The following is a 144,179-nucleotide window of genomic DNA, read 5'->3' as shown; positions in this document are numbered from 1 at the left end:
CCGCCCTGCCACATGACGTCAAGCAGGGCAGTCCCAAAGTTCAAAGCAGCCACTCACAGACACGCTGCATCACGCAGCCGCTCCCATCCGGCCAGCTGCAGATCCACCGGGGCGGGCAGTTTGAATGATGCTGGGACCGCCCTGCCACATGACGTCAGGCAGGGCCCAGCATACACAGGGGCGCGGCATACAGGCAGACAGTGGCAGGGGCCCCCCGGACCGCTCCCCCAGCAGCGGCGCACGGCCGCTACTTCTTCTTCAGCCAGGCCAGCACTGCAGCAGTTAACTTCCCTGTGCTGGCCCGGCCGCGTCACAGCTAGGAGACACGGCCCTGTGCTCGGCCATGTCTCCTAGCTGTGACGTCACGCAGTGCGCGCCTGGCCTGCACTGCTGCAGCCTGCATCGGAGAGGAGCAGGAGGACTGGAGCGGAGAGGAGCAGGGGGATGGTGAGTGTGTGAGAGTGTGTGAAAGTGAGTGAGAGTGAGTGAGTGTGTGTGATTGAGTGAGTGTGTGTGTGCAGGCAGACATAATTGTGTGATGTCTGTTTATATGTATTTTTGTGATTCAAATGTGTTTATGCGTGTATGTATGTGTATGTCTGTATATGTTTGTGTGTGTGTGCGTGACTGCGTGCAGCCTCCTGCTGAGTATAGATGGTGCTGTGCAGCCTCCTGCTGTCTCTGGGGGGGCGCCATGCGGCCTCCCGCTGTGTATAGATGGCGCCGTGCGGCCTCCCGCTGTGTATAGATGGCGCCGTGCGGCCTCCCGCTGTGTATAGATGGCGCCGTGCGGCCTCCTGCTGTGTATAGATGGCACCGTGCGGCCTCCCGCTGTGTATAGATGGCGCCGTGTGGCCTCGCGCTGTGTATAGATGGCGCCGTGTGGCCTCACGCTGTGTGTAGATGGCGCCGTGCGGCCTCCCACTGTGTGTAGATGGCACCGTGCGTCCCCCTGCTGTGTGTAGATGGCACCGTGCGTCCCCCTGCTGTGTGTAGATGGCACCGTGCGTCCCCCTGCTGTGTGTAGATGTCACCGTGCGGCCCCCTGTTGTGTGTAGATGTCACCGTGCGGCCCCCTGTTGTGTGTAGATGTCACCATGCGGCCCCCTGCTGTGTGTAGATGTCACCATGCGGCCCCCTGCTGTGTGTAGATGTCACCGTGCGGCCCCCTGCTGTGTGTAGATGGCACCGTGCGGCTCCCACTGTGTGTAGATGGCACCGTGTGGCCTCCCGCTGTGTGTAGATGGAACCGTGCGGCCTCCCGCTGTGTGTAAATGGCACCGTGCGGCTCCCACTGTGTGTAGATGGCACCGTGCGGCCTCCCGCTGTGTGTAGATGGAACCGTGCGGCCTCCCGCTGTGTGTAGATGGCACCGTGCCGTCTCCCGCTGTGTGTAGATGGCACCGTGCGGCCTCCCGCTGTGTGTAGATGGCACCGTGCGGCCTCCCGCTGTGTGTAGATGGCACCGTGCGGCCTCTCGCTGTGTGTAGATGGCACCGTGCGGCCTCCCACTGTGTGTAGATGGCACCGTGCGGCCTCTCGCTGTGTGTAGATGGCTACGTGTGCTCCATATTGAGTCACACAATTAATGTAAGGCTATGTGCCCACGATGCAGAAATGCTCTGGATTTTTTTTGAGCGTTTCTGCATCTCCCTGGCAGAAAAAACGCATGCGGATTGTACATGCGGATTGTACATTCGTTTTTCCTGCCAGGGACATGCGGGTGTGAAGCTTTCTTCACATGCATTTCCGCATGCGGGTTGACAAGCGCTTTCCAAGCGATTTTAGCATCACTTGGAAAGTGCTTGACAACCAGCATGGATTTATATAGTGTGACCGTAAAAGAATGGTAAAAAATAAAAAATATATACTTACCTTCTGATGGCCTGCCAACGTCAGCGGTTGCGTGACCCGTCACATGACTAAATGACGTCACGGCAGGTCCTATTCAGACCATCGCGAGCTGCCGGCAAGCCAGGACGCATCGGATAAAGACACCGGGGGCCATCAGAAGGTAAGTATAATATTTATTTTTTATTTTATTCTTTTTTTACAGGTTCTATGGTACCCGGGTCCGGAGGAGAGTCTCCTGTCCTCCACACCCGGGTACCATCCGCACATTGAAACGCATGGATTCCGCATCTACAGATGCAGTGATGCGGATTCCATGCGTTCTAATGCAAGTCAATGGCGGCGAAAACGCCGAGCTTCCGCAAAATAATTGGTAGTGCTGCGGATTTTTCCGCAATGATAATCCGCAGCGGAAATTTCCGCAGCATGTATACCGCATATGCGGATTATCATTGGGTAACATGGCAGACCTTCTACCAAGCGTTTTTTAAGTGTTTCTGCAGCGGAATTGCCGCTGCGGAAACGCTTAAAAAACGCATAGTGGGTACACAGCCTAAAAAAAAATATTATAATTAATATTGTGCCAAATTAATTTCACGTGAACTGTCACATGATCTATCACAGGGGATCATGTGACATGTGATACATCAGGTGTGTGTGTGTGTGTGTGTGTGTGTGTGTGTGTGTGTGTGTGTGTGTGTGAGGGGGGGGGGGGGGGGGCCCGCACCTTCTAAATTGCCCGGGGCCCTTGCTACTCTTATCCACCCCTGGTCACAGCAGTCAGACTATGGAATGCTCTACCCCAATAGGTAACAATGGCAGAAACTATATCAGCATTTATAAAGGAGCTGGATGCTTTTCTCATGATAACCAATGGTATTGGGTTATAAATAATGCAGGGGTGTCGCAAAACAGGTGGAATTGTGCATTACGATGAGTTGTTGGACTTCAGAGACCCCATATATTGTTTATGCACAGGGGCTGTATTCTGTGTTTGTCCACTACTAAAATAATGTAGCGACAGATATTTGTCGGAAAAAGTTGAACTTGATGGGGTTTTTTTCAACCTATTCTACAATATAGCATAAAATCCAACACCCGACACAAATGGAGTTTACTTTTCTCCCACAGGGGGAAACTATTTGACATTATATTTAGATCAAAACCAATGTTGATGGTATGAATATATTTGCTCTGGATTAATCCTAGAACCGATAATTATGACTGGGTGATCATCATATAATTGCTGAGTATAATAAAAGCTGGTGCAGACAGCTGTATTTTCTGTCCGAGTGCGATCCAACAAAACATCTAACCATCCCTATTCTATGGGACCGTGCACATACCTGATTTTTTCGGATTGCACTCGACCATGCAAGTCCGCGGAAATCACCGGACTGCACTCTGATGACATCTGAGTGCAGTCCGATTTTCATGGACTGACAGAATGGAGAAGATGGGCGATATTTTTTTTTTCATCTCCTCCTCATCCAAGAAAATCAGATCATACTGATCTGGTCAGAGTGTGATTAGCATAATCAGCCCGATTCTCTTGGAGAAGAGAAAATACTGTTATGTGACCCTAACCTAACAGACATGCACACTAAACCTATACAGAAACCGATAGTCTCCCCTGCACTTCCCCCAACCCTGGAATGCTGGGATCTCCCACCGAGTAGAGTATGACGTCCTATATCTCCCCTGGGAAAGATCAACACAGCAAGCTGCTTCACCTCTCACACAAAACCCATCTCTAGGGAGCTGTCTCCAAAGAAGTCAAATCACGTGCAGAAACAAATCCAAACAAGCTGGGGGGGGAATAGACAGAAAAGGCCAATCTTGGGCCTTACACGTGTGGGAAATATCAACGGGATGGAGGCACGAAACAAACCAACGAGAAAGCCACTTATGGACCGAAGAAACGGTGACATCCATCAATGTAGCACTGCAGAGACACAAGGTCACGTCGCAAAGGAACACAATTGTAGCAGATCATCAGCAAATTCAGATATTGGTAGTGATATGCCATCAATCATAAACTACTTTTTTTTATGTTTTAGACCATTTAATAATAATAATCTTTATTTATATAGCGCCAACACATTCCGCAGCGCTTTACAATTGAACGTTTCTCAACAAAGCAACTTCTATTAAAAAAAAAACACAAAGAAAACACAAAGCACCATCACCCTATGATCCTTAGCAAGAGTCAGGGTCCATGACACCTGGTCGGGCTTAATCTGCCCAAATTTCAATTTGAGACCCCTGCAGTACATGTAGATGAGCCCGCTCCATGCAGCGCGGATGCCGGCTGTGCGAGCTCCGATTGCAGAGGTTTAACCTCCTAAACGCCACTGTCACAATTAACAACTGCATGTAAGAGGTTGGAAATAGGGTGCGGTGTGTGTAATGAATAAGCCTTAGGGCAGAGTCAGACGGCCGTATAAATCGCAAATACATGAGGCTGTCACGCTGAAGTCGGGAGAGCCGCCGACCGGTCCGTGCACCGCGTTCCAATCTTGCTCCGATATATATGGCCATCTGCTCTGCCTTCACTTACCAATGGAAACCACTCTAAAGGGGTTGCGCACTACTGCACATTGGGGTTTTTTCCTGATTGAATTGGAAAACTGCTGCGTTTTTGAAAACTGCATCATGTCACTTCTTTCAGAGTTTTTGCAGCAGTTTTTTCACCCATTGAAAGCAATGCGTAAGTGCAAAAACGCAGCAAAGATGCAGGTATCAAATTTTGCTGCGCTTTTGGTGCAGAAAACTCAGGAACAACAGGCACTAAACTGTATTTCAGCATGAAAAAAGCAGCAAAAAAATGCAGCAAAAGACGCAGCAAAACCTGCTTTTTTAAGCAGCTTCTGTACTGCCAAGAAAGCAGGTTTTGCCTGCAGAAAGAAAACGCAGAAAAAATGCAACTTGTGAACATAGTCTTAATCTTCCTCGATTCTGCCCCAAACCGTGAGACAAGTTAGTGAAACCTAATAATATTTCCTGGTAATTAGCATCTATCATGATACAAGTTATTTTAGTCGTCAGCGATTTTTTTCCATAGATACGTTTCTTATCAGACTTTTTCATATTTTTTTTCAAGATTCTTTAACTTCTTTGAAAAAAAAATGGCAAAAGAGAATTACAAGTTTTTCAGAGTTCAGAAAACAAAAATTAAGCAGTTCCCCTTGAGAAAAAAAAACAAAAACATGTACTTCCTATACCAGCGCCGATCTCACCGTGGGGTCTCTCATAACATTGATATGCCATGTGAGACCTCCAGCCAATCAGCAGCCACGATTGGGCACATCAATAATGGGCTCTGATTAGCTGCAGAGCTCATGTGGCAAAACAATCTTATGTGAGACCGGGTGCCGACATCGGCCCTGATATACAAGATACATACACATTGTAATTTTTTTTTATTTTACAAGGGGGACTTCTTTTTTTAACGGCTTCGGCTGATCTCAAGCCATGGCGACTTGATGAATGAATGTTCTGTAGGATGATGGATCTTGGGCAGCCTAGATAGGTCCACCAGGGTCTTCTCCGCCGCTATCTTGATTGTATCAGGCCATCAGGTTGCTGGTCTTTCTACTTAATTTAAAAAAAATGGTTGTGCAGCTAATGAACAATCCCTTTAACACCGATCACCATAGGAAAACCAAAGCAGACAATTATCTGATAACAGTTCTTTCTAGTCCACCTGTACATGGACATGACCACGATATTAGCCCGAAGATCGCTAATATTGCTGTCAGGGAGTGGAAATAGCTGACTGGAAGTGGAAATAGCTGACAGGAAGTGGCTATGTCACACAGGAAGTGGCTATGGCTGGCAGGAAGCAGCTATGGCTGACAGGAAGTGGCTATGGCTGACAGGAAGTGGCTATGGCTGGCAGGAAGCGGCTATGGCTGGCAGAAAGTAGCTATGACTGACAGGAAGTGGCAATAGCTGACGGGGAGTGGCTATTTCAGACAGGATGTGGCAATGGCAGACAGGAAGTGGCAATAGCTGACAGGAAGTGGCAATGACATACAGGAAGTCGCAATGGCTGACAGGAAGTGGCAATGACTGACAGAAAGTGGCAATGGCTGACAGGAAGTGGCTATTGCTGGCAGGAAGAAGCTATGGCAGACAGGAAGTGGCTATGGATGACAGGAAGTGGCTATGGTAGACAGGAAGTGGCTATGGCAGACAGGAAGTGGCTGTGGCAGACAGGAAGTGGCTGTGGCAGACAGGAAGTGGCTATGGCAGACAGGAAGTGGCTGTGGCTGGCAGGAAGTGGCTATGGCTGGCAGGAAGTGGCAATGGCTGACAGGAAGAGGATATGGCTGGCAGGAAGTGGCTATTTCAGACTGGAAGTGGCTATGGCAGACTGGAAGTGGCTATGTCAGACAGGAAGTGGCAATGGCTGACAGGAAGTGGCAACAGCTGACAGGAAGTGGCAATGGCTAAGAGGAAGTGGCAACGGCTGACCAGAAGTGGCTATGGCTGACCGGAGGTGGCTATGGCTGACCGGAGGTGGCTATGGCTGGCAGGAAGTGGCTATGGCTGGCAGGAAGTGGCTATGGCTGACAGGAAGTGGCAATGGCTGACAGGAAATGAATATGGCTGTCAGGAAGTGGCTATGGCTGTCAGGAAGTGGCTATGGCTGTCAGGAAGTGGCTATGGCTGACAGGAAGTGGCAATGGCTGACAGGAAGTGGCTATGATTGACAGGAAGTGGCTATGGCTGACAGGAATTGGCTATGGCAGACCAGAAATGGCTATGGCAGACAGGAGGTGGCTATGGCAGACAGGAAGTGGCAATGACAGACAGGAAATGGCTACTGCTTGTTCCTTGAGTCATATAGAGCATAGACATCTCACAAACTGGAAGGAAAAGACTACAGAAAGTATCTGGATTTTTCAGTTTGGACTCGGTCATACTTTACTACGCCATGACTGCATGGTGCGCACATTCCCATCACGATACGCTCTCTGTTACCCTCCTACGAGGTTCACGTGAGACATAAAATAATATTTCGCCATTACTCACACTTCCTATAGCTCGTTGTCTGTTTGCTTTCTGTTACTATGTCACGTCGGATCACGATTTCTGCTCAGACTGCAAGCTCTTTGGCCGAATGATCCACTTATATTTCATTTCGCCGTTACTGACAGCTACATTAAATAAGGAGGATAAATAAGGAACCATTTTCCATTCTGACATGGAACAGATGTGGAACGTAAGTGGCCTTTAAAAAAATCCCTACTAATGTGTTTGACTCCCCCGATTCCTTTCACCCACCTGGCTGAAAGGCAGCCCCTGATGGTTTCAGTATGGGATTTGGGGGGTCTTTGAACCCATAGATTAAGGTAATCCGTCTCCGCAGACTACAACTGACCCTGGCTGGCTCGTATTCCTGGCTTCCAAGAAGTGTCTGGCGTTATGTTTTTTTCCCACTGATGCAGGTGGGGGTCTGGGAGGAAGCAGAGGATTCCAGGCGGCTGCTGCTTCTATAGTCCTTGGAACCTGACCCAAAAGCAGCCCTCCCTAACACCAACCCCCTGGGAAGCAGGGAGGAGGTGAGCAAGACTGGGTGGTCAAAGTGCAGAGTCGGGGCAGCTATTACCAAGCACAGGGGAACATGTGCATGGAGCTGTCACTGGTCTGGGAATGTGAGATGTTTCTGCTGTTTGTAGATGGAGATGAAGGGTGGGACTGGATCAGGCGGTTTCAGGGGAGGGGGTCTGGAGGCTGCTCAAGCCACGTTCCCCAAACAGCTGGGGTACTAATAGATGGGGCCTATTCACCCATACACATCTTTTTCGAAATCTAACTGAAGGTGACCCCTTCTTTTTGGCCGGAAAACTGTTAGTCTAAACTTTGTGATTACTTTTCCAATATTTTACCTTAGATACAATAAAAGTTTCAATGCACTGTTTCTAATGATGTCTTAAAGGGAACCTGTCAAGTTCTCCAGCGCCCACCCTTCCAAACCACCACCATATACTTATTGATCCCTTTATATACTTCTTAACAAGCCCCTTTTCATTCCTTGTAGATTTTTGAATATGCCTAAAAGTAACTTTATAACTGATGTTATGCTAATTAGTGAGTGACAAGTCATGAGGGCTTGGCTTTCCCCTGACTAATTATCCCACTAACTATATTTTCATGATTTGCAATTTTGTTTTATATTTTCATGATTTGCAAGAGCAGTGTCACCGCCGGCTCTTTGAAAGTCTCCGTCTCCCTGCGCAGTAAGCTGAGTGTACGATCCCTGGTTTCATCAACGCTCTGCGTACGCCCTGGGAGGCGGCTGTAGTGCAGGACGCAGCTAGCCGCGAGCAGTGTCGGACTGGGGCGCCCAGGATCCACCAGTAACCAGCTCCAGGGCCCCACTTTTCAACTACATGCAAATGTGACATTATCCTTGTAACGGGTCCGGATGGTGGAATCTCTGTGCCGAGGTGCAAGGAGGGACCCAGAGGGGCGTGACTAAGTATCAACCCGAACTGACCCTGGTCGGACGGCAGCAAACGACACCGTGACCAGGGAGGATCCGGGCCGAGGGACCAGGTGCTACTCTGGGGACGAAACTTGTAAGAGAGCAGGTGACTCCCACGGGTCAGATGGCTGGGACTGACCAGTATGACGGATGGACACGGCAAGCAGGCAGAAGTCTCTGGTAGCTGACAGGTGGTCACGGTACGTGACAGCAGAGCAGGTAGTAGTCTCTAGGGTTACCAGGCAGGTGGTCACAGCAAGTGACGGGAGAGCCTCCAGGCAGGCTGGCAGGAACAGGAGGGCGCTCCCAGGTGAGCGGGCAGACCGACAAGGCAGGTAACAGGCAGGTAACTGGTGAGCGCTCCCAGGTGAGCGGGCTGACGGACTCTGTAGGTAACAGACGATTGCTCCCAGGTGAGCGGACTGACAGACTGGGCAGGTAACAGGCGGATGCTCCCAGGTGAGCAGACTGGCAGACAGGGCAGGTAACAGGTGAGCGCTCCAGGTGAGCAGGCTGGCAGGCTCGGCAGGAGACATGCAGATAACGGGCTGGCAGGCAGGACGAGGAGTCAGGCGAGCAGCGGGACCTGAGGGCTGAAGCAGAGATCAGAACTGTGCAACAACTTTGCTCGGGCACCTCCATTTTGGAGGAGGTGCCCTATATATGGGAGGACCCTCGGCTATTGGCCGGGGTCTCCTTAGGACGGCGCGCATGGCCCCTTTAAGAGGGGGGGAGCACGCGCGCGCCCTAAGCACAGTGCCCGGGGGACTGCGCGCGCAGACAGCAGGCTGAGAAGGAGGGGAGCGTGGTGAGTGGGACGGCGTCTCTGCCCTGCAGGAGGCAGAGACGCCGAAGCTACAAGGCTGCGCGCTGACAGAAGGCTGGGAAGGAGAGCGGGGAGCGAGGAGGTGAGAGGGACAGCGTCTCTGCCTGGAAGAAGGCAGAGACGCCGATGCTACAATCCTCAATCACAAATTTATATAACAATGAACTGGGTAGATAGTCAAATGAATAATATGCTGCCTTTGTCTGGTGGTGGCCCATCGGAGGATTCTCCTGTGGGCCAGTCCAATCCTGGCCGCGAGATTTGCAAAGAGCCGGCGGTAATGGCTGGCTGAGTCCAGCATCACAGCTCCCTCCTTTGGTATTTCCTGCGCGACAATGAAGTTGGGGAGCGATGGGTCATTTCAAAGCCCCGTACTCGGAATCGGTGCAGGTCCCAACAGTTGGACCTTCACCACTAAGTTATCATCGATCCTTTTAATGATGCGAAATGCGTCACTTTACTAATTATTTCTATTTATTAAAAGAATGTTTTTAAAGTATCTTAACTAGAATTACTGAATTTTATTTTATTAAAGGAATAGTCCTTGACCTTGATTTATTTTTTACTTTATGCATTACATTAAAAACAATTACATGTTTAATGCCCTCCAGCACCATGCTCCATTGGTCCCAAGTGATCTGTTTACCTCCCTGTAGTCATGATGTCACGAACATCTATGTGCCTGCTTTAGCCAATCACTGGCCTCATGCCATACATGATAACATAACCTCTGAGGCTAGTGATTGGCTGCAGCAGCTACATGGATGTGACGCGCCCCTGGGCCTGTGTCGCGCTGCGTTGCGCACGCGGGAGCTTACCCGGAGCCGGATCTCTTGAGGGTTGTAGTCTCGTGGCGGTGACCCGGTCCGTGCCCAGGGAGTCAAACTGAGCGGCGATGTAACAGCGGTAGATGTAGGACGACTACGCCACCCGTTGAATGCAGCTATGGAGCTGCCGCTGCAGGACAGTTCGCTGAGGCCGGTGGATGGATGGTGCAGCGTAGATGGTATAACCCCCAACGGGAGGGGTATGGCCTCAGGGCAGCAGATGTGGATGATGGGGGTAGCAGGAACCACTCAGAGACGGTGCGGTGTAATTCAGGGTCTTTACTGGTAACAACGATAGACCCTCCCGGAGTACTTGCTAGTGAACGGGGCCTGGTCAGTCCTTGAGCAGATGGGATCTCCCCTGGCCAGGCGGAGTTGTAGGCCTCCCAAACTGACTGTACTCTTCTGGCTACCTTGCTAGAAGCGGATATAAGTAGCCCACGTCCCTGAGTGTACCGTGTGGTGCTCACCCGTATGGCCGGTGACTCGGGGCCTTCTAATGGCTTCCGCTCCACGATGGCGGTGCTGGTCCCACGCGTGTGACCGTGCCTTCGGGTTTCTGGGCCTGAGGACCTGAAATCCCCTGCCTGACGGATTCTGCTGCTGGGTAGGAGTTAGTCCCCACAGCCTCGGACTCCGGGTCCGGTAAGAAATCTTCTCAGTCAGGGCGAGCTCTGCAGCTGCCAGCCCCTGACTCCTTGTAGTACTGCTTCTGCTGTTTCTTGTCTCTACTCTCCTTGACTCCAGGCTCAGGCCCCTGGACAGGGCCTGCCTGTGGAGCAGAGCCCATAGAGCAGCTCTGCTCCCTGTCTTCTCCTCTCAGAACTCCCTACCCTGCCTCAGCCCCAGGTTTATATAGGGGAAGTCCTTCCCCTCCCAAGACTGGGCAGGAGGTGTGGCATGCACAGGATCCCTGACCAAAGGACCTCCCACCTGCTCTCAGACGTAATATCTCTATCACTGTGGCAACCAGACCCCTGGGGTGTCACATTCCCCCCTAGTGAAATTTAGTACTCCGGGACTAAACATATTTTTTTAGAAAAACATAACAAGGTATAACAATAACAATACAATAAGAAAAACACATAAGATGGTTACGGCGTGTCCGCAACCGGGTGCAGTTTTGAAAAGCAAGGTGTCCATTTCACCAAAACAGGGAGACGTAACCAGGTAGGGGTCTGTCCTACCCCGAGTCCTTAACAGTCTTTTAGTCCATCCTGGGTTACGCTCCACTAACTGTACAAAGGATTCCCGGTAAATTCACCAAGGACTCCTATAAATAACTGGAAACACATAATATTTACAAGATATGGCCGCTCTCAGTCTTCGGCCAGTGGGGATAAGGATTGGCTGCTCACAGTCCTCAGCCTGTGGGGAGATGGGATGGCTGCTCACAGTCCTCAGCCTGGTTAAGGATAGGGGACACACGGGAACAGTTCACACTTGTCCCAACGGGGACCATATTTTAATTAGCAACACAAGTACCCCTACGGGTAACTATGTACAGTTCCACTTTACCGTACTTCAGTAACGGCATCCTCCTGCTCCTTCTTGTGTGTAGGCTTCAGACCCGTCCGGGTCCTCTTGGCCTTCCTCGTATTGGTAGTACTGCAGCTCCTCCTCAGTCAGACGGTGTACATGGAGGGCGTACAGTCCTTTGGCACCCTTATGCCGGGTGAAGGTAACCACATCACCCGGATAGAGATCACGTCCGCGGTGCCCGTCCGGGCTGGCATGTTGTGCGAAAAGATCTGCGCCCAGGGGTGGCACTGTGGAGGTTGAGGGCGCCGTAGGGGCGGCAGCGCCCGGGGGTACTCGGCCTTGCGACCAGGCCGGGGGTGCTTTGGAAGTAGAGGGCACTGTTGGAACAGCGGCGCCCTGGTTCACTAGGCCTTGCGACCGGGCCTGGAGAGGGTCGCCGTTGATGACGCCCGGGGTCAGAGAGTGCGACTTTGGGCCTGGGCGCGGGCTGGTGGTGGCGGTGCCCAGGGCTGGAGGGCTCGGCCGCAGGGCTTGTTGCGGGGGCTGGAGCAGGTCGGTGTTCGCAGCGCCCGGGGTCAGCGGCTCCACCAGGGGGCCCGGGAGCAGGCTGACGCTGGCAGCGTCCGGGACAGGGAGACTCCTCTTACCTGCTCCCGCGACCGCTCCTGCGTCACGCGTCTTCTCCTGGTGCTGGTCGGGGCCCGCGACGGCTGGGGCGCTGCCGATGCTGGGCAGCTTAGTCTGCTGCCGGTTCGCCATCTTGCTGTCCGTTCCTGGTGTCCTCCTCCCCCCTAGTGGACCGTGGCCTACCTTGCGATGATCCTCTTCCGTAGGCCGCGGCTCCGCAGTGGATCGTCAGGGTTGAGGACCTTCCGTCGCGCTCCTGTGACGTCGGCGTCTGCTGGGCTCCTTCCAGGACCTTACGCAACGTCCGGACGTGAGGCGGGGCTTCAGTTCTCGCGCGCTTTCGGAGTCCACGCCCCTCTTCTTCCCGCGCGGCATCCTCAAGATGGTGTCAAATGGCGGGAAAACTCCACGGATGGCGGGAAGAAGGCAGAAGATGGCGCCGGATGGCGGGAAACTTCACCGATGGCGGGAAGAAGGCTGAAGATGGCACCGGATGGCGGGAATCTTCACCACAGGTAAGTTTGAAAAGTCTCTTTTTCAGGCACGCAGTACCCGGTGGTTGCGGGCACGAAATCCTGCCGACTACGCCAAAGTTGACGCGCCCCTGGGCCTGTCTCGCGCTGCGTTGCGCACGCGGGAGCTTACCCGGAGCCGGATCTCTTGAGGGTTGTAGTCTCGTGGCGGTGACCCGGTCCGTGCCCAGGGAGTCAAACTGAGCGGCGATGTAACAGCGGTAGATGTAGGACGACTACGCCACCCGTTGAATGCAGCTATGGAGCTGCCGCTGCAGGACAGTCCGCTGAGGCCGGTGGATGGATGGTGCAGCGTAGATGGTATAACCCCCAACGGGAGGGGTATGGCCTCAGGGCAGCAGATGTGGATGATGGGGGTAGCAGGAACCACTCAGAGACGGTGCGGTGTAATTCAGGGTCTTTACTGGTAACAACGATAGACCCTCCCGGAGTACTTGCTAGTGAACGGGGCCTGGTCAGTCCTTGAGCAGATGGGATCTCCCCTGGCCAGGCGGAGTTGTAGGCCTCCCAAACTGACTGTACTCTTCTGGCTACCTTGCTAGAAGCGGATATAAGTAGCCCACGTCCCTGAGTGTACCGTGTGGTGCTCACCCGTATGGCCGGTGACTCGGGGCCTTCTAATGGCTTCCGCTCCACGATGGCGGTGCTGGTCCCACGCGTGTGACCGTGCCTTCGGGTTTCTGGGCCTGAGGACCTGAAATCCCCTGCCTGACGGATTCTGCTGCTGGGTAGGAGTTAGTCCCCACAGCCTCGGACTCCGGGTCCGGTAAGAAATCTTCTCAGTCAGGGCGAGCTCTGCAGCTGCCAGCCCCTGACTCCTTGTAGTACTGCTTCTGCTGTTTCTTGTCTCTACTCTCCTTGACTCCAGGCTCAGGCCCCTGGACAGGGCCTGCCTGTGGAGCAGAGCCCATAGAGCAGCTCTGCTCCCTGTCTTCTCCTCTCAGAACTCCCTACCCTGCCTCAGCCCCAGGTTTATATAGGGGAAGTCCTTCCCCTCCCAAGACTGGGCAGGAGGTGTGGCATGCACAGGATCCCTGACCAAAGGACCTCCCACCTGCTCTCAGACGTAATATCTCTATCACTGTGGCAACCAGACCCCTGGGGTGTCACAGATGTACGTGACATCATCACTACAGAAGAATAGAGGGGACCACCCTGGAGCTTCCTAGATGGTTTGAAGACCTCGTCATGAAAAAAATAAGAAAAGTGACAAGTAATTTCTTTAATGCGGATTCTTTATGGAATTCGCTCCAAATTTGATATCGTCAAATGGGAAGTCTTCGAAAAAAAACAAAACATTTTAGTGCATTGTCTCAAACTGGGCTACATTGAGGCCATGAGAAGTAATACTTTTGGAAGGCCACCCTCTACAGAACAGAGCTCGTACTGTGTAGAAATTGCTGTCAATAAGGTGTAATAGGGAATTTATGATCATCCCATAAGTAATACCGCCAAGTGATTGCTCCAAAGTCATCTCCACATGATGTTGTCTTTAGCGTTAATTTGGGAGTTTATAACTGGTTCTGATTATTCCCTGATACTCCAGAGGGGTCTGTCTGACCCTCTTAGTGTTTTTTCTTGTCCCCCAGTGAAAACTTGCAGACACCTAGTTTCATTTTCTGCCTCTTAAACTTAGAGAAACTTCCTGCTTTTAATGGTTTCAAGTGGCAGGGAAGTGCTGACATGTGAGTTATCTCAGTTTAGATGACTGTCCGAGGGGGTTCACCAAGGGCCAACGCATTACTACTGATAGCATGGCTTACCTTGCCCCTATTGGCATTTTAAAACTTAAGCATTAATAAGTCGTCTTCAGATACGTTCACATGTATCTTTTTATGAAGTTTGGCAGCATACCGATGTTAAATTGTAGATTTTAGGGCATGCCAATTATTTTAACCAAAATACTGGAAGAGGTGCAGAGTTCATCTATACTTAAGAGGGCGGAAAAACTCTGCACCAGTAAAAAATGCAGCAAAAACACGTGTTTTTTCTGCCAAGAGATGCAGAAATAATGCAGAAATTTCTGCACCAAATACTTAACGTGTGAAAATACCCTAGGGGTTCAACAGAAGTTTTTATCGGTATCTCCAAGAGTAGGTGCTGTACTTCAAACGTTGCATAGAATACAATTTTGTAATCTCGGGTTTTGATGGCGCCCATGTACTCATGTCGCCCACTAACACTCTCCAGAACAGTTTTAACAAGCTTCTGTCTAGCCAACTCCTCCACTGGACTCTACAGTCTTCCTCTCTGCTCTCTCAGCTTCTAGCAGAGCTTCACTGCACCCAATGAATGCACCCAACTGGGCCAGCTTCTAGATATTGTGAACCCTTCCACTATCTGTTCCTTAGGTCTTTCTCCAGCATCAGAGGTTCCCTATCTCTACCCATTGGTTGTGACACCCTCCTACTCCATCATCAGAGGTTCCCTACCTCTACCCAATGGTTGTGGCACCCTCCTACCCTGGCATCAGAAGTTCCTCATCTCTACCCAATTGTTGTGATACCCTCCTACTCCATCATCAGAGGTTCCCTTCCTTTACTCAATGGTTGTGACACCCTCTTACTCAATCATCAGAGGTTCCCTATCTCTACCCAATGGTTGTGACACCCTCCTACTCCATCATCAGAGGTTTCCTACCTCTACCCAATGGTTGTGACACCCTCCTACTCCATCATCAGTGGTTCTCTATCTCTACCCAATGGTTGTGACACCCTCCTACTCCATCATCAGAGGTTCCCTATCTCTACCCAATGGTAGTGACACCCTCCTACTCCGGCATCAGCGGTTCCCTACCTCTACCCAATGGTTATGACACCCTCCTACTCCATCATCAGTGGTTCTCTATCTCTACCCAATGGTTGTGACACCCTCCTACTCCATCATCAGAGGTTCCCTATCTCTACTCAATGGTTGTGACACCCTCATACTGCTTCATCAGAGGTTCCCTACCTCTACCCAATGGTTGTGACACCCTCTTACCCCATCATCAGAGGTTCTCTACCTCTACCCAATGGTAGTGACACCCTCCTTCTCCGGCATCAGAGGTTCCCTACCTCTACCCAATTGTTGTGACACCGTCCTACTCCATCATCAGAGGTTCCCTATCTCTACCCAATGGTTGTGACACCCTCCTACCCTGGCATCAGAGGTTCCCTATCTCTACCCAATGGTTGAGACACCCTCCTATTTTGGCATCAGAGGTTCCCTATCTCTACTCAGTGGTTTTGACACCCTCCTACCCTGGCATCAGAGGTTCCCTATCTCTACCCAATGGTTGTGACACCCTCCTACTCCGGCATCAGAGGTTCCCTATCTCTACCCAATGGTTGTGACACCCTCCTACTCCAGCATCAGAGGTTCCCTATCTCTACCCAGTGGTTTTGACACCCTCCTACTGTTCCTTTCATGCAGCGACCTCTTGTTTTGGTCACACACACACACACACACACACACACACACACACACTGGTCTACAGGCAACCATTCTTCTTCTGTAGCTGTACTTTGCTACGTTCAATCTTTTTCTCTGTGGCGCTTGCACTGTATGAGCAACACCCAAGACAGCCACGGATCAAACTCTGCTTCAGTTTTATTGCAAAGATGGCGCCTCGAGTCCCCTGGTATATGTCACAGCCTTTTTCCACCTTTAAAACGCCTTCCGACCACAAATGGCAGGAAAACCCAGATTTCAATAACCCCGCCATCTCACATGTATTGTCTAGACAAGATGCAATTGCCATCAGGAATCCTGCACCCAGGAGTTAACATGTGTCACTAATTATTCCAGGATCATTCCAAAAATTCTCCCCATAGTCACCAGCTGAGCGCCCTCCCTGCACGCCACGACACTATCTCCACTCCCCTCCCATATTCTCACACACACATAAGGGCAATAAAATATAAGAATAAATGTGCTGTGCAAACCAAAAGGGGCGACGCATCCAACAAAGACCAGCACCAACATGGAGAAACAACATAAACGTGCACATTTCTTGTCTAGGCGATTCGGTGACATGTAAGAGGGTGGAAGACTCGTTTTTCCTGAAATGAAAATTCAAAAACAACAGTGAAACAATAGTGATAAAACCCCAATGGCCACTGGTGGATCCTCCGAAGCTGGGAGAAATGTAAAATACTATTTTTCTGCTGTATTTTTCGATAATTTTTACTAATTATATTCATGTCATTGTTGCTTGAAGTCATCCTTTGAGTAAATGTGCTAAAAGTTTCTTGTTTTATTTATTTAATTTTTTGTTGTTTTATTAAATCAAAATTATTTGTTTGCAACAATTTTATATTTTTTCAATACAATTCAAAATTATCTACCGTGACGTTATTGTGCAAAACACAACGTAGTAAATTCTGATTTCTTTCAATACACATGAAATTATGCCCTCTTGTGTTCAAAGGAAAGCGCTAAAAACTTCTGCTTTTCTTGAACTGTAGTTTTCATATGGACCGTCTATAGGTTTGCATTAATTTATACATTTGTACCTTTAAACTCTTTCTTTGCTACTGAACGATCACTTATTAATGGTCCCTGGGTGCTGCATAAATTAATAGAAAAATTATATATCCCCCAACCTGGATTAGAGGGATTTGTGAAGGCTCCAGCTGATCAGAGGCCTTCGATTGGCTGCAGTGGTCACATTACATCATTTACATCACAAGTCCAGTAGGGGACAGAGGGCTAAGAGCAGAGGGACACCGCTCAGCGGTGCAGGAGGTAAGTATCGATTTTTTTTTTTCATTTATGCAACACACTGGGGTCATTATTCAAGGAGTATCCAGTAGTGGACCTCACCCTTTAAACGGTTTAGCTTATGAGCACAATCCCTTTTTGGATGCCCAATTAGGATTGGAGTAAGGGACCCCCTCTGTAGTCCAAATACTCTTATTTTCTATAGCCAGAATAAAGAACTAATAAAAGGAAGAATCTGGAGACGCTTGTAGAAAGACAGACTTTCATCCAATTGACCGCCATGTAATGCCACATCATCTCTGCAGAGGCCGTTTTAAGGAAAATATCTGACGGGGTGAAGCTTCTACCTGATGCCGGAAAAGAGACCCGTGATGATCCGCTAATTGCTGTAGGGACCATATTTTGAAAAGGGTCGTTTCTGATTTTCCAGATATGAAGTTCGGGCTGAATAGCTGAGGTCCCATCAATAGGATCACAATAGTGGCTAAAAACCCTAATTCTCCATCTTGGCGGATTATATGCTGAAGTCTTGAGAAGTCATTCCCATAACTTTTAGGCTACCACTTCCCATCAGTGACATTATGGGGATGTCCGCAAAGTCTATAATACCCACTCACCATAGTGTACCAGTAACACATATGCCGGCGCCCCTGCATGGTTCCCCTTCCTTCTCAATGCAAGAACTCCAACATACTCACCTCCCCGGCTGCCTGGCATGGTCCCTGGCGTGCTTCCTGCCTCCTGTCTGCCTCATCTGTGTACTTCCTGGTGGCGCACCTGCAAGATGGCCCCCAGCCAATAGCTTGGAGGCATCTTGAATAAAAGGCACCCTCTCCATTAGGGAGCTCCCTGATCAACCCCTATAGTTCTTGTAGTTTGTGCAAGTGGTCCCATGTCCTAGAATCCTGTGTAGTTTGAACCCGAACCCCTGGTCCTTGTGCGGCCAGGTTCTGAACTCGAACCCCTGGTCCTTGTGCGGCCAGGTTCTGAACTCGAACACCTGATCCTTGTGCTGCCGGGTCCAGAACTCTGTAGCCGCCCCGGTGGTCCCTGAACCCAGAAACCTAATTGGTGTCCCCTGAAGTCTGAAACCGCTCCAGCAGTGCCTTAGCCAGTACCTGAGATCTTTGTGTCTGAACGCGTACCTATCCCTGCATTCCACGCTGCCCCTACCAGTCTCTGAATCCTGTCCTGTCTGTAAATTCGTGTCGGTGTCCGTTCTGCCCTGGGATCCAGAACTAGTGCAGTCTGAACTAAGTCCGTATCCTGTTCTGCCAAGTTACTCCAATCCCAGTCCGTGTCAGCGTACCTGACCCTTTGGGTCAGCTGCTGCAGTATCGGGGACTGCCTGGGAGTGCTACCTGGTGGCTACCTCCAGCTCAAGCCTGACTCCACTAGGAGCCCCAGTGAACACCAGGTAGCCACTTAGCTACACCCATACTAAATAAGCCAGCCTTGTGGTACAGTGGGTCCACAAACCACATGCGACACCTGCGGGCGTGACACTACATGCCCGGTCAATACGGAAATAGTGGCTCAAAATAAATAAAAATCTACACCCTGGGTCATATGTCTAAAATGATTATGTGTCCATGATAAAGAAGATTTTATATGGTAGGTCAGACTTGAGTAGCAATGTGATGTGAAGAAGAATGCCACCCCACCGGTGCAGGACCCCAGTAACAGACCCCCAGCGCGCAGCTCTCCACATGATGTCATGGTCCGGGCACGCAGCTTGCTCTGTCTCAGTCTGGATCCGGTCCCACATTACACACAAGAATGTGATTATTCCCTGCACGGCCTTATTAGCACCTTCAGAGAGTGACCTGTGCCTGAAGGCTTCTCTGCTTTCATGTGAAGGGGTTAATGGTTCCCAGATGTAATTTGACAGACCACACAAATCCCATCACTCAGCACCTTGCATGCATTTACATTAGACGTGTGCGTGGTTGTGCGCCTCCCGCTACTCCACATCATGGGCAGGGATGACGCGGTATATCATGGGCACACGTTTGCGCTTGGTGCAAGTTTACCTTATGTGAATACGAATACACTTTTCCTATTGCACAGGTGGATTTTTGGGTGAACTGAATGCAGTGTATATATACGGACATTAATGGGGTTGTCCCATCTCTTTTTTTTCGCAGGGGAAAAAAAAATGGTTTTGACGCAAGCATTTTTCCCATTCATTTGAGTGGTTGGAAAAAAGACATCAGTTCACCAAAGTGTTGCAAAAAAAATAGCCATGGATTCAGAGTATGTCCGATGCACGGGTCTTCAGGACCGGTATCCAAAAGAGCAAAAATGGAGGAACGTAATCTGGCACTGGAACTAAGAAAAATTCTAGTGTTTATTCAAAATGCGTAAAAATACATGGTATAAAACCAACAAGGAGCTCAGGACATGACGCGTTTCTGACCATACTTAAATAAGCAGCAAGGGCATGAGATTTCAGAAATCTGGTACAGTAAAACAGAATAAAAAAGGGTCAAAGACGCTCCAGGTTTGTTGAGTCCCAGTGCGTTCTTGGGTACAGCAGCTCAGCTCCCATTCACTTCAATAGAGCGGACTTCAGACACAATCTATGAGCAATAATAAATAATAATTATATACGGATTTTCCAAAAATTTATAGAACTGATCAACGGCTAAATGCTCTTTAAAGCTCATGTCATGATAATTTATTCCAGGGATGATTGGATATGATGTAGCCGGTAGAGGCTTGATGTTACTTTTACTCTTGACACCTCTATGTGCCGATCACAATAGCAGGTGGTGCACGTTGTACATCAAGAGAACAATGCTCCTTGTACCTGATCAGGGCGTGAGAGAGGAGACGTGAGGATTCGGCTGCTGTAATCTGCTCTGATCACTGACGTAGGTTTGTTACTTCACTGATCCTGACAAGTCGGCTATTGTTAGATTCTTATTGTCAAACGATGCACAAGATAAAAAGCCGGTAGAACCGGACTCGGAGTCTGACCCCCCCGACGAAAAACTCAAAAAAAGTCTTAGCGCACACAGTCTTTTTCAGAGCAGAAACTGAGCAGAACCTGCAAGTTTCAGAGAGTTTCTGCTCCAAAATCTCCTGCAAAAACCTTTGTGGGCACATACCCGGAAACTATTTCCGTTTGTTTCTATCGAACATGAAAAATTAAGAAATCTCACACTAAACCAGTTGAATTGTAATACCTTGCATTGACACCCCGTCCCTAAAAGGCCCATGATCAAAAGTGATCCCCAATCCACCGGATAGGTGAAAATGTCTGATGGAGCCACCACCGCTCACAAGAGCAGGGTCCCAGTGTCCACCGTTTGGACGCCGATCGATTCACAATCTTTATGGAGATAGTGGAGTTTTGAAATCTCATAACAACACTTAAACAATGAAAGGCTTCTTTACAAAAGGGCTAAAAACATCTTTATTATGAGTCATTAAAATAATTAATTATATAGAAACAATATCACAGAGAATCAGCTCAAATGGGGGACACAGGTGCAGAAAAGAAAAAGTGGGTAATATAATGTATTGTACACTGTATATTCCATCTGGGGTCAATTACATAAAGTGCATCATGCAAAAAATAAAGACATAGTGTCAAACTCATATAATTAGAATAGCAAATCAAATGTGGCATCAAAAGCAGCAATACATAATACTGAATGATATAACAGTAAATCACAGTAGCACCTACATGGCATAAACCAAAATATAGAATCATATGGAGACAGAGAATAATGGTAACGTTACCTGAAGTGTACAAGACCAGGGACGATCCACCACACCCGACGCGCGTTTCGTACTGAAATGCTTCGTCCAGGGGTGATCACATTATTTTAATGACTCATAATAAAGATGTTTTTAGCCCTTTATAAAGAAGCCTTTCATTGCTTAAGTGTTCTTGTCAGCTTTATGCTTCATTTTGGCTATACTGGTCGTGGGTTGAGGAATTTTTGGTGTAGTTTTTGTAATCTCATAGACAAATAGCGCTGCTTGGTAGTAGGTAACTAGCATTAGTTGTTAGCGCCCAGGCGAGGTAAGTATATTGTGCCCCCTTAACCAATGATAAGACAAATAATGCCCCCTGAAAAAGTAATGATGCCCATTGAGTGCCCCCTCCAAAAGTATCAATGTAACTTCTCCGCCACCATCTGCAAAAAAGCAAGTTTATACTACTATAATCTGAGCGAGTCCCCTTCTCCCCTGCACGCAGAGCAATGCAGTGGCGTTGTTGCGCCGCCTGCACCGGGATGATGATGTCTTGTGGGCCTGCAGGCAGCAGGTTGGAGAGTGGCGGGGCAGGGAGCCTATGGATTTCTGCTGTACCACAGGATCCAACTGGTCATTGTCATAAAGGCACTCACCTGGAGATCCGGTCACTTGGCCAGAAGTCCCTGGATATGAGCACTGACCCAGATGTTTAGTGCTACTGACACCACTGCTACTTTTTGTGCCCCTAAGAATTTTTCACCCAGAACAATGGCCACTATGCCGGCTTTCCCCATGCACACATGCAGATACCTAAATAACACTGTAAAAAAAAACTAAGATGTCATTACATAGATTTGTGTGCACCCAGTGTGGAATCAGGGGTGCAAAGTCCTGGTGCCCTAGGGTGGAGCTTACAAGGAATTTTCCCATGGGAATACATTAAAGAAAATCTGCCCTAAAAACTGCAGCAAAATTTGGCAGTAAAAAATGAAATGTGTGAAAAAGAATTTCTGAAGAAGAGGTTGTAATTTTCCTTCAGCCAAAAAACTCCCTCTGTCCCACATGAGGCCAGCACTATAAATAATGATGTCATAGCCAAGGGCACTGGAAGGATTTTTCAATGGGGTGGAGGAGCTTCAAAGTAACCCTCTAAATACTATGACTGTGTAAACCAGGCACTGGAGGGTGCCAATCATCATCACTCCTATGTGCCATATGATGTATGAAGTGTTTCCAAGGCCAAATTATAAAGATCAAGAGATTTAATAAGTCTAAAATCTGAGAATTTCATCTTTAAAAGTAATCAGACTGACAGTTAGTTGATGTTTTGCAGTCTCTCTTTTTGACAGCAGGTGGCAGCACAGGACCACACATTGACTTATTGGCTTGAGTAGCTGCCAGGCAGCAATAAACCTAGAATATAAGACTGAAGGAGCATGCGCACTGCGTTGTTATCACTTCCCGATAATCATGCAGTCTAAACAGGCTGCCGGTGACCTAACAAACGACCAAAACGCTCATTCATCGGGTGAAATTATCTTTTATTTTGCACAACAAAAATCATTGTTCTCAGGAGCACATCCTCCTGCTTTTAACATGCTTTTCGTATTAATGTACGGTATTTTTGCAGATGTTTTATCATTGCTATATTAACCCCTTCACGCCACAGTCATAGTGAGCATGTATGGAACAGGCTCAGGAGCTGAGCCCGCACCATACCCTGCAGATGCCCTCTGTAATATACAGCCGGCATCTGCCTGTTACAGCAGTAATAGGAGCGAGTCTTGATTGTTTCTGTTGTTTATCTAAATACTGCTGACAATCACTGACAGCGGCTCCCCCCCCCCCCCCCCTGCAACCCTGAAGGCCCTCATTGTCACTTTCTTGGTACTTCTCTGAAGCTCAGCTTAAAGCCACGTTCACACATTCAGTATTTGGTCAGTATATTTGTAAGCCAAAACCAGGAGTAGAGGAAAAATGCAGAAGTGGTGACGTGTTTCTATTATACTTTTCCTCTGATTGTTCCTCTCCTTATAAACTGTTGTAAAATACTGACCAAATACTGAAAGTGTGAACGTGGCCTTAAGGTGAGCTTCATTGGAGTCCTTGATCTATACTGAATACTGTAATACCATGGTACTGTAGTATATACTAGAATCAATCAGATGATCAATGGTTCAAGTCCCTTAAGGGGACTAAAAAATAAAGTACTCATAAAAATATTCAAAAGACATATAATGTTAATCCCGGCTAGAGACATATCAATATCCATCTCCCCATTAACAGTTATTGAAAAAGTTATTTATATGCAGTGAATTAATCCATACAGCAACCTACATATGAATACGAAGTATCCATTGACCACTCACAAAGGTATATAAAATCAATCATATTTTATTAAACATAGCACACTCCCTTTGAGAAAGCATCAGTGCGAAACGCGCGTCAGGGTGGTCGTGGTGGTCCCTATAGTTTTGTGATAACATTTTGGCTAAGCAATGAATTGACTGAGTTCTGCTTTAATGGATTAGCCTGACTAATAGAGGTCAATTTTAGACTATACATATATAATGTCACTTGACAGCCATTTATTGTGAGCTGGGCAGACATTGTAGTTATATTTTAAGTCTTACCTGACCTACTACCACTTCCTTTTTCTTTACTTGACTATCCTCTTTGTTGAATCCTCATACACGTATCACTTTTTTGTATGATGCATGTTTTTATATATGTTTAATAAAATATAATTGATTTTATATACCTTTGTGAGTGGTCAATGGATACTTCGTATTCATATGTAGGTTGCTAAAAAAAAAAATAAAGTAGTATTAAAAAAAAAGTTTTAAAAAATATTTTTACAAATTTCTAAAATTTTTAGTTCACTATTAAAATATAAAAAAAAATGTTGTACTGACCTAGAGAATAATGTTGCCAGGTCATTTTATTGCACAAGTAAAACGAACAATGGTGAAATTGCAATTTTTTCACAACTTCACCCCACTTGGAATTTCTTTTTCCCTTTTCACAGTGCATCATATAGTAAAATGAATGACGTCCTTCAAAACTACAACTTATTTTGCAAAGAACAAGCCTCCATATGGCTATGTAGAAAAAGTAAAAAAAAAAGTTATTACTCAAATTAGGTTAATGTACAGGTATTTTTAGAAATTAGTGTAAGGAGGTAATTAATGTGGTCAATTGATATGGGGGAATCCTTATAGAGGTGATGGTTTATATAATCATGTGAACTGTAAGCACGCCCAGCTTCCGCCCAAGAAGAAGCCAACAGGCGAAACCCAGTGTTGGGTAGAAGCTGGTATGCCACCCGTTTGACATACTTTTTACGCGTCTTTAACTAATTTATTCTTGTAAATATAATACAAGAAAACTCTATGCTCTATGTCTGGTTTTTCTTTATGTGAAACTCGTGACTATATTATTTGAGCTAATCGCTTGCGGAACCACTGGTCTCAGCAGGACTAATTGCAATTAGATGAATACACCAATACAGTAATTGTGATGAGGATTCTGGATGATGTGGATTCTGCTCTAAACATCGTTGATGCAGTGAATTTGTATTTTATCAATTCATTGCAACTGGGTTTCATTAAATATTTTGCACCATTTGGCTTGTTTAAGCTCTTTGTTTCCATACAAAGCCCTGTATTCAGAATGAGTTAACTGAGAATCCCTCAGTGAGCTCACTCCGATAGGCAGTTTTCTAATTGTAACTTATCCACCATTTTCAGAAAAAGATAGATAAAAGAAGCTCCTCCATCAGAAACAGCTGACTGACTGATTCTAAGTTAACTCTTTTTGCAAAAAGCAATGTACAGGGAAACTATGAGCCTGTAAATTTCAAATGGTGCAACAATTTTTTGGATAAAACCCAAAAGAAAAAAATATGTTGGACCAAAATATATGTATTTAAGTAAAAAAAAAATTGTGAACACTTAAGGCTTACCTATAAATATGTGCCATAAGTTACCTTTAAGGACTTGTTCAGATGAGCATTGTGTTGACCTATATGCTGCACCCTGACAGCACACGGACCAACTAAAGCCAATGTGCTAGTACACATGGGTGTTTTTCCACATAGGCCGATGTTAAAAAAAATTGCAGCATGCTCCATTCTGGTCCATTATAAAGCCTAAAATCAGAGCCTGCAACCAGTGCAGGACTGAGTGGGCAAAGGCCCACCAGTAACATTGATCCTTGGGACCCACTCTTCAGCTACATGCAAAAATAACCTGACCCTAGTACACAAATGTACTTTTGCTTCTAAGTAATATTATCTTGGCTAGCTTGTTTAATGAATGATGAGATGATACCTTTTTCTACAAATTGTGAATCAAATGTAAAAGTACTATCTATCATTCCTGCACAGGAGCGGCCTACCAGAGGATTCTCCTGCTTTCCTATGTGCCAGTCCGAGCCTGCCTGCAACAGAAGGAACAACTGGTCCATTTTCTGATATAGCTGTTTAAACCTTTCCTTAAGGGAAAGTGCAGGTGCAATGCAAACAGCTGTAGCCCAGCTCACCATGATTGAGGCCTTCAAGGATTCTCAGCACAGAAGCGCCACTGCTGCCCCTTGTGGTCAAAGACAGCATAACTAATAGAGGCTTTTCCAGCCAATTCTTTATTAAAATACTTCAAAAACTTTTATTTCATATCTTAAAACTTGGCACTCATAATAAATCTAAGCATGATGTAGTTCCCTATACGTTTTACACTAAGGCCACAGCCCCACTATCGGTATTCGGTCAGTATTTTTTCTCAGGAGTGGGAGCCAAAACCAGGAGTGGGTGATAAATGCAGAAATGGTGACTTGTTTCTATTATAACTTTTCTCTGATTGTTCCTCACCTGGTTTTGTCTTCCACTCCTGAGAAAAAATACTGACCGAATACTGACCAAATACTGATAGTGGGGCCATGGCCTTAAAAAAAAGTGCTTAATCGTGGATATTTTTTTTTTAGTCTGAAATACATCGTAGACTTCATCATGCTTGGAGTTATTGTGAGCGCTAATTTTTACTATATGGAATAAAAGTTTTTGAAAATATTTAAATTAACAATTGGCTGAAAAAACGTCTGTTTGTTATAAAGGCAGGAGCAGCCCTGAAGTATTTGCATGTGAAGACTAGGGATGAGAGGAATCAGGGAAGTTCGGGTTCTACCGAACTTTCGGGTCCTAGAACTGTACCCGAACTTGAACCTGAACTCAAACCCCATAGAAATCAATGGGGATCCGAACTTTGGAGCTGGAAATTTCTCTCTCTCTGTCTGAAGTCCGTGATCAGATTTCAGCACCGGCGAACTCGGAATTTACAATTCGGTTTCGTTCACCTCTAGTCAAGACCGCAGGTTTATAAGATTTTTTGGATGTGACATTTTTTGGCTTTTATACAATTAGTCTTCTTTCAATATGAAAAATATGCATTCCTTCGATTTGGAGTAACATCTTTTCCGCTGCTTTGCGAGATGATTAAAAGTTTTTGCAAAGTTTACTTTTACTTTGCAGTGGATCTTTAAATGTAGCAGCCCACTCCTCGTCGGCTCCATCTCATAACTTGTAAGTTGCTGGTGTGAGCACTGTCCATGGTCACTATTTATAGATGTGCATTCACCAAGTGTTTGGGTCCCGTGCTTCCTAGCAGGAGCCGGGCCCTATTTTCAGCACCTGCATAGACATGACTGTCATGACAGGTAGCCCTGTGTGTCCAGCTGCACGTAGCCTGCCGGGCTGCTAAAGACACTTCCAAAAGGGGCTCCTTTGCTTCATGTGCCCGACTACAAGGTAAGAAGCAGCCGTTGTGTTGTCTTCGGACTTATGTAACATTAGAACATGTTTTTAGATTTGCTGATTGACATTGGCGACGGGGGGGAAATTAAGAAGTAAAGTTTGAGTCTGTTGTTCTAGCAGGAACATACTGAAAAAGGACCATTATAATGATGTCAAAACTTTTAATGTTTCTTAATTTTACAAGACAGCAGAAGTCGAGGGGGAAAATAATCCAAAAATGAATTTGGGTGTAGTAGTTTCCCTTTACATTCTGTAAAAGGAAGACGAGTCAAACATTGGTGACCAGGAACATATACCATAAGAGTGCGATATATCTGGCGTCTATTAGTTGTGACAGCGCTTAATCTGCAGAAAACTTACGCTTTAAGAAGCCCTTGAGATATTTGAAGGTCATTTTGCAAAAACTTGAACTCCGCAACATCTTTTCATCATGGGATTTGATACAAATGCTTCTTCTACCAAGTGCGATTTTTTTTTTTCTTTTTTTCTACCAAGTCCTATTGATCGACAGGAGCAATCTCTATTAGGGCAATCACGGTGCTGAAATTACCCCTTGCCTGTCAGCTTTCGGAGTGTAATTGTAGCCGTCCAGATTGCAGGACGTGATCGCAGATACACAATAGGCCATTATAGAAAAAAAAAAAAAAGAGTTCGGATCACAGACGATTTTGATGGATTGTAGCTTAAGGCTATAACTATCTGCAAAATGGTATTAGGTGTCTGAATTGTGGTAGGCCATTTAGTTTCCTTTCATAATAACCTTCAGGTGACCTTGCACTTGCCTAGACAGGAGACGTTCTTCCCATGCTCATTGATGAGACATGACATAATGTATGAGAAATGACACACATGAGAAGGCTGCTTTGTTATACAGGTGTTACAGCTGTATATGAGCTGCTGTATGGCAGTGATGCACTGGCTACATTTTTCTGGAAAATTTTACTGCAGAAAATAGTGGCACGGCTGCATAGGTCCTGATACAGCAATAAAAATGATACCTGTTTTGTAGGAATCCGATGTGTCATTGCTGAGAAATCAAGCTGTGAAGTCACTTAATAGCCTGAAAGTGCATTGGGGGCATGTTAAATGTATTGACACGCCCCCAATGCACCTACAGGCAAATTTGCATGTGACTTCAATGCTCGATTTCTGTGGAGACACCACCAACCACACAACTGAGAAACAGATTCCAAGGACTTGTGGAGGACGAAGATGGCACACCTAAGGATGAGGAACTACCAGCAAGCAAGAAAGAAAAGAGCACCCAGAAACACCCAGAAGCGACAAGAAAAAGGACAGCCAAGAAGGGAAGAAGAGTGGTGGTGGTGGGAGACTCACTACTGAGAGGAACAGAAGCAGCTATCTGCAGACCGGACATAACCGCAAGAGAAGTATGCTGCCTCCCAGGGGCGAAGATCAAGGATGTTACCGATAGGATACCGAAGCTCATCAGTTCCAAGGATGTCCACCCATTTCTTCTGATACATGCTGGCACCAATGACACGGCAAAGAAGGACCTACCGACAATCTGCAAGGACTTTGAAGCATTGGGGAAGAAAGTAAAAGAACTGGATGCGCAGGTAGTTTTTTCTTCTATCCTTCCAGTAGACGGGCATGGCGTCAGGAGATGGAACAGGATCCTTGATGTGAACAACTGGCTGAGACGATGGTGCAGACAACAAGGATTTGGATTCCTGGACCACGGTGTGAATTACCTCTATGACGGACTCCTTGCCAGAGACGGACTACACCTCAACAAACCCTGGAAACACACATTCGCCAGGAGACTTGCAACACTCATCAGGAGGGCGTTAAACTAGAAGAAGAGGGGATGGGAAGAAAAACGCCGGACACGAACATGCAACCAGAGAACATACTAATGAAAGATATGAAGTGCGACAAAGAAGGTCCAAGACAAGATACTTGGAAGGGAGGTAAGAAAATTTCTAATACAATCCACAGGGAGAAGATTGGAACAAAACAAAATCGTGTAAACTGCGTGCTAGCAAATGCCAGGAGCCTGACAAACAAGATGGATGAACTGGAAGCAGAAATATCTACAGGTAACTATGACATAGTGGGAATAACCGAGACATGGTTAGATGAAAGCTATGACTGGGCAGTTAACTTACAGGGTTACAGTCTGTTTAGAAGGGATCGAAGAAATCGGAAAGGGGGTGGAGTCTGTCTATATGTAAAGACGTGTCTAAAGCCTACAATACGGGAGGATGTATGGGAGGGAAATGAGGAGGTCGAGTCCTTATGGGTGGAGATACATGGGGCAAAAAACAATAATAAAATTATCATAGGAGTCTGTTATAAACCACCAAATATAGCAGAAGCCACGGAAAGTCTATTAATGAGACAAATAGACGAAGTAGCAAAAAATAACGAGGTGATTATTATGGGGGACTTTAACTACCCCGATATAGACTGGGAAACCGAAAGCTGTAGATCTCAGAAAGGAAACAGGTTTCTGTCAATTATCAAAGACAATTATTTGTCACAACTTGTGCAGGAACCAACTAGAGGGACGGCCCTTTTAGACTTAATATTAACTAACAGGCCAGACAGAATAACTGAGGTGCAGGTCGGGGGGCACCTGGGAAATAGGGACCACAACATTATACAATTCCACATGTGCTTCAGTAGGGTGCCCAGCAAGGGAGTCACAAAAACACTGAACTTCAGGAGGGCAAAGTTTGATCAGCTAAGAGATGCCCTTCACCTTATAGACTGGGATAGTATCTTTAGTAATAGGAGCACGGATAGAAAATGGGAAATTTTCAAAACAGTCCTACATAGTCACTGTAGAAGGTACATACCTTATGGGAATAAAAGGGCTAGGAATAGGAGGAAACCAATGTGGCTAAATAAGGAAGTCAAGAGGGCAATGGAAAACAAAAAAAGGGCTTTCGGTAAACTTAAACAAGAAGGCAGCGAGGAAGCGCTAATATCTTATAGGGAAAAAAACAAAATCTGTAAGAAACAAATAAGAATAGCAAAAGAGGAGACAGAGAGACTAATTGCCAAGGAAAGTAAAACGAATCCCAAACTGTTCTTTAACTATATAAACAGTAAAAGGATTAAAACTGATGGCGTTGGCCCATTGAAAAATAACCTGGGTAAAATCATAGAGGGCGATGAGGGTAAAGCAAACCTACTCAATAGCTTCTTCTCCACTGTTTTCACAAAAGAAAACAATTTATCGGAGGAAATGCAGAGTGATAAAGTAAACCCTCCGCTAAATATCACCCACCTAACCCAGGAGGAAGTTCAGAAACGCCTAAATAATATCAAAATAGACAAGTCACCAGGCCCAGATGGCATACACCCCCGGGTACTAAAAGAATTAAGTAATGTGATAGACAGACCGCTGTATCTTATATTTAAGCACTCTTTATGGACAGGGACTGTCCCACTAGACTGGTGCCAAGCAAATGTGGTACCAATATTCAAAAAGGGGTCTAAAAGTGACCCTGGGAACTATAGACCAGTCAGCTTAACGTCTGTTGTGGGTAAATTATTTGAAGGATTTCTTAGAGATGCTAATGTAGAATATCTTAATGATAATAACTGTCTAACTCCATATCAACATGGATTCATGAGGGATCGCTCCTGCCAAACAAACCTGATCGCCTTCTACGAGGAGGTGAGCTCACAGCTGGACCGGGGAGAGTCAGTGGATGTTGTATACCTTGACTTCTCCAAAGCGTTTGATACCGTGCCACACAAAAGGTTGGTTTATAAAATGAGAATGCTTGGTCTGGGGGATAATGTGTGCAAGTGGGTAAATAGCTGGCTGAGTGATAGAAAGCAGAGGGTGGTTATCAATGGAGTAAGCTCAGGGTGTGTCAGGGTTACTAGCGGGGGGCCTCAAGGGTCTGTCTTGGGCCCTATATTATTTAATATATTTATTAATGATCTAGTGGAAGGGTTGCATAGTAAAATAGCAATATTTGCAGATGATACTAAACTTTGTAAAGTAGTTAATACAGATGAGGATAGGGCACAGCTACAGGAGGATTTAGATAAATTGGGAAGTTGGGCCAAAAAATGGCAAATGGGGTTCAATGCCGATAAATGTAAGGTCATGCACATGGGAAAGAAAAACAGCAGTCACCCATACATATTAAATGGAAAACCGTTGGGGAAATCTGACATGGAGAAGGACCTGGGCGTCTTGGTTAATAGCAAATTAAATTGGAATGCCCAGTGTCAGGCAGCAGCTGCGAAGGCAAATAGAGTCATGGCATGCATCAGAAGAGGAATAGGGGCATATGATGAGAACATTGTTCTTCCTCTGTATAAAGCGCTGGTAAGGCCGCACTTTGAATATTGTGCACAGTTCTGGGCTCCGGTGCTCAGGAAAGACATATTGGAGCTAGAGAGGGTACAAAGGAGGGCGACTAAGGTAATAAAGGGAATGGAGGGACTAGAATACCCAGAGAGGTTGTCAAAATTAGGCCTATTTACGTTGGAAAAGAGAAGGCTTAGGGGAGACCTCATAAACATGTATAAATACATCAGGGGGCAGTACAGAGATCTCTCCCATGACCTGTTTATACCAAGGATGGTGACAAAGACGAGGGGGCACACTATGCGTCTGGAGGAAAGGAGGTTCCTGCACCAGCATAGAAGGGGATTCTTTACGGTCAGAGCCGTGAGACTCTGGAACTCTCTGGGAGAGGAAGTGGTGATGTCCAACTCACTTAATGAGTTCAAGAGAGGCCTGGACGCCTTTCTTGAGAACAATAAAATTACATCTTATGCTTAGTTAATTAATCCAGGGATTTAATCTGACTGCCAGATTGGTGTCGGGAAGTGAATTTTTCCTCAATGATGTAAATTGGCCTATACCGCATGTTTTTTTTTTTCCCTGGATCAACGCTGCGGAATAGCTGCAGTGCACAAGAAATAGGCTGAACTGGATGGACGCTTGTCTTTTTTTGGCTTTATAAACTATGTAACTATGTATAAACTATGTTATAAACTATGTATGTAACGTTCTCACATTGGATTACTACGACACAAGTATAATTTTTATAGTTGTTCTACGACCTAAACAGCCATACCACTAGTTTTATTACTAAGATGATCCTGAATGGCTCTCTTTCATAGGTAGCGGAGCTATATGTGTGTATACAGTATATTATGTTTTAGCCAGTGTTTTTCTATCTATTCCACCATTTAAGACTGAAAATGCATTATGCTGCTATACTGATATCACTAAGTCAAGAAGGCATGCCTACGACATTCATCAGAGAAAAACACAGATCAATAGCGCTATAAAGGGAAAAAAAGTGCAAATATTGCCCACAATACCATGTCCATTACATCTCTTTAAAATCTTAAATTTAAATTACTTGCTAAAAAAAATTAATTAAGTGCCTCATAAAATAATCTACAAAGTCGGCTGATTCTGTAGCAGTTTTCTGTTTTGTGCTGCATCGCTCCATTGCAGACATATTGACGTTTGTTACATTTGGAACAAAGTATGTGAAATCTCTGCTTGTAGTTCAACTTGTTGTTTCTTCAGAGTCTTCCCTGATCGGCAGCTGATCAAGCAGACTCAAATGCTGCCGAGCTGTGATTAGCAGCAAATCACAGATCGCCAGACGAACTAGCAGTCTCTGACGCTACCAAGCTGTGATTAGCTGCAACTGGGATGAAGGGGTGAAAAAACACGCCTCCAGAGAAGACTATGTGAAATCTTTGCTTGTAGTCCAACTGGGCGTTTCTTTACACTACTGTCCAAAAGAAGCAAATGTGAATATCTCTACAACAGAGCAACACAGTGCAAAACGGGAAAAAAATAGCAGAATCAAGAGTATTCAGGGATTTTTACAACTCAATTTTTTGAGCAAGTGATAAATCCTATTTAAAAAAAAAAATCACCCCTTTAGAAATATAAATTATATTTTAACCATGATTAGCAAAAAGATACTCTTCCCCTCCTTTTAGGTGCCACTCCGGGGTTAAAGGTTAACTACAATTATTATTCTATTATTCTTTTTGGATTATTCCTGGTTTTGAAAAAATTATGTTGAACAAAATGATGAAAAAATTATTTTTTTTGTATATTTTAAGCTAGATTGAAAAAAGTATTAAAATTAATAGAAACCTAAAAGAAAAAAGGAAAACTGTCCCCAATAGAAAAAAAAACATTGAAATCAATGTAGCAACAGATTAAATTGTGTCAATTTCACAAACATCCACATATAGACTAATATTTTATGTCATGTGTCCTCCTGTACATCCTCACATTGTGTAGGGGGAGACCTAGCGTCAATTGCAGTGAAGACTGACACAGACATTACAGGATTTGACAGACCTTATGATATTGGTGACTTATGTCTAGGATAGCACATCAGTATCAGATTTGTGGGGGTCCGACACACGGCACCCCCACCAATCAGCTGCTTTAAAGAGCAGCGCACAGCTGCTTATACTGAGCAATGGCTGTAGCTGAGGACTGCTGCTCTTTGATAGGGTCTGAGCTTCAGTTGTTGGTCCAAATTGTTGTTCTTCCATTAGAATGGTTTGTGTTATTTTAAAGGGTTGTCCGAGACTTTAACATTGATGGCCTATCCTTAGGATAGGTCATCAATGTCTGATCGGTGGGGGAGCGACCCAGCATCCCCACCGATCAGCTGTTCCCGGTGTCAGCGGCGGCCGGAACTGCTCCGTTACGGAGCTGCATAGCAAAGCTTGTAAACTGTATAGTGGCCACTGCTGGGTACTGCACATCCGCCGCCTATTCAAATCAATAGAGGGTGGATGTGAATATTCAATTCAATAGGGGGCGGATGTGCAGTACCCGGCCATGACCACTATTCCATCGACCGAGCTGTGCAGCTCCTTAACTGAGCAGCTGATTGGCGGAGATGCCAGGTGTCGCACCATCACCGATAAGACTTTGATGACGTATCCTAAGGATAGGCCATCAATGTTAAAGTCCAGGACATCCTCTATAAGGGAAATTTATCATATTAAATATATACGGTAGTCCAATCTGTGAGAACCATGATATAGAGGAGGGGGAGCTGAGAAGATTGATACGTAGCTTTGTGCGAAGAAATTCCGTAAAACTTTTTTTCATTATAATTTCTGCTCCTTTTAGGTTTAGGAGTCCAGTGGGCAGTCCTAATCAGAACTAATCAGCCTAAAAAGAAGGCAACTGGTCACCACTTAAGAACACCCACTTGACTCCTAGACATAAAAAAGATGGAATTTTAATAGATTAATTACAAGATGAGAGAACTGATTCCTAACAAAACGTATTTCTTTTTCTAATTTCTCTTATCATTTTTCAAAAATTGTTATCTGCTCGGCTTCTCCTACTCTATACTAAGATATTCTCAGATTGGACACCATGTTCAATGTGACAGGTTCCCTTAAAGTGTTTTTAGTCGATTCATAGCCAATAATTTTTGCTAACATTTTTGCTGTACATTTTCCCATTTACAGCTATGGATAACTTTGAATATAGTATTCAGATCAATGACCGCGACTGGGAGGAATTTTACTCCACGGCTGAGGAATGTGGCTTAATGCAGGTGTCCTTGGCCACAGAAGAACTCTGGTTGAGTGACACCGAACAAGAAGATGCCGTCAACTGCGCACTTTCCAACAAGCCAAAGTTCGTCCGCATCAGTTTATGTCCACCACCGCAAAAGGAACATCCTGCTCTACAGATCTCCCAGCCAGTTGTATCTCAGTCTGTGCAAACAAGCAACAGGTGGCTGAGCCTGAATGAAGATGTATTGTCAGGTAGTGAAGATGAAGAGGAGTTCGGATCTGTCAGCAGATTTCTTTGCCAAAAGGAGTATATGCTGCAAAAGAAGGAGAAGGAGTCGGAGCAGAGGATAGACATTCCACTTCCAACATCAGTAGACCAAGGTGATCTAACCAGCCCACTGAAGGAAAATTCAAAGATGAATTTAGTAGGAGGAGGTTTAGTTGAATATATGAGAACTCTGAACATTGACAGAAATATTCAATATGAAGTAGATCCCCAACAGAATTTGAGTAAAACCATTCAGGTGGAATTAGGACACCCTGATGCTGGACCGATGGTGTCCGCAGAGCTTGATGGAAATCCAAGACCCAGTGGCAACATAGATTATCCTAATAACTCGCCTTATTGTGCACATAAGACTGAGACTTGTTCCTCGGTAAATGGCTACCTACAAGCAGAGAACATTCCTGGCGTAAATAGCAAAGATGAGACGAGAGGTCAAATGTGGCATTCGGGACGTGAGGCTAATGTGTCTGGATGCCTCAACAAAGATGACTATTCCAATACAGAACATGAGATGTTTGATGGTCCAAGAATTCTAGAGGAACCTCCATCTTCCAAACATAATGGACTTGTCTACTACACCATGGAAAAAGACGTCTTAGATATTAGTTGTGAGGTTACTTCAGAGGCCGGTGTAAATTCCTCAGCCGTTGAGAAAAATGTCCCAAGCTCAACTATCGAAGAGCTACCATCATTCATCTCCCAGCCAGATAGCTTAGATTTTGAAGTGAAGGCTACACCAAGCGCACATGACCCTGTCACTGACCATACAGCCCTCACACACAGCCTAGTACCAGTCAGTGCTACCATAAATGCTTGGAGGAATCAGACACCTCCAAGTCGCCCATCCTCACCCTACTGTAGGAAGACCATCCTGACTTTACCAGAAATGTATGACTTTTTCTTTGGTGATGTTTCAGAAACTATTTCTCTCGAGACAGAACTAAACATGGCAAGTAAAGAAGGAATCGTGTACACTCCCGAGATGTATGAGTATTTTTTTGTTGAGACAGAGGAAGAAAATAGAGCGGAAAGCAAAGGTGGCAGCACCAGTGAAGCATCAAGTACAGATTTGGCTTTGATTTCAACCTCCTCAGTAGCCGCTACTTGGCCTGAGGCCTGTGAGTTTTTCTTTGCTGATGGGCCTCAAGATCATCACAAGGAGGGCATTTTGGTCGGTATACCATCTTCTCAAGTACAAAGTGCCGCAGACATGATTCAGTCCTTCATTCCTAAAGGACTAAAAAGATTCTCGGTTAGGAGAGTACATCCCCAGAGAGAGCCACATGGGGGTCTCCTTCCTCAAAAACATCATGGCGCAGCTGAAAAATCAGCATCAGGTAACAACAGTTGGACCTCAGACTGAAACAGTAACAAAGCTTTGATGGAAACCACTGTGGCGTGTGATAACGCTTTGCTTTAATGTCTGTTTGCAGGCTCTATTGCCCCATATTTGTCCCCCAGCAGGAGCGATGCATGCTTGGTGTTCCTTGCCTTTGCATCTTGGGCTGTGAAATCTTCAGACTTGCAATCTTCAGATGGATGGAAAACAGGTGTGTCCAATATTTCCTGCAGAATAGTTTTGGAAAATGAATGTCTACCGGTGTGACACACATTATACATCTGACCAGGAAAATGGTCTCCTGGAAAGCATCAGCATTGAACAATGGCCGACATATTACTTCCATATTTATGATAGATGCTCTGCTTTGGCTGGCAATGTGAAGTAACAATTATTATCATCTGTACTCATTTACAACTACGTATTAGGCAGCACAAATATTACAGGAACATAATACAGAAGGGGAAGGGCTAGGACCATTTACATTAAAATTTCAATTTGGACTCTTTACAGGGGATCAATTTCCTGATCCAAAGCCCCAAAATCTTTGTAAAGACTTATTCATACCAAGTCATCAAAGGCTGAATCTGCCAGCAGCTTTTTGCTATGTAATCTGAGAGCAACATGATGTAGGGGCAGAGACCCTGTTTCCAGCAATGTTTCACTTGCTGGGCTGCTTGGTGTAGTTCTGATAGAATCCCTGTTTTTTCTGCTGCAGATCTAGCAGAGCTCGGGAATGCTGAGCTGTGTATAACCCTGCCCACACCACTGATTGGCAGCTTCCTGTGTACACTGTAAATTGTCAGAAAGCTGCCAATCACGGCTGAGGGCAGGGTTACACAGATTAGCTGGACTCTCTTGCATCTGACCTAGTCCAGCAGCGATAATCTCCTGCTGATAAAACACTGATTGTGTTGAAACTAAAGCAAGCTTTTGAGCAAGTGACAAATCTCTGGAATCAGGTTCTCTGCCCCTACATTAAGCTGCTCTTAAAAAAACCCTGCTGACAGATTCTCTTTAATAGCAGTTTTACAGTAACTTACAGTGTTTATGACATAATCCCTCTTGGTGCTGCTGGAAGCACTTTTTGGAGAGAATCAATCTCCTTCCCCCTCTGGCAGCTGTAATCATAGTCCTGTTTTATTTGCCTTGCAGAACAGGTATTCTCACCTATACTGACATGCTACTGCACAGGCTTTGTTCCTTCTCTGAAAAGTAGGGCAGAAATCTATTTTTCAGTGACTACGCATGCACTCAGCTCATTGGTATACACTGGTGGAATCATACAATGTAAATGTTATAAATCATAACTAGTTTGTTTTTTAAAAAGTGACCATTGATCATTTTATATAATGAGTATGATGGTAGGACAACCCCCTTTAAATTATACAAATTGTCAGCCTGCAGCCACCAGTAGGGGGAGCTTAGGAGTTTACTGTAAACAGATTTATTATTGAGTTTAAAGGGGTTCTCCAGTGAAGATAATCTATTGAGAACATAGATTGGTTTCTGAGACCTATACCGAATAACAGTGCAGACGTTTGAATGCCGAAACATTAGTTGTCTATGGGACTGGACTCGGAAAAAGCCAAGCGCAATGGTTAACACCTATGGATAGGCGATGCTCATCTTCACTGGAGATCCCCTTTATTGCTAAATTATTTGCTGTGAACTCCCAACTACAGCCGCCAGAATGTTATAGTCGGAAAAAAAAATGTATAAATTTTATTGGGGGTGGGATTTGGGGGGGTCATTTGAGAACTTAATTACATTTAAAAGACTATAATCTCTCCATTTTTTACAATTTATTTGTACTTCCAGCTTTGCTGGCGAATATCGGCGCCGTCTCTGCCATTCAATATTTACGGAGGCGAAGCAGAAGAACCTGGCAGGAATCTTCACCAACCACTGGAGATGAAACCTAAACTTCCCAACAAGAAGATCAGCAGCTCCAAGGAAAGGTCTCCAGATTGCGTGATGATGACGATTTGTGCCCGTCGCTCTCAGGTTTGGAAAGTTAAGCCAATCTGATGCTCATGGCTACAGTACAGAATGTATCCAAGAATTAACGTCACAGCACCTGAGGCCAGAAAAGCACGAGAGGTTTAGAGGAGGACGCGTTCAGGTCGGCAGGTGTGGCTGCTGGAAACAGTATGTGGAATTATGGACTTCGGAAGGAACGGGACTTACTGTACATTCTCAACACTCAGCAATTTATAGACTAATCTGAGAGTTCTGGAATCCAATGATTGATACTTGGAGTCAAAGATCCGTAGAAACACAAGTGTTCTGTGCTGCGATTCTTCTGCCTCCAGTGTTGCTGTGATTCAATAAATTCTATCTAGTACACCTTGTATGTTGTCGTTATATGTCCTCTAGATCAGAGGTCCCCAACCTTTTTTGCACCAGGGACCGGCTTTAAGCAAGACCAGTTTTCCATGGCCCGGTGGGGGTGGGGGCGGGGCTTTGGTCATATGGGGGTGGGGTTATGGAGGGGTGGAGCTGTATGGGGAGGATGCTGGCGGGACCTCGGTGTACAGCGCTGCTAAGTAGCAGCATTGTACATTGAGCGTCAGTGTATACAGCGCTGCTGCTTAGCAGCGCTACACACTGAACACCGGTACCGGGAGCCGCGTCACTGAAGCCAGTCTGCTGCCCCAGCACGCCCCACATAACATGTTCTGCCGGGGGCGTGTCAGTGAGGAGAGCCTGCCGCCCCACCCCGTCAGGAACACACCATGCTGTGCAGGAGGGCCGCGTCACTAAGACCCGCCCCGTGACGTACAACAGGTACCATGCTGTGCTGTGGAGGGCTGCGTCACTAAGACCCGCCCGACGCCCCACCCCGTCCTGCATAATGTTCTCTGCCGGGAGCTGCGAGCTGTCACGGCTATGGCAGAAAACATTATAAATCCACACAGAGCGAGCTCTGACCAGGCGCAGGGCCGCGGAGCTAGCTGTCAGCGGCAGGGCCGGCTCCAGGTTTTTCTGGGCCCCGGGCGAAAGAGTCTCAGTGGGCCCCTTTAACACATACCACGATTCATGATGCAGAGATACGGCGGAGAAATATATATATATATAGTACAATGCAAAGATTTCACTTCATGAGTGATATCTATTGTAAATTCTACAATAGCTCAGAAACCGGTGAATCGCTCCACACAGAATAGTGGCCCCCATATAAGGCTCCATACGGAATACTGGTCCCCATATAACGCCCATACGGAATACTGGCCCCCATATAACGCTTCATACGGAATACTGGCCCCCATATAAGGCCCCATACGGAATACTTGCCCCCATATAAGGCCCCATACGGAATACTTGCCCCCATATAAGGCCCCATACGGAATACTTGCCCCCATATAAGGCCCCATACGGAATACTGGCCCCCATATAAGGCCCCATACGGAATACTGGCCCCCATATAAGACCCCATACGGAATACTGGCCCCCATATAAGGCTCCATACAGAATACTGGCCCCCATATAACGCTCCATACAGGATACTGGCCCCCATATAACGCTCCATACAGGATACCGGTCCCCATATAATGCTGCATGCAGGCTGTTACCCCCCACATAATGCCCCATACAGGCTGTCCCCCCCTTATAATGCTCCATGCAGGCTGTTACCCCCCACATAATGCCCCATACAGGCCCCTCCCTTTTAATGCTCCATGCAGGCTGTTACCCCCACATAATGCCCCATACAGGCTGCCCCCCCCCCTTATAATGCTCCATGCAGGCTGTTCCCCCCCACATAATGCCCCATACAGGCCCCCCCCTTTTAATGCTCCATGCAGGCTGTTACCCCCCACATAATGCCCCATACAGGCTGCCCCCCCTCTTTATACTGCCCCATGCAGGCTGTCACCCCTCCTCTTTATACTGCCCCATGCAGGCTGTCACCCCCCCTCTTTATAATGCCCCATGCAGGCTGTCACCCCTCCTCTTTATAATGCTCCATGCAGGCTGTCACCCCTCCTCTTTATACTGCCCCATGCAGGCTGTCACCCCTCCTCTTTATACTGCCCCATGCAGGCTGTCACCCCTCCTCTTTATACTGCCCCATGCAGGCTGTCACCCCTCCTCTTTATAATGCCCCATGCAGGATGTCCCCCCCTCTCTTTATAATGCCCCGTGAAGGCTGTTCCCCACCTTATAATGCCCCATGCAGGCTGGTCCCCACCTTATAATGCCCCATGCAGGCTGTCACCCCTCCTCATTATAATGCCCCAAGCAGGAATCCCCCCCTCTTTATAATGCCCCATGCAGGCTGTTCCCCACCTTATAATGCCCCATGCAGGCTGTCACCCCTCCTCTTTATAATGCCCCAAGCAGGATGCCCCCCCTCCCCTCTTTATAATGCCCCATGCCTCCATACATTAAAAAAAAAAAAAAAAAAAATCAAATACTCACCTCCCTTCTCCTCACCTGCTACCTGCTGCCCGCCGCTCGCTGCTCGGCTCCGAACTCCAGCGTTGTCGTTTCTTCCCGCTCAGCGCTCCCTGTGACGGCTCAGGGGAGGGCGCGGTGAAAAGACGTCACCGCGCCCTCTGACCTGAGACGTCACAGGGAGCGCAGAGCAGGAAGACAGCTGATCTGCGGAGGCACGGGGAGAGGTAAGTATCGGGCTGCCGGGGCCCTGAGCAAGCGGCGGAGAAGGGCGGGCGCTGACACCGCTCTCCTCCGCCCATAGCTCAGCGGGGTGCGCGACCGCCAGTGGGCCCCTCTGCCTGCTCAGAGCCCCGGCATGTGCCCGGGTGCTGACGCCGGCCCTGGTCAGCGGCGCCGCGGACCGGCTGAAAAACCCCAACGGCCTGGTCCTGGTCCGCGGACCGGCGGTTGGGGACCTCTGCTCTAGATCTCCGCCTTCCCCTCCTCCATTCATTTATCACTGCATTTAATTCACAAAAGTCAATGTGTCCAGTGATGAAAAGACACAGTATGTAGCAGATGGTTTTATTTAAAGTGTATGTCTCCTTTCACCAACAACTTAGGAAATAAAAAGGTCTTACAGTTGTTACTAACCCTAATGCAAACTGTACATGGGTCGAAAGCGGTCAGTGGTGTGGGTGAGGTTATACAGGGCTCAGCATTCAGAGCACTGCTAGATCTGCATTAAAGAAAACTCTTGATTTTTATTAAACTGACAGCAAGTAGCCCAGTAAGTAATATCACTGGAATCGGGGTCTCTGCCCCTACACCATGCTGTTCTCAGATGGCTTAGTAAGAATCTGGTGACAGATTCCCTTTAAAGAGGACCTGTCACCAGGTCAAAAAGTAGCCAATTTTTGCTCTTATTTTATTCCCGATGCTCCCTTAAGTCAATTTTATTTTCAAATCCGCTATACGGTTTTAGAAATATGAGTCTTTTTATTTAGAAACAATTTTTATGGTCTTAACCAAGAGGGCGGTCCTTACAGAGTAATGTCAAGCAGACACGCCCCTGGGTAAAGTCCACAAAGACCATATTGAAAAAAAAACAAAAAACAGTAATAAAGTAAAAGCAAAAACTGGCCATTTTTGACCTGGTGACTAAAAATTTATAGAATAAAAAGTTATGCAAATATACTTCAATTTTTCATGTCTCACTATTTTGCCTACTGTCAGTAAAAATGATAATTAAAAAAGGAGACCAACCGTATAGAAAGATATTTTGGAATACTGATAAACTTCTTTAAGGGGTCGTCCAGGATTGGGGCACAAATCTGCATTCACTCTATGACTACAGACTTGCGAATCTTCACTATGCCAGGAACAGACGGGCGCGTATCCGCAATTATGCGGTTTACATACATGCGGTCACATGTCGACTAGACGTGTGCAGCTGCGCGAAATGCAAGTGAACCGAGTGAGGCTGCGCACGTCTATTAGGAATGTGGCCAGAAGTATGCGATTTACAGACATGCGATCGCTTGTTGGCTAGGCGTGTGCAGCCTCGCTCAAGGTAAGTGAATTGAGCGTTGCAACACTCGTGTAGTAGGAATGTGGCCAGAAGTATGTGATTTACATACATGCGGTCACGTGCCGACTAGACGTGTGCAGCCTCGCTCAATGCAAAGTGAACTGAGAAAGGTCACGCACATCTAGTAGCAATGTGGCCAGTATGCAAATGTAAATATTTGTATTCATGTGCCTACTAGACATGTCCGGCCTCAATCAATGTAAGTGAACTGAGAGAGGCCACGCATGTCTAGTAGTAATGAGTCTGGATGAATGCAAATCCCATACTTGCGGTCACATGACCGCCGACACCAGAGAATCCTAACAGGGTGCACTGTTAAGATTCACAAGTCTGCAGTGAAAGTGATTGCAGGCTTGTACTCCAAGCCTGGACAATGCCTTTAAATGTTATCCCTCAATGTCAAACAGCGGCTGCAAAGGCTAAAAAAAAAAAATATATATTATATATCAAACATTAAATTAGCATAAATACATGATATGCAATAGTGTTTTTCTGATTGGAAATTAGTTTCATTCATTTATAGAGAAGGTGTTAACCCCTTACTGAGCAGCTCGTAGGACATTTGGGTCCATCGTCCGCTATTTTGGCGACGGCTTTCTAAGCCAACATCCAAAGTTCTGCATTGCTGCCTTCTGTGTATCAATATCATTGCAGTTGGCTGACAATATAATATAATATTGGGAGGAGTAGTACATATCACTGGTCATGTAGTATATGAGAAACTGCTGACCAGTGTGATAGACTAGTCAGGGCTGCAGAACTCGAGGTCCTCTATTTTCTGCTCATTTAGGTGACGGAGAACCTGTCGGAGACGTGAGGGATCATTCGCCGGGCTCGACTTCCCTCTGCTTGTGACCTTCATTCAACGCTCTTCTATCCCACATGACCTGAGCACAAAAGCGCACCTTCCTGGGAATAACATGTGTGTGACACTCTACACCAGCGCTCTCCACCTCGGCGTGCTCTGCCCACAGCGCGCCTGACATTTGGCAGCTCTGTGAAAAAGTCAGACAGGTGTATCTGAGGAATAGCTGCTGCCGGTGTGACAGCGCCGTTCTGCTCTGTTGTGATTCCCGCAGTCCCACCGGCACTAACCTTACCAACCACCAGTCATTATCCTCCCTATTCCCCGGCCTCATCATGTCACAGGAAGACGTCTCTTTCTCTGAGGTGTCAGCACCTCCAAGGTTATTACAGAACGGCCGAGGTACAGTGTCACCCCTGTGTGTATAGGTCAGGCGGAGATCAGATTTAATTTCATCCAGATTAATCTTTTTTTCCAGTTTTCGAAGAAAAAAAAAAAATATATAAAAATTTTACATCATGTCCATTGTACATTTTTGGGATCCCAATCTCAAAAACATTTATTAAAAAAAAAATGCTCATTGTGCCTCAAACATATTTTAATCTCCTGACATTTCCTAGATTTTTGCATTGTGTTGTTCCTCCTGTCAACTCTTCTAGAAATGCAGAACCAAATGGCTCTTAACGTTGCCTTTATCAATGGGGAGACTCTGCAATCAGCGACGACAGGGTCAGATGGTGCAGGAATGCACAAAACAAGAGGAATCAGCATCAACTTAGTTCTACATTTCCAGGAGGAATAACAGAGGGACAGCACCATGTAGATCAGGGGTAGGCAATTCATTTTCCTTAGGGGCCACATGAGACCCCGTGACTGTTGTGGAGGCCGAACCAATAGTTATATATAATATTGTATTATTTTAAATTAATATTGTATGTATCATTTAAGATTGAGCAGAATTAAGTATGCTGAGATTCCCCCATATACAGTGCGAGCCCCCCCACAGCACCCCCATATACAGTACAAGCCCCCTATATACAGTGCAAGCTCCCACACAGCCCAACTACATACAGTGCGAGCCCAACTATATACAGTGCAAGCTCCCACACCACCCAACTATATACAGTGTGAGCCCCCTATATACAGTGCGTGCTCCCACACAGCCCAACTATATACAGTGCGAGCCCAACTATATTCAGTGCAAGCTCCCACACAGCTCAACTATATACAGTGCGAGTCCCCTATATACAGTGCGAGATCCCACACAGCCCACCTATATACAGTGCGAGCCCCCTATATAAAGTGAGAGCTCCCACACAGCCCAACTATATACAGTGCGAGCCCAACTATATACAGTGCGAGATCCCACACAGCCCAACTACATACAGTGCGAGCTCCCACATAGCCTCCTATATACAGTTAGGTCCATATATATTTGGACAGAGACAACATTTTTCTTATTTTGGTTCTAGACATTACCACAATGAATTTTAAACACAACAATTCAGATGCAGTTGAAGTTCAGACTTTCAGCTTTCATTTGAGGGTATCCACATTAAAATTGGATGAAGGGTTTAGGAGTTTCAGCTCCTTAACATGTGCCACCCTGTTTTTAAAGGGACCAAAAGTAATTGGACAATTGACTCCAAGGCTATTTCATGGACAGGTGTGGGCAATCCCTTTGTTATGTCATTCTCAATTAAGCAGATAAAAGGCCTGGAGTTGATTTGAGGTGTGGTGCTTGCATTTGGAAGGTTTTGCTGTGAAGTAAACATGCGGGCAAAGGAGCTCTCCATGCAGGTGAAACAAGCCATCCTTAAGCTGCAAAAACAGAAAAAAACCATCCGGGAAATTGCTTCAATATTAGGAGTGGCAAAATCTACAGTTTGGTACATCCTGAGAAAGAAAGCACTGGTGAACTCATCAATGCAAAAAGACCTGGGCGCCCACGGAAGACAACAGTGGTGGATGATCGCAGAATAATCTCCATGGTGAAGAGAAACCACTTCACAACAACCAACCAAGTGAACAACACTCTCCAGGAGGTAGGCGTATCAATATCCAAATCTACCATAAAGAGAAGACTGCATGAAAGTAAATACAGAGGGTTCACTGTGACGCGCCCCCTGGGCCGTGGGGTAACGGTGCCAGTCCGGTCGTTGCTAGGGGAGATGTCACAGTGGCCGTGACCCGGTCCGTGACCCAGGGTGGTCAGTAAAAAGGGGGATTTTGTTTTTATGTACAAAGTTCGTGATGCCACCTGTGGTATACGGCTATGTGGAGCCGCCGCTGCGGAGCAGGTCCTCTGGAGCTGATGTTAGTGCAGCAAAGCTGGTGTGGCTCTCCACAGGTAGAGCTTAGCTCCAGGGCAGTGTAGATGTTATAGGAGATGCTGGGCGTTGTAGCGCAGGGGTGATGGCGCAGATAATAATCACAGAAACAGTGGGGTGCAGTCTTCAGAGTTTACTCACAGTTATTAAGTTCCTCAGGTTACAGGTTCCGGACTACAACCTCCCACGTCGTGCTGCGTTCACCAAGCAGGGGGTTCAGCAATCCCTCAGGTAATTCAAGAGTGCCTGACAGGACCCCTTTCTATGTGCTTTCCTCAGTCGTCTTCCTGCGCTGGCTTTCACCCTCCTGCCCTGTGCCTCACAATCAGTGTCCCAATCCGGTAGCCTCGGGTCTTGTCGGGCGACCTGCAGTCCCCTGGACCCTCTGTGGCCACCTTCTCGGCAATATAATTGTGGTTGTGGCCACTGCACCTTGCAAGTACAGCAGCCTCCGGTTTCTAGCTGAGCCTTGTAGTTCTCCACTAGTTTAGGGGCCGGTCCCCTCTGCGGCTCAATCCCTCCACCGCCTGGCAGATTCGGGCGTACGGGTGGCCTCCAGCACTTCAAGTAACCCTGGGATCCCTTCTGTTCCTGGAGCCTTTCTCCTGCTCCCTCTCCTCTTTCTTCAGTCCTGGGCCTCTCCTCAGGCCTGCTCTCGAGCAGAGCTCGTGCAGAGCCTCTGCTCCCCTCACTTTCCTCCTCCAACACCACTCCTCAATGACTGAACTGAACTTTCAAGATGGTTCCCTCTTTTATATCACTCCCTCACAAGTGCTCCCCTGATCTACGTCCTCTACCCACACCCACTACATGGTTCCCCCTCACTAGGTTCCCCTCCACTCCAGCCAGGGACCAGGGACTGTTCTCTCCCGTAGGAGCAATCTCACCCTGCCCTACTGAAGTGGATGTGTTGGATGCAGGTGTTAGGGTCCCGGGCAGCACTCTATCCTTACCTGAGAGTGGGATACCACACCTCTGGGAGAGATGCAGTACCTCTGTGGCGACTGAACCCGCAGGGGCGCCACATACCCCCTTGGTAAAACACAGCACGTCCATGGGCTGGAACAGAGCAAAAACAAGGTATTTCAGACTTAAACATTTTTTAGAATGCATTCATATATAAGATTAATCAGCAAAACTTTTTATTCCCTTTATGGGAGGCACATTACTTGAACGTTACTGGTTTCTTTGTCAAAACATTCTAAGAATTTTTAAATAACATTTTTCTTCACATATAAAACATTTTCCAACAGGTTACAGTACGATCTGCAACCGGGTGTCCATTTTCGTTATCAAGGTGCAAACTAGCAAACATGAGCTTGAGGGACCCGTCCGAAAACCCTCAACGTAGGCCCTGGCGTGGCTGCAGGACATAGGTGATCCAGGTGTTGGACCATGTCTTCGGCCACGCCAAACGGGTTTTTGTTCTGAGGTCATTCGTTGTTACATAAAACCAATAAGGGACACTTTAAGAAGTGCAACTATTTACAATGGAGAGTTTTTGGCTGCTCACAGTCCTCACCCTACAAGTTCTGGTACCCTTACCAGGTAACTAAATGAACACAAACTTTCTGTACCTTTCTAGGTAACTATTTACAGTTTCTGCAAAACAAACAGTCTAACAGTGAGGCTCCCTCCGGGGAGGAAACTCCTGATTTTTACAGGCTGACCCAGCCGGGTTTTCAGCCTGGGGCAGCGGGGTCAGGTCTCTTCTACTTGCCACCCGGTACACCTGAAGGGCGTAAGACCCGCGTTTGCCCTTGTGGTGTGTGAAGGTGACGTAGTTGCCGGGGTATAGGTCCCGGCCGGGATGCCCCTGTTGGAGGTGGGGTTCTACATCCCGCCGGTTAACAAATACGTCCCTATCAGTGTGGGGCTCCCTTACAAAGCCCCACCCAGCATCCAAGTCAAATTTGACCACTATTCCCTCTAGACGGGGACTGGGTGTTGTGGACTTTACCTGGCGGGCCCAGGCCTTGGCCGCCATGTTTCGGGCCTCCATGTGCTCCCACCACACCTGCCGGTTATATCGCTCCTTTTCCAACTGCAGGAGCTCCCTCCTGCAGTGCTCTTCCCTCCGGAGGGCCTGGGCCCGCGTCTCCCTCGGGAGGTCCCCTTCCCGGTCGACCCACCGAAACTCCTCTCCTCCTGGGCAGGCGACCGGGGGTGCAGGCGTGGGCGTCAGAGGGAGTCCTCCCTGGTCGGCATTCCTGGCGGACCAGTCATAAGTGGGGCCTCCGTATGCCCACTCAGGTGCGGGGGCTGGTGGCTCCGGTAGGGGGCCCAGGAGCAGGTCAGCTGAGCAGGCGCCCGGGTAAGGGGATTCCGCCAGGGGGTCAAGGAGCGGATCGGCGGAGCAGGCGCTCAGGTACAGAGATTCCGCCAGGAGCTCGAGGAGCAGGTCGGCGGAACAGGCACCCGGTGTAGTAGACTCTGGGCTTGGGAGCAAGTCGGGAGCGTGCGCGCCCGGGTATGGAGGCGCCGCCAGGGGGCACAGGAGCAGGTCAGCGCGGTCTGCGCCCGGGACAGGGAAACTCTTCCTACCTGCTCCCGCGGCCGCTCCTGGGCTGCTCTCCTCCTGGTCCTGGTTAGGCTCCGCCGGGGCTGGGCGCTGCCGGTGGACTCTGGTGCTTGCTGCCGTCTCGCTCTCATCTTTTCCAGCACCTCTCTCTTACAGCTGGCGATGGCTGTTTGCTGGGCTTCTCCCACCCGCCGACTTAGCTCACACATTTCGGCGTGGAGGAACTCCTGCGTCCTCCAGGGACAGCTTACTGATCACCTCTCCCAAGGTAAGAGGTGTCTCGCCTTGCTGCAGGCCGGAGTCCCAGGCTCGCCTCCTTCCATCTTGCCTGCCGGGTGTGGTCTGTCTGGTCTGCTTAAGACCACACCCTGTCTCCCAGTCTTCTTTTTTCCTCTCCCCTTTCGTGGGTGGTCCCATGGCTGCTTGCTGTCGGCCACACCTGGGGGCAGCTCCCCCACCTTGTTGGACACATCCACGTTCATGGTCACTGCTGCTTGGGGCATGCTCCATTGTTGGTGCCATTCTGGGACCCGGCCCACGATGGGAGGCGGTCTCTTGTTGTCTTTTGGTTCGCACATAATGGCGCCCGTTCTTCTTGGGCGGGCACCACATTCAGTATAAAGCACAGTCTCTAGGCGCACAATACCAGGTGATAACGGGTGGGTTCATATCCTGTTCGTGACGCCAAAGATGATGCGCCCCCTGGGCCGTGGGGTACTCTGTGCCGGGCCGGTCGTTGCTAGGGGAGATGTCACAGTGGCCGTGACCCGGTCCGTGACCCAGGGTGGTCAGTAAAAGGGGGATTTTATAGTTTTTATGTACAAAGTTCGTGACGCCACCTGTGGCATGCAGCTAACGGGAGCAGGTCCTCTGGAGCTGATGTTAGTGCTGGCTCTCCACAGGTACAGCTTAGCTCCAGGGCAGTGTAGCTGTTACAGGTTGTGCTGGGTGTTGTAGTGCAGGGGTGATGGCGCAGATAATAATCACAGAGACAGTGGGGTGCAGTCTTCAGAGTTTACTCACAGTTATTAAGTTCCTCAGGTTACAGACTACAACCTCCCACGTCATGCTCCGTTCACCAGGCAGGGGTTCAGCAATCTCTCAGGTAGTTCAAGAGTGCCTGACAGGACCCCTTTCTATGTGCCTTCCTCAGTCGTTTTCCTGCGCTGGTGTGGCGCCCCTGAGGGTTCAGTCGCCACAGGGGTACTGCACCTCAGATAGAGGTGTGATATCTCCTCTTCCAGTTAAGGATGGAGCATCACTCAGGACCCCACTTCACACTCAACACTACACCACTCCTGTGCTGTAGGGGGCCTAAATGCACCAGGGTGCTGCCCTGTCCCGGGATAGAGGAGATGGGGGGAACCAAAGATAGGGGGAACCAAGTAGTGGGTGAGGGTGGAGGAAACACTTACACGAAGCACTTTTAGAATCATATATAATATTTGGCCATCTTTAGTTCAAGGTCTTTGATTATGGGTCTTCTGTCGGGGTCCAGCAAGAGTCTGTAGCTAGCTGAAGATTCGCGGTCCTTGCTCTCTGGCCTTGAGACGAGGAGCGGGTCAGGGTCCTGTTCTAAGAAGGCCTTGGAGGGGAGCAGAGGAGATAGGCTCCACAGGCAAAAGGATCCCAGGGGGATACGGACGGAGCGGAGTCGCCACCTGTATTCTTCACTCTGGCCTAGCCAGAGGGATTCCTGCTGCAAAAGGGGTAACCGGCCCCCGATATCTGACTTTGTCACTTCACGTCTCAGTCAGAAAAGCCCGGAGGCTTAGTGGATTCCAGGGGGGGGGTTACGGACGGAGCAGAGTCGCCACCTGTATCTCTCAACCTGCGTTTACCCAGTGGGACCCGGCCTTACACCATGTTCATACCACACACAGTCAGGAGAAGACTCAGTGGGAGAACTTACTAAGGAGAGGAACACACCAGCGGGGTCTTGACAGGTGCTCCTGGTCTACCTGGGGAGTGCTGAATCCCTTCCTGGTGGCCGCAGCGTGCCACGAGAAGCAGAGAGAAGCTTTGCAGCAGCTATTTCACCAAAGTGAGTAAAGCTTGGATGACTTCACCTACTGCCTCCTTTTGTTCATTCCTGCGCGGCACTGCACCCACAACTCTCTAGATCTTTCTCACTGCCCTGAGGCCTAATCCGCCTCTGGGGAGTAGTACCAACCAAGCTGCCAGAACACCAGCCTCGGAGGACTGTTGCAGCGCTGGTGGCCTTCACCAGAAACCACAGGTGGCGTAGTCGAACAACCACTCATCCAAAAGCCCATTTTTCATGTGACAGCCCAGGGCACGGATCGGGTCACGGCCACGACGACATCCCACACCACCACCATACATTGACCCGGCTCCGAGTAACCCCACCGCTCAGAGAGGGCGAGTCACTGGCTCTCGCCCTCCTGCCCTGCTCCTCACAATCAATGTCCCAATCCGGTAGCCTCGGGTCTTGTCGGGCGACCTGCACTCCCCTGGACCCTCTGTGGCCACCTTCTCGGCGATATAATTGTGGTTGTGGCCACTGTATGGCGCCCCTGAGTGTTCGGTCGCCACAGAGGTACTGCACCTCACCCAGAGGTGTGGCATCTCCTTCTCTCAGGTAAGGATGGAGTACTGCCCGGGACCCCAACACCTGCACTCAACACTACACTACTCCAAGCCGGCTGGAAGGGCATTATGCACTTCTTCTGCTGCCCTGTCCCTGGCTGGAGTGGGGGGAACCAAAGAGAGGGGAAACCAGTAGTGGGTGTGGGTGGAGGACGTAGAACAGGGGAGCACTTGAATAGTAGGTGTATATAAAGGGGAGCCATCTTAGGGTGCAGGGCAGTGAGTAGTAAGGAGAGGAGGGGAGCAGAGTCTCTTCAGGAGCTCTGCTCCAGAGTGGGGCCTAGTGAGAGATGCACAGGAGAGGAGTGGGAGCAAGGGAGGAATGCTCCAGGAACAGAAGGGATCCCAGGGGGTACGGCGAGTGCAGGACGGCACCCGTATGCCCGAATCTGCCAAGAGTCAGAGGGATCAGGCCGCAGGAAGGGAACCGGTCCCTGGACCAGCCGTGTTACTCCAGGTCTCGGCTGGAAAACCGGAGGCTTCTGCACTTACATGGTGCAGTTGCCACAACCTCACCCTAGCCGCCGTGAAGGGCACCAAGTAGGTCCGGGAACTCCAGGTTGCCCAGAGGGATCTCAGAGTACCCGATCGGGACTGTGTGTAGGGAGAGCAGGGCAAGAGGGAGAAGACCCAGGGCAGGAGGGAGAAGACCCAGCGCGGGAAGTCTGTCAAGGAAGGAACATAAAGAAAGGGAGTCCCGTTAAGTGCTTCTAATATACCTGAAGGAGTGCTGAACCCCTGCCTGGCAAGCGCAGTGCGACACGGGAGTCTGACACCTGGACAGTGTACCTGAGGAACCTAAAAAGAACTGAGTAAACTCAGAGACAGTGGAGTGCAGTCATCCGTCAGTTATTTCTACCACGCTACCGCGCCTGCACTACAACACCCAGCATCACCATCTGCAACTACACTGCCCTAGAGCTGTGCTCTGCCTGTGGAGAGCCGCACCAACCCAGCTGCCCTAACATCTGCTCCAGAGGTCTGCCGCAGCGCCGGTACTCATTACTGGGAACCACAGGTGGCGCCACGAGACAAGCTGTTAACAAACCCCCTTTTAAAGAGTGACCCCAGGGTATGGGCCCGGGAGCCGACTGCCGTGACATCCCACAGAAGGTCAAGGCCCGGGTACCGAGTCTCCCACATATCCCCCTGGGCGAGTCAACTGCACCTTGCAAGTACAGCAGAGAAAAAGAGGATTTGAACTCTGTAGCGCCACCTATTGTAATCAGCAATCCTACAATAGCAAGTAAGGAGGCGAATAAGCCTCCTTACCTTGCCATGCCAGTGCCGGTATGTCACTCTCCACAAGGAGAAACGTTACACCTTTAGACCTCAGTCCAGAGCCTCTCACCTAGCCAAATCGGTTCTCATACTTTGCACTGACAAGGGCCAACAGCCCGAAACACAGTGTCTGCAAATTGAGATTCTGATTAGGCTTTTATCCTAAGTCATATTGCAAGGCTCGTTAAAGGGTTGATTGTGACTTATAGGATTGCTGCTTCCAATACGTGGTGCTACAGAGTTCAAATCCTTTTTCTCTCTGAAGAGGCAATTTGCATATTCAATTTCCCAGAGGAGCATTGCATTGCAAATAAGCCTCCATACCTTGAAATGCCAGAGCCAGTATGTCCCTCTCCACAAGGAGAAACGTTACCCCTTAGATCTCATTGGCAATACAAGTATTTACGTGACATGCAGAATTAGTGCTGGTGCTTCAAAAGTATCCAGCTTAATGTTACAAATAACACAAGCACAGGAGACTGGAAGTGTTGTGCTTCAGAAGCATCCAGCAACTAGAGGGGTTAACACAGTCACAGGAGACAGGTAGTGTTTTAGCAGAGCCCCAGGGGGATTGTGGGGAAGTTGTTTACTGTTCTGGTGGGAGCCTTAGAGAAAGGTGGTATGTTATTTGTATCTGACAGAAGGCAACTGAACAGGATTCAGATCAGGAGAGAAACTAAACACAGGTCAGATAGACTCCCTGAGCTAACAGTGCAGAGTATTATCGGGCAGGAAGATAAGGACTGGAAGGCATTGTATCATAGGGATCATCTCCTTCATCAAATCCTCCCCCCCCACCTCCATCTCCATCTCCATGCAGAATAAGAATGCTGTGTACTATTGTGTCCTTGTGAAGGAAAAGCCTGTGGCTGTGTATGCATAGAAGTGTGCTGCTAAGAGATCTAATCTATGTTGAATTATGCTACTGAAGAGACTGTAATACTGTGCCTTGTGAAGTAACTACTGTATTGTTACTGGAGCTGGTTGCTCAAGAAACTCAGACTGTACTGTAATGAAGATTGGTGCTGTAATATCCCTGAATTGCACTGGCCGTGCTTCAGATTAAATTCGACTGTTAAACTGTTGAAAAAGACTCTTGTCAGATGTGTCTGGTCAGCAATTGAATCTATTGTGTGCCTGAGAGAAGCTGCAGACTATGGACGCCCTGAGTAATGGTTCCCCCATGATTCCAAAGAATTCATGAAACCCGTCTCGTCCTATCTGAACCTAGCGGTGTACGTGTAACATTTACTAAAATAAACAAGTGAAGAGAGTGGAGCACAAGTAATAGAAAAAGATATCTATGGTATAAAGTCCCAATGAACGCAGGTTATCCCAAGCTACTACTATATAGTTCAGCATTACAGTCTTAAAGAGGACCTGTCATTTGTCATAAAAAATATACACTATGTTTTTTGTTTTTTTTTACCTGGTACAAATGCTGGTGTTCACCCGAATTTGGCATTGTATTCATTTTGTTCCCTCGACTCTTTGTTCCTGAGATTTGACCCCATCTCTTCCCTATGCATAAATCTAGTCTATAGCCAACTTGATGTTGTCCTCCAGAAGACGCCTACATAGAAGAGTTTAGGACTACACCTACTTGGCTAAAATAACTATATTATACAGGGAAGAAAAGGCCACATCTCAGGAATGGAGGGGCGCAGAAACAAAAGAAAAACATCGCCAAATTCAGGAGAAGAGCAGTATGTACAACAGGTAAAAAAAAAAAAAAAAAAAAAAAAAAAAACCGAAACACATGATTATGGCAAGTGGTAATACAAACCAAGATAAATCATACACATACTCGGGAGAGGTGAGATTTTTTATTTTAAAAAGTTAAAAGGTATAATATTTCAGGAAGTAAAAAACCCACCCTCAAAACTTCCTTTTCGTACAAAATATATACAGCCCTAACAGTGCAACCATTCTTAATAAATACCGCCTTACGTTAAATATGTTAAACAATACGACCCTATAAACCAATATAAAAAGGGCATTGTGGCCTAAATATTAAACCAAATATTATATAAATACTTATATTAACAGTGTAAACCAGCCAGCATAGCTCACATGACAAAGCCTGGCGAAGAGAGGAACATAAATGTTACGACGTTAACACCTAGAACCCAGGGATACATCAAGATCGGCCAGTCTTTATAACAGATGCCCCGTACCCCCAATTATCATGGGTGTTTAGTAGTATTGGGGTCTTCGATTATATGGACCAAGGGACCTAATTACACTCCTTGCCCTCATACTGGTTGGGGAGTAATTCGTGCCAAAAAAAAAGAAGCACTTTGGATAAGGCTCAGCCATCAAGCAAAATTTTGCCTTTTCACAAGTTAAACATCCAGTACCATTGTGATGGCTCGCAACTTTATAATCTGCAGCAGTTGCATAGTAAATGTAAAGAAACCAAGCTCTTTTGCAAATAAGTAGCGCCCACAATCGTCACATTTTCTCCATTGCAATGTTAGTAGTACGCTCTCAAGACATGTATGGAGCTCCCTACTTTAATAGGAAGTCCACTTCGAACATCACTAAACACTGGCGGCACGGAGGGGCCGCTCAACACCACGGCTAGTGAAGGTACTAACTCCATTAGGCAGCGCCGATCCAGAACAAGGTGTGACCCAGCGTTAAAGAAAGCAGCAATGAGTTTTTCACAAAAGCCTGGACACCACCTCCAGCTGGAGTCCTTCCTTTTCACAGCCACCGGCTAGGAACAGTCTTGCCTTGGATGCCTGGGAAACCATGTCCGGGATAAGAGGGTACTGAAAACTGCTTGTTGTCTCTCCCTTTGATTTCATAGTCCCAAATGTTATCGTAACTGAAGTCACTCTGGAAACTCTGCAGCTCTGCGTAATCGTGGTCCAATGACTCTGTCTGTAGACTGCTGGAGGATGGTAGGTCAAACATCTCTTCAACTAGAAAAGAGGAGACAACAAGTGAGAAGGTAGGAATCAATGGTTACAGAAACAGGGTATTAAAGTGGTCATAGACCTTCAATAATTGCCTGCTGAATGCTCATAAAGACGTGGGAAGAGAAGGCGACGGAAGAGAAGGCGACGGAAGAGAAGGCGACGGAAGAGAAGGCGACGGAAGAGAAGGCGACGGAAGAGAAGGCGACGGAAGAGAAGGCGACGGAAGAGAAGGCGACGGAAGACGTATTGGGCATAATTATTAAACATGTCAACATGCACAGACCTCTTCCCTGCCCCAACTTCATCGTACATGGGAGGAGTAAAAAGACCCCCACATACCCATTAGATGAACATCAGCCAATATCGGCAATATCAACAGGTTTAGCCAAAAGTCTAATGTATATGTGAACCCCTGACAGATGATGTTGGAGGGATAAGAACCCGGTCTCTCAATCCTCTTGCTCCCTAAGAAATTGGCCACCATCAGAGATGTCTGGCAGTGCTCACATTGAACGCACAGGAGCTCTCTGCAGAGTGAGCGCTGCTGTGTATGGGAGAGTCAGACGAGATAGCAGATTGTGAAAGGACTGTCCGAACCATCAGCCAACAGCTATCTTTTGAGTATGATGGGGAGGGTGGTGGGAGGCTTTACATGGTCCAACTGTAGAGTTGAGCAAAAATCTTCCCAAAAACCTTGTTTCAGTGGTTATGGTCAAGAGCTCTGAGAACCTCCTCCTACCTTTTCACTTATTAATACGCCTGCATATATGACGCATCAACGGTGATGTTGCACCAGACATGCTAATCAGAAGAGTAGTCTTAGATGCTGACAGGTAGGGAGACATTCGCAGGGCTCTGCTGTGGCAGCCATGGACTACAGATGTGGCTGCTGGACCAAGGTACAGGAAATTTTTTTTTACTCAACTCCATCATCTGGCCACTTAAAATTGTAAGGTTTATCTGACGTTACCGTAATGTGAAGACATTAATTTCATATGCAGGCAATGTGGGAAAATGAATTTGGTCACACTCACAACCCATTCATTTAATTGGATTTAATGAAACAAGTTTGAAATCCTACGCAAAGGCTGCAAAATACTTTATTTTTTCTAAAAACTGCTCCACCCCGGTCCACAGACTGCATCTGGCTCTTCACTTGCATATTACAGTTCAGTCCCCTCTGGCAGCGATGATGCACAGATTGGTAAAAGGTGGTTTATTAACGGGTTTGGACTCGTTGGCAAAAGGAAAGCCGTTGTTACAAATCTTACTCATTGCATCATTTCTACGATCACAGCACAACAGTAAATCTATCACTGCCGCGGCTGACAACCGGAACGGAGTTATCACCCGTGTGTCTGCACTCCCTCCTTATGTGCCCCAACACCATCTGACGAGATCACAATCACAGCGGTTTAGAACATTACCTTCATTGTTGCCTCGAGAAAAGGACATCTCTGCCTTCACGGACGAGATCTAGACGAGAAAAATAAAAAACACACGTTAATAGAAAGACTAGGAATAAAATAAAACAGCAATGACCTCATCCGCCACAAACCCAAATTGTCACATCTGTTTCCACCACTTATATTTTGTGGTTAGAAAAGTCATTACTGCCAATGGAAGACATTCAAGACAAAACAACACCGATGCGAGCGAAAAATTGAGGGTCATCTGGTTCATAAAATTTTTTTTTTGTTAAAAAAAAAACAAAAAAAGAGGACAACTCCTTAATGATTAGATTTTTATAGGACACACAAATATAAAGCAGTTCAATATTGGCCATTGGGATAAGTGGAGCTTAGTTTTGATGTCTTAAATTCTAAATATTATGTTTTTTCCCCATTTCTGGGTTAAGTGCTAAGTTTACTAAATACTAAAATATATTTTAAAAATTGTATTCCTATTTCCATAACAATGTTATACATTGGACGGGTTTTGTTTTTTCTACTTTAGTCTGTGGAGAGGCTAGAAAACAGCAATTTGAGCCAGCGGTTCCTTTTTTTTCCTTTTTAACATTGTGCTCCCGAAAAGGTCATAGAAGTCCTTTGAGGGGTATTTTAACATTTAAATAAATTATAGCAGATGATCCCTGTAACTGGGGCGGGCATATTATCCCCATTAAAGGGGCAAATTCAGCCTCCTGCCTGCACTGTGGAGCTGATCTAGGTCTGTTGGAACCCAGCAGATTTTGTTCCTTCGCTACACCCGGCGATCACATTATCACTAGAAAGGGAGATTGATACGCTGTTAATGTATCTTATACTGTAGGGACAGTACTTATGCAGCAATCAGGAAGGCAGAGATGGTAATTAAGCATCTCTGCTTCCTCTATCTGCATGATCTCTGTGCAGCTGCTGACTCTGCAATGACATTGTAAAAAGTCATTGCAGAGTCACGTGTGGACCGGACTGACATTAAGCACGTTTGCAGCTTTTTTGCTGTGTTTTTTTACGCAAAGTACAAGCTGATTTTTACAGAACCAGCAAAAGCTCTAAGATTTCAGAAATCTCACACACACGTTTTTGGGGGGGGCGAATTCAAGAACTGCAGCGTTTTTTAAATCTGCAACGTGAATACTTTGTATGGGTGAAAAAAAATGCTGCAAAAACGCTGAAAGAAATTAGAAAGAGAAATAAAAAAGAAAACACTAACTTTAATAAACATTACTGTACACAAAGTATATTATGTAATCTGCACTAAAAAAAAAAAAACACACACACACACACACACACACACACACACACACACACACACACACACACACACACACACACGAGACCAGTGTTGAAAAACGGGCATTTTGAGTGCAGCATTTTTTTTTATTTATTTATTTTTTTTACTATCCCGAGAGCTGGTTTTGGCTGCAGAAAAAAAAATGCTGTGTGTGAACATAGCCAAAGACATTGGAATATTTACTACTTACGGACCACCCAATCGTGGGCATGAATTTAAAGACTCACAGTACCCAATATGTTCAATATATAGAGACGTTCCATTATGAGATAATGGAAATTAAGTAAGCCACAAAGTCACTAGTCAGGTCGATACTAGTCTAGAGGACTTACACTTTTAAAAAAAGGAGTTTGTGCAGCAGGGACCAGTCTGGAGTGCAGGGAGGTGTCCGGTTCGCTGTTCCTGTGCAGCATGGGTTTCACTAGCTGTTGGCTTCCCTTCACCGGATGGGAATAAATCTTCTGTAATGGCGGATGTACATGGTGGCTCACGTGGAATGATCCATTGGTCTTCACATTTGAGGCATCGATCTCGTTCTGGTTCGTGTTCAAGCTTCTTAGCAGCTTCAAGAAATAATTCAGAGGAAGAACATTATTTCCATATTAGATTATAAATAGGGAGAAAAGTTTTTTTAAAAAGTTCAGCAATTTTCAATTTCCTGAATTAATAAAGAAGGTGCTGCTCTTCATCTATCAGACAATGATGACATTCTGTGAATAAACCCTAAATGATTAAGATGAGGATACAGTGTTATTTTTTTACTTAAATGTATATATACTTTTATTTTGGGCTAAAAATTATTTCTGCAATTGAGTTTTTCTTAAAAAAAAAAAAACAAACAAAAAAAAAACAAAACACATTTTTAACATTTTGCCTGCATTGTCTATTGCTGGCTCTAGAATGAGTTAACTGAGAATCCATCAGTGAGCTCCTTCTGGCACTGCTTGTAGCGGTTATCTCTTTCGCTAAGCTTCTCTCAGCTGATTTATGATTAGTTGAATTTTCAGGTGAACTTTGATGTGTCCTGTAGACATCAATCAGCTGAAAGGAGCTCAGTAAAAGTCAGAATCTGCAAGAGCTAAAAAATATAATATTCATTTAATTAATAAAAAAAATATATATAGATAGATATTTTTTTTTTATTAATTAAATGAATAGTATATTTTTTAGCTTACTGACAGATTCTGACTTTTACTGAGCTCCTTTCAGCTGATTAATGTCTACAGGACACATAAAATATATAATCACACACATACACACCATATTTCGCCCAAAATACATGCATTTATGAAAAATACATGTAATACTTCATTTCCCCAGGGGTGGCGCTGTAGGTAAATAAACTGGGTATATCAGTAGCGTGACGTCCTGTGATCGGCTCATTATGGGACCCGTCTAACATAAATGGATAGACCAAAGGGCATCATAAGACCAACACATATGGCCATGGATATGACAAGTAAATAACGGCCATGTCCGTAACACCATAAATCATAGTCAACATCCCTATAGAGTTTTCAGGTTGTTTTTTATAGCTATTTTTGCAGGATACAATGGCGACCTGACATTTACTTTTATGACTTAACTAAACATCATAACATTTTACAACCGTGCCCTGAAGCCCCAGCATCGCCGGACGGCATGATTACTCATCTTATATATTGTATTTTGCGGTTTTTGACACTCACCTCTTCCACGAAATTGCTGCTGCTACTTGTTTGGCCGGTTGGTGTATACGGCTCAGCGTACAGCGAGGACAGGGCTTGGTTGTTGGGCTGAGAGGTAGATTGCTGTCTGTCTGCGAGGCTCCATCTGTTTAACTGAGCGCAAAAGAAAAGGAACATCATATGTTATAGGTGGTCAGCAACAGTCATTACCGGCACACAAATGGGTATCTGCTTAGATTAAATCTCCATCTTCATGGCGTCTCAATCACAGAGCACTTTAAAATGGGTTGTCTAGTAGGAAAAAATTGTGTACCTAAAAAGGGAAAATTATCTATTGTTTAAATTAAATGTAATTTTTTTTTACATGTTTGATACTTTTTATTAATTTCCCTATCACTATCTTTCTATAAAACAAGATTCAGCTATCTTGTCATCTTTACACTGCCCACCAGACCTTTCAGCAGTCTCATTATCTGGATGCAAGGCAACACTTCCAGTAGAAAACACAGTATCCACCATTCACAATAGGTGATGTCACAGCTCACCTCCTCCTCCTGTACAATGACTGATATCTACTGTATATAGAGGTATTATCAGTCATTGTACAGGAGGGGGAGGAGGTGAACTGTGACATCACCTCTTGTGAATGGTGGATCCTGGGTTACCCATTGTATATAGATGTGTTAACACAGGATCCACTATTTACAATAAGTGATATCACAGCTCACCTTCTCCCGCTCACTTCACAATAACCTTTGCAAAAGCTAGTAAAGGTCAGAGACAGTTTTTGCTGTTTTTGTCAGTGTAGCTACTGAAAAGTAGAACTCTAAAGCCTAAAAAGAAACTGTAGCTCTCTTCTCCCATCCTGGCAGCTCCACTTCTGGCTTGTGCTTTACTCCGGATAGATCGTCCTATGTGGACCCATCATCAGCACTGTGTGTGAAGGAGCCATTTAACCGCTCATTTCAATAACTCAACCAGCCCCCTTGTCCATTACAGCCAATGCATAGACCGAGAAGGGGACTGGCTTAGCTATGAAAATCAGCGAGTTTATCACAATTGATGACATGCAGACACAAAAGCCCTCTTCTGTGCAGACACAAAAGCCCTCTTCTGTGCAGACACAAAAGCCCTCTTCTGTGCAGACACAAAGTGGAAGTGGAGGGTCCAGGACGAGCAGATTTCCAGAAGGTGATTTAAGAGCCCAATGATGGAGCGTACGGGACAAGGCTGAACCTTTGAAGTGACGTGAATAACACGATAGTTAGATTTGATTTGAGATTTAAAAAAAAAAAAAAAGTCATGGTAATGCAGAACAGGTAAAACAGTATGATCATTACATGGAGGCACTGGTGGAGGATCAGGACTGGTAATTTACAACAACATTAAAATAATAACATCACATGCAAAATGACTCTCTAAAGGAATTCGGGCGGTCCTTTAATAACAGGGAGGACTCCGCACCACGTCACATTCCTTGTTTGCACCTCGTCAGTAGATTTCACACCGGTTAGGTAAAAATGAACAAAGGGAATAACACATACCATCTCCTGTGGGGTCACAGCGGCGTGTGGTTTCTGGTAGGAGTACGGCTCCTTGTACAGGGGAGACAGGACGTCTTCACTGGGGGTCTCTGGGATAAGTCCAAATCCCGTGTTTTCTATGTCATAACTGTGCGAAACCGTGGAGGGGATTTGTAGACACAAGTTTTTCTTCCCTTTGGACCCCCGGATGCTGCCACCTCTGTGAAGATCACTTGGTCCGTGTAGTCCACTGGGCCAGTTCGGATTTGCCAAGCACTTTAATGATTAAAGAGAAAATATCAGCGGTTTTTTGTTTAAAAGCTTTATATACAAGACTAATATGGTCCAGGAATGTTACCCCCTTCTATCTCCATACACAAAAAGTGCTAGCTGCGTTATACAGCCAGCGTCTGCCTCCAACTGAAGCGACCGGCACTAGCTCGAATTGTTGCTGGGAAAGGGGTTAAAGCAAGAGAATAGAATTAAACTTTAACCTGTAGGATGAATGGTTCCTATTATGGGTATATAGATATTACTCCATATCTGTAGTAATGCAACTCCAATTGTACCCCAGTACCCCTGTATTACCCCCGAGATTGACCATCTGTAGATCTATCTAAGCAGCATTAGAAGAGATGACCTGTAGCTTCCCTAATAAGATGTGCATTAGGTTACTCACTAATATAAAAGTCTTTCAGGAGTAATAATAACCACTACAGAGAACGCGCGACTATTAATGCAGCAATAATTAACATTAATAAATTCTAGGAAACTCACATGCACCGGCTGCGAATATCCAGGTGACAGTGGATCCTCCGGGAGGATCTGCTCGCCCAGTATGGTGTAGGACTGGCGGTCGGATCCCTGAGTATTGCTGTTGGAGTGTGGATTTGGCAGCTTCCCCCCTGATGCCCAGGATTTTGTTCGCCCGTCTGATGTCAATGAGCTTCGGCAGCTAGCAGTCACCTGGAGAAGGAAAAAAAAAATTGTAGTTTCTAGCAAAAGCAAACTACAGTGCAACCTCTTTGGAATGACCACCAAAAATTGGATAGGAAAGGGAGGTCTCCCGGGATAGGAAAGGGAGGTCTCCCGAAAGAAAATGGACAATAGGCATAGTATATGGTAAAAATGAAAGTTTGGTCTGGGTAATGGTCTGCAGAGTTTTGATACATCTTATACCATATAGGCGTTAGTTTTATTCTTTGTGCCCCGTGAATACTCGATAATAGCTGATTGAATTCAATATGTGGGGTGAGGTCTATGAATCTTTGGGAAAAACTGTTTCAAGCGGAGGCACAGTACCTGCTCATGGTGCGCGGAGTGTGATCCACAGAAGCTACTGGATCCCGACAGCGAGGAATCCCTGTTCTGCAGCTGAGCAATCTTTAGGTGATCGATCCACTCCTCATAATCCTGCTGATTGGGGCAGATCACCCGGATGGTGTTGATGTACCGTCCTAATATTGCATAGAAGAGATGAACATAAACTCATCCATCATCTCCGATCTTGGATAAGTGCTAAAATTATATACAAAAAAAAGAAACGCCATATACAGCTGACCAGCAGAATATAAAGAATTTGTCCTAAGGCTGCGGCTAGACCGATGTCGCGCACATAAGGTGGCAGCATGGCGACGCTTCATCGCAACGATGTGGAGGTGAATGTGGTCGCATTTTCTCAATTTGCCATTACAATATGTTCTGAGAAGTCCAGCAGGTTTGGATTTCTTACAACTTGTGCGGCACAGTAATATCTCATCCAGACATAGTTTTCTTCATGTGCATGTTCTGTCCATGTTTTTCACGTACCCTTAGTCTATGGGGCTGCTCAAGTCTGTTTTTTTTTCTTTGGCCCAAGTACAAGCATCCGCAGAAAAATAAAAAAAAGTTTTTGATCACGGCTCAAACTTTCCCACTCAAATCAATGGGCAGAAAAATAAAACCCCACAAAACTACAACACACCAATTATTTGTCTCACCAGAGGGCTGTCCATTTAACGATTAGCAGGTGATGCAGCTTGGAAGTTTTTTCTTTTTGGCATTCGAGAAAACAAAAGTTAAAAAAAAAAAAAAAAAAAAAAACGGTTGCCACGCTGATGTAAAAATGAACACGAACCAGAAAAGGAAAAAAAAAATAATATTTTTTTTTCTCATATGACAAAAAAAAACAAGACGTCTGAATGAGGCCAACTTGCCAGATGCAATGCGACCACAGTCACATTTATGGACGTAGCATTGTCATGTCACTCAACGTGCGCGTTGCCCAAAATCGCTGTGTAGCCTCAGCCTTAAAAAGGGGGTCGCCCAGGGCTTCCAGGCAAGCAATGGCAGCCATCAAAAGCCCAAAAAGATATGGAAGCAACAGCAAAATTACAAGATTGGATATTTTACCTTCTAATAAGAATGAGGTCTTCAGTTTTTCATTGTCATCTGTAATCACCCGTATGGCTTTAAGTGGGAGTTCGCCCTGCATTCATAAAAGAAGCAACATACACAGTAGTTACGACATTGTACATATTACAACTAATACCATGTGGAATATTTCTGCATACAGGATGGTGAAGGGTTAATCGTTCGCAGCGCTTATAATCTGGGTGTCATCTCTACCTGGTCAGGGTAATTTTGTAATTTTCTCTTGGCTTCCTGTTCCCACACCCACCTCTCCCGATAGTGGTGACTCCACATCTCACCCACATTGACTCACAGCCAGCTCGTCTGGGTACAGACATGTACACGCAGCTCCCATCTGCCCCACTGACGTACGTCACAGGCGTGCAAAAACAATACGAAGCAGCCATGATCAGGAATATATCACCAGAGGATACAGAAGCTGTGATTATAAAAGCTAGTGTGGACGGTAGTGTATTGTCCCAATCCGGCAGGGGTCTTTGTCGTAGTCCATAATGCATCAGTCCTGTGTGGTCATTCCCTTTAAAGGGTTTCTTCAGATCCCACAGGCTGGAAATGGCATAAAATAACCCATATTGCACTCCTAAATTACCCGTGTTCCCAATGACGGTGGTCCTTATTGGCTGCAGCAATTATATCCCGTTTACCTATATGACCACCGCAGCCAATCACTAGCCTCAGCGATGCTCGACACAAGACCGTTGAAGCTAGTGATTGGCTGCAGCAGTCACACGAAAAGACCAGATATCACTGCTGCAGACAAGTAAACTAAGACAGTCAGGGAACGGCGGTGTGGGAGACATGGGAATTTTACATCTGATACTTTCTCACTTTCACCATTTTTTATACTTTTGGAAATGGAACAACCTCGATAAGGAGAGAAGAGTTCATAGGAAAGAAATGACAGTTTTTACCTTAAAACTGAGGTTCTTTCCTTCTTCAGAAAGGATTACAAGAGTGGACGGGTACAAGACCAATACTCGGTCATTCAGCTCCTGCAATAATAAAGATTAGCAATTAATCGTAGGTACAGTATGCGTCAGCGATTGCCCCAGGGAAACTATTGGCGGTGAGGCGCCATAGTTTTAACCTTTCCCTGTCCTATGTATAACATAAGTCAGTCCAGTAGGATATTTGCCTCCTAGACATATTGCCAGAACATATGACTCAACTCATGTGTAACCAAAGTCAACACAGAACAGCAAATGATGAAAAATGATTAGTGACGCGGTTGTTGTGACAAATGATAGACATATCTTTATCATCTTGTCCAAATACAGGAGTATTGCACACACGTACGGACGGCTTTCCTGTTCTGCCTCTTGAAGGAAGGTAAAAGCTTAGCCATGTCATAATGGCTGCAAATGAGTGGGTCAAGTGGATATATGTTAGATGCCAAGATAGACTGGGAGGTTACTGAGACCATTCTTCTGTCCCGAGCCTTCTGACTTCCAGATGATTGACAGTTCAGAACAGCGGCACGGCCGCACTGCTGGTCCAAATTGTGCACTGTGCAGCTTTTCCTCTGCAGTGCTGGAGGAGCGCAGGCACACTGAAGCTTTCTGGATTCAGCCAGCATCAAATCAATACTTGCAAGCATTGAGCAACTATCCATCATTGATAGGCAACAAAGAAGCAAGCTAATAAATTAAAAATCTCTCAAGTTTTTGAGAACATAGACTATTTTTAGTAAGAGGTAAATTGCAAAGTTGCTAGTTTTCACAAACAAAAAAAAAAACTCTGCAATTTTACCCATTTTAAACTTCTTTAAGCTCATGAACACAGGAGTAATACAAACACTTCCAATAAAATTTAGAGCACATCCGATTATACTTGCACCATAAATTTAATTATCACAATTTGTGCTCATTCTGGTGTAAATTTAAATGTATCCATTGGAACCGTAGTGGGGTCGCACCCCAATCCAGTTTTTTGCCAATTCTGACAAGTGACAAAAAAGTTAATAATTTAGCACAAATATAGCATGCACCAAAATTTGCCACATTTTATCACCAGAAAAGTGGCAATAAATCTCCCCGATAGCGTTTGTGATCTCTGCACAGGTTGTATGTGGCTTTACAGCTCCATGGAAGTGTGGCACCATTTTTTTTTTTTTTTTTTAGAAGAAAGCACCCATATTTTTCTAATCCTATAACTTTACAATAATAAGCAAAACATTTAAAGTCTACAGCAGTGGTCTCAAACCATTTTCAAAACTACACCGCCCCTCTAGAAGCCAAAAGCAGTCAGGGCCTGCTGGGAGTTATATTTTCACAATAGTCAGAGAGCCAAGGGTTGGAAACCAGTGGTCTACAGAAACTTGGATACAAACCTGGAATGGCAGGGTTTGGAGCTTCACCTTGGAGATGCAAGTGATGGCACCTAGAGATTCCCTCTGTGTCCCCTCCCAATCCTGGACTGGTTGGCTTTGTACAGACTTCCGCAGTTCTGACTTATCCCAAATATTTGCATTATTCACCTGAATGGGAGAAACGTGAAGAACATCAAGACAGTATCACAAAAGAGAAGTAGGCAAGTCCATCACTAATGAACAAGTCTCCCCTTGGCAGCTAGACTTTTTTTTGCCCTTGGATCAGTGTTGCATTTTCGGCACCTTTCTTAAATCATATGAAAAAAGAAAGGATGTGGAAAAATATCCATGTTTGACATTGGAACACTTTACTAATGTTCCTGGGTCTTTTATGCTGGTGGCATGGTATGCCTGGGTCTTATTGATGGACTAATTCTTTAAGGAAAAGATAAGATGAAAACTGAACAAGTCACTACAAGAAGCAGCTTTGGGCCTGGTAAGATGTTGGCACCACAGACAATCAGGTGATCGAAACTCCTGTATCCAAGAGATTGTTGGGCAGTAACCTTGTACTACGTCACTGTACCCATATGCTTTAGATAAATGCCATACTGAGTCTGTGCTCAATTTACCCAAACTGGTGTTGAGACAGGCAAATTATGGCAGACGTGTTTGCAAACATTTGTAATAAATGTAGGGCAGACTAGACTGGTCATACAGGAACCTCTCCAGATTATGTTGTAAGACATTTGTGGTAGACCACTTAATAGATGCCACCCTAATTATAGAAACTGCTACAAAAACTATAATCTGTAAACCAGGGAGTATAACTATGGCTGGAATTTACCATGTCGGTTAGCACTTCAGTACATCTTATAGGGGTTGCAGTATGGCTTGTGGTAGAAAAAAAAGCCAGCTTGGACCCATGCCCGCTTTCAGCATGGTATACACAGGACTCCATACCCAAGGAACTGCAAAACGAGTAGACAAAGGAAAGGAGGAACTGGCCAGGAAGGAGAGCAACAAGAAGTGGGACTTTTCGTTTTGGAATCTGGTGGTGTAGAGGTAGAGCAGCACTGGTAGGGGGTCCTATCAGGATTTTTACCATGGGTTCGCCTCCACTTTACATTCATGCCCCAATTACTATAATTTTTCTTTAGATAATTGTTTAATTGGCCAAAGGACGGAACAAGCCGTGTATTACCGATTTACAGCCACAAGTCCTGACCTGACAAAAGGTTTGATCATCCCAACAGATAGTGTTGTAGATTATAGAGATGAGGCGCTGGAATTCATACAGATTTTATAAAAAAAAGAAATAAAAATTGAATTGACATTTTTTGTGATTCGTTTTGGGCAAAACCAGCAAAATGACGACTGGATGCCATTTTGCTTGATTTTAACGGTCCGGGAAGGGATTCTCACCTTGCCTTCACCTGTTCCATCGCGCAGTCTTGCGACATCATGACAATTTGGGGCTTGATTAGTGAAGAAGGTGCTGAAAAACCCAGGTGCAGAAGATGGCACTGAAGACTGACCAAAAGGAGAACCAGATTGGGGACAGGCGAGGGCCAGGTAAGTATATACTGTATTTTTTTTCCACCCATGTTTATTATGTTCTGGGATCTGTAGAGACTGAGAATAATGCACATTCAATTCAGCATTAAATGATTTAAATGTGAATTGAGTTTAGTGCCATAATTAAGCAAATTTGCAAAGTTGGAACATTGGCAAATTCGCTCACCCTTCGTAGATAACTACGATTATGTTATCCCCTGCAGCTGGGAAGGGAGTGCAGCCATAAATGGGTGCAAAAATTAGCCCATTTTACGAGTGGCTTTTGCACGAATTAAGATTACTGGATGGAGGTTCCGATGCTGAACGCCACGTTTTATTAGGATCAGCAGGATCTTTCTGACATTATACCTAGGAGAAAAGTAGTGATCAAACCAAATTAGAGGTGCAGGTCCCGAGCATGTAATCACAGAAGATATTGTCCAGGCTCTACAAGAACGGCTGGGTGTGATGACCCTGGAGCTCAGGCCGGCAGCCCTGGGTGTGTGACCCACTCTGCCTGCAGCTGTGCCGACACCCAGGGTATTCCCTAGGCAGGCAGGGTGAGCCTGTCCTCCCTCACAGCTGTTGCTGCTGTTCAGGGCTGTCTGTTCCCATAGCAGCTAATTCTAGAGTTTCAGGAGCCACAGGTGCAAATGAAAAAAAAAAAAGAAATGAATAGCAGGCAAGGTGAAAGAGGGCGAAATATCTGAACCTAATTTCAGGCTTCCAAGATTAGCAAAATGGGTCTAGGCTTTAAAAAGAGCTAGTCTAACATTATAGCTCCTGTCCATCAAGCCATTCACAGGTCGGGAACATCCAAGGAGCGGACAAACGGGTTGCAACAATTGTAGATAATTACGTATCAGACAAAAGTGAGCTGGATTATTAGTGTTTGATCTCATAGTAATACGCAAGAAGCCGTGAATATGGTGAATTACATACAAGGCAATGTACAAGAATAGTTAATAAGGGGATCTCGGCAGCAACATGCATAAGCTAGCTCCTGATCATCGCGCCATCCAAGTTCATTTCTATAGAACTGCTCCTGAGCATTCACAGTAGCCCAGGGCCAGATCTATGATCCCGGCCTCATCCTTCCTCATCAGGGCTCAAGGCAGCGAGACAATGCTGGTCTTAACTGTCACTCAAACAGGAGAGCCTGAGCCACCACCAACCAGGCAGATCGGGGAGCGGTGCAACCCTTTACGTCGGGCCAGCTGAGCGGTGCAACCCCTTACGTCGGGCCGGCTACGTCAGTAGTGGTGGGAGACTCACTACTGAGAGGAACAGAAGCAGCTATCTGCAGACCGGACATAACCGCAAGAGAAGTATGCTGCCTCCCAGGGGCGAAGATCAAGGATGTTACCGATAGGATACCGAAGCTCATCAGTTCCAAGGATGTCCACCCATTTCTTCTGATACATGTTGGCACCAATGACACGGCAAAGAAGGACCTACCGACAATCTGCAAGGACTTTGAAGCATTGGGGAAGAAAGTAAAAGAACTGGATGCGCAGGTAGTTTTTTCTTCTATCCTTCCAGTAGACGGGCATGGCGTCAGGAGATGGAACAGGATCCTTGAGGTGAACAACTGGCTGAGACGATGGTGCAGACAACAAGGATTTGGATTCCTGGACCACGGTGTGAATTACCTCTATGACGGACTCCTTGCCAGAGACGGACTACACCTCAACAAACCCGGGAAACACACATTCGCCAGGAGACTCGCAACACTCATCAGGAGGGCGTTAAACTAGAAGAAGAGGGGATGGGAAGAAAAACGCCGGACACGAACATGCAACCAGAGAACATACTAATGAAAGATATGAAGTGCGACAAAGAAGGTCCAAGACAAGATACTTGGAAGGGAGGTAAGAAAATTTCTAATACAATCCACAGGGAGAAGATTGGAACAAAACAAAATTGTGTAAACTGCGTGCTAGCAAATGCCAGGAGCCTGACAAACAAGATGGATGAACTGGAAGCAGAAATATCTACAGGTAACTATGACATAGTGGGAATAACCGAGACATGGTTAGCTATGACTGGGCAGTTAACTTACAGGGTTACAGTCTGTTTAGAAGGGATCGAAGAAGTCGGAAAGGGGGTGGAGTCTGTCTATATGTAAAGACGTGTCTAAAGCCTACAATACGGGAGGATGTATGGGAGGGAAATGAGGAGGTCGAGTCCTTATGGGTGGAGATACATGGGGCAAAAAACAATAATAAAATTATCATAGGAGTCTGTTATAAACCACCAAATATAGCAGAAGCCACGGAAAGTCTATTAATGAGACAAATAGACGAAGTAGCAAAAAATAATGAGGTGCTTATTATGGGGGACTTCAACTACCCCGATATAGACTGGGAAACCGAAAGCTGTAGATCTCAGAAAGGAAACAGGTTTCTGTCAATTATCAAAGACAATTATTTGTCACAACTTGTGCAGGAACCAACTAGAGGGACGGCCCTTTTAGACTTAATATTAACTAACAGGCCAGACAGAATAACTGAGATGAAGGTCGGGGGGCACCTGGGAAATAGTGACCACAACATTATACAATTCCACATGTGCTTCAGTAGGGTGACCAGCAAGGGAGTCACAAAAACACTGAACTTCAGGAGGGCAAAGTTTGATCAGCTAAGAGATGCCCTTCACCTTATAGACTGGGATAGTATCTTTAGTAATAGGAGCACGGATAGAAAATGGGACATTTTCAAAACAGTCCTACATAGTCACTGTAGAAGGTACATACCTTATGGGAATAAAAGGGCTAGGAATAGGAGGAAGCCAATGTGGCTAAATAAGGAAGTCAAGAGGGCAATGAAAAACAAAAAAAGGGCTTTCGGTAAACTTAAACAAGAAGGCAGCGAGGAAGCGCTAATATCTTATAGGGAAAAAAACAAAATCTGTAAGAAACAAATAAGAATAGCAAAAGAGGAGACAGAGAGACTAATTGCCAAGGAAAGTAAAACGAATCCCAAACTGTTCTTTAACTATATAAACAGTAAAAGGATTAAAACTGATGGCGTTGGCCCATTGAAAAATAACCTGGGTAAAATCATAGAGGGCGATGAGGGTAAAGCAAACCTACTTAATAGCTTCTTCTCCACTGTTTTCACAAAAGAAAACAATTTATTGGAGGAAATGCAGAGTGATAAAGTAAACCCTCTGCTAAATATCACCCACCTAACCCAGGAGGAAGTTCAGAAACGCCTAAATAATATCAAAATAGACAAGTCACCAGGCCCAGATGGCATACACCCCCGGGAACTAAAAGAATTAAGTAATGTGATAGACAGACCGCTGTATCTTATATTCAAGCACTCTTTATGGACAGGGACTGTCCCACTAGACTGGCGCCAAGCAAATGTGGTACCAATATTCAAAAAGGGGTCTAAAAGTGACCCTGGGAACTATAGACCAGTCAGCTTAACGTCTGTTGTGGGTAAATTGTTTGAAGGATTTCTTAGAGATGCTATTGTAGAATATCTTAATGATAATAACTGTCTAACTCCATATCAACATGGATTCATGAGGGATCGCTCCTGCCAAACAAACCTGATCGCCTTCTACGAGGAGGTGAGCTCACAGCTGGACCGGGGAGAGTCAGTGGATGTTGTATACCTTGACTTCTCCAAAGCGTTTGATACCGTGCCACACAAAAGGTTGGTTTATAAAATGAGAATGCTTGGTCTGGGGGATAATGTGTGCAAGTGGGTAAATAGCTGGCTGAGTGATAGAAAGCAGAGGGTGGTTATCAATGGAGTAAGCTCAGGGTGTGTCAGGGTTACTAGCGGGGTGCCTCAAGGGTCTGTCTTGGGCCCTATATTATTTAATATATTTATTAATGATCTAGTGGAAGGGTTGCATAGTAAAATAGCAATATTTGCAGATGATACTAAACTTTGTAAAGTAGTTAATACAGATGAGGACAGGGCACAGCTACAGGAGGATTTAGATAAATTGGGGAGTTGGGCCAAAAAATGGCAAATGGGGTTCAATGCCGATAAATGTAAGGTCATGCACATGGGAAAGAAAAACAGCAGTCACCCATACATATTAAATGGGAAACCGTTGGGGAAATCTGACATGGAGAAGGACCTGGGCGTCTTGGTTAATAGCAAATTAAATTGGAGTGCTCAGTGTCAGGCAGCAGCTGCGAAGGCAAATAGAGTCATGGCATGCATCAGAAGAGGAATAGGGGCATATGATGAGAAGATTGTTCTTCCTCTGTATAAAGCGCTGGTAAGGCCGCACTTTGAATATTGTGCACAGTTCTGGGCTCCGGTGCTCAGGAAAGACATATTGGAGCTAGAGAGGGTACAAAGGAGGGCGACTAAGGTAATAAAGGGAATGGAGGGACTAGAATACCCAGAGAGGTTGTCAAAATTAGGCCTATTTACATTGGAAAAGAGAAGGCTTAGGGGAGACCTCATAAACATGTATAAATACATCAGGGGACAGTACAGAGATCTCTCCCATGACCTGTTTATACCAAGGATGGTGACAAAGACGAGGGGGCACACTATGCGTCTGGAGGAAAGGAGGTTCCTGCACCAGAATAGAAGGGGATTCTTTACGGTCAGAGCCGTGAGACTCTGGAACTCTCTGGGAGAGGAAGTGGTGATGTCCAACTCACTTAATGAGTTCAAGAGAGGCCTGGACGCCTTTCTTGAGAACAATAAAATTACATCTTATGCTTAGTTAATTAATCCAGGGATTTAATCTTACTGCCAGATTGGTGTCGGGAAGTGAATTTTTCCTCAATGATGTAAATTGGCCTATACCTCATGGTTTTTTGTTGCCTTCCCCTGGATCAACGCTGCGGAATAGCTGCAGTGCACAAGAAATAGGCTGAACTGGATGGACGCTTGTCTTTTTTCGGCCTTATAAACTATGTAACCCTTTAAAAGGTTTAGATGTCCTTCCATATACAAAAGCAACCATCAATGTAAGTTTGTAAACCAGTAAACACATCTCCATATAAATGTAATTTAATAATTTATGAACCATCCCACTGAATCCATGAACTTGTGAACGTCAGATACCACGATGAGATTATAGGGCTCCTGTGTGGGGGGGCGACAGCTGGAGCTGTGTATGACCCCTCTGTCCTGACCACAGCTGCACAGCCAAAGCAAACAGGTGGGATCAGCTGTCCAAGTCCATAAAATATATGTCGGATGCAAAATAGCCTCTCTTCTCATGCAAGACAATATATCCAGCCAACACGGTCTACCCTGAGGAGAAGAGGCGCTACTTAGCTCATCCTATAAAGTGAATGGGAGAGGCATTCTACAGGTAGTGTGAGCCTAGCTGCCCGTAGACATTAGTTGGTGAGTTCCCACCACTAGCATCTGCAGGGCTTCTGAAGTCATGGGAAGAGTACAATTTTTTTTTTCAATTTATATTAGATGCCTCATATGTAAAAAGGAATACTTTTGCACATGAAAGTAGTGGTAAGGCTGTATTGGTGCAGATCGCCCAATAAAAATGATATATACAAAAAATGTATCTGAAGCACCAGTCATGAGAAATCTAGCGTTAAAGCCATATGGAAATCATGCAGGAAGTGCACTGGGGGCGTGTCAGTGCACCTAGGTTGCTGCTTCCAAGTGCATTGGCACACCCCCAGTGAACTTCCTGCATGATTTGCATATGGCTTTTACGCTAGATTTCTCATGACTGGCGGTTCATATTTATATTATATTATATTATATATGGTATCATTTTGATTGGGGGACAAGCGCCTATACGACCATACCGCTACCACTATGCTTAAAAATGTGCTGACTGGTTCACTTTAAATCCCATTTACACAGAACAAAGCTCCCAATCATTGCCCCATGTGAATTTATCCAAAGATTGCTTGTTTAAATCGTATAATTATGAGGATATTACCATCGTGATCAGCAGCACAATCCCTCAAAGTGTATCTGAAAGTACCTTACTCCTTGTCCAGTCTACAACTGCCAATACACATTGGATTTTGGAGGGACCACCCTACCGGAATGTGTGGAGTCATGCCTACTCTCCTCCAATGGGGGAAAAAAGATCAGACAGTTAGATTTCAACATGCCTGATCCTTCTGTTGTCACAGGAGACAAGTTGCCGCCATAGGCGATTGGCATTGGTTTCAAAATTCTTTCCATTGATCACTTTTGCATACTTGGCTGAAACAACTATATATTGGGGGGTCTGGAAGGAATAACTGATGACCAAAAGGAGAATTCAGCTTTTATGTATAAAACGGTTTGCAATGGCAGAGGCGCCTTCAAAGCATCTGTCCCCATCACTGACATTCCTTATAAATCTTACCTCCGTTATGGGCAAAGTATCCAGATTCCCACCATTAAGTTGGATCTGTTTCTCCAAGTGGTAAAGCCATTTCTGCAGCTCTTGAAGAGTGGGACAATAAATGATTAAAGGATTGAGCAGGGGACCTGATAGAAGAAGGAGAAAAATAACAGTGAGAAAAGGCTATAGCCCAAAAAAAACTCAAGAATTTTGGACCATCAGGACTGGAAAATGAGATGTAAGGCCATAGGTGGTCATGCATGGTAACCGGATAGCCAGTGGCTCAGTGGTTAACAACTGTGCACTGGGGTCCTGGACTCAAATCCCACTAAGGACAACATATGCGAGGAGTTTGTAGGTTTTCCCCGTGTTTGCCTCTGGTTACTCCAGTTTCCTCCCACACTCCATTAACATACTGGTAGGGAATCTGGATTATGACCCCCATTGGGCACAGTGATATAAAGGTGTAAAAAAAAAAATAAAAACATGTAATTGGTTGCAAGTTTTTAGGCACCTTACTCTTATTGGATTACTACATATAACTAACTATGGAAGGATTTTTTATTTACCCGTAATTCGGAAAGCGTGCTCTTCCTCTGGTTTAGGAGGGACCTTGGAACGTTCCAGTTTGTAAACACTCAGCTCCTTCAATGGTACCAACCCCTAGAATGAAGAGATGATAAAAAGAACATAAAAATATATCATATTTTTATATTATATATATATATATATATATATATATATATATATATATATATATATATATATATATATATATATATATATATATATATATATATATATAATAAAAAACAGTGATAGTATAAAACAGAGAATGATCTGGAGACGACAAAGAAAATAAAGATGCCAATGAAGGAGAGGTAGGGGGCCATAGATATATGCAAACTAGAGATGGATGTAATAAAAAGTACACAGATTAAAAATTAAAGTCTCAAAACAACGGAAGCACAGATATCTTTCAGCATATAGTTATGATTTAATGCCCTTTGGCTCGATCCCAAGCCATGGCTACTTGATGGATGAACGAACTGTAGGAAGATCGATTGTGCAGCCTAGATAGGTCCACCAGGTTCTTCTCAGCCATTATCTTGATAGTATCAAGCCATCGGGTTGCTGGTCTTCCTCTTCGCATTGTTCCTTCTATTCCTCCGACCATGATGTCCTTCTCCAGTGATTGATCTCTTCGTATGAGGTGTCCAAAGTAGGCAAGTCATAGCTTGGTGATCCTTGCCTTCCACTGACTTTATTTGTTCTTCTTGCCATCCATGGTGTTGATAACATCCTTCTCCAGCACCACATTTCGAAGGCGCTGATTCTTCTGTCTTGTTTCTTTATTGTACAGGTTTTGGAGTCCTTATGTTACTACAGAAAAGACCAGACTATGTACGAGCCGTGTCTTCGTCGCCAGTGAAATGTTCCTCGATTTGTAGACCTTGTCCAGTGACTCCATTGTCGATTTGCAGCATATAATAAACAATGAAAAAGTCAAGAAAAAACGCAAACAAAAAATATGCCGCAAATCGGCCACCACAATAAACTCAAAATATACAAATACTTTCACAAACTTGTTGAAAGGAGCTGCAGAGTTTCTCATGAACCAGACAAAAGATGGGTATAAGTGTTTTGTAAACACACGTTCAATGGATGTGACCCTGAAAGGTGAAAGGGCAAGAGATACTGGAACAAGGTCTGTCTGGCTGGAACTACATTAAGTCAGGGTTCTTGCATTTTGTTGACTTTTTATGTCTCCTTCACAAGATAACAGGTCCTGAATGGGGGCGGATACAGAGGCAAAAAAAACAAAAAAAACACCACATGTGGCCGCTGAGAACATACCTGATAGGTCAACCCAGTGGGACCTCGGGACTGGAAGTAGAGTTGGGACTGGAACAATTCCAAATAGCAGTCACTGATATCCTACAAATATAAAAAAAATGTGTCAACTTGAAAATCTTATAAACCATTAATCTGGATCCTGGCAGCTCCACTTCCACATTGGATCTGACCCAGTGAAGAGATTATTGTAATAAGTGATGAAGGGGGCTGGCTCACTGACTCATTTCCATAGCTAAGCCATACCCCTAAAGACAGGGGTACATTTAGTTATTGAAACGAGTCAGCCCCCTTCACTGGCAATATGGCGACACAGGAGGTGCTCTCTACACACCAATTGAGCTGCATTGGCCAATACCGCTCGGATAAAGATAGTATAATGTGTTTTTTCAGTTTTATACACATTGAGGTAAAAAAAAATTCTAGGTCAACACCCCCTTTAAAAAATAATTACAAAACAGAGACAAGGAGCCGATGTAGAAGCCAAGAAAGGTTAAAGTCTTCACCATAGGTTGTGTTTTATTTAACAAGAGCTTAAGGTCCAAGATGGAGACGCGGGCAATCGGATATATGAGTCACCGGCACGGGCGAATCATGACAATTATATCAGCTCTGATGCATCACAAACTATTGGAGTCATCCATTAGAGTTGTTCCCAAAAATTGCACTTTATCACCTTCTATCTGTGGGATAGGTGATGACCTGCTGATCGGTGGCGGTCTGACCATTGGGACACTCATGGAACCTGAGAAAGGGGCTCCGAAATGTCTCATTGGAACGCAAACGAGCACCAAGCTCCACTATTGATCTGGGGGCTGCCGGGGATAGCAGCATCAGGAATATTATTATATCCATATAGTTACCTGGCTGTGCTGGAATCGAAACTTGACCTTAGAATAATGAATCATTTGCCCCATGTTTCGAACAATCGTTTTCTTCTTGCCCTTGCGGAAGATGCTAAGGAATCTTTGGTCCACATTGTCCTTCTGCCCATCATTGCCTATATCCTATTACCAAAAAAAAAAAAAAAAGAAGACTTATAAACTCAACAAGCCATTTAGGAACGTTTTAATCTTTAAGAGAATAATGAATAAATTTAATCCACTGTAGCCAATAGATCAACTTCTTTTAAAAAAAATAGGCCCTCACATTTAGTCATCAACAGACAGATTGTCTAGCGCCTGCGCCTTCCAGATAGGACCCCCAGCAATCAGCTATAATGTGTGGGTAAACAAGTGTGAGGGTGTTTAAGTGACATTGAAAAGACTACTCCCCCCTCCTCTTAGGATGGAACCTCTCAGGGCAATCAGCTGAGCTCTCCAGGTCCTGGCACCATCTTGTTTGGTCCAGCTAGGCATTTCTCCTGCAGTGGCAACGGTAGCCATTCAGATAAATCCTACATAAGAGCCATTGGTACTTCGTAGCTTAGCGTTCTGGATCATAAAAGGAGTATACCCCAATAAATGAGAATATAGACAGGGGCACTCCTTAAAAGATATCACCCTTATACATATTAGAAGAACGTCGGCCGAACCCAACAATTTCACCTGGACCAATTGACCATCTGATGTATATGGTGGCCACCTGATTCTTCCCAGACAGATGTCGGGAGAGAAATATTGGACAGTTGAAATTTCTATCGCCCAATTTTTGTGTTTTCAGGGGAAATAAGTCACTGTCCAGGGTGTCTGACAGCCGCTTTCTCCTCTCTCCTAGTTGACAAAACACGAACGCTCGGCCGAGCTGAATATTAATGTGTGTGAGCCAAAAGTTTGCTCAACTTGGTGGACAGTTATTGTGTGTGTGGCCAGCTTTAGTGTCCATGCTAGGATCCCCCTCTACCTCCTTAGCGCCTAATAGACAAGATGAAAGCGGACTTTCCAAACTAAGAGACCACCCCATTGAGCAGCCTATTAGCAGACAGGTATTTTAATTGAATATATTCCGTAACCATCAGGGACAACATTTAGTGCCAAGAAAAAGTAGAGAGGTTGCCGCTTTCATTTTCTAAAAGGGTGCCTAAAAAAAAAAAAAATTTAGGTGAAAATGGACTGGTTGCCCTCGCATGGGAAACTACTTCAATTTGCTTTAGTTTTGATAGATATTTCTCATTGTGTCCAGGGTAAAAAGAAAACAAATGTAAATGACCATATCTCAGGAGCAAAAAAGAAAACTAACGCCGGATTCAGGAGAACAGAGACATTTACACCGGATGACAAATACCAATATTTATGGCAAGTGACAGGTCTTTAATTTGATTCGTTTTTTTGTGCACTGATAATAGTTCATTACAGCCACATATGAATTCATCCAAACTTCATAAGACCTTTCGTAAAGTAAAAATAATATAAAAAAAAAAAAATATTCAAACTTTTCCTGTACTGGGGATTAATTCTCTGCCTCTACAGACCGACTTAGTAATGAAAACTATATCCTGCATAGAAATGCTGATAATATTTCTCCGGTCAGTGGGATCGAGTTCAAAAGACTGAACTTGACTGACCCAGTGTTTGGTTTCAGGTGGCTGTGCTGATCCTGCCCCCACGCCTATCACTGACAGTGACCCACTAATCCTGAGGCCTTCATGTAAGGGCTCCAGGGTGGTCTCTGTCTACACAGCCATGGGAGGGGGGTACAATTCTCTAACATCAGTCGACAAGTTTATGGTTTCACGTCTAATCAGTAGCCATACAAAAAAAGAAAAAAAGGACTTGGCTGCAGCTCAGATTTTATGGAGACCTGTTTATCCATTTCCTATCCTGATTTTGTGCAGACGAGATCTTCTGTATCAGTTTCTGATGGTGGAAAGATTATAGTTGGGTTTTACTGCTCAACTGCATGCGCTGTAACCGGAGACACAGATGTACGGCCGCCTATGACCCTGTCGGGGAGCTGGTCCGAGGGACAAAGGACAAATCCAGAGTAACTTCCACTCAGAATGGATAAAATACCAACCAAAACTCAACACTCCAAGTGAAGCACTGACTCCGGAGCCATTTACCAAACAGTATATTAGGGAACTGCACTATGAGCAAATAGCCAAAGTCTTGTCAAAATGGTCCTCTCTATGCCAAAGTGTAACATGTCGGGTGTTGCAGACAAGCAGAAAGTAATTTTTGATAATGCAAACCTTGATTTTACATATTCTAAATGGAGAAAAAGTATCGTGACCTCCCATTCTACATCCATGGACATGAATATGGAGCTAGTCCTGATTATGCAGATAGAACACCTTCCACTCTTCGGGGGAAGATCTTCTACTAAACTTTGAAGATGTGTGTGGGAATTTTTGCCCCTTCATCCAGAAGAGCATTAATAAGGTCAGAGACTGATGTTGGAGAGAGGTCGGGCTCACAATCTCTGTTCTAGCTCCTCAAAGGCATTGGATGGGGTTGAGGTCATGTTCTTTGACCAAACTGCCCCAACCATAGATTTATGGACCTTGTGCACTGGGCACAGTCATGGGGAACAGAAAAGGCCTTCCCCAAACTGTATCCACAAAGCTGAAGCTACAATTGTGCAATAGGTCTTGTGCCGATGTATTAAGAATTCCCTTCGATGGAATTTAGAGGCCGAGGCCGCCCCCTGATAACAGCCCATAGTATTATCCCTCCTACACTAAACTGCACAGTGAGCACAATGCCATCAGGCAGGTAACATTTTTCTTCACCAAACCCAGACTCTTCCATCAGATAGAGAAGTGCGATCCATCACTGCACAGAACACGTCTCCTCCAGGGTCCAGTGTTGGCGGCTTTACACCACTCCATCCAACGCTCGGCATTGTGCTTGGTAATTTACGGCTGCATGCAGCTGCTCAACCATGAAGCTCCTGGCGGGGGCGCAGCATTTGTACTGATGTTATACCAGAGGAGGTCTGGACAGTTATGGAGTCAGCAGAGCGTTGGTGACTTTTCCGCCATCTGCTCCTCAGCACTCGGACCCCTACCCTGTAACATCACGGGGTCTTCAGTTATTGGCTGCGGTTCCTTCCACTTCTCAATAATATCACTCACAGGTGATGGGGGAAGATTTAGGAGGGAAGAAATGTCATGAACGGACTTGTTACATTGGTGGCTCCTATTACAGGACCGCGTTGGTATCAGTGACTGCATTGCAAGGCGCCAGATGTTATACACCGGGGGAAAATGGGGTTGATGTATTGAATGTGTCCCAATACTTTTGTACATGGAAAGTACGTCCTTTCTCCCATTACTCATCCCTTCACTGTATTCATGGCAATACATTTATGAACCAGAGTGCTCAGGATGAGCAATTTATCATTATTAAGCAATTTTGTAATTTTTAACAACTCATCATTGAAGCAGTCAGTGTTGATGGACGTCCAGGCCTGATGTAAGATGGAGGAAGAACTCGCAGACCTCAGGTGATAGCCTAATCGCACGACACACCTCATGTCTGCCATGGAGAAGTATCACTAATCCGCGCTCCCTCTACAGATGACAGATTTAGTCAAAAAGTTAACAGATTAACAAGAACAACAAATCTTCTGTGTTTGGAAGCAAATAGATGGCCAGAGTGTTAACTGCAGAGGCGAAGAAAGGACTGCTCGGATCACCGGGCTTCTATCGAGGAGAAAAGATCATATTCATGTCAGAGATAACATTAAATGGTCTAGTAAGCGCCTACGGATCCCGAGAGGATGGACAAGCCAAGCGCGGGTCCTTGCTGCCACCTCTGAGGACACTGGTGGGGTAAGGTCCAGGGCTCAGTCACTGATATTCATGTGTTTTATTGGCTAAACTAGTCAACGACTTCAGTTTGGGAGGCGCCTGAGGCCATAAATATACTGGGGTCACCACATGTAGTCAGCCAATCCTGACAATTTCAGTTGGATTGGCCATGTGTATGGCGGTGTCCTGATTCGCTTCCATTACAGATTTTGGGAGAGAAATAAAGATTGAGCATCATGAAATTCAACATGCACAATCCTTTGTTTTTAAGTTAGCCATAAACTTTAGATATATGTCGTCAGGCAAACTCTCCTGAGTACCATTTCTCTCGACCCCTCTGAACATGCATACCCCTCAATTATGGGTCAGAAAACTAACAGTCAATATCACATTTTTCGTTAAACGTGTAATTGGGCGATTGTCTCACACCCTCCAAAAGCAGCCCACAATTACACATTGTATCTCAGCTCTGGATACATCTGTGCCGGCAATTGTCAGGTTCCCCAGGCTCCAGACGAGCTCTGGCAACAACTACTGGATCAGCAGGAACGGAATGTGGAACTAGGGAAAGGAACATTCCACCCCGCCAAGGAATGCGCAGTGCACATTGTGCACAACGACCACGTGCAGATCTGCAGGGGACGACTAAATCAGACACCCCATCAGAAAAATACTGTGTATTCAGGAGAAAAAAATTATGAACCACCATTAACATGATTGCCAATCATGAACCAACATCATACAGTATAGCCATGTTAAATCAGAGTACCACTTCCCAAATTAGGCCACTTTATCCCATCCACGTCACAGTCCATACTAAGACCACAATGGATGAAATGGCCACAAGTGTCCTGGCCCAAACTCCGCAGTATCACAGATATATACAGTAATCTAGCAATTAGGCAGCACGGTGGCTCAGTGGTTAGCAGTGCAGCCTTGCAGCGCTGGGGTCCTGCGTTCAAATCCCATCAAGGACAACATCTGCAAGGAGTTTGTATGTTCTCCCAGTGTTTGCGTGGGTTTCCTCCGGGTTCTCCTGTTTGCTCCCACACTCCAAAGACATACTGATAGGGAATCTAGATTGTGATCCCTGATGGGGACAGTGTTGATAAAGCGCTGTTGAATTAATGGCGCTATATAAGTGAGTAAAATAAATAAATAATATTAGACTCCTACCTGCAGTTATTTTCAGCATCCACATTGACATTAGCAGCAATAGACCAACTGACCCCATTTACTCGTATACAATTATTTTTGGGGCATACTCTGTTCTGGGTGGAGGAGGAGGTGAGCTGTGACATCACCTATTGTGAATGGTAGATCCTGTGTTATCTACTGTATATAGAGGTGTTATCAGTCATTGTACAGGAGGAGGAGGTGAGCTGTGACATTGTGGCGCCCCAAGGGTTCAGTTGCCACAGGGGTATTGCACCTCAACCAGAGGTGTGATATTCCACTCCCGGGTAAGGATGGAGTGTGGACCAGGGCTCAGTTAGCTGCATACACACACTCACCCCATTTCCGAGGGACAGCTCGAAGGTACTCCCATTTATGCAGGCACAACTGACCATGTCCCTGGCTGGAGTGGGGAGAGAACCCAGTGGTGTAGGAGCAGAGGGGACGGTTTCTGGAGCATAGGAAGGAGCTCATTGGGTGCAGGTCACCTGAGCTCAGACACAGAAGCAGATAAAAGGTGGGAGCCATCTTAGTCAAGAGAGAAGTCGAGTCAGAGGTTCAGAAGGGAGAGAGCTGACAGGGAGCCGAGGCTCAGCCTGAGCTCAGCTCCACGAGGCAGGCCTAGAGAGAAGGCCAGGGCCAGAGAGGAGAAGAGAAGAAGGAGAAGGAAGGAAAGAGGAGAGACAGAGGAGTAGAAAGGCTCCAGAAACAAGAAGGCAGAAGGGACCCTAAGAGAGAGCAGAACGGACAGTAACCGTTGCAAACCCACGTTATATCGGGTGAAGGGTCAGGCTGTGGAAGAGTACCGGATTCCCAAGTTGGTGGAGGTAAATCATCCCTCAGCCAAGAACCGGAGGTCGTGATCATTTATTGGTGCGACCCCCCGCCAAACCTGCTAGGAAGGCACCATATAGGATAGCGGGAAGCGGAGGCCAACGCTTACCCGACACGGTCCGCGGTAGCTGGACAGAAGTTTGGTCACTGGTAGGGCACGAGAGGCCAGAGAAAGGACAGATGGGGGTCCTGTGCCATACTCCTGAATTGCCTGGGGGTTGACCGAGCTCCTCACCTGGTGGACGCAGCACGGCTTGGGCAGTCATTGCTGACAGAAGTGACATGGATAACAACTGAGTAAAAACCCTGGACTGCACCATTGGACTCAGTGTGATCTTTGCTGCGCCTGCACCATCACCCCCAGCATCCACCTACACTGCCCTGAGGCTACACTCTTCCCGTGGGGAGTTATCCTATCTCTGTGCTGCACACCAACACCAGCCTCAGCGGTCTGCCTCGCAGCGGCGGTTATCCCTGACCGCAATCCACGGGTGGCGTAGTCGGACATTCAAAACACTGATAAATAGACTGCCACAATTTGGTTTGACCACCCTGAGCCACGGGATCAGGTTGCCACTACTGCCCCCAGCATCGTACAGAAGCCCGGTTCCGGGTGCCCCACGGCCCAGGTGGCAAGTCAACATCACCTATTGTGAATGGTAGATCCTGTGTTATATATACGGTTTATAGAGGTGTTATCAGTCAGTGTGATCTTCTGTGATAATGAGACTGCTGAAAAGACTTCTGTACACAACAGGAAGCACAAGTCTATTATTGCAATTTTCACACTTGCTGCAAAGCTCAAGTTTTGTTTTTAATAGATCATGATAAAGAAGGAGAACTACAAAACACTAACAGGTCATTTTCTGATGACATGTTCCCTTTAAGCTTTTTATTTCTTTTGTTATAAGTACCATACACATCAAAATCTAAATGAAGCGGCAGTCAGTGTTCGATCATGTGACTGCAGAGGAAACAATGCGCATTATAGGTAGAGACCTGCACAAAGGAGAAGAAATCATCATAACTCAGAACTGACTAGTAAAGCGAGGAAACCGAACTACATGTACAGGGTCAGTTAAAGTAAATGTCTAACACCAGAACAAAACACACACACTTGTCCTAAATGAATCCCCTGAGTCATCAAATCCCACCTATGTCCAAGACGCAGTCGTGTCCGGAGCATTGATCGGCCCCAGCGGGAGGGACGTCTCCTCCTGATACTTGTTAGAATGTGGATGGATAAAGGGGACAATGGGTAAAAACCAATTAAAGCAATGGAGTGTTACAGGGGGATTATTCCAAGGACAGGACAAGTTTTACAGAAGCAGCTGAAAGCGCTCAGGCCAAAAAGGCAAGAAAAAAAATACTGTGCATGTAAGATGGAGGCGCGCGCAACATAAGAACCTCGCACTCACACAAATAATGTATACAGCAGTTTTCCAGGATTTGCAATTTATGGATTTTCTTTAGGATAATGAATGAGCAGCAGGAATTGACCATTGGACCCGCACCAGTCAGAAGATCAATGGTTTGGGGGGGGGGGTTGGGATGCAATACCAGGCTCAGCCACACTCATAGGCACGGCACTGCGCACTGAAGGGTCCAGGGTACTCCAATGATCTCCCCAGAGAGGCAAGGACACGCAGACCACCTCTATTTACTTATGTGATTTTTACGTGCTGGAATATCTGTACTTAAAATGGTTCCAATTATCCAGTGCCATTGACCGGGATTGTTTCAGAACTTTTCACAACAAAGTGGTAACACAATTTAATGAATTGGGTCGGTCAGGGTATAGTTGAGCTAAAAGAAAATTAAGATTTCCATCGTAGAAAAAAAAAAGCAAAATGGTCTCAGCCCCAACTGCACAGAGACCATCCTCTCCAGCCCCGTGGACACTTATGCACTTTGTATTCCAGCCCATTACGCAAATACATAAATTGAGATTTACCCAGAATTTAATTTATTTTTTTTGGGGGGGGGGGGGGCTCATTATGCCGAAGACTACTTTGAAATACACAGACGCTGGATGACACCTTGATCCCTCAGTTAGGTGACGAATGGAAGGAAATTACCCTTCTGACATGTTTCATGCAGCCAAACTGGAGCCGCAGAGAGCAGGGAACAGTCAGTGGAAAAACAAAAGGTGCAGCAGAGAACAGCTCAGCCATGACTCCAAATAAAAGATTAGTCTGGCACCCTGGCTGATGGCTACTGGAGTCACTGCTGGGTCCACAGTGCAACATGTACAAACATACAAGGGTGTTTTGCAAGAGAATCAGCAAGGAACTTTCCCATTTTCCTTGAAAAAAAATCTAAAGTATTCAGAACCAGACTTTAACATGTCTAAGGACATTGCTTTTCACATAAATAGACCTAATGGTTGAACGGATAATACCCTGCAAGGGTGTATGGTGGTGCGAACATTTCACTGGAGCAACCTATGCAGCCATACTGGGACCCAAGACGTAAGGGGCCACTTCCATCTCCAAAGTTGCAAGCAGCTTCTGACAAGGACACAAAGTTGTGCATTATAATGAGCTGTTGGACTGGAAAGGGCCCATATACAGTTCTGGCTTAGGAGTCCTCTTCTGCCCCTGGTACAACGATAAGAAATTGGTTGAAGTCCAATCAATGATACCTCAACTATCAAAGGGGTGGTGGCACTTCTGCAGCTCTACATCAGGGCCTCAAGGAATTTAGGAGAAAATTGGTTGGCAAGTAGATTTTGGCAGAAACTCGTAATTCTATCATAAAGGGATTAGAGTGGTCTCAAAGTCATATCTTGAAAAGCACACCACTCTCCTGTCTCATAATTGGGGCAGTCCGCTCCTGATGATTGAAAGTTTGGGTCGGCAGTATGGTCGTGTCATTGTTCCCAAACTGCCCACTCTCCGGTGTCACAAGCAGCTTTGCCTCTGCGCTCCAGGAGAGCAGGAGACTGAGGCTGACTGCATCTAACGATCCGGCCAGCTTCAGAGCAGCACTTACAAGCTCTATACACTAGCAGTACACTATAGAGTAAAAAAAAAAATCCCTTTGTTTTATAGAACCCTGAGAATTTTCTTAATAAGAGGTAAACTGAGAAGTTGCCTGTTTTAGAAATTTTATTCATTTAATATGGACTTGAAAACCTCTAAGGCAATACCAAGACGTGCCATAAACATGTGATCAGTGGAATCCATCTGCTGCACAGTCACTGCCCTTTAAAGTCTATAGAAGATATGGAAAATAAAAAAATTAAAAAAAAGGTACGTGGGGAGTGGGGGATTACCAGTGTTTTGGAAACAGTGGGGTCCTAGAGATCAGACCCCAATTGATTGCTCCACTATGAAATATCTAGCTGATTTCTTATCATTCTTGTAAAACTAACAGGGCAGACAATTTTTTTTGTGACCTTCATAATAAACCTCCTTTCCCAGGATACGTGCTACGGGATAAGGCGTGGTGATGGTGAACATACTTGTGTCTCACACCCTTTTTCCTATAAAATCCCACGTGATTACATTTCAGGGAACACTTGGATCACCTAGAAAAAGAAATTGGAAGCAGAATCTTTCTAAAGCAATGAATCAGATCCATTCTGCCGGTGACCGGATCCGTGCGCCCTCACACCGCTCCTTTGTATGATATGACAGACGGATGACTAAACCAGAGGAAACAATATAGGTGCAAGTTATGATGTCAAGGACAACACGCAGCATTATTAACGCCCCGTCCTCCCTGCGTGGAGTTGCATAAAAGCAAACACGCTGAACATTACCGTCCCTTTTGGCTTTTCATACAATTATTTGGATAATTGCTCTTCTATTACGATTAGTAGAGGAGTGACGGGTGAAGAACTCGCTCGGCTGGTTCTGGAGGCGCGTGCGGAGATGAGCAGTGTATGATTTCGATAATGGGCTGAAGCTCTAAATAACTTGTAATTATAGAGAACCAAATCCCAGTTCACACTACGTTTATCCAATATGTCCGGGTGATCATTTGATTCAGACAGAACCCCAACGAAGCCATAGATTGCAAAGGGAGATGTAATGGACTTAGATTTGTGCTTTTTGCCCCCATCATGTCCGTTTTTTTTTCCAGATGGCATCACTGGAGCAAGGAGCAGACCACAGGGGTGAGGATGCCATAATTTATTGCTGCCCATAGGAAAATGTTCCTATTGAGCGGAGAACCCCTTTAAAGGGCTCATTCACGGATGGAGAGGGAAAAGAAATGGATCACCTGTATCGCATCCGATTTTTATGGATACATTGCCAATATTATCCTAAGAAAATATGTGATTACATTTTTAAAGTATAGATGTACAAATACGGACACGGATGAAAGGTCTACAAGTTTTCTATGTTTTTTATATGTTCATCTGAACCCAGGTTATTGATAGCGTTGATAATCCTACTTTAGTTTTCCCAAATTGCACAAAGCGGGTGGGAGAAAACTCCTAAAAACAAGGCTTCATTCAGGCGGCCATTTTTTGTCGCAAGTCTCTTACATAGACACAACACATACTCGTTCTGTTTTCTTTTGGTGCCACAATGGAGACACGTCCAATTTTGATCAGAAAAGTTAAAAAAGTTATCACTCCGAGAATACTTTAGTCATAAAAGTATATACAATCGATTTTTCTAACAAGGTACCACAATATAAATTTATTGTTGTACATCATGATCAGAAAAGTTAACAGACTTGTGAGAAGAAAAAAAACAAAAAACGCAGCCCGCACACTTTAGCCATCTTTGTTGTATCCCTGGCAGACCAGGTAGTAACCTTAAGTTACTTTTTAGCTGGAGTCATCCAAAAGGTGACCGACCATTGAATTGAGTCAGAGACAGTATCATTTATGGCCGAGGGCAAAAGGTCTATTGTCCAAATTAGCCACAGTCTTTGCCATCTATAGATTGAAAAAGCCCAAAGAAAATATTTTCGTCAGTTCCTAGTTCAGCCTGTAAACATACCCGCTCCTAAATATCGAGACATTGCAACTTTAAGTGAAAGTCTGGCATGAAGACGGCCAGGTCAGCATATTTCCATGTGCCTGTAGGATGGAGATAAACGGCACAGAAACCACAGGGCAGACAGGGTGACTCATATAATGAAACCAGCCAGGTGCTGCAAAACAATCCCTCTACTTGTCCCCCATGTTTTTCTCTCGATATATGGGGGGGGGGACCGGAACGTGAATGCACATTGTCAGAGGGGTAAAATGCAGAAGAAACAATGGAAAGAGCAAGAAGCCAGAATGCTCCTCAAGTGATCCGAATGCCATGCACAGCTGTTGAAAAAAACTTTTATTACAAGTCTCTGTGAAGATGTAGTTTTTCTTGTTTATGGAGTTTTTGAAGCACATCCACCAAAGAGAAAAAAATAAATAAAGTAAAATTCCATAATAAAACCACTTCGTTCAGTATTTTGGGCGTTTATTATTTCCGCTTTAGGGTCTGAAAAACACCCGATGGGAGAAAAGATGGTGCATGTCACTTCTTTAATAAAGTTTCCCGATGGAATCCGCTCCAAACTAGGCAGTGTCCAACTAAAAGGTTGCAAAAAAAAAAAACCAATCTTCCAAAAAAAAGTAGGTTTTCACTTGAAGAATACAGGATTTTTGACTTCTTCCAAAAACTCCATGTGCACATTCCCTTATGGTGCATTTACCTTAATGGCGGTTTACGACTGATCGGTAATTGTTTAACACAGACGGACCGCGCTTAATGATGAGCACTAAACGATCAGTCATGGATCGCTCGGTGCACACAGGCTGCCATTGTTCTCGGCAGCACATGGACAGTGAGCTGTCAAGAATGATGATTTTTTGTGCAAGCCAGAAGATTTTGCTCTTTCGTTGGGTGATCGGTCGCCTGTTTAGACTGTACGATTATCGTGAAACTAGTGATTCCAGGAACGATAATCGGAAAGCGCAAACGCCCCTTTGTAAGCAATAGATTGACTCCTCCAGTGGGAATATTCATTTATTAGGAATTGGGCCATAAATGTAATTTATCACGCATCTTGTGATTAGATGATAACCTGCTGACCGCTGAGGGTCTCGCCATCAGAACCCCCTGCGATCCAGAAAACTGGGTTCTGAGTGCCTGATCTGAATTGGATGATGGTCCTGCTCCATTTATTGTCTATGGAAGGGCGAGAGAAAACTGAATGAATGGAGCCGGGGAACGCATACTAAACCATTGCTCTATTCAAAAGTAGCGCTCCAGCGCCATGTTCTCGGGATCGGTGGAGGTTTCAGCGATCAGTAAGTTCTCACCAATCCTATGGATAATTTGCACTTATGGCCAAACCCATTTAACACTTGTTTAATGTCTACTAATTCTGCACGCACACAGATTTTACTGATTTTAGTACAACTTTCAGACACAGAAATCCTTTAGGACGGCTTCCCACATCCAAATTTCACAATCCGTGTATGGACAGTGAGGTGATGCCCAAAATTAACCCCACTGGCATAAACAAGGCTGTTGAGTTCAGATCAGGGGACTTGCAGCCGGTCCAAATTTTGGGATCTGTACATAGACTGTGAAAGTCAGATTTGTGAACCTAGCCTTAGTCCGCTGAAAAGGTTTCATCTGAGCCGGTTAGTAAATTCCAGGACAGTCCAACATTGAGATTTACGTCTCCGGGCGATTTATAGGTCTTCCTCCATGATGCACTCACATTAGCCGCTCGCTTTGCATTTAATGTCCCTTTAAATTTTCATGCCTCCATAAATCCAATGAAGCAGCACAAGTCATCTGTGTCCTTTTCTGACCTGGAACATTGTATAGAATACGAGTTCCCAAACACCATTATAATAGTCAGTCCTCCACCTCCCAATGTCGCAACATTACCTTCATATGTTCGCAAAGCGTAAAAGTTCATGAAGCGTGGAGTTCTGAGCATTAACAGCATATAAAAAAGCAAACAAAACTATTTTGTAGAATTCAACAGACATAATTTCTCAATGGTTTCAGGAAGGTGTGATGAAATTGTATTTCACGGTGGCTTCCCCACAATGTCAGCATGTAATGATCTGGCCAATTAGTGGCTATCCAGCTGCACAAACCATAACCAATATGACTGTTTGTGCTCCTTACAAGTGGATTCATCAGCAGATTTCACAATACAAACATTAGTAAATAGATTTTTAGACCTGATGAGGCTGGTGTGCTTACTTTGAAAATCAATGCAAGAGCGCAGTCAGACGGCCGTATAAATCGGAATGAACTCTGAAAACAGTGCACGGACTGGCCGGTGGCTCGCATGACAACTTCATAGAAATATATAAAGTTGTTACGCTCCGGTCTGTTGAACTAAAATTAAAAATTCTTATAAATGTCAAATCAATGACAACTCTAAGGTTCCAATTATAAATTTCTAAGCGACATCAGACCTTACTACTCGAAGGGATAAGCAGTTTCCATAATGAAGATTTAATAACTCTTTATTTACTCAAGAGGTTTGATGACTTCTACCCCCAAATCATCCAATTCAACTCTCCCCACCCAGCCCCCTTTAGGAGAAGAGTACAAGGAAAGGGTCCCCAAAAAATAATCACTTGACAGCCACATGAATTCTGACATCTTGCAAGGATCTCAAAGTCATGGAATTTTTAAACTTTTCTCACCATAAGAAACCATTGCCATGGCTTGGAAGCGGCTGTCACTTTAGTAATTAAGTTATGGAGCTTAGCTTGCCCCAAATCAGAAAATAAAGCAGAGCAGCTGGAGAAATTTTACATTTCCTGTGGTCGTCCTGAGCTTTTGTTAGGAGCTTTACCGATCGCTTTTTAGGGTTGGTTTATAATCAAGCAGGATGGACGCTACAGACGCTTATAAAACCACACAGATCTCAGTGAAGCCACAGGAAACCAGGAATGCACCTTCAATTCATCGTAATAAATAAATGCTTATACCAAATCTATAGATCAGCTCCAAAACTGGAAGTAGTCCTTAGAACCTTGATCCAGCCCCGTTCGGATTAATTTGATCCTTTTCTACGGGAGTCGTAAGGAGTGAAGGCTGTATTGGCAGCCGATCCCAATTTCCAAGCATGCAGAAATATGGATAAGACCGGGACTTTACCCTTAACCCAGGGGTGGACGTATCATTGGTGCAAGCTGTTCAGCCTCACAAGGGGGCCACTACCAGCTCCAAACAAAGCAGGTGGAATTGTGCATTACGATGAGCTATTGGACTGTAAAGGGCCCATATATTGTTCCTGCACAGGGGCCCTTTTTGGGCAGATCGAGAAGCCGGCCGGCTACATGTTACTTGGGTTCATTGACACAAGCACTTACCTTCCCGGGGATGTAGTGCAGAATGTTGTCCGAATGAGTCACTCTTCTGACGCCACTTTCATTCCCGAACAGATAAGTCCACTTAGTTCTGCTGTCCTGCCTGTGAAGAGAGGACAGATGAGACAGCTGCATGGAATCCTTTCACCGCTAGGCATACATCAATGTTATTATGAAATGTCACGCTGACACCGGTGGCTACAAAAACGTTAACACTTTATGACCTATAATAAAGTGTTATGAGCCCATGTGTCAGGAACAGCTTCACAATGTTATGACAAGTCGGACGTTTCCTGCTGACAAGATGGCTTGCCTTTGGATTTTAATTTTTTTGCTTTCCCCAGCTCCGTTTTTTTTGTTGTTGGGAGAGTCGCTTCCGGGTTTTTTTTTGCTTTCCCTTTTTGTTGGGAGATTCACTTCCGGTGTAATTTTTTAGCTTAACGATTTTGACTAAAAATCCCGGGTGCAGTATTGGGGCTAATGAACCGAACTGACAACTTAGAAGATCTCTGTGAAACTGTCAGATCAGGAGTTGTGGCCAAAATATGGAGACACAAAATCCCCCCCATGTAAGGGCTCGTGCACACGACCAATGATCTCGGAAGAGTAGTTTTCACAGATAGCACTCATGCCTATGTTATTTTATGGGGCACATCCGATTTTTCCCTCGGACCGACGAGAAAAAAAAATTGGAGACATGTCCGATTTTGATCCAAAAATCGGCAATGCAAGTCTATGGCTCCGTGAAAAATATCCGAGTGTGGTCTTATTTTCACAGAGAGAATGAAGAAACTTTTTTTTTTCTCTCCACCTTCGTGAAAAACTCATGCCAATCTGATCAGCACAACCGGACAGTTTGTCACGGATGGAGAGAATTCTGTCGTGTACACCTTCCATAAGGGTGATTGCACACGTTCCGGATTTTCCATGCAGAAAATTTCCACCGCAAGGGTATGTTCACGCGTTTAGTATTTGCAGCAGAAAAATCTGCTGCGAATACTGATGCGTTGGCAGGAAAAACGCAGCAATAAAAACATTTTTTACATGCACTTTTCTCATTCATTTGTATGGGTGAAATCTGCAGGAAAAACGGCGAAAGAATTGACATGCTGCAGATTTCAATCTACGAGGGAAAAAATAAGCAATGTGAGACTTCAGGAATCGCATTCACTTTGTTGGTACTGGGAAATCCTTTAGGTTGGATGACAAACCTGAGCAGAAAAAAAATGCGACAAAACCGCAACATGTGCACAGAACAAATACAGTACTGACAAAGTAAGCGAGATCCCCAATGCGGATTTTGTCAATTCTTTCATTCTGGATTTTACCCTTACGCATAAGATTTGCTTTAACATCAACTCACAGAATTTGGTGCAGATTTAAGTATAATAAACAGTATCAAAAAAGCTTTTTTTCATCCTAACCATCCATGGATTTCTTGTGCTACCATGTAAGCTCCATGCAGGGGTCAATAATACGCAAGAACGTTCCTTCCCAGTCATTGGCGAAAACAAGCCTAAAATTCATTACTGACACTGGATGTGCAGCCGATAATATGCAAACTGTATGTTGAGTAAACGATCATAGTAACAAAAGTTTGGCGTTTTGCATAAAAGGGCAAAAATCTGACATTGCACTTAAAAAAAAAAATTCTGCAAACTAAATCTAAAATATCAAATCCTTTATTGCCATTTAATGTATTACTTCGAAGATTACAGAGAACCCGAGGCAAGAAGAAAACTGATAAGAGGATTTTAGTGGCCGCCATAAACATTGCAGCAATCAATGCAGAAAACTGCTGGAATTTTTCCCATGAAGAATGTATCAGAGGTAAACATGACACAGGCGGTTTAGTAACCGGCAGTAAAGACTGATCAGCATGCGTAAGTGCAGATCAGATTGTGCACCGCACCCCGGATCAAAACGGGAGGTTCATTTAATATTTTACTTGAACAGAGATCTTCTACCCAGACGGGTCGGGCAGACATACATACCACTGATACCAGCATGTCCACAGCTCTGGCAATTGCTAGATCAACAGAATTTCATACCCAAGTTTAATGTCACTCCGTGTTTTAAGTCCCAAGAGAGAAACCTCAGATACTCCGCAAGAGTAAATGTAGACAGTGTGGGGGGGATGGGTTTAACGGATCAGACGTAAAGGTGTCCACCATTTTCGTTCAGGGCATTGGTGTGCGTTTCAGCTCCATTATTAATGACTGTGTAAAGTTCCGGATTTTTTTTTAAAAAAAAAAGCTCTATGGGACTGTGCATTTTTTCTGCGCAGTTGTGTCACAAATCTTAGACTTCCTAGTACCAGGAAAGCGAATACAATCTCTCATGATTTTCTTCTTAGGCTACGTGCACACGTTTGATTTTTGTCCCGTTTTTTTTCTGCACAAATTTTGTCACAAAACCTGAAGAGTTTCTTCATGCCGGCAAAGTGAATGGGAACATTCAAGTCTCTTTCACACGTTGCTTATTTTTGACTTGCTGATTTAAATCTGCGGCATGTCCTTTCTTTCAGCTTGTTTTTTTTTTGTGCTGCAGATTTCACCCTTACTCAAAATCTGCGACAAAAACACACATTTTACACTGCGTTTTTCCTGCCAAAAGATGCAGAAATGTTTGCACCAAAAAAACTTAACGTGTGCACAGAGCCTTAAATCTGCATCATGTCAATTCTTAAAGCATTTTTACTGCATATTTCACCCATATTAGTGAGTGGGGAAAAATCTACACCAAAAAACACATGCTAAAAATGTGCATTTTTAAGTAGCAATTTTCCTGCCAAGAGATGCTGAAATTTCAGCTTCAAATACTTTGTGTGTGTACATACCCTAAGAGTCAAAATAAAAAGAGTGATTTTTTCCGCCAATGGTGTTGCTTGGTATCGCAGCTCCACTCCACTGACTTAATAGGACTAAGCTGTAGTACCAGACACAACCCATTCACAAGGGAGGCGCTGTATCTAGAAGAAAAGTAGACCTTTGTTTCTAATTCTTGCCAATACATCAAATAGCTACATCCAGGACTGTATGTAAAATATATATTTTTATCAGTCCAGATCTTTCACACCCCATGAGTACATGTGATTGCCTTAATGTAATATAATTAGGGCAAGTAGTTTTGTCTACAGTAACATACTGGGGGTGGGGGGAGGGTAAGACCCCTGGGGCTTAATTGTCCCTGTATTTTAACTGCCCAAAACCTAATTATAAAATCTGTTGGCATGGTAAATGCATTATCATTTTTTTCTGGGGAGGCAGGAGGTTAAAGTTCAGTAACCCTTTAATCTCCCATCAAATTAACCTCATGTGTAAAACCGGTAATTAATTACATTTAGAAGCTAATTATACCTTCCTAACAGAGGCTTGTGTACAAAAGGAGCCATTAGTGGGAAATGTCATAGTCCAGTTTATAAATGGCACTTACACCTGAGGGCCGAAAGTATAATTTATGTTTTGCCAACTTTAAAAGGACACGTCGGTCATTGAGCAACTTGTGCCTAAAATACAATAGGGTCAGATATGCACATTCGAGAACAAAATATTTGGATGCATATATGGGAGAAGACATACTGGATATATGGTCGACGGTTTGCACCCTCCATTGCTTTAAAGGGAATCTGTCCGTAGGATCAACCCTCCTAAGCCGTCTATATGGGTATGTAAGTCATAGGAAGCTGGATAAAATGATATCTGCAATCTGCTGTCTTATTCCAGAGAGATACAAGTTTTTCTTAATATGTAAATAAGCTGTTAAGATCTATGGGCCGGGCATAGATCTCCCTGAGAATCTGCCTCCAGATCTTATTATAAATGAAAGGGGAAGTTACCAGTGTGAGACATGTAATGACTGATAATCCGCTCTCCTGACCTCCATGTCTCATGCTGGCAACAACCCCTTTGTTATAAAGTAATCGCTGCATGTAGATTCTCGGGGAGATCTATGTCCGACCCACAGATCTTAACAGCTCATTTACATATTAAGAAAAACGTGGCTTTCTCTGGAATAAGACATCAGATTGTAGATATCAAGGTATCATTTTATTCAGTTTCCTATGACCTACATGTGTGTATAGAAGGCTTAGGAGGGTTGATCCTACTGACAGATTCCCTTTAAGGCAACCAGTCACTTGGTTTTCCTACATTGAACCAGTACCGTACCATAATAGTTTTCTACCCATATAACCTGTGCATTCTAGCATTGTGCAAAAACTGAAGCAAGGATGGTGCATGTATAATATGCTAATGACTCTTTCAAAGAGTCAACTGGGCGGTGCTATTCAGGCCAAGAGTCCTGCATTCTCACAAACCGGGATAGGTTATTCCAAGACCTCTCCTGTGGCATCCAGAGAAGAAGCAGAGACCAAGGTACCGGTATTGTGCCAGGTGCTGCCATAGCTGGAATGACACATCCCAACTAGCAGTGGTGTAGGACTGCATGACTCTCTAGCCGGGCGGCACTGCCCACATGACTCTCTAGGGGTAGTATTAGTCGTTAGCATATATTGCATGCACTATTGTAATGTTTTCTAAACAATGTATACTTTTTACAGGTAGAAGAATTATTCAAAGTAGTTTAACACTTCTTGATTGTTAAATCAATCAACGGGTTTCTTTAAACAAGGAAGCAATTACACTTCAGTACTTGCTACAGTCTGAGGACCGAGCCACTCTAAGTATTAAGTGGCAGCTATTCTGTTGAGCGTAACTGGCAGCTGAAAATGCTTTCCTGGCAGTTCTTGCATTCGCCTCCCCCTCCCCTATATACCAGCACACATGTTCTGCTCAGACAACCATGCGTGTTGAGTAAGGGGAAAACCAAAGAATATTGTCCACTAAAATATATATCCCCTCCCAAAGAATAGCCAATAGGGTCTGCCAGTAACTAGCCACATAAGATCCTTGCCAAATCCATTTGGAATCTGGCAATGAGAGTGTGTATTAAATGTTACAAATTTTCTTTTCAATCCACAAACTAAACTATCTGGTCTCTCCCCACCTCCTGCTCCAGGAAACATACAATAGATATGCAAATAGACCTAACACAAAGCAACGAACTTCCAAACCACTTGGACCACACTTCTGACTCCAGAAACTTTCCCACAACTTCTGCTCTGTTCCCCTTTAAATCACCATGTGCTCCCAAAACTCCCACAATGAGCTTTTTGGATGATGCAGATTTCCTGCACCCATTAAGTAAAATAGATCACTTACATTTTTTCAAAAATATGCAGAGATAAAAACTCAACAAAAACTCATCATGGGAACGCTCCCACAATCAGTTTTTTTTACTCTGCGTATTTTCGGAAAAATGAAAGTTATCTATTTTACTTAGTGGGTGCAGAAAATCTGCAATTTCAAAAAGGTTCATGGTGGGAACGTAGCCTTACACATCAGGGACAGTTACTGTTCATTGATCGCCTATAAAACCAATTATATAATGATATTTTTGATCACAAGGCTGTGAAGTGATCCCATAGATTAGATTACCATTCATGCACAGGAATTCTTAGAATTTGTAGGATCTGCGCCACCAATGTATCTTCTCGGTCATAAGACCAGACAAATGTTACATTATGTATTAAGTGTAAGCACAAGATGTATACAAATATATAAGCAATAATGTTACACTTGTGTGCACCCCCTGATCATTAATTCCAGTATCTGCTACAAATTATGATCACAAATATTAAAAAAAATAAATTTTTCCAGTAATGATTCAACCTGATCATATCCAGACACTTAATTTATAGATATATTGTCCAATTAAAAGTAGGAAATGGAATCCAAATGACATCCAGGGCTGATAGAACCATTACACAAAGTTTTTAAAAACTTTTTCAAAACTTTTTTTTTAGCAGTATTTGGTAACAAAAAGTGATTCTATATATACAGTATGAGGGGTGACACATGGGGGACTTACTCTTTGCTTTGCATGGAGTTCTTCCTGGAGAAGGAGTATCTCAGCTGGCGGTGAGGCTGCGGTACACAGCTCAGGTTCCCCATCCTGATCACTTGCTCTTCTGATCCACACTGAGCAGAGGGAAGAAGACTGAACTCCTACTCATCCTCACTTCCGCTCCCACGGGTGTAATTGTGGGTGTCACCCTGTGAGCAATCACACTGACTGCAGCCTGCCCTGCCCGGGTAACACACCCGCCGCACTGAGTCTGCACTGGGGCTGACACTGCTGTGTGAATTGGGGACAAGGGGAGGGGGCTAAATAGTCACAATTACCCCATATCCCTGCTGCTGGGAAATCTGATTACACTTGTGCAATTTTACTCCACTGTACTGGACAATGATAATATCGAATAAATACAAAAGTTGTACATGTCATCAGATGATGGTCTGCCAGGACATGTTGGGAGTTGTTGTTCTGCTCCACCTTCACTCCGATTTAGGGCCCAAACAATGTCCAGTTTTTCACGTACGAGAAAAACGGAGAGAGTATTCTGATCCGAGTGTCATTCATTTTTCTCATATGTGGAGAAATAATAAAAAAAAACGTTCTCCACCTTCTGCTTTCGGACAGTCTATGAAAATTGGATGCTATCTGATTGCGGTACAATTTTTTTCACGGACCCATTGACTTGCATTGCCAATTTTGATACAAGCAAATTGGCCAATTTTCCGTGGACCTCTTGGACCAAGAAAAATAACGGAAATGTGAATGGCACGAGAATGGGAATTCCACCATTAGTGTTTCCCTGTAACCCGGAGCACAGAGAAACTCTTTGCCCGTCAGCTGGATTTCTCCTTTTCTTTACTGGCTTCATAGACTATCACAGGTACGAGCTCTATCCGTGAAAATTGGACATCTCAATGAGGCCTTAGAGTATTGGAGCACAGTATCTTTTTCAGGTGAATTCTGTCCGAAACCCATCTGAAAAAGCGCTAAAAAAAAAAATAATGAATATAATGCACTGCTGTGCTGACGTTCCATCTTCTGTAACTTGCTTTAACTGCTTCAGGCTTTGGAAACTGAAGTGGGTAAAAGAAGTGACCGGTCCATTCTTCTAGCAAAAGCCACCATGGTAGAATATGGAATTAGGAAAAGAAAGGGGTCTTCTGGAACAAAAACGATGCGGATACATCGCATCTAAAAGAAGTCGTGACGATGTTTTATAAATCGACGTTTTTATGGAAAAGTGAAAAATTGTAGGAGAAAAAAAGTTACATAAATGACTCATAAAAACATCCCCGTAAAAGGTTATTCCCAAAATAACAGGTTGGGAATAATTTACTAATCTCTTTAAACTCCAATGATCCCAAGAACAAGGTCTGGAGCTAGGGAACCACCATCATGAATGGAGTGGAGCTCCATCCTCAGCTCCGTTCATTGTCTATGGGATAGCCGTAGCAGAGCGCTGTACTCTGCTTTCTCCAGCAGTCCCATAGACAATAAAGGGAGGAGAGGTTGACCGTGTGCATCTCCACTCCACTCAAGACAGGATTTTATGGGTTCCAGAGCCCCTTTCTTAATCGCTGGTTAGTGGGGATAACTTACTATCTTGGAAATAACACCATTGGCCCATATACTAGGACCAATACTATGATACTTGGAGGTCCTGTTGGAGATTTTGCATTGAGTCCCATGAGCTTCAAGTCACGCCACTGTTAATGGGGTAGAGCAACAGATACCAGGGTGATAATCCAACTGCTGGGCGCCTCAGCGCTCCCTTAAATGGGGGATCCCAGTTGATCGAAACCAAAATGTAGCAGCTGTAGTGATATCCTTCATGGCTATAGTGATAATTTCATTGATTTTACCATTTCTTTATATTGAAACTGGAATTAAGCTGCAGTACCAGACACTACCCCTGGACAAGAGGTGGCACTGTTTTTGGACTGAAGCAGTACCTTGTCTGTACTTTAATGTAAAATGTATAATTATTTTTGGATATATCAAAGAATAAGTAGCTAATACACAGAACTAAAAAAAGAACATTTCCAGATGTACAATTTGTTGCAGGATACTCAGATGAATGCATTCAGACTGATGGAGTGAAAAAAATGCACAATTCTCCAGACACATGCAGGTCTCAGAAGTAGGACCTACATCTATCAGACACGGCATCAATTTCCAAAATGGGAATATCCCTTTGAATCGTGAAAAATAAGGTCAAATCACCAAGGCCATTGAAGCAGATCGGCTCTGGTTGAATATTTTTATTTTGTCCCCAAAGGAGCATAAGTTTTGCCCTATTACACCCCATAACAACAAATTATTCCTACCCGCTATTTGTCTTATGAAGAAATGCCTGCAGGAAAAATGCAAATATTAGATAAGAGCTGTATGCAAACAGCAGTGTATGCCTCGCAGCCAACTCTCCCTAAATTCCACAGACTCCGGGATGTAAACATTTGACTTTCGGGAGGGTTTATGACTTCATACAATAAGAGAACGTGTTATAATGTGTCTTTAGACCGGTTGTATCGAGATCTGGGTCATCCAGTAGAAACATCACATCTGAAGACTCCTTGGATCCAGTCTTCACAAGCCCTTTTGCATTTCATTATTGGACTAGTAAGGTGGGAATTTTGTACATTGGACTGAGGACGGCATCTCTGGGGTCAGCACTGTTTCTTTGCAAAGTTGGGGTCCTGGGTTCAAATCTATACATGGGCAAAAGCTGCATTGGGTTTCCAGTAATGATGAGCGCAAGTGCTTGTTACTCGAGTTTGCCTAGGGTGCTCGGGTATGTGACGCGCCCCCTGGGACATATTCCTTTTTGAGGGGAATACCCGGCACCGGATCAGATGGGGGGGGGTTGTAGTCTCCGAGCGGCTGTGACCCGGCCCGTGCCCAGGGCGTCAAGCTCAGTGTTATGTGGCAGTCCTACAGATGTTATTAAGAGTTCTTTTGTGTCGACTACGCCACCCGTTGTGATGCGGTCACTGTGGCCGCCGCTGCAGCAGGGTCCGCTGAGGCTGATGGTGGGTGCGCAGCTTGGTGGGATAACCCCCAACGGAAGGGGTATAGCCTCAGGGGGGACAGGTGCAGAGGATGGGGGTTGTGGTGGTGCAGTGCAAACGGCAATGAAGACAGAGTCGGGTTGTGCAGTTAAGGGTGTTTACTTACTGCAGATGTTGTACTGGTCACTCCAGCTTCGAGTGACCACCCGAGCCGTGCTGCGTCCACCAGGTCCTGGATCCAGCCAACCCCCAAACAAGTCCGGAGCGTGGCCCTGAGCTCTCCTTCTGTCCCGTTCTCTGGCCGTCCCCACCAGTGATCCACCTAGGTCCAGCTCCCTCGGGCCTTCTGTTGGGACACCCTTGGCCCTGGGTTCCCTGACCCTTCTTGTGGTGTGCCTTCGGGGTGGATGTGATGGGTGACCGTGGCAAACGCTGCCCACGGTCTCCGGTCTCTGGCTAGGGTGTGTTTTCTGCCCCCACCAGCTTGGGATCCGGTACCCTGTGCCGACTCTTCACCCGGGGATTTAAGTTGGGATCTTGGAGTCCTTTTCTGCTGTTTCCCCCTCTGGGTCTCTCTTTCTCTTCTCCTCTCTCACTCTGGGTCTTTCTTCTCCTCTGCTCTCAGACTTCCTCTCTGCAACTGACCCTGTTCTTTGATGGTGCCCACCTTATATACACCCTCTATGTGTGAGCTCAGGTGACCAGCACCCAATGAGCTCCTACCTTTACCCAGGCTGCTCCCCCTATCTGCCCCTACACTACTTGGGATGTACCACCCCCCTCCCACTCCAGCCAGGAACAGACTCGGTCGTACCTGCACATTTCTAAGTGGGAGTACCGTCGGTCTGCTCCTCGGAAATGGGATGTGTGTAGTGCATGCAGCCTACCGAGCTCAGTTCCACGCTCCTTCCTTACTCGGGAGTGGAATATCACACCTCTGGGTTGAGGTGCAATACCCCTGTAGCAGCCGAACCCTCAGGGTGCTACATTCCCCCCTGGTAAATCACAGCACGTCCTCGGGCTGTAAGACAAAACACCAAAAACATACAAATTTTTGCATAAACTTATAAAACATATAAAACATTATATATATATAAAACATTCTCGTCGCCTCTGGCTCCTCCTCCGGTCACTGTGCAACGCGTGACCGGGTAAAGTGCGACAGTCTTTCTGGAAAACTGGTTTTCCTATAAAACCGGTAGGGGGCGCTTTAGGACGCGCAACTATATACAAGGGACAGTGTGGCCGCTCTCAGTCCTCGGCCAGGTATTGGGGAGGGATGACCGCTCTCAGTCCTCGGTCAGTGGGATTAAGGGTAAACGGGTGAACAGTTCACATCAGCTGGTCCCAACGGGGACTATATTTGCAGTAACAGTTTCTTTGTACCCTGGTCGGGTAACTATTTACAGCACCTGCTCCGCTGTACTTAACGACGTCTTCCTCCTGCTCTTTCTTTGGGGATCTTAGCTTCAGACCCGTCCGGGTCCTCTTGCTCTTCCTCCTCACATCGCAGCTCCTCTTCTGTCAGGCGATGCACATGGAGGGCGTAAGGTCCTTTGGCACACTTGTGCCGGGTAAAGGTGACCTCGTCCCCGATGTAAAGGTCACGACCTCTGTGCCCCTCCGGCAGATGGGACTCCACGTCTCTGCGCGTGACAAAGACGTCGCCGGGGGTGTTGTGGTCTCGGATGAAGCCCCACCCGTGCTGCATGTTGAACTTGATTACAGTCCCGGTGGTGCGGGGACTGTGCGCTGCACGGGGGTCCCTCCTGGTCCGGCTCTTCTGCTCGGCGCTCCTTATTTGGGCCTGTTGTTCCCGGACCCGCCTCTCTCTCCGCTCCCTCGCAAACTCCTCGAGCTGCTGTCGGCAGCACTCAGCACGCTCCGCTGCAGCTGCCCGGGTTTCTTGAGTGAACCCCATTAGATCTTCTCCGGTGGGGTCCCACTCAAATTGGGTCTCTTCAAGCGGGGGCGAGATCCTTATCACGGGCTTCGGAGCCGGAATCAGGGGTGCACACATGGCCCCAACCCTCCTCTGGTGCTCCAGTCCATAATATTCCTGGGGCCAGATGAAAGGCTGCCCGTCCGGCCACGTGTGCTGGGCAAACAAGTCCTCTCCCAGACGCGGCACCCTTGGTTTTACGGGCGCGGGCGCGGTGGTGGTGGCGCCCGGGTTACCCAGGCCTTGCGGCCAGGCCTGGGGCACCTGGAAGGTGAAGGGCACCGTTAGGACGGCGGCGCCCTGGGCTACCTGGCCTTGCGGCCAGGCCGGAGGCTCTGCGGAGGTAGGGGGCGCTGTTGGTGATGCGACGCCCGGGAATTCTAGGCCCTGCGACCAGGCTGGTGTTGCTTCCTGTTTTGCCACGCTCGGGGTCGTTGCGCATGGCGTCACAGGGGTCGCGGCGGCGGCTTCCGGTTGGGGCCTAGTCTGCGTCGGTGACATGGCGTTTTCGGGCACAGCAGGGGGACTTTCGGGCTCTGCGACGGGGAGCTGGGGCAGGTGGGCGGTTTCCCGGCTTCGGGTATAGGCGTCCCCTTTACCTGCCTCCATGCGTTCGGCTCCCTTCTCGGCGCCGTCTTCAGCCTTTGGTCCTCCCGCGCCATCCTCAGAGGCGGTCTGCTTCCTCTTCCAGGGTAGCGTGCTCCGTTGACTGGTCTCAGCTTGCTGGGCCATCTGCCGGCTCCATTCCGCCAATATCTCGCGCTGTACCCGGGCCATCCTCCGTGCGAGGCCCTCCAGGGCAGTCTGTGCACACTCCCGGTCTCGGGGGAGCTGTGCTAGGACCTCCACTAGGCCTAGTGGGGTCGTGGTGTCTAGCAGGCTCCTGACCAACGGGTCGGTGCTGCTCTGCTCTTCTTCCAGCAGGCTCCTGGCCAGCGGGCCGGTGCTGCTCTGCTCTCCTTCCTCGGTCTCTAGCAGGCTCCTGGCCAACGGGCCGGTGCTGCTCTGCTTTCTCGCCATCTCCGGGTAAGCTCCTCCGCTACTCTTCTCCAGGCTTCTTGCCTCCGGGTGCGCTCGCTCTAGACTGCTCCAAGCGGCACCCATCTTTGTTCTCTCCTTTCGTCCCCTCCCACCTCGAGGGCGGTCCCGGGGCCACTTGGTGACTGTCAGCTCCAGGGGCTGTTCTTTCACGCTGACAGACACCTCTAGCATCACAGTCTCTGTTGGTGGGGGCGGTTTCCACTTTTGGCGCCATTTTCGGTCCTGGCCCACGATGGGAGGTGGCCTCTCGCCACCCTCTGGCACGCCCATAATGGCGTCCGCTCTTCCAAGGCGGGAAACCTTCGGAAATGGCGGGAATCGCTTCCCAGTGGCGGGAAACTCTGCAGATGGCGGGAAAACGCTGTTAATGGCGGACAACCGGCGGGAATCGACTGGTGATGGGGTCCGATGGCGGGGACCCTCCGGAACCGGCAGGAGACTTCTTTTTGAGGTAAACTCATTCTTTTCTTCAGGCACGCAGTACCCGGTTGTTGCGGGCACGTAATCCTGCCGACTACGCCAAAGTTGACGCGCCCCCTGGGCCATATTCTTTAGGGGGAATATCCGGAGCCGGATCAGATGGGGGTTGTAGTCTTCCGAGTGGCTGTGACCCGGTCCGTGCCCAGGGTGTCAAGCTCAGTGTTATGTGGCAGTCCTACAGATGTTATTAAGAGTTCTTTTGTGTCGACTACGCCACCCGTTGTGATGCGGTCACTGTGGCCGCCGCTGCAGCAGGGTCCGCTGAGGCTGATGGTGGGTGCGCAGCTTGGTGGGATAACCCCCAACGGGAGGGGTATAGCCTCAGGGGGGACAGGTGCAGAGGATGGGGGTTGTGGTGGTGCAGTGCAAACGGCAATGAAGACAGAGTCAGGTTGTGCAGTTAAGGGTGTTTACTTACTGCAGATGTTGTACTGGTCACTCCAGCTTCGAGTGACCACCCGAGCCGTGCTGCGTCCACCAGGTCCTGGATCCAGCCAACCCCCAAACAAGTCCGGAGCGTGGCCCTGAGCTCTCCTTCTGTCCCGTTCTCTGGCCGTCCCCACCAGTGATCCACCTAGGTCCAGCTCCCTCGGGCCTTCTGTTGGGACACCCTTGGCCCTGGGTTCCCTGACCCTTCTTGTGGTGTGCCTTCGGGGTGGATGTGATGGGTGACCGTGGCAAACGCTGCCCACGGTCTCCGGTCTCTGGCTAGGGTGTGTTTTCTGCCCCCACCAGCTTGGGATCCGGTACCCTGTGCCGACTCTTCACCCGGGGATTTAAGTTGGGATCTTGGAGTCCTTTTCTGCTGTTTCCCCCTCTGGGTCTCTCTTTCTCTTCTCCTCTCTCACTCTGGGTCTTTCTTCTCCTCTGCTCTCAGACTTCCTCTCTGCAACTGACCCTGTTCTTTGATGGTGCCCACCTTATATACACCCTCTATGTGTGAGCTCAGGTGACCAGCACCCAATGAGCTCCTACCTTTACCCAGGCTGCTCCCCCTATCTGCCCCTACACTACTTGGGATGTACCACCCCCCTCCCACTCCAGCCAGGAACAGACTCGGTCGTACCTGCACATTTCTAAGTGGGAGTACCGTCGGTCTGCTCCTCGGAAATGGGATGTGTGTAGTGCATGCAGCCTACCGAGCTCAGTTCCACGCTCCTTCCTTACTCGGGAGTGGAATATCACACCTCTGGGTTGAGGTGCAATACCCCTGTAGCAGCCGAACCCTCAGGGTGCTACATATGCACCGAGTATCGCGGGTGCTGGAGTGACATGTTCGAGTCCCCGCAGCCGCAAAATGTGCGGGGATTGCCTGACAAACATGGGCAATCCGAGGGTCGTATTAAAAACGGCAATACACATACAGGTGTCCTCAGTCTCACATGAAAAAGGATAGGTCATGTTGAAGTCCCACCATTCTTTCCCCTGACCTCTGCTGTCATATAAGAGTATGGACACTCTCATACACCTTGGATGGTGGGTGGATCTGCAATAATTGTTGGAGTTCAGTGTGGTCGTCTTTTAGGTAGAATCACCCCACCCAAGTGGAAAAGCCCCTGATATAAGCCAGTGAGGCTTCCCTATGGTGCTTATACTTTAACCATAGGGCTCATTTTCTGCAGTTATAATGAATTATACTGCATGTGGCAGCCTTCCATATACTTTAGATACTGTAGCTGTCAGATAGCAGCTATCTCACCCACTCCTCAATATATGAGAGCACTCGTTCGGCCGAGCGCTCCTATGTTCTCTATGAGAAAGCCGCTGTGCGATTCCTCTGGCTGCGGCTTATCTCAGGGAGAACAAAAGGATCAGCTGTCCAAAATCAGACATGCTGTATTATTATCCCCCCCGAAATAATCTATTGGGGGGCAGTTTGGAGGTCTCTATACATATTAGACTTTGGGTCAAACCCAAGATAGAAAAAAGATGAGCATATACTCCGCAGTAAGTAAGTAAATAGTAATAGTACAAATGTATGTTCTCCCCGTGTTTGCATGGGTTCTCCAGTTTCCTCCAACACTCCAAAGACTGATAGGGAATCTAGAGTGTGAGCCCCAATGGGGACAGTGATTATAATGTTTGTAAAGAGCTGCAGAATTAATGGCGCTTTTTAAGTGAGTAAAATAAATTACATAGGGTACTTAGAGACTGTTTTTGATCAAAAGGGTGTAAAAGCCATCCCACCACGACAAGGTGTACCCAATCGGGACAGTCCTATCCTCTAGTATTAAGATATAAGACCTCAACTTGTGTCAGCTGACCTCAATATAGATGGGGGCAGAGCAGGACCCAGTCCGACACCCGTCTTTGAGAAGTTATATAGATGAAATGTCGAGCTCAGAAAGGGGGCTACCCTCGCTTTGTACAAAGCAAAATAAACTACAGCAAAACCAAAGAAATGAGCCGGAGCATAACTTCGTATACATGCAACCAGTGTCAAACTGGATTGGCAAAGGTCCCCCAGTAACATGGAATTCTTGGGGCCCCACTGTTCAACTACATGCAAAAATAACCTGACCCTTTACTTATGCTTCTATGTAATATTAACTTGGCTAGCTTCCTCAATGAATGATAAGATGATTCTTTTTTCTGCACTAGTCATTAGTAGTTCTTCACAGGGGCCTGCCGGAGGATTTCCCTGTTATCATGTGGGCCAGTCCGAGACTGCATGCAATTTATAAGAGCATGTATGTGCTCATCTTAAGTTTTGTGTGTTATATAGCCGCAGTGTGAACATGCACTTAAACGTTGCATATATAACAATTTATGCTCCAGCTCATTTTCTTGGTTTTGCTGTTGGTCGAACCCGTCAATATCAGTGACATTAGTCTAATGTGTATGAGGCCATACTGGCCTTACCCTTCACTAATCAGCCTGGACTCTGGATTGATACAGTGTAGAAAATTGTAAGATCGATTTGTGCAGCTGTTGCTGATGTACTTTGCTCACAGAGCATTGTCTACACCGGATACAATTGAATCCACTATTTTACTGAGGTCAGGACTAGTCATATAATGATTTACTACCAACAGACAGGTCTTGTGCACTGACAGCCAACACATATCATGACAATGGTGAGAAATTGAAAAATTACAGCCCCAATTCAGCAAACAATTTGCACCATGAAGATGTTAGGAAACGGTTCCAAATGTTGCAACGTTTTGCAGCTTTTTTACATTTTTCTGCCTGTACTGATAACATTTTAAGCACGGCTGAAAAAAATAATTATAATTTATGCCACAGAAGTGGAATACATTATAGGAGAACTGTACTCCGGTCACTGACTGTCTCTTGGCGCGTCTTACTCCTGCGGACTCTGCATCAAAACTGGTTTATATAATGCCAATTCTGATGTATTGGCCCAAGGTTTAAAAGTAAAAAAAAGTCATTTATTCAGTGATTAAGCTTTATTTGGATACAAATAGGAAACCCCTTTAAAGTTTCCCCCTTCGCTTTAAAGTCACGGTGGTGTGCATGTCGGGAGATAAGGCCTAATCGTAATCGTCGTTTTATGTATTTATTTTTTTTCCATAAATCAATAGTGCACATGAAAATAAGTAACTTTGTAATATATCTTATCGGAGAAATCTGCTTCTTTTCTCCGCCAGGACAGATTTTTCTCTCTCAAAATTCTCAATTCACGGGTTCAAATTGCCCCTTCAGAGAGGAAGAGGACTAGAACTCTATAGCGCCACCTGTTGGAAGCTGCGATCCTATAAATCACTATCGACCCTTTAACAAGTCTTGCAATATGAGTTAGGATAAAAGGCAAATCAGAATGTCAATTTGCAGACATGGTGTTTTGGGGTATTGCCCCTCATCAGTGAAAAGTATGAGAACTGATTTGACTAGATGACGGCTCTGGACTGAGGTCTAAGGGATAAGGTTTCTCCTTGTGGAGAGTGACATACTGGCTCTGGCATGCCAAGGTAAGGAGGCTTAATCGCCGTGGTCACACAAATTCCAAATTGAGAGAACAGGGGAAACACCAAGCGCAATAGGGTCTTATCTGATGGATTAACTTGTATAGGTGAGGGGTCCCCTTAGACCTCAATACCCAGGTAAAATCTTCGTACTTTCTCATCACTGACATAGGAGATGACAGTTGGTGCTCATAAAGTTCTATGAAGAAGTGTAACCTATATTGTCTGTGAAGCGCTGGGGAATTAATGGCGCTATATAAGTGAGTAAAATAAATAAATAAACTGTCATTTAGGAGAACGTGCAACAGAATCTAGCTCCTCCCTCCTTCATAGAATTTTAAAAGCACCAACTGTCATCTCCTATCTCATTAATGGAAAAATCTGTCTTCACTGAATATAGAATTTACCCATGAATCGAGAGTGAATGATCAGCCCAGGAGGAGAACGAAGCAGATTTCTCTGATAAGATATATGACAAAGTTGCTTATTTTCATGTGTACAAATGATTTAGGAGATCAAAATTAAAATGACAATTACTCTTTAACGTATTAACAGTTTTTTTTAAATAAGGTTTATTGTATGTATTATTCCACAAGAGAGGGGTAAGGGGTGAGTTTTATCCAGATGTTGCTCCTCTCCCGTCTTTTGAAGGTGATACGTGTCTAGTAATCATCAGTCACACAGAAATGAGACGGTATCAAGGAGAACACAAGGTCACATAGGGCAAAAACCATATTTATTCTGGACAATCTTACTGGAAACTGCCCACGAGCTGGAATTGATTGACACGGCTCCAGGGAAGAAGTGTCCAGAACCAGAGGACGAGTACAATAAGGTAACTGTGTGACCAAGATGGCTTGAGAACTGCACATATTAGTCCTCTTAGGCTGTGTGCCCACGTAGCATTTTTCAAGCGTATATGCTGCGGAATTTCCGCAGCGTAAACGCTTGAAAAACGCATGTATATCCGCACCCCATGGTCCCCAATGGGATTCCGCAAGTTCTATGCACATGTTGCGGATTTTTCCGCAGCGTTTATGCCGCGTTCAAAAATCCGCAGCATGTCATTTAATTTTGCGTTTCCGCAAGCGGAATTGCCTTAGTCCAATGCATAAAAAACACAAGGCAATTCCGCATGTGGAAAACGCGTGATAAACGCGCGAAAAATGCGCGATAAACGCGTGCGGAATTCCGCATGCGTTTTTCCGGGAGAGGACTTGCATTTATGCAGCAGAAATTTTCTGCTTCATAAATGCAACGTGGGCACATAGCCTTAAGGCTATGTGCCCACGATGCAGAAATGAAGCAGAAAATTTCCGCAGCGTTTCTGCATGTTCTTGGCAGTAAAAACGCTTGCGGATTTTACACGCGTTTTCGACGCGTTTTTGCAGCGTTTTTACATGCGGATTTGACTTGCGTTTTTCAAATGCCTTGGGACCTCAAATCCGCATGCAGAAATGCACAAATAATGGACATGCTGCAGATTTTTCTGCAAGGAAAATCCGCTGTGGAAAATTCCACAACATGGGCACAGAACATGCAGATTTTCATTGGGGATCATGGGGCATGTATTACCAAGCATTTTGCAAGGGTTTACGTTGCGGAAATTCCGATGCAAAAACGCTTGAAAAACGCATCGTGGGCACACAGCCTAATAAAGATAAATTGAAGTGGATCTGTTTCCAGCTTTTACAATGTAGACTGTAAACATTGCATAGCTCTAAGACCTGATAAGACTGGTGTAGTTACTTTGAAAATCCTTGTAAAAATGGCTGTCTAATCTTTTATGACCGCTTAAATTTACCCAGCCGGATTGACAGCTCCTCAGTGTGCCTCCTCCCTGCTGACGTCTCACACTGCTCAGTACAAGCTGCAGAAACTGAATACACTTGGGCTCACGATCTCTCTTGCTGTTTTTATTCTTATTTTAACATAAGGACAATTACAGCCATTCTGCCATGGATTTTCAAAGTAAGTGAACCAGTCTCATCAAGCGTCAGAGATCTATGTAACAATGTATTCAGTTTGCATTGGGAAATCTGCAGACAGATCTGGTTTAAAGATCAGTCTACTCAATGTGTGAACACGGTCTACGTTTTTTGTCCATGGATACAACATAGAAATATACATGCACACCGGCCAGTATTGCAGTTTTGAGCAGTTGTCATGATACGGAAAGAGGAGAATGCTTCAATTGTTCTCTTTAAAACACTTTTTGAGCAGGTGCACAATGCAGCTGGAAGGAGCCCCAGACCGTAATTATCTGACATGCAAACAGATCGGACCAGGGCCTGCAGCAATCCAGCCAAGGGTCGGATCACATGTTGAATCCACAGTTTGGGTTCTTGCCACGTTTTTCCAAAATCTTGGCAAACCTCAGTGTCTTAACCGTGATTTTTGAAAATTAAAGGGGTTGTCCAGACTTCTGATAAAAGTCTGCAGTCACTTTATGTGTCTGAAGACTTGTTAATCCTAACAGTGTGCAGTGCGTTCACTGTCAGGATTCACCGGTATTGCGGGTGGTCACGTGACCCCAAGTATACGGAGCAAACCTATAGCATGAGTTGACCAGCGCTGCAGATTACATATGTTGTGGATTATCACTGTGGATTTCCACAGCAAAATTACAGCATTTCCTCCACTAAATCAGCAGCTCTTTACTGCTAGAATCCACTCTGTAGTAATGTAATTTTCATCAAATTGTGCTGATTTTGTTGCAACGTCATGGGCATTATTGGATAGGGCTTGTAGATACAAGCAATTTTGCAATTTCCTGCTTATTAAAATTTGCAGCCGTTCTTGAGATATCAGCACTTTTATTTTGTTTACAGCTCATTGCCTTGGAGACCGACCACCACTGCCAACAATCAGAGGATGTGCAGTGCTGACAAGCTCTTTTTTTTTTATAGAGATTGTAAACACTGTTTTGAAGCTAGAAATAATCACTAAAGCGAGCAGATACCTCCTAATACCAACCATTGCTTACAAGCTAAACAGCAGCGGCGGTCGGTCTCCTAACCAACGAGAAAAGAAAAGTGTTAATATCTCAAAAGCAGCTGCAAATTTTAGCAAGCAGTAAATTGCAAAAATGCATCTTATTACAAGCACTAGCCGACTATATCCATCTATGAAGCATGGGATTAACCCTTTAATGTTAGGTTACGCTAATCTATTTTTTTATTTGCAGTACAATTTTTTCATGCATCTTGACTTACAGACCGTACCTGTAGTTTGAGGCCGGCCGCCGTATTCTTGCTGTCACAAACAATTGAACCTGATGAATCCTATTACAAACAGAAGTCAGGATGCTTTATACCTGTAGCCTCCGGGCTCTTCGCATTATCATTATTATTTTTTAGAAGCGTGAAACTGTAGGACACAAAAGAGAATGTGTCGTTCTGTTACCTCATAGATTATTCATACTAAACTACCCAAATACAATACAATTTTATATATATGTGTGTTTGTATCTGGTGTACAATCCCTTTCTTCAGTGCGTATCATTTTGTGCATTCTATTTTTCCATTGTTACAGTTACTAACTGAAACAGTATAACTGTGAACATGAGGAATACCTGACCCTATGGCCTCATTCACACATCCGTTTTTTTTTTCCATATCTGAAAAACGGTCGTCATGAGTATTTTTGATCAGATTTTAATCAGTGTTTGATCCATGTGTCAGTTTTTACCTTCAGTGTTTCATCAGTTTTTTTCATTAACAAAAAACTTTCTTGAACTTTTCGAAGAGTCAATGCAAAGTGAATTTTTCATGGACCCCTAGACTTGAATTGCCAGATATGTTTTTTCTTTTGCAGAAGCTCATTAGGCAAAAACACGGACATGTGAACTGCTCCGTAGACTATAATGGGTATGTGAAAAACATGGATAGAGCATGTGCGTGAAAGAGGAACGTCTGAATGACACCACATTCCGAGCTATAGACAAAAGATACCTGACAACCTCTCGCCTTCCTTTTAATTTCTAGGTTACTTACGCTAGTATTGTTAATGTGTCATACAAAACCGTATTCAGTCATCCATAGAAATCTACATGCCCCTATGGTAACCTGATATGTATGAAATTTCATAGGACCGCACACAGAGGGTTTATCTTCTCACATATTCATATGGAAATTGTGATAAAATGTATCATGGCGTGTTCCATCGTATTCTGGAATTTGGTGTTCTCCTCTAGAAGTAGAAGAAGAGATTTCAACCCTGGCTGCCATCAGTGATGAGGCCAGTAATTGGCTACAGCAATTGGCACACAATCATTGCAGGACACCCAGAAAACACTTTCAAGACCAATGGTGTGAGTGTTGAAGCTATGGAGAATTTACCAGGTGAGTAGCCCCCCATACACAATAGATAGCTGTCACCTGACAGTTGCCTTAACCGACTCCTCCATGCACCGGAGTGCTCGGTTCGGCTTGGCAGTTTTCCTGGTTCTACACAAGAGAGTCACCGGTGTGAGTGTTGAAGCTATGGGGAATATACCAGGTGAGTAGCCCCCCATACACAATAGATAGCTGTCGCCTGACAGTTGCCTTTTCCGACTTCTCCATGCACCGAAGTGCTTGGCTCGGCTTGGCAGAGTGCTCCTGGTTCTCTACGAGAGAGTCACCGGTGGCAGCTTATTTCAGAGAGAACAAAAAGATTGGTAGTCTGGAATCAGACATGGTGGATCATTCTTTCCCCCAACAGATGATGGGGCCTCCATACACCTTAGACTGTCGGCTGAACCAACCTATATTGGTGGCTTTGGCTGACGTTAGTCTGATATGTATGGGGGGGTTACAATGTTGTAAATATTTGTCTGTTGATCGCCTTAAGGCCTCCATACACATTAGACTAAAGTCGGTTGAACCCAACAATATCGAAGGTCTAATCTGTATGGAGGCGCCGACCTTCTGATGGTCGGGAGAGATTTTGATTACAAATGTCTGAATTCGGACTGCCGAACACACTATTCTCCCTGAGATAAGCCGCTGACCAACGTGTCAGTCAGCGGCTTTCTCATGCAGAATACAAGCTCTCCTATATATGGAAGAGTCGACTGAGATGGCGGTCTACTGAACGATCGGCCAAAGCCTAATTCGGTCCACAGCCATCTAATGTGTATGTCCGACGTTACTCTCCTATCCTCTACATGTTTACCAGTTTACCATTGTTTTGCCCTAGATAAGTGGTGTCAGTAGGCGACTCACAATCATTTATCTTCTCTCCAGATTCTGGCGGTGTTCACACAGATAGAATTCATTCTTTGTATGGAATGACCTGTGGCCCTTCCCTGTGTAATATATATGTACAAGGCTGGACAGTACGCAGGTTTCGTGATGAGATCTTCACGGTCACTTTCCATACATACGTCAACTATTGTCCCTGAAGATCGATGGTCCAGACAGAGCCCGGGGACACAGAACAGGATAGTGTTGAGCGATCGAGTGTCTTACAGGTGTCTGGGAATACAAGGGAGACTGGAATTCTTATTCCTGTGTGCGGACCATCGTTCAGTCAGGTGTAGAAGACGCCAGTTTTGTGTCAACACAGTCTTATCTTATGGAAACACAACCACCAGGCGTAGGCCACCTGAGACTCTCCTGATGGTTCACTACCCATTATATTTGTCTATTGAAGACGTGTTGTGCTGATTGCTTTTTGGACTTAGGATCAGTGACAATGCACACTGGACATTTTCTGCAATCACTTGACATAATCCGGTTATTCTATCATATGTGGGTTTCCTCTGTTGGAGAAGTGATTATGATGAGTGATTATTTATAGAAAAATAGGTCAAAGGACAGATGTACAACAGGTGTAGGGAGGTTATCCAGTGGTTCACCGTATGCACCAAGACACACGCCTGACAAAACAGCCATAATGAGGACTCCATAGCTCCATCACTATCTGGTAGGTGACCATTCTCCTCTGCTCCGCACATGCCCCCATCACGACTTATGGCCTCCAGTCTCTCTCACCTCTCCATGCGTGTTTGCAAGTCTCAGTCTCTGTTGCATCTCCAGCTAACACCAGGTTCTTTCTAGGCCTGGATAGTCCTCCATACCTCCTATTGTGACCATCACTCAGAAACTGGGACATAACTACAATGAGTGCAGGGGTTGGAGCCTAGTGAGGCCCAAAAAAGTCCTTATGGCCAGTATGAGAAGACCAATACTTTTAAAGACTTCTGATAGTTGGGGGCCCTTTTGAAGATTTTGGATTGGCACCCACAAGCTTCAAGTTACACCACCGCCCAGAAGACTCTCATTCCTCATCTAGTCTTAGTACTATACAAGTAATGGCCTAATACTGATGGACCTGCAAAATAAAGCATGATATATACAGTGCCAGACACCATATTCATGGTAAACTCAACAACATCAGAGTAGTCTGTCAGTAGGCTTGTAGTCCTTGAAGAAAAAGGCAAACGCAAAGACTAAATGGCCGGTATGTAGGCTACAATGGTTCACCTTTCTTACAAGCTAAAGGGGTGTAGGAATCTAAGTTCAGGTAGGGTTCAATCCAGGCCATGGAGACTGAGGGGCCCAAAAAGCCCCTCTGCTAGCAGACTATAAATGGGACATTGTAGGTTGGTGCCCAGGACTGCAACCACCCTGTCAGCCAACCCAATGATTTTAGAAGGACCGTTTTTTTTATTTTTTTTACTATGAGTAGCATGAAAAAAACGCATGTAAAAAACACAATTGCATTTACAAGTGAAGAATATCAGTTCTCTGGGGAAAAACCTCTATCAGAGGAGACCGGCCGAGCGTGCCTGTGTATGGGGGAGTCATGAGGGATCAGTGTCAGCCAAACGATCATTTTGCCGTCAGGTGTCTAATGTGTATTGGGACCTTTAGGCTTTAAGCTTTCACAACTGCCAGTAGGACATGTTAGGACTTGTAGTACCCTAGATGTCAGCTGACTAGACAATGAAGGACAGGCCTGTCCTTTCTGATACCATTAGATAAGTAAAGTGCTTGATAAAAGGGATGTAAATGACATAGTAATCAACTGATGTTAATTGCACAAACAATGTTACCCTGGACAGGATTAACCCTTTAGCGTTTACTTTAGATAAAATCACTTATGCAAATTAAATATTTTACATCTGTCAGGACTGTTTTCCTTTTTTTGCCATTGAGAACCTTCAAGATTGATGCCAAATCAAAATAAATTTGTTAAAAGGGTCATTTACCTTTTACCCAATTCCTGGCCATCCATCTCTGCATTTATAGGTAAAATATGGCATTGTGACTAGATCACCCTTTAGCAATATTTATCGTCTATATATTATATAATCTATAAATTAGTTATTGTTATAAATGGCCTTCAGCTTGATCTCGAGCCATGTCGACTTGATGGATGAATGTTCTGTAGGAAGATCGATCTTGTGCAAGCCTAGATAGGTCCACCTTCTCCACTATTATCTTGATAGTATCAAGCCACTGGGTTGCTGGTCTTCCTCTTCTCCTTCTTCCTTCTATTCTTACAACCATATTGTCCTTGTACATTGATTTCTCTCTTCGTATTATTCGTATTATGTGTCCAAGGTAGGCAAGTCGTAGCTTCGAGTGACATGTCTGGCATGATTTGTTCCAAAATTGATTTGTTTGTAACATCCTTCTCCAGATTTTGAAGGTGTTGATTCTTTGTAACGCCAGCATCCCTGCATGATGCTTGCCCCCGGTAGGGGCGCTGACATGTTTACCATCACGGCCGCTTGGCGGTGTCTCCGTCCCCTGCAGCGGCTCCCTGCTCCAAGGAACTGTGCATGTTGCAGCGGTCTCTGGGAGCGCACTTAGGGCACATGCGCTCCCCGCTTCTTAAAGGGGGAACTCTCACACTCCAGGAAATGTCCCCAGTCAATAGCTGGGAGACATTAGGTATTTAAGGCACCCTCCCCTGTAGGGAGGTGCCTGAGCAACATTAGTGTCTAATCAATCTTGCACTTGCTACTTAGTTGTCAGATCTCAGTTCCTGAATCCATCCTTTACCTGTACCCTGAGTCTGTCCTGTCTGAGCCTGTACCTATACCCCGAGTTCATCCTACGGTACTGAATCTGCTCCGTCTGATCCAGCTCCAATATCCGTTCTGGCCGTGGTCCTATTCCCGCCCTACCAGCTACTCTGAGTCCATACCTTCGTCCCTGTCCCCTTGTGGTTAGCTGCTGCAGTGTGCTGGGGTCTATCCTGGAGTTGTATCTGGCGACCACCTGTGGTTCAAGTCTAACCACACCATCAGGGGCTCTAGGGAAGAACATGGTGGTCTCTTAGTTACGCCCTCCAGGTTTACCCTTTCCATGGTACAGTGGGTCCACACCCACCAGCGTGACATTTTTCTTCTGTCTTGTCTTGTTATAGTCCTGGATTCGCAACCGTATGTTACTACAGAAATGATCAAACTACTTACGAGCCATGTCTTCATCACCAGTGAAATGTTCCTACATTTGAAGGCCTTGTCCAGTGACTTCATTGTTGATTTGCCCATAGCTATTCTCCTAATGACTTCCAGTGTCATCGCTGCATCTTGAGTTATCATTGATCTGAGTAGGTTGAAGTCCATTATACCTTCTAGTTTATCGCCGTACATCTAAAATGTGTCCCGGTCGTACCTGTCAGCAGTCAATATCTTTGTCTTCTTTGTGTTGAGTAGCAGTCCCATGCTCGAGCTTTCCATCTTGACACTCCGTAATAAGTCCTTAATTCCATCTACACTTGTTGCTATCAATGTTGTATCGTCTACGTATTTAAGATTGTTGATGATTCGTCCACCATCTTTGATTCCTTCTTCTTCCACTAAAACTGCCATACCCTGGCAAGCTCCACTGACCCTAAAAAAAAAACACTAAACTGCACAAACAAAAAAGCATTGTCTATAGATTATGCATTTTAAAAACACCAAGGAAAACTCCAGAATAATATCTTTATAATATTAATAATTATTTAAATTTAGATTGTAACTTGAGCAACGGAAATCATGATATAAAGGCTTCCAAACTGGACTATTTCCTTCCAAATTTAGAGAAAATCACAGGTCCCCTCCCAATCTATCCAGAAAGACTCACAACAAAGGGAGAGGTCTGTACTTGTCTGTTTGCCTAATCTAGGATATTCCAAGAGTGCTGATGTCATCCAGTGAAACTCCAGTCATTTTACAATTATTTTTATGGTTTTTATATTATGTATCTGTGCTTTAGGACACGATCATATAAAGAAAATGTGAGTATATTGTGAAGTCTGTGTCTCCGCCAGCATCCTGATCCCCGGCTACAGCTCATACCAGACACAGAGAAACAGAGCTGATGAACACAGACAGGTGGTGGCCAGAAGTCAAGTGTGGAGGGAGCAGAAAGGCCAAAGTGATAAGTGGGGGAGGGGTAGAATCTGTAACATTTACTACTTTACTAGAACTAATGTCCGCTATGTAAAGAGGAACTTTCTCTGGATTTTTAAATTTAAACCGAGTACCTCGTCCAATTGTCGCCGCTCCACTGATTCTGCAATATTTTTTCTTTTTCTTCTGTGCCGATCTGTTCCATCCAAAGTTATGCCCCCCCCCCGGTAATAAAGGTGCAAATTTTCCCTTCAACCAACTGGACATACACCACAGAATTTTTTAGATAAATTTAAAGCCAATCAGACACAAGATGGATAAGTATCTGCCTGTATTTCTAAGCATTGAGGACACCAATAACTGGGTCATGTTGAGGACCATAGATGCAGTGATCAGCCAAGGAAACTTAGTGCAGCAGATGAAAGACACATTGTGCTTACTTTTCTTGAAAATTAGAAGTTCTCCAGCAGTGCCATCAGCTCAGAACTGGCAGCAACCAGTGGGACTGAGCTAAACACAATTACTGTTTGGAGAAGTCTGACCAGAAGTGGTCTTCATGGAAGATCTGCGGCCAGAAACCATACCATCAACATGGAAACAAGGCCAAGTGACTCAACTATGTACAAAAACATGGGAGCTAGGGTTCAGGAAAATGGCAGAAGGTGATCTGGACTGAAAAGTCAAAATGTGAAATATTAGGTTGTAACACAAGGAAGTTTGTTTGCTGAAGGGCTAAAGAGTGGCACAATAATGAGTGTCTGCAGGAGCAGTGAAGCATGGTGGAGGGTCCTGGCAAATTTGAGGCTGCATTACAGTAAACAGGATTGGGGATTTAGTAGAGATTAATGGTGTCCTCATTGCTGAAAAATACAGGATGATACTTATCCATCATGAAGTACCATCAAGAAGGCTTCTGATTAGCTGTAAATTTATTCTGCAGCCGGACAACGACCCCAAACATCCAACCAATGTCAGTAAGAACGGTCTTCAGAGTAAAGAAGAACAAGGAGTCCTGGAAGTGATGATCCGGCCCCTCAGAGCCCTGATCTCAACATCATCCAGTCTGTGTGGGATCACATAAAAAGACTGAGGGATTTGCACAAGAAGATCTGTGGTTACTTCTCAAAGATATTTGGAACAACTTCCTGCCTAGTTCCTTCAAAATCTGTGTGCAAGTTACCGAGAAGAACCGTTGAAGGCAAAAGGTGGTCACCAAATATTGATTTGGTTTAGATTTCTCTTTTCACTTTGCATTTTGTTAATTCATTACAATAAATTATGAATATTTCCATTTTTGAATGCCTTTGTACTTTGCAGCCCTTTTTCTCGCACCGGCCTAAAAGTTTTGCGCAGTACTGCATGTGGTGACTGTGTATCATATAGCAGTACTGCTTATGTGTGTAGTATATCTGCATTTTTTATGTACCATATACACTGCTCAAAAAAATAAAGGGAACACGCAAATAACACATCCTAGATCTTAATGAATGAAATATTCTCATTGAAAACTTTGTTCTGTACAAAGTTGAATGTGCTGACAACAAAATCACACAAAAATCATCAATGGAAATCAAATTTATTAACCAATGGAGGCCTGGATTTGGAGTCACCCCCAAAATTAAAGTGTAAAAACACACTACAAGCTGATCCAACTTTGATGTAATGTCCTTAAAACATGTCAAAATGAGGCTCAGTATTGTGTGTGGCCTCCACGTGCCTGTATGACGTCCCTACAACGCCTGGGCATGTTCCTGATGAGGTTGCGGATGGTCTCCTGTGGGATCTCCTCCCAGACCTGAACTAAAGCACCTGCCAACTCCTGGACAGTCTGTGGTGCAACGTGACGTTGGTGGATGGAGCGAGACATGATGTCCCAGATGTGCTCAATCGGATTCAGGCCTGGGGAATGGGCGGGCCAGTCCATAGCTTCAATGCCTTCATCTTGCAGGAACTGCTGACACACTCCAGCCACATGAGGTTTGGCATTGTCCTGCATTAGGAGGAACTCAGGGCCAACCGCACCAGCATATGGTCTCACAAGGGGTCTGAGGATCTCATCTCGGTACCTAATGGCAGTCAGGCTACCTCTGGCGAGCACATGGAGGGCTGTGCGGCCTTCCAAAGAAATGCCACCCCACACCATTACTGACCCACTGCCAAATCGGTCATGCTGAAGGATGTTGAAGGCAGCAGATTGCTCTCCACGGCGTCTCCAGACTCTGTCATGTCTGTCACATGTGCTCAGTGTGAACCTGCTTTCATCTGTGAAGAGCACAGGGCGCCAGTGGCGACTTTGCCAATCCTGGTGTTCTGTGGCAAATGCCAAGCGTCCTGCACGGTGTTGGGCTGTGAGCAAAACCCCCATCTGTGGACGTTGGGCCCTCATACCACCCTCATGGAGTCGGTTTCTAACCATTTGTGCAGACACATGCACATTTGTGGCTTGCTGGAGGTCATTTTGCAGGGCTCTGGCAGTGCTCCTCCTATTCCTCCTTGCACAAAGGCGGAGGTAGCGGTCCTGCTGCTGGGTTGTTGCCCTCCTACGGCTCCCTCCACGTCCCCCGGCTGTACTGGCCTGTCTCCTGGAAGCGCCTCCAGCCTCTGGACACTACGCTGACAGACTCCGCAAACCTTCTTGCCACAGCTCGCATTGATGGGCCATCCTGGATGAGCTGCACTACCTGAGCAACTTCTGTGGGTTGTAGAGTCCATCTCATGCTACCACGAGTGTGAAAGCACAACCAACATTCAAAAGTGACCAAAACATGAGCCAGAAAGCATTGGTACTGAGATGTGGTCTGTGGTCCCCACCTGCAGAACCACTCCTTGATTGAGGGTGTCTTGATAATTGCCAATAATCTCCATCTATTGTCTATTCCATTTGCACAACAGCATGTGAAATTGATTGTCAATCAGTATTGCTTCCTAAGTGGACAGTTTGATTTCACAGAAGTTTGATTTACTTGGAGTTATATTCTGTTGTTTAAGTGTTCCCTTTATTTTTTTGAGCAGTGTAGTATGGTATGATGTATGGTATATTAACTTTTATAGGGAAACACGTGTGTGTCTGTGTCTGTACACATTTGGGGGTACCACAATAAGTTCTTGGCCCCAGGTGAGGAAACAGCTCTGCTTTAAATATGTACATAGAGTGTAGAGATATATTAAATAAGTATATACTGTTAGGTCCATATATATTTGGACAGAGACAACATTTTTCTAATTTTGGTTCTAGACATTACCACAATGAATTTTAAACAAAACAATTCAGATGCAGTTGAATTTCAGATTTTCAGCTTTCATTTGAGGGTATTCACATTAAAATTGGATGAAAGGTTTAGGAGTTTCAGCTCCTTAACATGTGCCACCCTGTTTTTAAAGGGACCAAAAGTAATTGGACAAATTAAATAATTGTAAATAAAATGTTCATTTCTAGTACTTAGTTGAAAACCCTTTGTTGGCAATGACTGCCTGAAGTCTTGAACTCATGGACATCACCAGACGCTGTGTTTCCTCCTTTTGGATGCTCTGCCAGGCCTTCACTGCGGTGGTTTTCAGTTGCTGTTTGTTTGTGGGCCTTTCTGTCTGAAGTTTAGTCTTTAACAAGTGAAATGCATGCTCAATTGGGTTGAGATCAGGTGACTGACTTGGCCATTCAAGAATATTCCACTTCTTTGCTTTAATAAACTCCTGGATTGCTTTGGCTTTATGTTTTGGGTCATTGTCCATCTGTAGTATGAAATGACAACCAATTAGTTTGGCTGCATTTGGCTGGATCTGAGCACACAGTATGGCTCTGAATACATCAGAATTCATTCGGCTGCTTCTGTCCTGTGTCACATCATCAATAAACACTAGTGACCCAGTGCCACTGGCAGCCATGCATGCCCAAGCCATCACACTGCCTCCGCCGTGTATTACAGATGATGTGGTATGCTTTGGATCATGAGCTGTACCACGCCTTCGCCATACTTTTCTCTTTCCATCATTCTGGTAGAGGTTGATCTTGGTTTCAACTGTCCAAAGAATGTTCTTCCAGAACTGTGCTGGCTTTTTTAGATGTTTTTTAGCAAAGTCCAGTCTAGCCTTTTTATTCTTGATGCTTATGAGTGGCTTGCACTGTGCAGTGAACCCTCTGTATTTACTTTCATGCAGTCTTCTCTTTAAGGTAGATTTGGATATTGGTACGCCTACCTCCTGGAGAGTGTTGTTCACTTGGTTGGCTGTTGTGAAGGGGTTTCTCTTCACCATGGAGATTATTCTGCGATCATCCACCACTGTTGTCTTCCGTGGGCACCCAGGTCTTTTTGCATTGATGAGTTCACCAGTGCTTTCTTTCTTTCTCAGGATGTACCAAACTGTAGATTTTGCCACTCCTAATATTGAAGCAATTTCCCGGATGGTTTTTTTCTGTTTTTGCAGCTTAAGGATGGCTTGTTTCACCTGCATGGAGAGCTCCTTTGCCCGCATGTTTACTTCACAGCAAAACCTTCCAAATGCAAGCACCACACCTCAAATCAACTCCACGCCTTTTATCTGCTTAATTGAGAATGACATAACAAAGGGATTGCCCACACCTGTCCATGAAATAGCCTTGGAGTCAATTGTCCAATTACTTTTGGTCCCTTTAAAAACAGGATGGCACATGTTAAGGAGCTGAAACTCCTAAACCCTTCATCCAATTTTAATGTGGATACCCTCAAATGAAAGCTGAAAGTCTGAACTTCAACTGCATCTGAATTGTTGTGTTTAAAATTCATTGTGGTAATGTCTAGAACCAAAATAAGAAAAATGTTGTCTCTGTCCAAATATATATGGACCTAACTGTAGTTCTTGACCGCTCATAAAGATGAGCAGTTGCGTTGGTTTTAGATGCTTTTTGTTCTTTGCACAGCTGGATTATAAGGGAACTTCACCGCTCTATCTATACCCTGACCAGGCAAGGTGGCAGTCAGTCAGGTTCATGTACTGGCTGTCAAGATAAATTGACCCTAATAGGTGATAATTTAGACACTTTATGCCACTGTTATTATGACCAACCATATGGTGGTAGCATTATTTCGAGCAGGATGCTGGAAACCATTAGCAGGTGGGAGATGTACAGGAGACTGCAAGCAAGAAGGCAGGATGCCGGAAACTGTCGGCAGGCGGAAGACATCGAGGAGACCGCAGGCGTGTGGGAGATGTCCAGGAGACCGCAGGCAGGCGGAAGACGTCCAGGAGCCCGCAGGCAGGCGGGAGACGTCGAGGAGACCGCAGGCGAGTGGGAGATGTCAAGGAGACCGCAGGCAGGCGTGAGATGTCGAGGAGACCGCAGGCGTGTGGGAGATGTCCAGGAGACCGCAGGCAGGCGTGAGATGTCGAGGAGACCGCAGGCGTGTGGGAGATGTCCAGGAGACCGCAGGCAGGCGGGAAACATCCAGGAGACTGCAGGCAGGCGGGAGACGTCTAGGGGACTACAGGCAGCAGCTGAGCAGATCGAGCTGTACGGAGCAAGCCAGAATCTTTGCAATACAGAAGTTTTAATACCAAGATACAGGTGTGTGTTTTGTTGAGCCTTATATAAGCCTTGGCGGATGATCACATGAGAGTGACGCGCCCCCTGGGCCGTGGGGTACTCGGCAGCCGGGCCTCTGGTCGCTGGGGAATATCACGGTAGCTGGCCCGATCCGTGACCCAGGGCGGTCAGTAAAAGGGGGAATAGTTTATAGGGGATTTGGGAAAGTGGAATGCGGCTAAGGGGTGCCGCCGCTGCGGAGCAGTCCTCTGGAGCTGTTGTTACGGCAGCAGGGATGGTGTGGCTCTCCACAGGTAGAGCTAGCTCCAGGGCAGCGTGGGGTGTAATGGATGGTGGTGCAGGGGAGAGACGGCAGGACGGTCCCGGAGGAAAGACGGACACTCACACGGGGGTAAAATTCAGTACCTTTACTGGTGATGTTGCAGGCACGGTCCAGGGTACTCCAGGCGAAGGGCGCACTTTGGGACTCTCCCCAGTGAGCGGGTATAGGGCCTCCTGATCCGTTGCTTTACTCGTTAAGCTTCTGACCTGCCTGGAGCTAGGACTAGCTTGGTTACTGTCTCTCTTCGCACCTGCTGACCTGGTGGTAGGGCCTTCTCTTGGAGATCACTCTCCCTGGACGCTGGGGCCTCCGTGTCTCCTAGCCCTGGTACTGTAGTCAGAGTTTGGTAAACCTGGGACCTGTAGTCCTCCAGGGGTTCCGGTGGTTCCTACTGGGTGTAAAGGGTCCCTGTAGGCGCGGACCCGGTGTCCGGTATATATATCGGGGTGAGCCTGGTATGCTCCTCTACCCCCTTGCTACTTCTTCCTTCTCCTCTCGCCTTCGGCCCACTCAAGGCCCTCACTAGGCCTTCACACGTGTTGTAGGCCTTGGCTCACCTAGGCACAGCAGCCAGCTCGCTGCCTCTTCGCTGCTCTCTGAGCGTCAGCACGCTCTCAGCTCAACTCTGAGCTCTGTCCGTCTCTGTGTCTGAGAGACTAAATTCTGACTCACAACTGAACTAACTGAGCTGCCTGGCTCCACCCTCCCTATATATGTCCCTAACGGGCTCCCTCTGCTGGTCTGAGGTGGTAGGGTGGAGGTGTGTGAATGTGTGAGGGCCTCTTGTGGAGAAGTCCATCCATGCACCCTTCTGGGTTCTGTGGCACCAATGCGCAGCAGGGCGCCACAAGAGCACGCCAGGCCCTTTACAAAACCCAGAGTTTAGAAGACCGGGGTAAGGGAAGCAAGGCACCAATCCAGGACAGGTACATAACACCGTATGGCAGTGTATAGTAGTAGTGGTACGATAGATGTTATTTAGGACTGTTCGATTTCGTAGCCTTATTTCTCCGCATGATTTTACCAGCATACTGAATGTAAAAGCATTAACCTAGATTCATCATTTGAGGGGTCTTTTAGGTCACTTTTCATGTTTGTCTTGTTGTTTTCAATGCCGTTTTTGCTCAAAATTCTTAAAATGGCACACGCGCTTCTGAAATTTGGCACAATAAAAAAAAAAGGTCACTTATTGAGAGGTAATTCACACGAAAAAATACTGGAGAAAATGCAATGATGAATCGGACCCATTGTGTTGGGCAGTTCTCTAGGATTGCGCGGAGCCAATCGTGCTATTTTATAAGACAAATAAAGAGCGTGGTGACACTGCCGAATTTACTAGAATTCCTGCGTTACTCACACTATGTGCAAAGCCTGGCCTTCCAGAGACAACCTGCCATATACACATATCCCAGCTTTATGTGTGCACCAATGCTTCTACGGAGGAATGCACTGAGGCTGCGTGCCCACTATGCATTTTTCAAGTGTTTTTGCCGCGGAATTTCCGCAGCGAAAACGCTTAAAAAAACGCTTGGTTATACGTGCCCCATGGTCCCCAATGATAATCCGCATGTGCTGTGCACATGCTGCGGAAATTTCCGCTGCGGATTATCATTGCGGAAAAATACACAGCATGTCCATTAATTTTGCGGGCACGCCGCGTAATTGCTGCCATTGACTTGCATTGAACCGTATATTATCCATGTGAGCACATGTGCCCACACGGATATCATATGGTTCAATGTGCGGATGGTACCCGTGTTTGGAGAAGAGGAGACTCTCATCCAGACCCGGGTACCATAGAACCTGTTAAAAAATAACATAAAAAATAAAGATTATACTTACCTTCTGATGGCCCCCGGCCTCCTCAGTGATGCGTCTGGTCTGTTGTATGGGTCGCGGTGGTGTGAAAGGACCTGCCATGACGTAATTTAGTCATGCGACAGGTCACACGACCGAGAAAAGACCGTGGGCCATCGGAAGGTAAGTATAATCTTCATTTTTTATTTTTTACCATTCTTATTCTTTTTTTTTAACTATTACTTGGTCACACTATATAAATCCATAAAGCCGGTTGCATGGATTTATATAGTGTGACCAAGTTGTCAAGCACTTTTCCAAGTGATGCTAAAATCTCTTGGAAAGCGCTTGATAACCCGCATGGAGAAATGCATGTGAAGAACGCTTGACAAATGCTTCTACCTGGCAGGAAAAACGAATGTAAAATCCACATGTGTTTTTCCTGCCAGGGAGAAGTGGAAAAAATATGCCGCATTTCTGCATCGTGGGCACTTAGCCTAAGGGTATAATTAGGATAAACAGGGTTAGGAATCCGGCGCTAGTTTATATAGACGTACAAAAGAGCATTCACAGCCCGGCAACCGAGAACTTATTATCAATGACGTGATTTGGCACTAGGATCTAACACGCTGATTTGCTTTGGCTTTTTACATATTTGGGCTGAATTCTTGATACATAGATGACGTTAGCACAAAGAAAACTCTTTTGCCAGTTAGAGACCAAATGAAGAGAACAAGACACCAATAGAAAACACAACGTCTGAATCTCTAGGGATCTATAATCTATGATCCATTTCAGTTTTTTTTTCTTAATGTGTATTGGAGGAGAGTATGAAGAAATACAATGGGATTCTCCAATTTTTATCCCTGGAGCTCTTTGGCACCCAGGGTGGGATCCACCACCAAGCTTGGGGAATGTGGTGCATAGTGACCGGGGTCCTTGGATTTCTATCATCAGGACTGACCTAATTCCACTTGTTAGTGTAGGGCACTTTGTAAATACTTTGACTACCAATTTCCTAGTTGTACAAGTATTTAAGAGGGAGAGCAAACAGAAGCAAGGTCAGAACTTCCAGCAGATAAGATCTTCATTCATTAAGAATGTTCAGCTTATTCTACTGGATTTTGAGAGCCGGGTTAATTGTGTTCATTAAGACTTCCGGCAAACACATTTGGATTCTTTTCTTTACAATTAATCATTAATTTATTAAGACAAATATTATGAGTCGTCACAGTTTTTCCAACTGGATTCCTATCAACCAGCCATTAGTCTCCAAGCAGCTCGTGTCCCTGATCTATCATCGCATTAAATGAATGTCGGCCAAGCCTGACGATTTTAGTAGAACCAGCCAACCTTCTAATATGTACGGTGGTGTCCTGACTCGCCTGATGGCAGATGATGGCATCTGGTATTTCAAAGGACATGAGCCAAAACCTGAAAACCAAGCCCATTGCACTATCCCTCCTCCACCAAACTGTACAGCGGGCACAATGCAGTCAGGTAACGTTCTCCTGGAATCACCAAACCCAGACTCCTCCATCAACCGCCAGACAGAGGAGTGTGATCCGTCACTGCACAGAACACGTCTCTTCCAGAGTCCAGTGGGGGCGGCTTTACACCACTCCATCCGACGCTCGGCATTGTGCTTGGTGCTGTACGGCTGCATGCAGCTGCTCTGCCATTAAGCTCCCAGCGGGGACGCAGTGTTTGTGCTGATACCAGAGGAGGTCTGGATCCTGCAGTTATGGGGTCAGCAGAGCGGTGGTGACTTTTTGCCCTTTGCTCCTCAGCACTGGGCCCCCCCCCCCCCCCGCTCTGTAACATTACAGGGTCTCCACTTCACAGGTGATGGGGGAAGATTCAGGAGAAGGAAATGTAATGAACAGACTTGTTACTCCAGTGGCTCCTATTACAGGACCGTGCTGGTATCAGTGAGCTCCGCACCGTCAACCATTCTGTCACGTTAGTGAAGGCAGAAGGCATGGGGGGGGGGCGGAGGTTATACAACTGGACAACTGGAGCAGGGGGACTAGAGGCTATACACCAGGAGCAGTGGGACCAGAGGTTATACACCAGGAGCAGTGGGACCAGAGGCGAGGGGATGGATGATATAGACAGGCGGGATGAGGGGCCAGATGTTATACACCAGGGGCAAGGGGCTGGATGTTATACACAGGGGGGCAATGGGGCCGGAGGTTATACACCAGCAGCAGTGGGACTGGAGATTATACACCAGGGGTGAGGGGATGGATGTTATACACAGGGGGGCAATGGGGCCGGAGGTTATGCAAGGGGGGGAGGATGAGGGGCCAGATGTTATACACCAGGGGCAAGGGGCTGGATGTTATACACCAAGGCAAATGGGACTGATTGAAAAACCTGAATTTAATGATTAAGAGGCATGTCCCAATACTTTTTCTCCATAACGTTTAGTAGATAGCTCTAAGAGGTACATATATCACAGGTTAGTGAAACTATATGGCAAAAAATCTGACAAAAGAATATCAAGTGTTAGTGAACCCTATCGAGTAAGGGATTGTCTTGTCTGTTGACAAATATGTGGTGCCCAGACTGGCTCCATTGTCATTTCTGGCAATTTTGTGAACAAGTTGGTAACTATATCCATAAACTATGATACAGCTTAAAGGAACACGAGTGCATTGTGACGCAGAGACCCGTCATGTCCGTGAGCGGCTATACATGCAGCCAGCCAATCAGAAGCCAGCAGCTGATGTCGGCGTGCACGTGACTGGAGGCGCATGGCAGTGACGTCATGCACAGCCCATCGCTTGCATGCTGAAGTCAGCAGACGGCCTCAGAAGAAGACGCTGCATGGTGGGAGAATGGAGGGAAGGCGAGTATAATGGTTTATTTTTTTCTATACATTTAAGAACAGCAACAAAACAGGGTACATATATCAGGATGGGGCCCAGAATAAGGGACATATATATATATATATATATATATATATATATATATATATATATATATATATATATATATATATATATATATATACAGTACAGACCAAAAGTTTGGACACACCTTCTCATTTAAAGATTTTTCTGTATTTTCATGACTATGAAAATTGTACATTCACACTGAAGGCATCAAAACTATGAATTAACACATGTGGAATTATATACTTAACAAAAAAAAGTGTGAAACAACTGAAAATATGTCTTATATTCTAGGTTCTTCAAAGTAGCCACCTTTTGCTTTGATGACTGCTTTGCACACTCTTGGCATTCTCTTGATGAGCTTCAAGAGGTAGTCACCGGAAATGGTTTTCACTTCACAGGTGTGCCCTGTCAGGTTTAATAAGTGGGAGTTCTTGCCTTATAAATGGGGTTCGGATCATCAGCTGTGTTGTGCAGAAGTCTGGTGGATACACAGCTGATAGTCCTACTAAATAGACTGTTAGAATTTGTATTATGGCATGAAAAAAGCAGCTAAGTAAAGAAAAATGAGTGGCCATCATTACTTTAAGAAATGAAGGTCAGTCAATGCAAAAAATTGGTAAAACTTTGAAAGTGTCCCCAAGTGCAGATGCAAAAACCATCAAGCGCTGCAAGAAACTGGCTCACATGAGGACTGCCCCAGGAAAGGAAGACCAAGAGTCACCTCTGCTTCTGAGGATAAGTTTATCCGAGTCACCAGCCTCAGAAATCGCAGGTTAACAGCAGCTCAGATTAGAGACCAGGTCAATGCCACACAGAGTTCTAGCAGCAGACACATCTCTTCAACAACTGTTAAGAGGAGACTTTGTGCAGCAGTCCTTCATGGTAAAATAGCTGCTAGGAAACCACTGCTAAGGACAGGCAACAAGCAGAAGAGACTTATTTGGGCTAAAGAACACAAGGAATGGACATTAGACCAGTGGAAATCTGTGCTTTGGTCTGATGAGTCTAAATTTGAGATCTTTGGTTCCAACCACCGTGTCTTTGTGCGATGCAGAAAAGGTGAACGGATGGACTCTACATGTCTGGTTCCCACCGAGAAGCATGGAGGAGGAGGTGTGATGGTGTGGGGGTGCTTTGCTGGTGACACTGTTGGGGATTTATTCAAAATTGAAGGCATACTGAACCAGCATGGCTACAACAGCATCTTGCAGCGGCATGCTATTCCATCCGGTTTGCGTTTAGTTGGACCATCATTTATTTTTCAACAGGACAATGACCCCAAACACACCTCCAGGCTGTGTAAGGGCTATTTGACCAAGAAGGAGAATGATGGGGTGCTACGCCAGATGACCTGGCCTCCACAGTCACCAGACCTGAACCCAATCGAGATGATTTGGGGTGAGCTGGACCGCAGAGTGAAGGCAAAAGGGCCAACAAGTGCTAAGCATCTCTGGGAACTCCTTCAAGATTGTTGGAAGACCATTTCCATTGACTACCTCTTGAAGCTCATCAAGAGAATGCCAAGAGTGTGCAAAGCAGTCATCAAAGCAAAAGGTGGCTACTTTGAAGAACCTAGAATATAAGACATATTTTCAGTTGTTTCACACTTTTTTGTTAAGTATATAATTCCACATGTGTTAATTCATAGTTTTGATGCCTTCAGTGTGAATGTACAATTTTCATAGTCATGAAAATACAGAAAAATCTTGAAATGAGAAGGTGTGTCCAAACTTTTGGTCTGTACTGTATATATATATATATATATATATATATATATATATATATATATATATATATATATATATATATATATACACAGTACACTGCTCAAAAAAATAAAGGGAACACTTAAACAACAGAATATAACTCCAAGTGAATCAAACTTCTGTGAAATCAAACTGTCCACTTAGGAAGCAACACTGATTGACAATCAATTTCACATGCTGTTATGCCAATGGAATAGACAATAGATGGAAATTATTGGCAATTATCAAGACTCCTTCAATAAAGGAGTGGTTCTGCAGGTGGGTACCACAGACCACATCTCAGTACCAATGCTTTCTGGCTGATGTTTTGGTCTCTTTTGAATGTTGGTTGTGCTTTCATACTCGTGGTAGCATGAGACGGACTCTACAACCCACAGAAGTTGCTCAGGTAGTGCAGCTCATCCAGGATGGCACATAAATGCGAGCTGTGGCAAGAAGGTTTGCTGTGTCTGTCAGCGTAGTGTCCAGAGGCTGGAGGCGCTACCAGGAGAGAGGCCAGTACACCAGGAGACGTGGAGGGGGCTGTAGGAGGGCAACAACCCAGCAGCAGGACCGCTACCTCCACCTTTGTCCAAGGAGGAACAGGAGGAGCACTGCCAGAGCCCTGCAAGATGACCTCCAGCAGGCCACAAATGTGCATGTGACGCGCCCCTGGGCCTGTGTCGCGCTGCGTTGCGCACGCGGGAGCTTACCCGGAGCCGGATCTGTTTAGGGTTGTAGTCTCGTGGCGGTGACCCGGTCCGTGCCCAGGGAGTCAAACTGGACGGCAGTCTGTTAGCGGTAGAAAATGGTTGATGACTACGCCACCCGTTGAATGCAGCCAGGGGGCTGCTGCTGCAGGGCAGACCGCTGAGGCCGGTGGAAGGATGGTGCAGCGTGATAGTATAACCCCCAACGGGAGGGGTATGGCCTCAGGGCAGCCGACGTGGATGATGGGGGTAGCAGGAATCACTCAGAGACGGTATGGTAGCGTTCAGGGTCTTTACTGGTAACAACGATAGACCCTCCCGGAGTACTTGCTAGCGAACGGGGCCTGGTCAGTCCTTGAGCAGATGGGATCTCCCCTGGCCAGGCGTAGTTGTAGGCCTCCCAAGCTGACTGTACTCTTCTGGCTACCTTGCTAGAAGCTGATGTAAGTAGCCCACGTCCCTGAGTGTACCGTGTGGTGCTCACCCGTATGGCCGGTGACTCGGGGCCTTCTAATGGCTTCCGCTCCACGATGGCGGTGCTGGTCCCACGCGTGTGACCGGGCCTTCGGGCTTCTGGGCCAGGGGACCTGAAATCCCCTGCCTGACGGATTCTGCTGCTGGGTAGAAGTTAGTCCCCACAGCCTCGGACTCCGGGTCCGGTAAAGAATCTTCTTAGTCAGGGCGAGCTCTTTAGCTGCCAGCCCCTGACTCCTTGTGACTCTGCTGCTTCCTATGCTGCTCTTGTCTCTACTCTTCCTGGACTCACTAACCCTGCCTCAGCCCCGGGTTTATACAGGGGAAGTTCTTCCCCTCCCAAGGCTGGGCAGGAGGTGTGGCATGCACAGGATCCCTGACCAAAGGACCTCCCACCTGCTCTCAGACGTAATATCTCTATCACTGTGACAACCAGACCCCTGGGGTGTCACACTCCCCCCTAGTGAAATTTAGTACTCCGGGACTAAACACTTTTTAGAAAAATATAACAAGGTATATCAAAGAACAATAAAATACAATAAGGAAACACAATAAGATGGTCACGGATGTCCGCAACCGGGTGCAGTCTTTGAAGAAAAGCAAAGGTGTCCATTTCACCAACACAGGGAGACGTAACCAGGTAGGGGTCTGTCCTACCCCGAGTCCTTAACAGTCTCTAGTCCATCCTGGGTTACGCTCCAACTATATACAAAGGATTCCCGGTAAATCCACCGAAGACTCCTGAAAACAACTAGAAACACAAAATTACACACAAGCAACAATAAACAGGTAAACATTGTAAAACAACTTAAACATTTAGATCCTCCAACGTGCGGGTAACTGGCCTCTAGTGGCCCTAGTGGACCTACGGAGCTGACTGTCTGGCCCTGAACTACAGGGTGTAGGAGCTGTCAAGGGTAAACTGGGCAGCTGTCTACCGGCTCTTTGTCTCACTAGGGGTACGGCAGGCTCACTATAAGCAGAGGGTGGATTCTCCTGTTCCGCTTGGGTGGAGTCTTCTGCCTCCTGGACCGGCTGCTCTTCCAGCTCTACCCGTTGCTCCGTAGGTTCTTGGGATGATGGTTGGAGGAAGGTGAGTACGGGTACCACAACTGCACCATTGACTTGAGTCCAAGACCGAGGGAAGTCCCCGAGCACGGTACTAACCATATCTTCCCTTTCTTCCACGGGTCGATGGTCTTCCTGTTCCTCCTCAGGGTTCCTCAGTTGTTCGGGGCACTTCTTCAGGTGGTCCCGGGATACAATGGCTGTGGTTTCCCCTCCGTCTTTACTGATGGTACAGACCTTCGGGTTCTCGTGGCTTGAGGGCAGTACGGTGTACGGGTCCTTCTCCCACTGGTCGTCCAACTTGTGGAGCCGTCTCTTCCTCTTCAAGACCTACTCTCCGGGTACCAGGGGAACAGCGGGAGCATACTGGTTGTAAGTCTTCTCTTGTCTTTCCCTAGCCTGACAGAGACTTCGCTCCACGCTCTCCTGTACTTTCCGGTACTGCTGCTGCCTCTCTGTGTCCCAGTCTGTTTCTGGTGAAGTGTCCTCGGGCGTCAGGACTCCCATTTCCAGGTCAACAGGTAACTTACCTGGTCTTGCCCTCATTAGGTAAGCCGGGGTACAGTTGGTGGAACCTACCGGGATGTGGTTGTATAGGTCCACCAGATCGGGCAACTTCTCAGGCCACAGACTGCGTTCTTCCAGGGGCAACGTTTTTAGAAGATCCATTACCACCTGGTTCATTTTCTCACAAAGTCCATTAGTTTGCGGATGGTAGGGTGTCGTCCTTATCTTCCGGCAGCCATACAGATTGCAGAATTCCTGGAAGACCTCCGCTTCAAAGGCAGGTCCCTGGTCCGTCAGCACTTGGTCCGGGTACCCGTGTGGACAGCAAAAGTGCTGCTGGAAGGCTCTAGCTGCTGTTCGAGCCGTTAAGTCCTTGACGGGGACGACAACCAGAAACCGGGAGTAATGATCCACGATGGTTAACGCGTAGACGTAGCCACTTCTGCTGGGGGTCAGTTTTACATGATCCAAGGCTACCAGTTCCAACGGTTGCCGGGTGACGATGGACTGCAGGGGAGTCTTCTGGCTGGCCCGGTCCTTCCTTCTCAGATTGCACGGGCCACAGTCTCTGCACCACTTCTCGATGGTTCCCCTCATGCCTACCCAGTGGAACCGCTCGCGCAGCAGGAACTCCAGCTTTTTCCACCCGAAGTGTCCAGCTCCGTCGTGGTATGCCTCCATCACCATGGCTGCGTCTCTTCGTGGCACCACTACTTGCCAGAGTAGTTCATGCGTCCTGGAGTTAACCATTCTGCGGCACAACTTCCCCTTGTAAAGGAACAGTCGACTCTTCTCTGCCCAAAGTTGTTTGGCTTCCTCTGGAGCGTCTGATTCCAGGCTAGCCTCCGGGCGAGTCAGCATCTCCTTCACCAGTCGGACGGCAGGGTCGCTGTCTTGCGTTTCCGCCCAGTTGTAGTGAGGTAAGGGGTTCAACGTAGCAGCCTGCTTACTCCTTACCCGGTGGGAATACTGGATAGTCCCATGACGGTGGAACGCAGGGAGTTCAACTTCTTCCAGTCCCTCCGGATCTTCTCCTCCGTCCGGCAGGTTGGGCATCCTGGACAGGGCGTCCGCGTTGGTATTGGAGCGCCCTGCCCGGTATTTAATTGTGAACTCGTAGTTGGACAGACGGGCCATCCACCTCTGCTCCAGGGCACCGAGTCTTGCCGTGTCCAGGTGTGTCAGCGGGTTGTTATCCGTGTATACGGTGAACCGGGAAGAAGCGAGGTAATGCTTAAAGCGCTCGGTGACTGCCCATACCACGGCCAGGAACTCTAGCTTAAATGAGCTATAATTCTCGGGATTCCTTTCGGTGGGTCGCAGTTTTCGGCTGGCATAGGCGATTACTCGCTCTTTCCCCTGCTGAATCTGGGACAGTACGGCTCCTAGCCCGACGTTACTGGCGTCGGTGTAGAGGATGAAGGGCTGGCTATAGTCCGGATACGCCAAGATTTCATCCCCCGTGAGGGCCATCTTCAGCTGGCGGAAGGACTCTTCCTCTAGCTCTTCCCATTTGAAGGGCGGCTTCTGGTTCTTGGCCTTCCGGGACTGGCCTATCAGGAGGTCCTGCATAGGCGCCGCCTTTTTGGTGAAACCGGGAATAAACCTTCGGTAGTAGCCTACCAACCCTAGGAACTGCCGCACTTCTTTTACGCTGGAAGGGCTTGGCCATCCTTTGATTGCGGTGATCTTATCGGGGTCGGGAGCCACTCCGTCAGCGCTCACCACGTGTCCCAGGTATTGCACCTTTGGTTTCAGGAGGTGACACTTGGAGGGTTTCACCTTTAGGCCGTAACTCGCCAGAGCTTCGAACACCTCCGCCAGGTGTTTCAGGTGGTCCTCATAAGTTTTGGAGTATACGATGACATCGTCCAGGTACAACAGGACCGTCTCGAAGTTTCTGTGGCCCAGACAGCACTCCATTAATCGTTGGAAGGTTCCTGGGGCGTTGCAGAGTCCGAACGGCATGCAGGTGAACTCGCTAAGTCCCATCGGGGTGGTGAATGCGGTCTTCTCCCGGTCCGCCTCTGCTACAGGAACCTGCCAGTACCCGCTAGTGAGATCCAAGGTAGAGAAGAAGTTAGCAGATCTTAAAGCAGCCAATGACTCCTCTATCCTTGGTAAGGGGTACGCATCCTTGTGTGTGATACGGTTGATTTTCCGGTAATCTACACACATCCTCATGGTGTTGTCTTTCTTTTTGACTAAAACTAGTGGGTTTGCCCAGGGGCTACAGCTATCCCGGATTACCCCAGCCTCCTTCATGTCTCTAAGCATCCCCTTGGCGTGTTGGTAATGTGCAGGGGGTACGGGTCGATACCTCTCTTTTATGGGAGGATGATCTCCCGTGGGGATGCGGTGTTCTACCCCCTTGACTCGCCCGAAGTCTAACGGGTGTTTACTAAACACTCTCTCATACTCTTGAACCACCCGATAGACTCCTTGTTTCTGGTGTGAGGGAGTGGAGTCAGTACCCAGATGTAGTTGCTGACACCAGTCCTCCATGTCTTTCTTAGAGCCGTTACCTTCCTCCGGGTGAGATGGAGGCAAGGGTTCCACAGATTGTATAGAATTTTGATTAGTGGTATATAATTTGGCCAGCGTGGCATACCGGGGCAGGTACACTTCCCTCTCCCCGATATTTATTATGCGAACGGGCACCCTCCCATGGCGTACATTGACCACCCCCCGTGCTGTCAAAATGGTGGGCCTACTGTCTGAGTAAACTGGTTCTACCATTGCCTGGTAATCTCTACCTCTCAGACCAATAGCTGCCCGGCACCAAATCATCATTTCACTTTTTGGGGGCATGGCAATAGGAAAAGGGTCACACATTCTTACGCTACCAATCTCACCGCCGGAGAGTTCCACTTGTTGCCGTTGCATCAGTGCCCGGATCTCTTTCTGGAGCACCCGCTGCTCGCCGGAGCTGGCATTCTTGGCAACCTGCTGTAAAAGGAAAATCACCTCTGCAAGACAATTTTCAATTACATTAGTTCCTAGAGTTATTTTTGGGTGACTCTCATGTTTGTCAATATCTACAATGATCAGTCCCTGTGCGGCCAGTTCGACTCTACCAATTTTGATGGTCACCTCTTTAAATCCGATCTGTGGCACGGGCTGACCATTGCTGGCGATGATACTCAAGTCGTCGTCAGGGTAGCGGGTAATATCCGAGTCATTCCAGTACTGCTTGAAGAGCACGTACGGGATGGTGGTGACCTGTGACCCGGTGTCCAGTAGGGCACTCATGGGAATGCCATCCAGTACCACAGGCAAGACTGGACGTCCTCCCACATATCTGTCGCGCCAGTTCGATGGGCCTGGTGATCTTTTTCCTGGGGGTTGGCCCTCTACCCCAGGTTGTGCCCGTTTAAAGAACAGTACCTTTCCATATGTCCGGGTTGATTGCAGCGGCGGCAGATGGGTCGTCCGTCCTCGCTGTATCGGTCACTGGGTCTTCCTCTGGCCGGTGGGGTCCTCCTTGGTCGACGCCACGGGATGTCCTCCGGTCCGGATGCCAGCTGGATCTTCCCTGGAGTGGAAACCTGTAAAGACTGCACAGTTCGGGTTAGCGCAGCAACGCTTTTAGCTAGCTCTTGGACCTGATGGTGTAGGTCTGGAGCCGGGTCATTGTCCAAAGCCTGCGCATCAGCTCCCACAGGCCCTGCTGACAAGGGCGCCGCCTCCTGGTAGTAAGTGGTAGTGGGGCGTCTGTGGGTCACAACGCCACCTGGTGCCGGTTCTCGGAGCACCCGGATGGCTCTGTCCTTGAACTGTGCAAATTCTAGATGAGGGTCCTGTAAGGCCATTGCCCGCAACTGGGTGCGGTGGGCATTGCAATATAAACCCTCTATAAATTGTTCGGTCAACAGCCTGTCCTCGTTTCCCACTCCATTAGGGTCGGTCTGCTTAATGGCCCTCAGGGCCTCTTGTAGGTTGAGTGCATAGTCCCTTATACTCTCATGCGCTCGCTGCTTGCACCCGTAGAATCTAAGTTTAATCTCGGCTGAGGTGCGGGTATCAAAGGTGTCCTTCAGCCGGGTTAGTATCCCTGCGATAGTCTTCCTCCCAGGTGGCCAGGATTTTACTTCCCTTTTGGCTGCCCCAGTTAGTTGGGCCACCAGGATGCTCACTTTTTGCTCTTCTGTGAGGGGGTACACCTGGAAGAGGCTATCCAGCTTTTCTCTAAAGTCATGCAGGGTATGTGACTCCCCTGAGTACTGGGGTAGCCAAGCTGCTCCCGGGATATAGGGCATGGTGAAGGGCATAACTGCAACAGCGGTAGCGCTGGCGGGGGTTGAGGCAGTGGAGCTCCCCTCCGTATCCGACATCTTCCTCCCCCCTAGTGGACCGTGGCCTACCTTGCGATGATCCTGTTCCGTAGGCCGCGACTCCGCAGTGGATCGTCAGGGTTGAGGACCTTCCGTCGCGCTCCTGTGACGTCGGCGTCTGCTGGGCTCCTTCCAGGACCTTACGCAACGTCCGGACGTGAGGCGGGGCTTCAGTTCTCGCGCGCTTTCGGAGTCCACGCCCCTCTTCTTCCCGCGCGGCGTCCTCAAGATGGCGTCCAATGGCGGGAAAACTCCACGGATGGCGGGAAGAAGGCTGAAGATGGCGGGAAACTTCACCGATGGCGGGAAGAAGGCTGAAGATGGCGCCGGATGGCGGGAATCTTCACCGATGGCGGGAATCTTCACCACTGGTAAGTTTGAACAGTCTTTGCTTTTCAGGCACGCAGTACCCGGTGGTTGCGGGCACGTGATCCTGCCGACTACGCCAAAGTTGACGCGCCCCTGGGCCTGTGTCGCGCTGCGTTGCGCACGCGGGAGCTTACCCGGAGCCGGATCTGTTTAGGGTTGTAGTCTCGTGGCGGTGACCCGGTCCGTGCCCAGGGAGTCAAACTGGACGGCAGTCTGTTAGCGGTAGAAAATGGTTGATGACTACGCCACCCGTTGAATGCAGCCAGGGGGCTGCTGCTGCAGGGCAGACCGCTGAGGCCGGTGGAAGGATGGTGCAGCGTGATAGTATAACCCCCAACGGGAGGGGTATGGCCTCAGGGCAGCCGACGTGGATGATGGGGGTAGCAGGAATCACTCAGAGACGGTATGGTAGCGTTCAGGGTCTTTACTGGTAACAACGATAGACCCTCCCGGAGTACTTGCTAGCGAACGGGGCCTGGTCAGTCCTTGAGCAGATGGGATCTCCCCTGGCCAGGCGTAGTTGTAGGCCTCCCAAGCTGACTGTACTCTTCTGGCTACCTTGCTAGAAGCTGATGTAAGTAGCCCACGTCCCTGAGTGTACCGTGTGGTGCTCACCCGTATGGCCGGTGACTCGGGGCCTTCTAATGGCTTCCGCTCCACGATGGCGGTGCTGGTCCCACGCGTGTGACCGGGCCTTCGGGCTTCTGGGCCAGGGGACCTGAAATCCCCTGCCTGACGGATTCTGCTGCTGGGTAGAAGTTAGTCCCCACAGCCTCGGACTCCGGGTCCGGTAAAGAATCTTCTTAGTCAGGGCGAGCTCTTTAGCTGCCAGCCCCTGACTCCTTGTGACTCTGCTGCTTCCTATGCTGCTCTTGTCTCTACTCTTCCTGGACTCACTAACCCTGCCTCAGCCCCGGGTTTATACAGGGGAAGTTCTTCCCCTCCCAAGGCTGGGCAGGAGGTGTGGCATGCACAGGATCCCTGACCAAAGGACCTCCCACCTGCTCTCAGACGTAATATCTCTATCACTGTGACAACCAGACCCCTGGGGTGTCACACATGTGTCCGCACAAAAGGTTAGAAACCGACTCCATGAGGGTTGTATGAGGTCCCGATGTCCACAGATGGGGGCTGTGCTCACAGCCCAACACCGTGCAGGACGTTTGGCATTTGCCACAGAACACCAGGATTGGCAAAGTCGCCACTGGCGCCCTGTGCTCTTCACAGATGAAAGCAGGTTCACACTGAGCACATCTGACAGACATGACAGAGTCTGGAGACGCCGTGGAGAGCAATCTGCTGCCTGCAACATCCTTCAGCATGACTGGCTTGGCAGTGGGTCAGTATTGGTGTGGGGTGGCATTTCTTTGGAGGGCCGCACTGCCCTCCATGTGCTCGCCAGAGGTAGCCTGACTGCCATTAGGTACCGAGATGAGATCCTCTGACCCCTTGTGAGACCATATGCTGGTGCGGTTGGCCCTGGGTTCCTCCTAATGCAGGACAATGCCAGACCTCATGTGGCTGGAGTGTGTCAGCAGTTCCTGCAAGATGAAGGTATGACGCGCCCCCTGGGCCGTGGGGTACTTGGTAGCCGGGCCGGTCGGTGCTGGGGGTATCACAGTAGCAGTGACTCGGTCCGTGACCCAAGGCGGTCAATAAAAGGGGGTTTTATAGTTTTTATAGTTTGATGTTCGTGACGCCACCTGTGGTATGTGGCTATAGGGAGCCGCGGTGCAGATCCTCTGGAGCTGATGGTGACACAGCAGAGTTGGTTTAGCTCTCCACAGGCAGAGCTTAGCTCCAGGGCGGTGCAGTGATGTGATAGATGTTGCTGTGCAGTGTAGTGCAGGTGATGGCGCAGATAATAATTCTAGGACACAGTGGAGTGCAGTCTTCAAGGTTTACTCACAGTTGTTAAACTGCAGGCTACCAGTACCAGGGTAACCTTCCACGTCATCCTGTGTTCACCAAGGAAGGGGTTCAGCAATCTCTCAAGTATCTCAGGAGTACTTAAATGGGACCCCGTTCTATGTGCCTTCCTCGGTCATCGTCCAACGCTGGCTCTCACCCTCCTGCCCTGCGCCTCACAATCAGTGTCCCAAGCCGATAGCCTGAGATCTTGTCAGGCGACCTGCAGTCCCCTGGACCCTCTGTGACCCCCTTTTCGGCAATGTAATTGTGGTGGTTAGCAGCTGCACCTTGCAAGTACAGCAGCCTCCGGTTTCTAGCTGAGCCTTGTAGTTCTCCACTAGTTTAGGAGCCGGTCCCCTCTGCAGCCTGATCCCTCTACATTCCTGCAGATTCGGGCGCACGGGTGGCATCCACACTTCCTGTGCCCCTAGAATCCCCTCTGTTCCTCTTGGAGCCTTCCTCTGCTCCCGTCCTCTCTCTCTTTCCTGGGCCTCTCTTACTAGGCCCCACTCCTCTCAACTCCTGCTCCAAGCACTGGAGCCAGGAGCCTAGACCTCCTCCTCCACTGCTCTCCTGAGCAGGACTGGCTGTTTCTAGATAGTTCCATTCCTTCTTATACTCCCACTGAAGTGTTCCCCTAAACTCCTTCCTCCACCCACACCCACTACATGGTTCCACCCTCCAGCTAGGGACCAGGGACTGTGCTCTCCCTTAGGAGCAATCTCGCCCTTCCCTCTGAAGTGGAGTGTAATGGATGCAAGTGTGTGGGTCCCGGGCAGTACTCCATCCTTACCTGAGAGTCGGATACCAGACCTCTGGGTGAGATGCAGTACCTCTGTGGCGACTGAACCCGCAGGGGCGCCACAAAGGCATTGAAGCTAAGGACTGGCCCGCCCGTTCCCAAGACCTGAATCTGATTGAACACATCTGGGACATCATGTCTCGCTCCATCCACCAACGTCACGTTGCACCACAGACTGTCCAGGAGTTGGCGGATGCTTCAGTCCAGGTCTGGGAGGAGATCCCACAGGAGACCATCCGCAACCTCATCAGGAGCATGCCCAGGCGTTGTAGGGAGGTCATACAGGCACGTGGGGGCCACACACAATACTGAGCCTCATTTTGACTTGTTTTAAGGACATTACATCAAAGTTGGATCAGCCTGTAGTGTGTTTTTCCACTTTAATTTTGGGGGTGACTCCAAATCCAGGCCTCCATTGGTTAATAAATTTGATTTCCATTGATGATTTTTGTGTGATTTTGTTGTCAGTACATTCAACTTTGTACAGAACAAAGTATTCAATGAGAATATTTCATTCATTCAGATCTAGGATGTGTTATTTGAGTGTTCCCTTTTATTTTTTTGAGCAGTGTATATATCCCCCATCATGGTATATATGTCCCTCATCCTGGCATATATATGCCCTTTACCCTTATATTTATATATATATATATATCCCCCATCCTGGTATATATCAGTGTGGAGGGCATATATACCAGGATGAGGGACATATATATTAGGATGGGGGAGGGCCTGGTCCAAAATATGGCACCGGGGTCCATCATACTCTATTTACGCCACTGACTAAGGCCACGTTCACACGTTCAGTATTTGGTCAGTATTTTACATCAGTATTTGTAAACCAAAATCAGGAGAGGAACAATCAGAGGAAAAGGATAATAGAAACACGTCACCACTTCTGTATTTATCACCCACTTCTGGTTTTCTTTTACAAATACTGATGGAAAATACTGACCAAATACTGAATGTGTGAAAATGGCCTAAAAGGCTAATAATAACAAGACATCCCAGCAAGAGATATATATAAAGAAATCTCCAAAATCTCAGCCATGATCGCCTCCTCCTCCTCCTCCTCACTTTCCTGTGTTAGGTTGTAAGATAACTGGCTGCAGCAGGAGCCTCTCCCCTCTGCCCTGTCTGCAGCAGGAGCCTCTCCCCTCTGCCCTGTCTGCAGCAGGAGCTTCCCCCCTCTGCCCTGTCTGCAGCAGGAGCCTCTCCCCTCTGCACTGTCTGCAGCAGGAGCCTCTCCCCTCTGCACTGTCTGCAGCAGGAGCCTCTCCCCTCTGCACTGTCTGCAGCAGGAGCCTCTCCCCTCTGCCCTGTCTGCAGCAGGAGCCTCTCCCCTCTGCCCTGTCTGCAGCAGGAGCTTCCCCCCTCTGCCCTGTCTGCAGCAGGAGCCTCTCTCCTCTGCACTGTCTGCAGCAGGAGCTTCCCCCCTCTGCCCTGTCTGCAGCAGGAGCCTCTCCCCTCTGCACTGTCCACAGCAGGAGCCTCTACCCTCTGCCCTGTCTGCAGTAGGAGCCTCTCCCCTCTGCCCTGTCCACAGCAGGAGCCTCTACCCTCTGCCCTGTCTGCAGTAGGAGCCTCTCCCCTCTGCCCTGTCTGCAGCAGGAGCCTCTACCCTCTGCCCTGTCTGCAGTAGGAGCCTCTCCCCTCTGCCGTGTCTGCAGCAGGAGCCTCTCCCCTCTGCCCTGTCTGCAGTAAGGCAAAATATTACTAAGTCCTGCAACTAAGAAATCATGGTTACAGCAAACCACCGGCCAAATATGGAAACTGGAGATTAACCTGCGTTCTCTGAAGAGTTTCTACAAGACTGCCTTGTAGAGTAGTCCACATCATTAATAGGAAGAAAGCTATTATTTAATGAAAGTCATTTCCACCATTCTGGCGCTGAACAGTTTTATTTGACAACTGCATGTTTGTAATGAATAAGAAAAAAACATGAAAAATGGAGTAAGAATTAAAAAATAAATATATATCATCATTAGATATTGTAATACCAGGTAAACAGAATTGCATTGTAGGGGAATCTTAACAAGTCAGTTCTTTTATTATTGCAACCAGATAAGTTGATTATTTGGTACACAAGACGCATTTCCATGTGGGATACATTCGTCAGAATTAGTAATACATACACCGCAGAGTTAGGTTTATTTCCTCCGTACTTCTCAATAGTCATGGAAGTGACCATCGCTCATACCAGCCTTATCCCTTCCCTATCGGAGCACGGTGGTCATAGATGTCAGCGATGGTCAGTACGTGATTGATATGGAAAGCAATAGAAAACCAGAGACACAATCTGAGCTGATCGTGGTCCCAAAAGTCCCCTATTTCCTAGTTTTTAGGGAAAATGGATCAAAGAGATAACAGACATTAACTGCTACAATGTAGAGACTGCACTGTAATAGTAAATGCAGAGTTACAAAGACCTTACACTTGGGGAACAAGCAATGGAAGATTTTTCCTTTTAGGCTATGTGGACGCGGAGTCTTCTTGCTAAGTTTTCAGAGCAGAAACTCAAACTTTTTGAAAAGTTTTGAGATTTGAAGAGTTTCTGCTCAGTTTCTGTTCCAAAAACTACTCGAAAAACTGTGAGCACTAAGGGCGGGGTCAGACGGGCGTAGATTTTCTCACCTGAGAGAATTGGGTAGATTATGCAAATGGTAATCTGATCAGAGCGTGAACATAGTGCAATGTGATCCGATTCTTTCGGGTGAAGAGAGAGAAAAAAATGTCTCCATCATGTCCATGCAGGGAAATTGAGCTGTACTCAGATGTCATCCGAGTGCAGTCCGGTGTTTTCCACATGCTCATTGACTTGCATGGCCGAGTGCGACCTGAATATTTGATCAAACTAGGGCATGCAGTGATTTTTAGGAAAATATTGGACATATGCACGGCCCCATTGACTAACACTGGTCCGAATGCGTTCCTACGTTTTGTCTGATCGAAAATATGCTCGTCTGCACCTATCCTTAGACTGACTTTTTCCCACGACCAGAAACTTTACAGAGCGTCTTATACATTCTGACTATCTGTGGAGGTAGAACATTATTTTTACAAAACAGGGTGGCGTGTAAATGTCCTGCCGCTCGCTCTGTCTCTACGATTTCCCCCAAAATCAACGATACGCATAATTGCTCTTATGGTGGAGACCTGACTACCTAAAACCACTACATCCAGGGCTTACAAGATAGAAAATGGAAGATGGCGGAGGTGTAAACTCAAATTTAGGTTTAACAACCTAACCAATGCAAGTCCCAAAACGCTAAATCGAAATTATATTAATTATCAAAGTTAAGAGTTCAATTAGTGTGAAAGCCCAAGTGCACCCCCAACACACATCTGATATACCACCCTGCGGAGCCCCTGGGAACTAATGCAAAAATCTTCTACAGAAACATACCCTAAAGCTAGGCATACACATTACAATATGGTTGGCTGACCCCACCAATGACGGAGAGACCCCAATAGCAGATTGTAACAGGGTTAAAAATTGACTATGGGCATTCGCTGTCTTACATGGGACTGACCTTTTCCGCTGTGACATTATGGCATTTGTTATGTGACCATGTGTTGGGCAGGTTAGCGCAATTTATGTTCCTTTTAACAATATGATGTTGGTTCAATCTGATTCTGCTTTGCATGTTGTGTGAACATGAATCAGTCACCAGGTTTTTGCCACCTAGAGCAGCATAATGTAGAGACCTCGATTCCAGCGATGCGTCCCTTACTGGGCTGCTTGCTGCAGTTTTGATAAAATCCCTGTTTAATCACTAGAGGACTAGTAAACCGGCTTTCATGTAGTCCTCCATATTCAGGAGCTCTGTGTAACTCCACCCCCACTACTGATTGGCAGCTTTCTGCCTATGCACGGTGTATACAGAGAGCAGACAATCGGTGTTGTGGGCGGGGTTATACAGAGCTCAGCATTTAGAGAACTGCTAGATCTGCAGAAGAGAAAACTGTGATTTTATCAAAACTGCAGCACCCAGTAAAATAAGTGATACATCACTGAAATTAGTGTCTCTGCCCCTATATTATGCTGGGGGGTAGGAGCAAAAACCTAGTGACAGATTCTCTTTAAAGTTTAATATTCTACCACTCAGGGTCAGTCGCAGAGGGCAGGAGCAGCAGATTGGAGCTCTGCATCCTGTATAGTTAGTTATCTATAGCGTATGGACCCCTTATTTAATCATCTATATGACCTCCGCAATTCCTTGCCCAACCGCGGGTCACATGACCTGAACTTTGAGTGTCATATATACTTATGATGCTGTAACTTCTGGCTCGGGCAGGTAGTTGGGGGCCGTAATATGGATGCGTTCTCGATTAATCCATAGCATCGGACAAGTTTAAGAAAAAAAAAACTTTTATATATAGAACCCTAGTTTCTCATTCAGCACTTATAAGACATTGTAACCAGCACATATTAGTATAAGAAAGGAAGTTGTCTCATTATGTAGCATCATCTAATAGAAGTGGCCCAACAAGGGGGGCAGATATTTTTGGATTCCCCTCCAGTAATAAATGACAATGACGTCCCCAGTAAAAATAAATAAAGGAAAGTCATTCTTCCATTGCTGCATGAGTCACAAGTGGATGTACGTGTGCGTGAGACCTGCATTGTGTCTGAGCTGGGATCTTCTAAGTTGTTGAAAGCACTTGAGATGCCAAGTGGTGAAGGCTGCATTGTGGGAAAGGCATGCCTGACGCTCGCTAGTAGGAAAACCCTTGTCAGAAGGCATGCAACCAGGAGAGAAGGGAAGGTATGAAAGCCCCGAGCGAGGACATATGGAAAAGTGCTAGAGCGGAGTTCCTAGGCTAGAAAACGAGTCGACATCATCACTTATTGCAGAAGTCGTGTGAGGTTATTCAGGCAGGAGATGCATAAATAAAAATCAAGGAGCGACGTCGTTATCTTTTCTTCTATAAATAGTTAAAAATAGAATTATGTGGAAGTGCAACAATTCATGGTAACTTTATACAAGGATACGTAAACCATGGCAGCCAGTGGTTCTTAATAAACGCAAGTTAGAAGCACCTGGAAAGAAAGAGAACGTGCAAATTGTGCCATTTGCAAAAATGAAGATGTTAAGTAAGACGATAGCACCCAGAGGAGTGTGGTGGAGATCAGAATAAAACATTTGCTACATGACTGTGAATGACTTCATAACGAGGTGCAAATGTGCATCATATACAGCTGTCAATTAGGTTATGGACAGAGGCCGACCGTCAGCGCTGACTCTCCCCATCCATGCATGGCATTTCAATGGAAGGAAAGACAAGTCAGATCTAACACTTAGAGTGGGCACTTTTTGCTCTTATTTTATTCCCCTTCCTTCTCGGAGTATTTTCCACTTTTTTTTTTTTATTAATTCGCCATATGGTTCCAGAGATATGGATCTTTTTATTTGGTGTTCATTTTTATGGTCTTTACAAGGGGGCGTGGCTCAAGGGATCCTCAGGGGCGTGTCCTTAGAATGGTCAGCATTATTATCTGAGAGCCACGCCTCCTTGATAAAGAACATAAAATATAGCAGTAAGTAAAAAAGGACCTATCAAACCATATGGTTTATTAAAAAAAATATATTCAGGAGAGCAAGGGAATAAAAAGTGGTCACTTTTATCCAGTGACAGGTCTTCACTAAGGTGAACCTGTCACTTGCCATAAATATGTATTTTTTTTTAACCCGGTGTAAATGCCACTGTTTTCCTGAATCCGGCGATGTTTTTCCTTTGTTCTTGCGCCTTTCCTTTCCAGAGATATGGAGCCTTCTTCTCTGTGTGTAATTCTAATATTTTTTATCCAAGTGGGTGTGGCCCTCAATTCTTCTCTGTGGGTGTAATATGGAGGACCACGCCTAGTTGGTAAAAAGACTAGAATTACATACAGGGAAGAAAGGGCCATATCTCAGGAACAGAGAGGCGTAGGAACAAAAGAAAAATATCGCCGGATTCAGGAGAACATCGGCATTTACACCAAGTGAAAAAAATTTACATATTTATGGCAAATGATAGGACCATTAAGACCCTTTCACATGGACCAATAATCAGTTGGGTGAGCATTTGTAGGAACAATTAGTCCAAATCATCAGCCCACATAATCCCACCAGCAATGAGCCAATGAACGAGCAAAATTATCTTTCGCATGGCCTAAAAAATCATGGTAGTCGGCAGCTCCTTTGTCCGGGTACACAGAGGAAGTGCTGCCAGCAATATTCCATCTGCAGTTGATTGAATTAACCATCATTTGTCC

The 144,179-nt window shown here is 46.1% G+C and overlaps 3 protein-coding genes across 7 annotated transcripts in view; 1 reads left to right on the top strand and 2 right to left on the bottom strand.

The window, feature by feature from the left end:
* Positions 1 to 26,626: 26,626 nt before the first annotated feature.
* On the top strand, positions 26,627 to 38,306 carry PERM1 (PPARGC1 and ESRR induced regulator, muscle 1). Of its 3 annotated transcripts, none has more exons than XM_073655267.1 (4): positions 26,627 to 26,857; positions 35,609 to 36,007; positions 36,104 to 36,220; positions 37,831 to 38,306. In XM_073655267.1, exons 2-4 carry the CDS (start codon positions 35,617 to 35,619, stop codon positions 37,932 to 37,934), a joined length of 612 nt encoding a protein of 203 aa, XP_073511368.1. In that variant the 5' UTR covers positions 26,627 to 26,857; positions 35,609 to 35,616; the 3' UTR covers positions 37,935 to 38,306. The 3 variants fall into 3 exon arrangements, 2 of the variants coding, with proteins under 2 accessions (XP_073511368.1, XP_073511367.1); XM_073655266.1 differs by having other exon boundaries at positions 26,632 to 26,857; positions 35,588 to 36,007; positions 37,831 to 38,304; XR_012252351.1 differs by lacking the exon at positions 36,104 to 36,220 and having other exon boundaries at positions 26,633 to 26,857; positions 35,588 to 36,007; positions 37,831 to 38,304.
* A 15,028-nt stretch (positions 38,307 to 53,334) lies between these two features.
* PLEKHN1 (pleckstrin homology domain containing N1) lies at positions 53,335 to 96,005 on the bottom strand. The gene is made up of 16 exons (XM_073656957.1): positions 95,739 to 96,005; positions 89,811 to 89,910; positions 75,675 to 75,818; positions 74,815 to 74,895; positions 73,527 to 73,620; positions 72,979 to 73,103; positions 65,122 to 65,268; positions 63,704 to 63,784; positions 62,772 to 62,847; positions 61,683 to 61,837; positions 61,158 to 61,346; positions 60,402 to 60,656; positions 58,879 to 59,010; positions 57,523 to 57,753; positions 55,882 to 55,930; positions 53,335 to 54,457 (listed from the first exon to the last, which is right to left on the bottom strand). Exons 1-16 carry the CDS (start codon positions 95,819 to 95,821, stop codon positions 54,237 to 54,239), a joined length of 2,163 nt encoding a protein of 720 aa, XP_073513058.1. The 5' UTR covers positions 95,822 to 96,005; the 3' UTR covers positions 53,335 to 54,236.
* A 47,695-nt stretch (positions 96,006 to 143,700) lies between these two features.
* KLHL17 (kelch like family member 17) overlaps positions 143,701 to 144,179 on the bottom strand; it is an 84,470-nt gene continuing 83,991 nt past the window's right edge. For all 3 annotated transcript variants that reach the window (XM_073656954.1, XM_073656956.1, XM_073656955.1), the window contains one exon: positions 143,701 to 144,179. This exon is cut by the window's right edge and continues 2,211 nt beyond it. The gene's annotated coding sequence lies outside the window, so the exon portion shown is untranslated.

The sequence above is a fragment of the Phyllobates terribilis genome, unplaced genomic scaffold (genome assembly GCF_046119375.1).
Source record: "Phyllobates terribilis strain yellow unplaced genomic scaffold, ASM4611937v1 Scaffold_12__6_contigs__length_324123572, whole genome shotgun sequence".
In the NCBI taxonomy this organism is placed as follows: domain Eukaryota; kingdom Metazoa; phylum Chordata; class Amphibia; order Anura; family Dendrobatidae; genus Phyllobates; species Phyllobates terribilis.
Note: the sequence above shows the minus strand (reverse complement) of the source record. Positions and strands in the feature narration are given on the sequence as shown.

Bases quoted from the DNA above. Each gene is read 5' to 3' on its own strand.
- PERM1 (XM_073655267.1), top strand. From the start codon at position 35,617: ATGGCAAGTAAAGAAGGAATCGTGTACACTCCCGAGATGTATGAGTAT. The intron at 36,008-36,103 runs GTAACAACAGTT...GTCTGTTTGCAG, and splicing joins AGCTGAAAAATCAGCATCAG to GCTCTATTGCCCCATATTTG. The intron at 36,221-37,830 runs GTGTGTCCAATA...TTGTACTTCCAG, and splicing joins TTCAGATGGATGGAAAACAG to CTTTGCTGGCGAATATCGGC.
- PLEKHN1 (XM_073656957.1), bottom strand. From the start codon at position 95,821: ATGGGGAACCTGAGCTGTGTACCGCAGCCTCACCGCCAGCTGAGATAC. The intron at 73,104-73,526 runs GTAAATAAAAAA...TTCTTCTATCAG, and splicing joins GCACGCTTTCCGAATTACGG to GTCCCCTGCTCAATCCTTTA. The intron at 55,931-57,522 runs GTAAGTCCTCTA...TTTCTCGTCTAG, and splicing joins AAACTCCTTTTTTTAAAAGT to ATCTCGTCCGTGAAGGCAGA.